The following is a 142,281-nucleotide window of genomic DNA, read 5'->3' as shown; positions in this document are numbered from 1 at the left end:
TTTGAATTTTTGTGATATTTATGGGTGATATGCCTAGGGTTTTACTCTATTTTATTTTGATTAGATATGTCTTTAAAAATCATGAAATTCTGCCTTAAATGTTTTGGAAGCCCTTGTTGTTACTGGCTGCACTGTTTTCTTCCTATCTGATAGAATTGAGGAATTAAACTTGTTCTGGCAGTATGGCTAGCCTGAATAGTTGAATAAGAAAGTTTACCCTCTTTTTTATCTGTTTATGCCTCATATATATATGGTAGAAAAGGGGAGACAAGCTCTAAAAACACTACACGGTACAAACTCTAGAATACGACACTCCAGAGGACTCATGAAGAAGCCAAGAAGTAATTCCGGCAGGAGGAGCTTTGAACACATGCAGACCCATAGGTAAAGAGGACGCATATTCAGCTAGCTAGTCAGCACAGACATTGGCTTCTATGTAGATATGATAAATGCCAACCTTCCTATCCACATCAACTAATTCTTTGGTGGAATTAACAAGAGCATGGATGCATTTCTTCTCCCTTCTTTCCCTCACTCAACCTTCATTCCTCACTACTGGTCTAGGAGGGAAATTTCAAAGCTTGTTGGTTCAATACACAGTGCTTCACAAGTTTTTGAGTATTTGATCTATGGATTCAAGTTTAAATTGATGTAATTACTTTAAGGATTGCTGGGTATAGATTTTCTTTTTCTACATGAAAATGGTTATTTGATCTATGGATTTAAGTTTAAATTCATGTAACTACTTTAAGGATTGCTGGGTATAAATGTTCTTTTTCAATATGAGAATCATTGTGTATTTGATTGCAAATCAATTTAGTGTTATACTCTTTCATTGAAGATCGAAGTGGACAGGGAGATTGCTGAGGAGTTCAAAACTGAATTACCAAACCGAAATTGAACTGAATTTGTGTGGTTCAGTTCAGTTTGGTTCTCTTGCTTATTCGGTTCGGTTTGGTTTGTAGAAATTAAGATTTTAATTTGGGTTTGGCGGTTCGGTTTGGTTTGAACCGAATGCTCATCCCTATCTCCAAATGGTACAATGCTTAATGATTCTGTGAGCAACCTGCTTTTATTGATGTAGGTGTCTGTTTGAATTTGTCTCAAATTGTGTCAATGTTGTGTTGTGGCAGTGATTTTAACCTTTTATTATGCCACTGGAAGGAGGGATCTTGTTTTGACTTGAAGTTGTCTGGTTTCAGGCTGCCAACTATCTAAACATCAAGAGCTTGCTGGATCTCACTTGTCAGACAGTAGCAGGCATGATCAAGGGCAAAACTCCAGAAGAAATTCGCAAGACTTTCAACATCAAGAATGACTTTACACCAGAGGAAGAGGAGGAAGTTCGCAGGGAGAACCAATGGGCCTTTGAATGAAAGGCCAGGAAAAGAGTATCTGTATTTCTAGTTCCCTTTTTATGTTGGAGATGGGTGTTCAGGATTACTGCTTTGCAAACTATTATTAGTTTACTTGGCTTGTTCCCTACCCAAAACTATCACTTACTCTGATGTCTGGCTGTAACCTTTTCATTATGTTAATATGGTATCTGCTGTTCGTTTATGAGAAGTGTGTGTTTTAATTTGTCAAATGTTTTCTGTGATCCAATATTCCTGTTATGAAATGGTGCGGTACAGCTACTCTTCAAATGTGAATGAGAGAGTTAAAGGGCTGTTGTGAACCAAATAGCCTGGACAATGAACGTCCCATGAAATGGTGCTCCCCGTGGTCCAGGATAGAGAAAAAGTGGGGAAGGGAATTTGGATTAGAATAGGAAGAAAACTATTTAAGCTGAAGTTTCATGTGATTTAAGGGAGGTCCAGTGTACGTGATGTCAAAGGTTGTGCCTTGTGAAAGAATTAAGCTGGTATACTGAAAATGCAGCATTAATTGACTTTTACATTTTAGGCTAATTTGTGGAGCTAATGTGCTACAGCTGCCATTATTAATGGTAAATTAATTTTATGTACCACACATTGTTTTCACTTCTTACTGCTTCAATTGCTGGCAACGATTAGGGTCTCGACTTAAAATTTTCCGTTACTCCAAGTAGCTGCTCCAAACACATCCTCCAGAGGTGAAGAAGCATAGGAAAAAACTTGATAACTGTCTCTGTCCATTCTTTGCAAGTTTAGCTCCACCGGACTGGCTGCAATTGTTAGTCTCGGAGGCACAAAAAGCATTGGAGCGTATGTTGTATCATCATTGCCGCCAACTTTGTTGAAAACTGGTTTACAGTGAAGTTGAAAACTTCAATGGATGGATAGTTGATATCAGAGATAAGATCAGAGCTTGAACCTAAGGGCAGGTAAAACCATCTGGAATTGCTGCTGAGATGAGTTTGATTGTGAATGTATCAGATCCATAATAACAAGTCATTTATAGTGGTCCAGTTGTGCTTATTTCTCCTGCTCCATAATCATATGCGGTGGCTATGGCACCTGAATCTGTTGTTATGGGAGCCTTAACATCGTTTGTTTGAGATGCTGCAGCCTTAACTCCTGGCGCTGCAATATCATGCTGCAAAGCCAGGGGGAAAAAATTCAAGGTAATAATTTATTTGTGTTTGCGCCTATTGTTGAGAGTTTGCAAAGAAATTATTGTCACGCATACAATTGGATAGTAGGAATAAGAAAGTTTGACTTGAGGCTTATATTTTGTCATCCTTGTGGTAGGTAAGTTAGTTGCAACTGGATTTCTGTTAAAGTTGTGAAATTTGTCGAAGACAAATTGCTGTTAAGCACTTAAATGAGTTCCTAATTACTGCAGCTAATCGTTAACTTCAGATCAAGACAAGTCTTTTGTCTTGGTTGATTAATTATGCAGGAAACGATGTCTGCATCATCCTTTGAACTGATCAGAGTCGTCCGAAATTCCTTACATGTGGATGCAACTGCCCTTGACATGTCATCAACCAAAATTAGACCAATTTCTTCTAAGCTATGCATTTCCCCTTTCTTCTCATAATCTGCATATTCACCGTCTTCATTATCACTGAGGACAATCTTTCTTTTGATCATATCCTTAACCATATATATATATATATATATATATATATTACTGTCTGAGAGAATTCCAGGATTCATACAAATAACTAAATCTTCTTTTATTTGTTTGTGTATCCAAGCTATAAATATGCTTACTGTGGACTGCATAAATGTTGCATACCTTGCATCATCTTCAGTTGAACCAGCGTTCTTGGCTGGCTTTGCATATATCAAATGGTGCACTGGATTTTTTCCAATATCAGCCAAATTTATCCCTTCACCCGGAAGTGAAATGAAAAACTCATCATTTTCAATTAACATATTCTGATAAATGTGTTTGATCTCAACATTAATCAGAGCCTTCAGGCCACTAACATTAGGAGCAAGTCAGCTTGCCCACAAGGCTGGCATTCAATATAAAATCACCCTGAGAAACAGGAAACTTCTGACCATATAATCAGGAGACTAGATGACTCGAATATGGTGCTGATGGTGCTTTGTTGCTAGTATTATTAGACATTATTATCTAGCAGAGTTCAAATCATAGACAAATCCACCAAGGAATTGAAACTTGGTTCCTGTTAGAAGTATCATTATATGACTTTTGTTTCCACCCAACACCCGACTCAAACTCCCTGTCAATGGCAACAGCCCCATTTGTCAGAATCCAGGGTGAAGCATTCACAACTGTTCCTGAGCTAGGGCCATCATTTCCGGCAGAAGAGACAACGGTGATCGCATTCTCAACTGCATGGTGCTCCGATGGCAATCGGATCCTTCCTTATGTCAGGCGCAATTAAGGATGTTGAACCAAATGACACTGATCATACTACATCAACGCCACCTGTAATTGCTTCATCAAATGCTGCTAGTATACCGCAGCCTTGGCATCCATTCTCTGATCATACTCTATCCTCAGCTATCCTTGAACCAGGGGTGTCAATCGTTGCAGTCCCTTCAACCAGGCCATAGCAAGATGCACGCGAGACCACAGCTCCTGCGGGGCCTTCATGAGTGCCATGTCCAATAGTATCCCTAGGTGTTTGATAGACTTCATCATCAGGGCCGTCGTAAAATCTTGCTTCGATTACTTTTCTGTGGACTTTAAGATAAACAAGCAAACACAGATCAAAAGAAGGATCTAGCAAATACCTGTTCTAGTAGGCAGAAGAGACTTACCTGTTACAGTTGGATAAGTTGAAGGCTTGAAGCTGTAACCTTTCACACAGGTTTCCTTCCACCATGATGGAATTGGACTGATGTCGTTAAAACTGTCCCAGTCGGCCAAATACCTGAGTTCCACCATATTATTGTTAGAAAACACTTAATCATTCTGTATAAGTTTGGAGTAGGCCTCCAGATTCACTTGTATCGATGATTCCAATCATTGTCCGATCCATAAGAGGATGAGCTAGAGTATGCTAATCAATTTAGAATAATTTTTTAACGAGCTATAATTCTTATACAGAATAAAATTCCTATTTTAGTATCAGTGAGATTCCTTCGTGAAGGGAGAGGCTTCAAATTTAAGATGGGCAAGTGCATAGATGAGTCTACGGTAAATGAAGGCACTCTTTGTATAATAATTAAAACAATAAATATATTAATCATATCACATGGATATGAGTAATATAATTTTAAATTCATAATTAATGATTATTTTTATTAATAATGTAAAATGACATATAATGCATGGTGTACGTAACTCTGTGTTATTTTATATGTTTATTTTGTTTTTATTTATTTATTTATTTTTATGATTTACACGATCTCGCACAAGAAGTTAGAAGATCAGGATGAGGAAAAGTAAAACAAATGCAACTCCACGTCTCTGAGCAATTGATTGCTCCTCTGCTTCTGATAAACGAGCTGCAAAACCCGAGAATCCATGGATGTAGCTGTGTAATATAGCATCCTTTTTCCTGGCAAACGTGCCAGTACATGAAAATTATATGTATCTAAACTTTATAAGAGCCTAAGGCAAAAAATTTTTGTAATTAATACATAATTTAAAATTACATATAATAGGTAAATTTATTTAAAATTATAGTGTATTAATTTTTTTTATTAAATCTATAATTAAGTTATACAACTTAATATATTTTATTTTTTTAATAAATTAAAATTTTACTTATTAATAATAAATTAAAAAAAAAAAAAACTTAATAGATCAAGCCACTCTAAAACCCACAATAACTTAGTCAGAATAGGGTTCTAATTTGCTTTCTCTTCAAAACGAATGTCAAGAATTTAATCATGATTTCCCAAAACCTCTTATGAAATAAATTATTTAAAAAAAAAAATTCTTACACAAATATACTTAATTTTTATTTTTTTAAAATTAATTATTTTAAGTAAAAATCTAATCTTTTCATTTCAAATATAAAATTATAAAAAAATCAATTAAATTGAATTTCTATAAAATTCTAATTTTTAAACAGAATAAATAAAATAAAATTAGTTAAAGAAAGATTTTATTATTCTTTCATTCGAAATAATATGTTTACAAGATTGGTGTGGTTTATATATATATATATATATATATATATATATATATATATATATATATATATATATATAGTTTGGGATGATATGAGTAGTAGTAAGAAATTATTTAATTTTATTAAAAATGTTTAGTAAAATTTAGAAGTTTATTTTTTTTGGATAACACAAAAAGAATTGAAATGAAAGATAATTTTTCATCGCTATAACATGATTTCATTATTAATAATATAAGAAAATATTTTCTTTTTGGTATGTTAAAATTAAAAGAGAATTTTTTCAAATGTCGAAAATGATATCTTTGCTTAAAAAAATTGTGAAGCAATAACAACGAGATTTTCTTTATAATTTATGGTTTTATTCTCTGGAATTAATAAGCTAATTAATAACAATTTATAAAGATTAAAATTTTATATAAATTTTGAATTTTAGAGTTGTCATTGTTATATTTAAATAAATAAAAAAACTATATACAAGCTATGACTATCGATTTGTGCTTATGATATTGCCATTCTATTCCCTGATTTGAGAATTACTTTCCCTTCTACCTTGATTTTATTTTGTTTTTTTAATATATATTTTAACCCGTATTGGAAAAGAGCCCCAGCATGAGAGGGATATTTAGGATAAATATAAATGTTCATTTAGCATTATTGATTTTTTATTTTGTGATCTAATAATAATAATAATAATAATAATAATAATAATAATAATGTTATTATGTCATTGATAACAAACCTAATTTATATAATAGTTTTTTATTTTAATTATTTAAATAATTATATCATTTGTTATTGACATATAAAATAATATGTGAAATACAATTATTAAGCATAGTGACAATAATAAATTTACATTAGGAAGTATTCTATTTGTAATTCAAAAAATTAGGGATTCGAGTCATGAAAATAGTCTTTATAAAGTAGAGTAAAAATACATATATTAACTCTCTCCAAAAATAAATTTAGAAAATTGTGAAGCAATAATAATTTATTCTCTAGAATTAATAAGCTAATTAATAATAATTTATAAAGACATAAAATATATAGTAAAATTTACCTATATTGCACAAGAATTATATATTATAAATTTTATTTAAGCGAAATATATCTGTAAATTATACCCTCTCATTTTATATATTTAATGGATATGTGAATGTCAAATAATTTGATTTGATGTAAGATATTTATATTTGATATTAATGCAATTTATTTTAATAAAAATGATTTATTATTAATGAAATTATGTTTTATATATAAATATTAATCATAAATATATTTGATAACTTATTTAAAATGGATTTAAAATAATATTTTTTTTCAAATCTACACTCAACAAAACTTTTCCAACACTTTCATATTTAATGTAATTTCAAGATCCTAATATATCATCTAATTTCATGACTCTTCACTAAATTCAAAATTATTATAATTTAAATTTAATGTATCAATCATTTAATTTTATGAGCATAAGTGGATAATATTAAATAAAAAAATAATTATTGAAACATATACTAAAATTAAAGGTAAATATATATCTTATTGTAAAAAAAAAAAAGTAACTCAAACTATTACATGATTTTTTTAAAATATATTAAAAAAATTGTGGGGTTAATGGGGAAAGTGTCGCATTACCAACACCCTAAACATGTCCCGACTCTCTCCAAAATCCACAAACATTATTAGAAATTAGTAATCATATGTCACTAATTTTCAAAGTAATTTCACGTAATAATGTTAACTAAACGTTGTTAAAAGGAAATAATTTTAAAAAATAATTAAATACGTAGTGTAAAGTAAATAATCTAATATTAACCAAAGGTGCTTTAAAAAGAGATTAAAAAAAAAGACAAAAATATAAAGTATTAATATAATATAAAAAATAACAAAAATTATATAAAAAAATAAATAAATGCCACAGATAAATTAGTATAAGACACTTATAATACCTAATAAATATTTTTCAATGAAATATAAAATACTTAGCTTTGGTTTGGAATAATTAAAAATAAGAAAATAAAGAAAATTGAAAAATAAATTAAAAGTACTTTATATTTTACATCATTTGAAGGAGAGAAAATGAAAGAAAAAAATAAGTAAATTTTAATCTTATATATTTTAATTAATAATTTATATAAAATTTATTTTTATTAGCAATTTATATTTTAAAAATTTAATAATATATAAATTGTATTCATTTAAAATATATAAAAAAATTTAAATATTATCATAAAAATATATATTTTATATTTAATTTATTATTTAACAATGTAAAACATAAATTCAATAAAAATCGTATTAAATTTAATTATAAATTATTTGATTATATACTATTGAATATGAATTTGGTAGTATTTAATTTGTTTCCATCCTATTAGAGGTCACGTGACAGAGATAGCACAAGGACGCCCATTCGCAGCTTTTGGGATTGGCGTTTCTGTTAACATTTATTTCTTTGTTAAGGTACACTAACACTGTAAATGGTTTTCACTTGGGCAATGCAATGCGCATACACAGCAGCCTTCACACTTTACAGGTTTGGGAATAGAAAGGAGACTATACGAAACAAGAAAATATTTTCCATTCATTGTCATGTCAAATTGAATCTTGTTTTTACAGTTGTACCCAATTTTAATCTCTTTTTTTCTTTTTCTGATACGAACCATAGAAAATAGCTTCATTTGTATGTAGTTTCATTTGTAATTTAAATTACCATTTTATATGATTTTAAATTAATCTTGAATTCTTTTCTATGGGTTTTTGTTTTAACAGCAATTAGAATATTAAGCAGACTTTTATATCTAATTATAAAGTCAATATTCATGAAGCTAATTGCTTGGAATCACAGAAGACAGAAACACTCAGAGATGAAAAAGTGGAAGTGCATGGGAGCAAGAAAGGATGAAGAAAGGAGAGAGATAAGTTTATATTGATAGCCAAGCATGTCCAATCTTCGTATATATTCTCATAGGCAATCTAACTAGTAAATGCTGTTTCCCCCGCAGCATTTATATATATCTCTTCCCGTCCAAGCCAAGCATCCTCGTCCAAGCCAAGCATCCTCATTGGGGAAGAGAAAAGAAGCAATACAGTACAGATAGGAAAGGAAAGCCAAGGAATATATGCTATGGAAAAATAAAGGAAACAAAATGCCCACAGAGTGTCCTGGATTCAAACAACTTTTCCTCCCGTCCTTGGGACAGCTTGAAAGAGATGTATCTAACAGAAAATGAAGCCTCATCGTGTAAGATTTCAAAACATCTCACTCAAAGTCTGTGGATGAGGATCTCTCTTTTAAAGGAAATTTGTCATCGTAGTCAAATGGGGAGAAAAAAAAAGGAAAATAAATATCGAATTAGAAATAGCTGCAGCATGTTCTTACTTCTCAAAATGGAGCTGTTGAGGTTCTGCAGAGACTGTGCTTTTTTGGAAGCTGAGCAGGAGCTGCCAGGAACTGCAATACACAAAAATATTGTCTGTCAATCAGCCAATAGGATGAGTTTGTTTGAGTAAGGTGGTAATAAAGAAACTGAATTAAAGAAAAAAAAAATGAATTCTGGTTACCTTTTCTTGCTGCATCCTTAGCCTAGCATTCTCTTCCGCTAAATGTGCTACTTCGAGTTCCAATTCTTGTGTGTAAGCCTGAACATGTTTTAAAAAGGGGATGAAAAGAAACCCACTAAAAAATGTCACTAAAACATTACATGGGTCATTATATTTTTAAGTAAAGAGAACATCTTTTTGATAGAGAGAGAGAGAGAGATTCCTGCTTTCTAGCCCTGGACCGAGCAGCTGATTCTCTATTCTTCATCATTCGTTTGTGTCTCCGATCAGTAGAGTTGTTGTGAGTTTCTTGAAGCCTTTTCTGGCAAATGGAAGGAAAGACCGATGAAGAACCCAGAGCATCAAAGGGAGAGATTAGCCAAGAGCCAAAAGAGGGTGTGTCAACTCTCGCATGACTATGCAACTGAGGGTTTGGCCTTCTGGGTACAGTACCACTTTCAAGAATTTCAAAATCAGACCCAGAATTCAAACTTAACATAGTGGCAGGTCGTGTCGCTAAAGAATTTAGGAAATCTGTGCCCCTATCAGAGGAGGGTTCAGTTGGCGGGTCTTTGTTGAAGGGTCTAGCCAAGAAGTCTTGAAGGATCATACCAGGAGGCAAAGCAGTGTGGTTTGTGCTGCTGGGGCATTCTTGAAGACATGTTAGGTTTATATCTTTCCAAACGTCTTCCATGGATTTTCTGGGTGATGAAGGATTTACTTCCTGAGGTGAGAGGGAGGAACACGAAGAAGAGGATTTTGAAGGCGAGTAAGAGTTTCTACTAAAGTTATCGTTTCTTTCTGGCAATGACCGCATGCTGAGAGAGAGAGAGAGAGAGAGAGAGGTACCAAGAAATGAGAATTGGAACTGGAGAAGAAGAGATGTCTGTCCAGTGAAAAAAATAAAAGGAGGTGTCTGTGTCTTTTTTTTTTTTTTTTCTGCTGATTTGTTAAGTTGTGCATAAAAATGGATGATGTAAGTTTTATTATTTAAAACTTAATTAGGGAAAATTCATTCTTCAATGACATTGTCATTGATGTATTGGAAACTATATAAGTTAATTAAAAAAAAAAAAGAAGCCGAATTATTTTGGCTCCTTGGATTTTTTCTATCATGTGCTAATTGATTTTTGAATTTTGATAATTATATTACTTAATTTCCAAAAATTTATTTTGTCAATTAAATAACCTTTTTGTTATACTTTTCCCTATTAGTTCATCATTTACAATACCAAATGACTGTTATTTCTGTAAAGAAATTTACTTATGAGTTTTAACAAGTTAAACACTATAAATTTTTATTTTAATTCTATTAAATGAATTTAAAAATTAAATTTAAATTTAACTCATTTTAAAAAAAATTAAAGTAAATTAAATTTTTATCAAGCTAAATCTTAAACAATTTAAGAGCTACTTAGCTCATTTATATTTCTTTTGACGATAAATGATGTCACTTCAATAAACCAAGGCCATAGACAAATGAAATTTGATAAAGCTCTCACAAACTCATTTAAGTACGTAGAAACAACACAATAAAAACCTAATTACTCCCACATCTAGCCTGAGAGAGTTATCCAAACTAGACAATAACAAAACCGACATGTTTCTTTGCTCTTAATGCAAGGGAGGTAAACCAAATCAAGAAGGAAAACACTCAACTCAACCGAGAGAGCAAAAAAAAAAATATTTGAGAGAAGTTTTTATGTTTTAAACTTAGTGAAAATTAATATAATCCATTAAAGAGTGTCTTTTGCATTTACATATAAAATATTAATATAAAATTAAAATTATATTTATAAAGAATTTAAACTCATATAAAATAAGTATATTTATCTTTAAATTAAATTTTTATACATAAATTTATATATTATATATATTTTTTAATTAATTTTATATATATTTTAATATAAATATTTAATTTAATAATAATTAAACTCATTTTCGTAATAATCTTTACTTCAAGATGCATTTGAAATCAAGTCTCTGTACGCATATGTGAATGGTTAGAATAGGATACAGTTAAAGCGCCATCATTGTAGTTTATCAGAAATTCAGAATCAACAAGCAGCTGTCCGTTTGTATGACCAATCAACAAACCCATACACTGTGATTAAACAGCCATATCAAGTCATAGATTTTAGAATCAAAAACAGTTTATAAATTACTTAATTTTTTTTTCTAAATGTACTTAATTATCTTGCCCACTTCTGTTTCAAAATTAATAATTATGCTCTCCAATAGAAGAAAAAATTGATCTTATTAATCCAGAACAACAGTAGCATTTGAATAAATACAATTGTGCTCTTCATAAAATCCATTAAAATAATTTGTATAATTACAAATCTTTTTTTTTTTAATTTTCATTGCTTCAAGAATTTAAATAAAAGGAACAAAATGGGTTCATTCATAGGTACTTAAGCACGCATGGCATCCGCTGTCAGAATATTGGCTCTCACCTAAGCTCCCCCACCCGCTAGCTAGCATAGCACCAAAACAGTGGCCATACATACACTATTCCTTGTCAAGATAAGCTATGGCCTATAGGTATTTATTTTATTTTTGTGCATATTTGTGCTTATTTGTTCAACTATAAAAGTAACAAAAATATTCCATATACTTTTTTTTTCTTTTTCTTGTGAATGGGTGTATGCGTTTTCTTGTTTGTTTTCATATTACATTAATTAATCCTTTAAGTTTTATTTCCTCTAAATGATCCCTTCATTTTGAAAATGTTTTACTGTTAATCAATGTTGTGAAAGATGATTCAATAAGTAATTTTTTTTATTTATATATTAATTATGCCTCTTCGCTTAAACTTGATTTGATAATTAAAAACATATCACTCGTTCACATTTAAATTCTTATTTTTTCAATCCTCATGATATTAAAATTCTCGCTCTCCCAATCCCTATAATCAAAGAAAACAAAAATGCTTCTCTCTTTTATTTCTCCCACTCTCTCTTGTATCTCTCTTCTTTGTATCTCTCTCCTCATTTATGTCTCTCCCTTGTATCTCAGTCTTTTTTGTATCTCTCTCCCTATTTTTGTCTCTAAACCTTTTATCTCTCTCTTTCTCCTCAATTTTGTCTCTTTCCCACGGAGTGAGGAGAGGAGGACTCGACCTATTTTGGCTTGGGCTGTGTGCGACACTGAAAAAATAGAAGCAGAAACAAGGAGAGAGAGAGAGAGAGAGAGAGAGAGAGAGAGAGAGAGAGAGAGAGAGAGAAGGGAGGGTTCGGCTATTGGGCCATGGGACAAGGGAAGGGTATAGAATTTATCTTGTAAGTCGATTCGAAAGTAAGCTCATTAAATAGACTCGTAAACATGCTATTTTATAAACATATTTATATTAATTATTATATTTTATTATATTATAAATGTTTATTATTTTATTTATGCATGCTATAAAAATAATATATTTTTTAAAATTATGATATAATAGATATATAATATATAAAATATATTTATTAAATATAATTATTTATAATTTAAATTTATTTTTTAAGAAAAATTAAGTTATTTTTTTATATAAGAGCTAATTAAAATTATGTGTTTAAACTTCATGCTCATTGATCAAAAACTCACTCTATAAATGAGTTAAGTTACTCGTGAACTATTCAAAAGTCAATTTGATAAAAAAACTCAATTTTGCTAGACTTATTTAAAGTTTCTTTTTTTTAAAAAAAATGAGAATAACTTGAGCTTATGTATCAGCTCGAACTTGACATGAGTTAAGTTTGAACTCAACTTGAGTTCAAAAAAATCTTGACTAATTAAGCTTGAACTGTTCAAAACTCAGTTTTGTTTTGTTTGGTTCATTTACACCCCTATCAAGGCTATCATCCTTTGGAGAGTCTGTGTAGATGTGGGTATCTTGGGGTAGTTGAGCTTGGCTCCTCCTCCTCCTCCTCCTCCTCCTCCTTAGGGCTATAGGTAATTTGAGAGCCCATGAGCTTTATCCACTTCCCTCTCTGTCAATTGCCGTTGATTGTAGTGATTGTTGCTCTTGAGCTCCAACGACTGGCTAGGTTGATGTTTAAAGGCGGTGGCTTTTGGTTTGCATTGTTTTGCTATGAAAGCTTCCTTCTATCGGCCCTTCTAGTCTTCTGCTTTAGCTTTAGATGCAATAACAAATGGCAGTGTTGAATGGGTTTTGGAGCTTCAGTTTCTTTAATCACTTAGGGCTTGATCGTTGGGTTGATTTGATTTTCTAGGTTTGTAATTTAGTAGCCTTTCTTTTTCTAATTTGCTAAACTTCATATACATTTGTCTAATAAATCTTATTAATGCAATGCTGCAGCCTGCAATTCAAAAAAAAAACTTTTTTAAATGTGTATTTAATGTAAATTTTATTTTATATAAAAATAAATTTTATAGTTATTAAATTAAATATTTTATATTAAAATTTATATAAATTAAAAAATATATAATAAATATATAAATATAAATATAAATATTTAATTTAATAATTATTAAATTTATTTTTATATGAGATAAAATTTACAGTAGATGATAATAATAATAGTAGTAAAAGCATCACAGCTCCATTTACCAATGTAAGGGTAATGAAGGCAGCCAGTAGCATAATCAAGAAAGCTAGCCTTAACCTTTCATTTTACAACCACGTACAGAGTGAAGCACAGGTTGCTCTTGCTTTGTTTCTGCAACCAACCAGAAAGATGCAACCAATTTCCAGTTGAATAGAGTAATTGAGTGACCAGTCACAGGGAGTCTTGTCAAGGTTGATGTTTGAAGCAAACAGCTGTCAACTCTGAAGGAAAATTTATCGATTTTCCATGCCCAAGTTTTCTGCCTCCAGCCAATAAATTCATCATCGCTCTCATTCCCAGCACGCCAGCACATTCGAATCGTACTAACTACTAACACACCATGTCTTCCACTAGTACAACTTACCTCATTCAACATTGCATTTGAAGAGAACCTCAGTGCTATTCTGACCAATTTTTATCAACCAACCAAATCAGCACTCTGAATAATCCCATGTCCGATCCCTCATTCATCTAACTTTTGCAGACTGCACTGAACGTTAATTCATTAAAAAACAAAAAATAAAAAGTTCAGTCTGAGGGAAAAGGAGAGGAGAGATGTGCATTTTACGGTATGTTTGGGAAGGGAGGAAAGTAAAAAGGGGAAGAAAATATAAAGGGAAAATAAGTTTATTTTTTATTATTTTATTTAAATTGAGTAAAAAAAAATGAGAGGAAATAAAAATATTTTTTTTTCTTTTTTAATATAAAGGAAAAGTGAGAAAAATATTTAAAAATATAAATATGATCTTATATTTAATAATTTTTTTAAAATTTAAAGGTAAAATTATAATTTTATTATTTATAAATAACTTTTTCTTTGATATTTTTCTCTTCTAATCTAAATAAAAAAATAATATTTATTTTCATTTCTTATTTTTTCTTTTTTATTTTCCTTCCCTTAAAATGTTCTCAAACATAGTGTTATTAGTTGTGTTGTATACCAACTTTTCCCCTTTTTTTTTTTTTTTCGAATAAAAGAGGATTTTATTAAAATAACTAATCAAAGCTCAATACATCCTCAATAAAACTAAGAGCAGAAAGACACTATTCAATCTCATCAGAGAAAGAAACAGGAGCTCTAACTAGCAAATGAGCTGTCTGATTTGCTGATCGCCTATTAAACTGCAAGAAACAGTTAGTAAGTTCTTATAAAATAAGTTAGCAATCCTTAATGATTGAACCAACAATAGACGAATCCTAAACTTTGCTAAAAATAGAATGAATTAATAATTGAGAGTCTGTTTCAAAATCTACATTGTTTCATCCCTTACTCTTTACCCAACTCAAAACTTTCCTGAAACTGAGAGCTTCCGCTTGAAAAGAGTCCACTCTACCCTTAAAAAAACTTCACTTTGGCAGCTACAAAAATGCCATGCGAGTTGCGAAGAACCCAACTAACGCCTACTCTTTCCTGGTTGACATCCAAAGCTGTATTAGTATTGCATTTGATCCGATTAGACATAGGAGGAAGCCATCTAGTAATCTGAGAAATAGTAGCAGAATTGTTCTCCAGAACCGACAAAAATTGTGCATCTTGCCACTGCAATAACATCCTCCTGGCATTAGCCATAACTTGAGCTGGATTAAGAGAAATATTGCGCCAAACTCATTTATTTCTATAATCCCATATGCTCCAAAGAACGGCAAGAGCAAGACATTCATCTTCAACACTAATTAAACTAAAAAAATTGCCAGGCCAGTCCAAAATTATAGAGCCTGAAGTTTACTAGATGATACATGCATTTTATAAAGACATTTAGGTTAAATTTCATAGTCATTTTATTAATATGTTGTTATTTTAATTTAATTTTATGAGTTATTTAGCTAATTTTTCATAATTGTTAAATTTTACACTAAATTGTAATTTTAATTTTGCTTTTGCTTTTGTAGACAAAAAGTGTTTTTGAGGGACTAAAAAGTAATTGTGCAAGTGAGAGTAATTTTCAAACCCAAAAGTGCTAAAATGAAGCTTGGAAATTAAAAATTATGAAATTACCGAAATCTGCATGACTTGCTACATAACTTTTGCAGTTTTTGCATTGGAACTAGAAGGAATTAAATATCTGCCGAAATTTGCAAAACTTGCTGCATAGTTATGCGGGTTCTTTATGCGGGTTCACGAAGGAGACCTTACACCAGCTGAAACTTGCACAACCTACTGCATGACTTTGCACTTTCACGCCTTCCCTTATGCAGCTTCACGAGACTCTGCAATGGTCGGAACTTGCATAACTGACTGCACAACTTGTGCAGCTCCTCATGCAGCTTCACGAAAGGCTTCCATGCATTAAAGAAAACTCTAATACATTTATCATCTCCCACCCACCAACAACAATTCTTCTGGATCAATTATTGAGCTGCAAGCACACTCCTCCAAACATACGAAGGATTATTATCGGCTGTAGCCACCAAAAAATTACTTCTTGGATAATAACGAGTTTCATAAATACGAGCAACTAGAGAGTTTGGTCTCTGAACAAGACGCTAGGCTTGTTTACTAAGAAGCGCAATATTAAACTCATGAACCTTCGAAACTGTCACACCTTACCCCCATGTAAGGCATAACATGATCCTGTAGAATACTTGATGAATTACCGAACTTCACCTACCGATAATTCATTAAGTACACTACAAGGGATTTTGAAACCATTTTCTTACATTTTGGAAGTGGTGAGCATTTTGGTAAGAATTAAAAATCATTTATTCAAGGTTTAAATACTAATAGAAATTTTATCCATTTAAATTTTGCCGCAAATTTTATAAAAATTTTGACAGAGTTCTGTTTGTAATTAGAGAAAACAGTTTTTCCAATACCTGAGAAAAACACTTCCAAAAATTTTTCTCAACTCCTAACCTTCAATAAATCTCAATCAACTCAATTCAACACACTTCAAAATAATTTCATAATACAAATCAAGATTTATCATCTCAAAATATTTAATATCTCCAATCACAAAGCATAAAGTAAGAAATTCATAAGTACAAATATTAATTTATAGAAGGAAATCCAAAAAAATAATATTATTACAATTTATTTACAACTGCTCAACTTTATATTGATACATACAACATTTTCATATTTACATTAAAATTATCTACAAGGGTATAAAATAATACCCGTACAAAATGATCGATGTGGTCCACAATTCGATAGCAGCTCACTCTGCTGCTTTCTCCTTGCTCTTATCTGCGATAGCAAAATGAGCTATCGCTGAGTATAAAAATACTCAGTGGTGCACAATAAAAATCTAAAATGCAATATATAAATCATTCATTGATGAATACAATTTGAATACTTCTCAATCACATTTCAAAAAATCAAAGCTCATAACAATTCCATTTAGTCAAATAATTTATTAAACACAGTGTTGCCAAAATCATATACACAACTTAAGCCATGACAGAAAATTTCCAATCAATGCCGTGTTGTACACCACGAAAAAGCAATCTCAACCCCATTAATCGAAATCAATGAGGGAGGTGGCTAGCTAGCTAATGAGTACTCATCCGATCTCAACCTCAACTGGCAAGCCAGAGAGGGAGGAAAATAAACGATCTCAACCCTATAAATGGAGGAGGAATAATGTGATACAGTCATGCTAAGTGTGAACATAAAATCAATTCAAAACAATTTATTTAAACAATTTATAAGAAATCTGATCAATTTCCAAAGTCACATTTACAATTATAAAATGGCAACACAGTACACAATTAATCACAGAAGTCAAATTTTTGCGAATAAAATATTTAAACAAGAATTATTGTACACAGACCTGACGCGAGTCGCCTTTAGGCCTTGACTCAGTCTCTTTGAGTTTCCAAGTCTTTTTCAGCTGAAACACACAGTTTCACAGTGTTTCAGTACCATATCTTAGCATAACTCCAAAAAAATAAATTTAACTTCATTTTTACTAGCTCTATTGTGTTAAATTCGACGTTATCGAAGTTTTTGTGTTTCGGGTTACTATTCACTACACTATTCAAGTCAAATTGTTGACTTTTTAAGGCTTAATAGGTATGGAAACTCCAACTTCACTCACATATCACATTTTGGTCATTAAATTTGTTGGTTTTGGTCATTTTCTCAAAGCTTAAATCCTTTTGGCCAAATTGTCAAATTTTCAGTTTTGGTGCTCCAAGTTGCACTGTTCTATTGATTAATCTACTGTTGGAATTTGGCAAACCTTTCTTCATAGAAAATGTTTCTTATTGTCTTAAGTTTATTTTCATTTTTGGATCACCTCAATTGGAGTTTTGTAGATCAAGTTATGGCTATTTGAACTAGGGCTGCCGGATTGAAAACAACCCAGATTTTCTGGGTAAATTTGGTGCTGGCAGATTTGAGTCACCAACTTGGGGTGGCCAAATGGCTTGGTTGCTGGAAGAATTTGGACTTGTGTTCTTCATGAAAGTTTTAGGTCTATATCTCATCTAATCTCTGGTAAAATTTCAGGTCATTTTGACCTGCCTAGCTCGAGTTATGACCAAATGAACAAACACTGTTCATTTGGTCAGTTTGTACAGTGGCAGACTGCTCTTATTCAACTTTGGTCAATTGGTTCACTAAGTTTTGGTCACTTTTTGGGCATGGTTCCTAAATGAAAATTGTGTCATTTTATGTCTATTTTCATCCCCAATTGGTACCATATCAATTGGACTTATAAAATTTCAGTTTCGGTCCTTCAAAGTTGACTTAGTCATGCTGCCAGCAGCATGACCATTCACCCTCCGAATTTGGCTTCACTTCCAACAATTCAAACACAACTCATTTGGTCACAATTGACCATTTTTCACTTCACAATAGGTCAAACATGCCATTTACTCATTTCTTGCATTTTTGGTTCACAAACCCTAAGTCCCAAAACCCTAACTCACTTAATTGTTACAATTAATCACATTTATGCATTTCCATCTTACTACCATACTCATGTAAGTTTACTAACACCTTTAATTCATTCTAAACACATCAAACCATACAAAATCATACTCCCCTTCAACAGGCCGAAATTTCAGTTTGGTCCTCCCCCCCCATATTTGTTTTCATTTCATTAGTTCCAAGCTCATTTCAACAACCAATTAGGCATTTAAAATGGAAAAATGACAAGTTAACATACTAACCTCAACTTAAACACCAAATCTTCAATTGATCTCCTTCTTTCTTCTTTCTTTCTTGTTCTTAAGTTGAGATTGCAAGCTCTAGTAAGGTTTTTAGGGGAGTTATGAAGATTAAGTGGAGAAAATTAAGCTTAAGTGTAAGCTTAAATGGAGGACCATTCATGGAGGAAGTTGGGAGAAATGGGGCGGCACAAAGGAAGAAGAAAATGAGGTTTTTAATTTTTTTTTTCTTTTCTTTTCTTTTATCTTTATCTTATGGAAGACCACAAAAAAAAATCAAATTAATTAATTTATTAATTAACACTTATGGCATCATGCACGATGTCATGCATGATGTCATCACCTTTTTACTTTTTGATTTTTCTCTTTTTTTTTAATTTTTTTCTATTAGTTCTTTAATTTAATTCTCGATTCGAAAATTTTTTTTTCTCCGATTTTATTTGACAGTTAGGTCAGGAGTCAGCTCTCGGGGTCAATTGACCAAATTGCCCCTCGCCGGTTCATCCCGGTTTGCAAATAATTCCATATTTCTTCTGGCTCCCTGACCTAATTATTTGACTAGCTTAACAGTTCTTTTTCGTGATTTTCTCTTTTTCACTGTGTTCATAAGGGTCCTAAGGACCTCAGCGTCACATTTTACGGTTCGAAATTTGAGTTTAAAACGACTTCGCAGTCGTTCCCGAGGAGGTCACCCATCGCTGTAACTCTCGACTTGTTTAACCTCTTATGTTCTATTTTTCTTATTTATACTTAACTAATTGAACATTACTAATTATTTGTGTTTATGGCCGGGCCCACTAGTGATATTGTCCGCTCTGGGCTGAAGCCCTCACGGTTTTAAAACGCGTCAATAGGGGTTACAAACCATCAACTTATAAACCCAGCATCTCTCCCGTGTTTTATCGATGTGGGATTTGCCTAGGGTGTTACAATCCACCCCCCTTATGGGACTCAGCGTCCTCACTGAGGTTTGCCCCACCATCGTTCAAGGTTGCACGCGGAGCGGCTCTGATACCACAAATGTAATGGCCCGGCCCAGTAGTGATATTGTCCGCTCTGGGCTGAAGCCCTCACAGTTTTAAAACGCATCAATAGGGGTTACAAACCATCAACTTATAAACCCAGCATCTCTCCCGTGTTTTGTCGATGTGGGATTTGCCTAGGGTGTTACAGCCCCTGCTTCAAAATATCAAGAAAAGCTCGTGTGATATCATCCCCAACCACATTCCAAAATCATTAATAAAAGGCTGGATTTAATCCGTTCGGACCCGATGACTTATCCGAATGCATGGAAAAAGTAGCTTGCTTAACATCTTCTGCTTGAAATGGTTGCGACAAAGTATCCTTTTGTTCCACTAAAAAATGAGTTTTATCACAACTCGCAATTGCCTAACCATCACCTACAGAGGAAGAAAAAAGGTCTGTGAAATAAATAACAATAAAATCACCTAAACCACTATCCCAATCAATCCAATCTCCTATGTCATTCTTTAGTCTGCTAATAAAATTTCATTTCCTGTGAATAAATGCCATAGCATGGAAATATTTTGAGTTCTGATCCCCTCCACACAACCAATGCTGCTTTGCCCTTTGCTTCTAAAAGGTTTCTTGATTAAGCAAAACCTGTTGATACTCGACATTGGCTTCATTAAATAAATAGAGAGAAACATTATCAGAAAGTCCTCGAAAATGCTGCATCCGAGATTTACACTCATTCAATTGGTCCTTAAACTGACGACGTAGGGAATTCCCCCAAAGCAATAACTCCTCCCCACAAATCATAACTTGCTGCTTAATACCAAGACCCTGACCCTTCAACCAACTGTGAGTGACAACATCTTTGCAGTCAGGTTTGGTAATCCAACTATTCTCAAATCTAAATTTTCAAACTCCATATTGCAGTAACAAAATATTGAAATGCAAAAAGAGAGGGGAGTGATCAGAACAACTATCCTCAAAATTATAAACCTTCACATCCTTAAAGATGCAACTCCAACTTCCAGAACTCAAAACCCTGTCAAGCCTCTCCTAAACCCAATTAATACTTCCCCTACTTCGCTCTTAAGTGAAACAATGGCCAATCATCCCTAAAATTGTCAACTGACAATCCTTAATACATCTATGAAAACCATTTATAAGCCAATTGGGATGAGCTACACAACCTTCATTCTCATTATGAGAAAGGATGTCATTAAAATCATCAACCGCACACCACAGCAAAGTAGAATTCTTCTTTAATCGCCGAAGAAAATCCCAAGACTGCCTATGGCAATGTCTTTCTAGAAAACATAAAAGCTCATAAGCCTCCATTCAACATGACCTGCTAAGTAAACCATAAATTCAATATGGTTTTGAGAAAAACTAAGCAACTTAGCAGAGTCTTTTACCTTCTAAAAGAGAGCTAAACCTTCTCCATGGCCCATAGGCTCAACAGTAAATAGGCCTTGAAAATCCAAAGCCTTTCGTACAATCTCCACCTTTTATCTAGTTACCATAGTCTCCGTAAGAAAAATAAATCTGGGTTGCTTATTGAACACAAGATCCTTCAAAGCTTGAACTGTTTGAAGGTTGCTAAGCTCGCGATAGTTCCAGACTAGCAAACTCATTACTCCTGGCGAGCTTGGAACCCAAAACCTGCCCCATCCCCATTTTTTAGATCAGTAGCATCCATTGAAGTAACATTTGGATCCACAGCCAAAATATTACTTGGCCCAACACTACACTCCTCATTTCAGTGTCGTTTTGGATCAATAAAAACCAACTCTTCATTATGGTAAGTGGGTCCAGAAATAATTACCACATCCGTAGCTTCCTTGTTGCTTTCTTTACCATTTGAAATTTTCCCTCCAGAACCCAAGTTATCCATATCCCCTCCACTGATAGCTCCATCTCTTTCCTTTCAAAAAATAGTTGACTTGCCCTTATCACCATGACCATATCTGCAATCCCCACTTTCAGGTGACAAATCAGCACTACCCATATTTGTTTCCATTGATCGTCACCCAGTGACTCACTATTGTCTTCCACTATTGGAAACTCAGAACGTAACCACTGTTCTCCAATATTGTTATGTCAACAAAAAGAAGCTCGCATAAAAGAATCATAAGCTTTTAAACTTTTCTCAAGAGATGTGTCAAATATTTTTTCACAGAAGCGATCTAAATGTCCAATAATGCCACAAAAGAAACAAAATGTGGGCAATCTCTCATATTTGAAGTTAATCCATCCACCAATACCATTGGATCTGCTCACCTCCATTCTTCGCTTCATAGGAACTCGCACATCAATAACAACATGGATCCTCATATAATTCCTCCATAAACCAGAAAAGTTATTAGGATCTGATTCACCATACCGCCCAATAAAATTTCCAATGGCAGCCCCTATTCTCTCAGTCATAAAACAATTTGGCATATCATACACTTGAACCCACATTTCACAAAGTTTAATGGAACATTAACTGGATTCTCCCCTTTCTCCAATTCTTTCAAAATTAGTAAATGTTGATCAAAAGTCCAGGGACCTCCTTTCACCACACGTTCTACATCCAAATCATGAAAGAATTGAAAAAGATAAGCACCTCTAGACAACTTCTTAATACTAACTCCTTTAATAGGTCACCAAATCGAAGCCATTGTATTCTTCATGGCTATGAAGTTAATCGATTTATCTGTGAGGAAACGACCAACTAAACACCATTTAAAACCTTCAATACTATCATCTCCTTCAAGCTCATCGAGATTCAATCCCCTCTCCTCTTCATCTTCTATAGAAAGAGACCCATAAAACTCATCTTTGATTGCCTTGATCTGCTAGCAATAGCCATCGTTAACACAAATAAAAAACTTGCCAAACAAAGCAAGAAAACTCTGAACTCGTCAAGAAACGAGACTTACCTTTAACTTGTTGTATACCAACTTTAGTTAACAACATAGAGGAAAACAATAAGAGGGAACGTACTGTTTAGTTCCCTCTTAGAAGGAGATTTTTTTTAAAATAATTTTTGAAATAATTTCAATAGTATTAAATTAACTTAACTCAACTCAATCAAACCTTTATCCCAAAAATTTGGGATCGAATATATGGATTCGTTTTTTCCACTCTAAACGATTTTGGGTTAAATCCTCAGAAATGTGTAATACTTCTAAGTAATGTTATACTACTCTCCTCCAAGTCAATTTAGGTCTACCCCTTTTTTTTTCTTTCTATCCTCTAACCTAATGTGCTCTACTTGTCTAACTAGAGCCTCCGTATGTCTACGCTTCACATGACCAAACTATCTCAATCTCTCTTCTCTCAACTTATCTTCAATTGGCAACACTCCTACTTTTTCTCTAATACTCTCATTACGAACTTTATCTAGTCTAATATGGCCACTCATCCACCTTAACATTCTCATCTTTGCAACTCTTATCTTAGATGCATACGACTCTTTCAGTGCCTAACACTCACTACCATATAATGTAGCCGGTCGTATGGCTGTACGGTAAAATTTTCCTTTCAACTTATTGGGAATCTTACGATCACATAAAACTCCCGTGGCATATCTCCACTTCAACCATCTGGCTTTAATCCTATGTGTAACACCCCCGTTTGCATAGCCTGGTAGATTTCACTGTTCCGGTGACCGATGTCGGTCCGGACAATTAAGGGGATTAGAACCACACTTAAGACAACTTGAGAAGCCACAAATACAAATAATTAGTAATGTTTAATTAGTTAACTATAAATAAGAAAAAAAAAATAGAAGAAGTTAAACGAGCCGAGAGTCACAGCGATGGGTGACCTCCTCGGGAACGACTGCGAAGTTGTTTTAAACTCAAATTTCGAACCGTAAAAAGTGACACTGCAGTCCTTAGGACCCTTATGAACATAGGGGAAAAGAGAAAATCACGAAAAAGAACTGTTAAGTCAGTCAAATAATTAGGTCAGGGAGCCGAAAGAAATATGGAATTATTTGCAAACCGGAATGAACAGGCGAGGGGCAATTTGGTCAATTGACCCCGAGAGCTGACTCCTCACCTAACTGTCAAATAAAATCGGAGAAAAGAAAATTTCCGAATCTAGAATTAAATTAAAGAACTAATAGAAAAAAAAATAAAAAAAAGAGAGGAAAATCAAAAAGTAAAAAGGTGATGACATCATGCATGACCTCATGCATGATGTCATAACTAAATTAATTAAATATTAAATAAATTGAAATTTATGGTCTTCTTAAAGACAAAATACTTAAAAGAAAAAGAAAAAAAAAACTTATTACTTCTTCATTCCCGTCCACACACTCTCTCTCTCTCTTTTCTCCTTTGTTCCTCCATAGCCATGAAAAATCAAGCTTTTAAAGCTTGAATCAACCCCATAAACCCCACAAATTTCTTATGTAAATCTTATTGTTGGATCTTGACAAGCTTATTGAGAACAAAAAGAAAGAAGAAATTAGAAGAATTGGAGCTTTTGGAAAAACTTCAATTGAAGTAAGTTGATCCAACCTTTTCTTTAAGTAAAAATGTTTGAATTAGAGTAGAAATGGACAGAATAACATGAAAAATTGAGAAAATTATGTATGAGAACAAAGATGTAAATTTCAGCCAGCCATGAGATTGTGAAGTGTTGATATGTTTTAGTTCAAGTAAATGTGTGTACAAGCCTAATTGAGCAAGTAGATGTGATTGGCACACTTTGATTTGATGAATTTTAATAAATTAGAAATTAGGGTTTATGGCACTTAGGGTTTGTGAACCAAATTTTGAAGAAAGGCATAAATGATATCTTTGACCACTTTTGAACTGAAAAATAGTCAATAATGACCAAAGGAAATGTGTGGGAATTATTAGCATGGAAGACAAATTCGTAGGTCAATTGGTCATGCTGCCAAACCTACTTTGAAGGACCAAAACGGGGATTTTACAAGCCCAATTGATATGCCACCAATTGGAGATGAAAATAGACATAAAATAGCACAATTTTCATTAAGGAACCATGGCCAAAAACTAACTAAAACTTAGTGAACCAATTGACCAAAGTGAAATGAGAGCAGGCTGCCACTGCACAAACTGACCAAATGAACAGTAATTGTTCATTTGGTCATAACTCGAGCTAGGAAGGTCAAATTAACCTGAAATTTTACCAGCAATTAGATAAGATATATACCTAAAACTTTCATGAAGAATACCATCTCAAATTATGCCATTAACCTTGTCAAATTATTGAGCAAAAGTTGAGTTACTGTACCTGCGATTCTGCAGAATTCCATTTGAGCAGTAATGTTTGAAAGGCTATAACTTTCTCTAGGAAACTCGGATTTAGGTGATTCTTGAACCGATGGAAACCTAAGAGATAGTAGAACATTTCATATGAAGAAAGTTAGACCAAATTATGAACTTAACTTGATCAAATTACTGAACAAAATTGGACCAAAAATCTGCCAAAACCAAAATCTCAGCATGAACAGTGCACGTGAACAATAATTGCATTTTGGCTATAACTTGAGCTACAAAACTCCGATTGGGGTGATCCAAAAATAAGAATATACTTAAGACAATAAGAAACATTTTCTATGAAGGAAGTTTTGCCAAATTCCAACAGTAGATTGACCAATGGAACAGTGCAATTTCGGAGTACCAAAACCGAAAATTGGCAATTTTGCCAAAATGACTTAAGCTTTGAGAAAATGACCAAAACTAACAAGTTTAATGGCCAAAATGTGGTATGTGGGTGAAGTTGAAGTTCCCATACCTATTAAGCCTTAAAAAGTCAACAATTTGACTTGAATAGTGTAGTGAATAGTAACCCGAAACACAAAAATTTCAAGAACGTCGAAATTAGCACGTTAGAGCTAGGTATAAGTGAAGTTAAATTTATTTTTGGATTTGTGTTAAATTATGGTACTAAAACACTATAAAATTGTGTGTTTCAGCGAAAAAGAATACCGGGACAGAACCCGAGGAGTCGAGTTAAGGCCAAAAGGCGACTCATTTGAGGTTTGTGCACAACATCACTATGCTTTAAAATGTGTTGATAAAGTGAATGAAATATGTATTTTACATTTGCTTTGAATTATTGAGAATTTATTTGTGACATTAGTTATGATGTTTTGACTTAAATTGTTGGAAGTTATTGTGTATATTTGAAATGACAATGTTTAACAAATTGTTAAGATAAGTTTTGAACCACAGTATCATGACCATATATTTGAACACCTCACTAACACGATTAGTGGGGGTAATTAGTTTCGAATTTTGATTCCTTCTCTGGAGAAGTGTTGAGGCGTGCCAGTAGAAGAGGATGTGAATGGATATCCATATATTTGAGCTAGCTAGCCTTGTGATGTGATTTCTCTTTAGCCTCTAGCTATTGAGATTCTATTTGTTTCGAATGGCATGATTTAACTGTGGGTTTTATGAAATGTGTTTTGATACTTCGAAATGAACGTGGTTTGCATTAAAATTTCATAATTCATGTTTTGTGTTTAATGCTCATGTTTAGTCAAATTTTTGAATAAATGTGATTTATATTCTGCATAAAGATTATTTTAGTATGTTGTGCACCACTGAGTCCTAGTACTCAGCGATAGCTTCTATTCTTTGTCGCAGATCTGAGAGACTAGAGGAGCACAGATTAATTTCTTGAGGTGTGAGGAGCTATCAGCTTAAAGTCTTCGGGTATAATTTATACCCTAACTGTAAATATTTCTTTTGATGTATATATTGCACATAAATGTATGGACATGTAAAAATGGGTCTTGAGCAGTTTGTATAAAATTTGTATACAGTTGTAATATATATTATAGTTTGAAATTCTCTTAATGTAAATTTTGGAATGATGTATATAAATTGTTTTGTTTCTAATGAAATATGAATGAAACTATTTTATTTAATTTGAATGAAATGTATTGCTAGTATTTTGAGGATTATTAAATTTTGAACTTGAGAAATTGATTGAAATGATTGTGGAGTTGTTGAAATGGATTGAGTTTGATTGTGAAATTGAAGTAGTTGTTGAGAAAAAATTTTAAAAGTGCTTTTTACAAGTTTTTGAAGAACTGTTTTCTCAAAATACAGAGGGAACTCTGTCAAAATTTTTATAAAATTTACGGAAAAATAAAATGGACTAAAAATATTAACTAGATTTACTTTTAATCATATGTTTTAAATACCTATTAGAAAATGCTCACCACTTAATCATATGTTTGAGACTGTGCATACGTAGTTCAATCAGACTCTCCATCAACCATTCTTAAAGTTCAATCAAATAGCTCATGAAGCTACGACGAAGGCATGGTCGCAACATGGATCCTAAGGTTGCTTAGGGTCTACAGGATTGAGAAACAAACTGACTCAATTAGGGTTTGTTTTTGTTTGTTGGGTTGGGTTTGGATTAGTTTGATTGACTTAGCTAAATTGGGTTTTGTTTATGTAAGCCATGAGCTATTTGATTGAACTTTAAGCCCATATTTCAAACACTTTGTGCTGGGTTGTTTAAGGTTCTTTTAGTAATGAGAATCCTTTTTATCTTTTGAGGGAAAAAAAAAATCTAGTCAAGACATAAAGAAATTTTTTTTGTTTAATATTAATAAGAAAAGAAAAACTTAAAAACAAAAGGATTGGCCTTCAAGAAACGAAGAGAGGAGGGATTTAGGCCAAAATAGAGAAAAAGGGATTTAGACTCCTATTATTTTACAAAAAATATCTTTAAAAAAGTTATTATTTTTTATTTTTTAATATTTAAAGTACAAAAAAATGAAAATATTAAATTATTCTTAAAAAAAAACTTTTTCTTTTTAAAGTAAGAAGTCATTTTTTAGATTTTAAATATATGCACATACCATTCGTATAACATTACAATTAATAATACAACATATTCTTCATGTACAAACTATTTTTTCCAAATAAATGGAACCTTAAATCTCAATTCTGTAATATCCCATTTCCTTCTGTAAATGAATTGGTAAAACTCGTATGGAGAACGGAAATGCAGACATGGTTTGAAGTTCTGGAGAAGATAATAGCCTCTGAATCAGTGATTTGGTGATCAATCGTCTTCTTCTCGCTTGTATACATCGGTGATTTGATGACCAATCTTCTTCTTTACGTTGAAGATTCCATATTTTATTGATTTTCAACTACATTGTGCCTCAAGCAGGGGCGTACCTAAGTACCCAACACTTAACAGCATCTCCCTGGCGGACTCTGAAGGCTAAAATCGTGGGCGTTTTAGTTGCTTGCAGCTAGTACGGTGTATATCATCGCAGAGATGTTTAATAACCCAAGTAGTCATCAGTTAACCGGTTCATGAAGGGATAAATTCTGGGTTTAGAAGTGGCGATGGTTATCTTCGGTTGGTGGAGACAGGAGACACCAGACATAAACATAAAAATGGATTTTTCCAAAAAGAAAACAAAAAAGGTCTGTTCGGGATTTCTCGCAAACTCACGGGAGAAATAGTGCAAGTCCTATGAACTATAATTATCTACATACAATTATGAGAAATGGTCTCCAGTGGCAAGTAAACAAATAAATAAACAAATTTAAATATATAAACAAATAAAATTTTCAAAGAAAACCACAAAATATTGAGATGCATAGATGGAAAAGGGTGAATCATCAGAGCAGCCATTTGCTGGCAACTACGCAAGAAAATGGACTACTATTCAAATCCCTTATACCAAAAATGAGTTTCATGGGTAACACGATGCTTCGCCTTGAAGAATATCTCATATTTTGCCAACCACCAGAAAATGTAGACGAAGAAGATAATCATCCACACCAAAAACCACGCTATACAAAAACCATGAACATTAAAATTCTACCCAGTTAAAAACCTAAGTTCTTTCTCTCTTTCTTCTCTCCTTGAATAAATACCTATATATTTCTTTGTTTTCTTTCATGCACCTCAGCAAATTACGTCAAAACAAGGCATACCAATGGACAAAATAAAAAGGTGAATCTGACGTTCCATCGGCGTCCATCTCCCTTCCCTCTAAAAACCAAGTGCACATCCTGAAAGAATTGTGCTTAAATATGGTGGTTGCATAGACTGGTTAGTTTTAGCTTGAACTTGCATCCTCAACACCTTCCTGTTGAGAGAATTGTGACTGAGCCGGCAACTCAGATAAACTCCTAGTTATGGCATCCAGTGGGTTAGGAGATTGCTTAACCAACATGCTATTTTGGTTAGGGGTAATTTCCTCCACTGTCATCTTTTGGAATGACTTTGTCAGCACATCATGACTTGATGCAGTCGAAGATTGTAAGCCTGATTCTGTAGGAATCCTACTAGAACTGAGTATCCATTTCATCCAATCATTACGCCTTCTCACTTTGTCATTCTGAATCATTCAAACCAAATAGTTGAAATAGTATCCCTTAAATTTCAATTGCACATCAATGCATAATCTAAAAAATAAATATTATACTGCTTAATTCACATCAAACTCACAACTAATGGATTGAAAACAGTGTAACACAGCAAAACAAATTGATTTGATATTACATATAAACAAATGAAAATACCTGTATTTCCAGAAAAGTTGAAGTCCTCAAGGAATCCAAAATCAACCGGATGTCCTTAGTCATGCTCCTAACCTGTACAAGCATAACCACAAAACAAACTTGGTTTGCATGCACATCTATTAATAATTACATGAAAATAAAGCATATAGCAACCTATTAGTTTGAAAATTTAGGTACAACTCAACTCAACTCAACTCAACTAAGCCTTTATTCCAAAAATTTGGAGTCGGCTAAATGGATTCACTTTCTCCACTCTAAATGATTTTGGGATAAATTCTCAGAAATGTGTAATGCTTCTAGGTCATGTTGTACCACTCTCCTCCAAGTCAATTTAGGTTTACCCTTTTTTTTCTTTCTATCTTCTAACCTAATGTGCTCTACTTGTCTAACTGGAGCTTCCGTATGTCTATGCTTCACATGACCAAACCACCTCAATCTCCCTTCTCTCAACTTATCCTCAATTGGCACCACTCCTACCTTTTCTCTAATACTCTCATTACGGACTTTATTTAGTCTAGTATGACCACTCATCCACCTAAAAATTCTCATCTCTGCAACTCTTATCTTAGACGCATACGACTTCTTCCGTGTCCAACACTCATTACCATATAATATAGCTGGTCGTATGGCTGTACAGTAAAATTTTTCTTTTAACTTATTGGAAATCTTGCGATTACATAGAACTCCCGTGGCACGTCTCCACTTCAACCATCCGGCTTTAATTCTATGACTAACATCCTCCTCACATCCCCCATCTACATGAAGGACTGAGCCGAGATATTTAAAGTGATTACTTTGGGACAGTACCACTCCATCCAAACTAACCCCTTCCCTATCACCAGTTTGGCCTTCACAAAACTTGCAATGCATGTATTCTGTCTTCGTTCTACTTAACTTAAAGCCCTTTGACATTAGAGTACTTCTTCAAAGCTCTAGCTTTCTAGTGACTCCTCGCGTCTCATCTATCAGAACAATATTATCCGCAAACATCATGCACTAAGGAATACTCTCTTGTATATGTTTCGTCAATTCATCTAAAATTAATGTAAAAAGATAAAGGCTTATAGCTGATCCTTGGTGTAATCCAATTGAGATTGAAAAATCTCGTGTCCCCTCCCACTGTGCGCACAATAGTAGTCACTCCTTCATACATATCTTTCAACACTTGTATATACCTAATAGATACCCTCTTTTGTTCTAACACACTCCATAAGACATCTCTTAGAACACTATCATAAGCCTTCTCCAAATTAATAAAAACCATGTGTAGATCTTTCTTCACATCTCTATATTTCTCTATCAAGCTTATAATGAGAAAGATCACTTCCATAGTTGAACGACCGGGCATGAAACCAAATTGATTAAGAGAGATAGAAGTATCATGACGTAGTCGATGCTCCACAACTCTCTCCTACAACTTCATAGTATGGCTCATGAGTTTAATTCCCCTATAATTCGAGCAACTCTGTATGTCTCCCTTATTTTTAAAAATAGGTGCTAAAATACTCCTACATTCATCACGCATTTTCTTTGAGTTTAGAATCTTATTAAATAATTTGGTTAACCACGCCACTCCCATATCTCCCAAACACTTCCACACTTCAATTGGTATTCCATCGGGTCCACAGACTTTACCCACTTTCATTCTCTTAAGTGCTTCCTTTATTTCTAAAGATCTAATCCTTCTAATATAATTCACATTCTTTTCTATTGTTCTATAGTCTATATTCACGCTATTACCATTTTGACTATTATTAAAGAGATCATTAAAATAATTTCTCCATCTTTCTTTAATATCCTCATCTTTCACCAACACTTTTCTTTCTTTATCCTTAATGTACCTAACTTAATTGACATCTTAACATTTCCTTTCTCTCCTCCTTGCTAATATATAAATATCTTTCTCCCCTTCTTTAGTTCCAAGTTTCTCATATAACTTTTCAAAGGCTTTTGCTCTTGCTTGACTAACTGCCTTTTTCTTTGAGTTTAGAATCTTATTAAATAATTTGGTTAACCACGCCACTCCCATATCTCCCAAACACTTCCACACTTCAATTGGTATTCCATCGGGTCCACAGACTTTACCCACTTTCATTCTCTTAAGTGCTTCCTTTATTTCTAAAGATCTAATCCTTCTAGTATAATTCACATTCTTTTCTATTGTTCTATAGTCTATATTCACGCTATTACCATTTTGACTATTATTAAAGAGATCATTAAAATAATTTCTCCATCTTTCTTTAATGTCCTCATCTTTCACCAACACTTTTCTTTCTTTATCCTTAATGTACCTAACTTAATTGACATCTTAACATTTCCTTTCTCTCCTCCTTGCTAATATATAAATATCTTTCTCCCCTTCTTTAGTTCCAAGTTTCTCATATAACTTTTCAAAGGCTTTTGCTCTTGCTTGACTAACTGCCTTTTTTGTCTCTTTCTTTGCTATCTTGTACTGTTCATATGCCTCATTATTATCACATTTAGGTAATTTCTTTTACTATTCCCTTTTTCTCTTCATTGCTTTTCGTACTTCCTCATTCCACCACCATTTCTCTTTTGAGGGTGGTCCATGTCTTTTAGACTCTCCAAGTACTTTTCTAACTACTTCTCTAATCTTTGATGCCATTTGTATCCACATATCATTGGCCTCCATATCCAACTTCCATGTTTCGGACTCAAGAAGCTCATTTTTTAACTTCACTTGCTTTACTACTTTGAACTCCCACCACTTTGTTCAAGCTACACTATTTCTTCTGACCTTATTTGAATTGTTCCTAAACTTAACATCAAAGACCACTAACCGATGTTGACTTGTTAAAGCCTCTCCTGGGATGACCTTGCAATCCTTGCATAGAGCTCTATTTGTCTTCCTGGTTAAGAAGAAGTCGAATTGGCTTCTATGTTGCCCACTTTTGAAAGTCACTAAATGTGACTCACTTTTTATAAAGTAGGTATTTGCTAGTATTAGGTCGGATGCCATAGCAAAATCCAGGAAGCTTTTTCCCTCCTCATTTTAACTGCCAAAACCAAAACCTCCATGAACATTCTCGTAACCTTGCCTATCACTTCCTACATGTCCATTCAAATCTCCACCAATGAAAACATTCTCTTCATTCGGTATGCTTTGCATTAAATCATCTATATCTTCCCAAAACCTTTGTTTACTCTCACTATCTAGTCCTATTTGTGGGGCATAAGAACTAACTACATTTATTGTTTCTCCTTCTAGCACTAGCTTTACTAGTATAATTCTATCTCCTACTCTTTTCACAGCTATTACAGTATCTTTCAATGTCCTGTCTATGATTATGCACACTCCGTTCTTATTTCTCTCCTTTCCGGTAAACCACAGTTTGTACCCTGAATTACCCACTTCCTTGCTTTTCTCTCCTACCCATTTAGTCTCATGAATGCAAGCAATATTCACCCTTCTCCTTTCCAAGGTATCCACAAGCTCCATTAATTTTCCTATAAATGATCCAACATTCCAAGTACCAACCCTGATCCTCCTCCTATCCTGTTCCTCCTCCTATCCTGTTCCTTCCTAATTGGTCTCCTTCTATGATATCTTCTATTGTTTTCTATGTCTATCATGTGTTCTGTTCCACTATCTGTTCTACCATTTGTCCTATGGACTAACTTCTTTACCCACACTCGTTCATGATGTAAGAACCCTTGCTCACTTAACACCACATCCGGGTGCCGGCATGGCGCATCGCTTTCGATGAACGCCCTACACCCTTGCATATTTCTCACTACACCCGGACTCCGATGTAGTACGTCGTAAATAGAGATCGCCCAAACGTTTATATCATTTGAATCCATATCATAAGGCGTGACAATTTTTACCCTGATTGTCATCTACCGCAACCCTCCTCCTTTATCCGAACTTGGGACCAGCTAAGCGTAAATACTTAGTTGGGATCCAAATATGGCATACACCTACTCATTAGCTGGGATCTAGTTCACCTAAGAAACCCATCTAGACCCCAACTTCCCTTTGGAGAATACAGGGTGTCCTAGTGCATGAAAGCCTTCTGCATTACAGTCTAGCCATCTAGGAAAGATCAAATACATGAAGCTGTCTCCTTGCATTGCAATGAGATTATTTCCTAGTTTAAACCCATACCTCTAGGCCACCATGCAGCAACCATACTATTTCACCAATAATTCGCCCTTGGGAGATGTCCCTTGTTTTAGGAACTAAGTGAAAGATAAACATACCAGTACACAAACCACCAATTTTGATTGGTGAAAGCAATACATGCACTACATTAACATAAAACTTCAATGCAGTTTTGAACATGAAGAATATCCACTTGTATTAAAAATGACATAACAAAGATGACAATTATTTGAAAATCACATAACACATGCTGTTCCTTCATTATCAATATGCATTTCCTAATAATGCCCTATCATGAAGAACAAATTAGTACTTTGAAAGACAGCTTATGCCATTAACCTCACTCATGCTACTAGTAGGCTCAAGAAGAAGTTCAAAAAGCTTAGAACCTGAAATCCATTTGGGTCTGAAACTGATACATCACGCTGATCAAGAATAGGCTTGTTACACCTCAAAACTCATTTTCTAATGTTCCATAAACTAATCAAATTATCTGACACTGAAGATATAAAGCCAAAAATACATGGATGCAGACATGCAGTGATCAAAATAAAACTCAAATTCATACCTACTTCATGATCTTCAGTAATATGTCATAATTCCCTTTTTTTTAGTTGAGGGGAAGGGAATGGATTATGTCATGCAAAATTAATGCGCAGTACCATTTAAATGTAAAGCAGTACAGCTTCCCTGGTTGAAGGATAACTCTTTCTATAATGAAGGCAATAAAAAAGCAATATGAAATAGTCATCAAAGTTCTATAAACATAAGCAAACAACATCAACATCTAAGCCTTAATCCCCAATTAGTTAGGGTTAGTTATATGGATCATTTTTTGTTATTTAGCTTTGTTAAGCACTAAGTCCGCATCAATATTTAAAACTTGTAAATCCTTTGATACTACATTTTTCCACATCATTTTAGGCCTCCCCCTTCCCCTTCTCATTCCTTTCCCTACTAATTTATCACACTTTTGTATTAGGACATTTCATTCTCTATATTGTACATGATCAAACCATTTTAAATGACCCTCTCATTTTATCTTCAATATGTGCAACATGCATTTTCTGGCGAATTTAGTTCCTAATCTTATCTATTATCGTGTTACCAGATATTCATCTTAACATCAGCATTTTTGCCACATTCATCTTATGGGTATGTTGTATTTTATACGCACAATATTCACTCCCATACAACATAGTTGGTCTGACCTAGTCCCACAGAACTTATCTTTCACTTTGTTAGGAATCTTTTGATCACAAAATACACCTGTCAAAGTCCTCCACATAATTACATTATCATCCAAAACTTCATTCTTTTATATGATAGAACCTAGATACTTGAATTGTTTGCATTATGACACCAAAACTCTATACAAACAAACCTCATCTCCATTTGTTCTACGTGACTAAACTCACATTGTATATATTCCATCATACTTCTACTTAGCTTAAAACCAGTACTCTCAAGAATCCTTCTCCACAACTTCACCTTTTAATTAACTCTTTCACTAGTTCCATCTACTAATAAAATATCATTTGCAAATAACATGCACCAAGTGACATCATCTTGAATATAACTAGTCAGCTATATGAACAAAAGCAAACTGAAGATAAAATAGTCCATAACTTTATGCCCCATTCTGCTACTCTTTTGACCTTAAGCAACTAGGTTTACAAGCTAAAGTATATGCTCTTGAAGACCATATTTTGCAATAGTAATACTCCTTCTAGAAGCTTGCAAATACTTAATGAAGTTTTGAATCCTAAGATATTCAGCTAGGCACACATTCACAAAGCTTGAAAAGCTCTCTGCATAATTCCAAAAACCTAAAACCATAAGCCATCTCCAGCCCCCCTTGTAGCATATCAATTATACTTCACCCAGCCACCCTTCTTAATTTGAAAAGATTGATGCCAAATTAATTCCATAAATCAAGAAGAAATTTGGTAACACTCACAAGTTTTGGAGAAGAGGATAGATGGAGCAAAAGAATTATAAAGTTGCTATTTCAATGGAAGAAATTGATAGTCACAGATTATAGTATACCGATGAACCAACTGTTAGCCCTCCCCCAAAACCACCTTTCCAAGTATTTTGCAACATTTCACCAATCTCCACCTCTATTCCTCTCATATTTTAAATGAATTTTGTCCACTAATACTCCAATTGTGGTCAAAACAAGGCATCTTCCCAGCCATCTGCATTTTAAGGTTCATTGGGACACTCAAGTTTTCACTCAATCAGATGATTTTGAATCTATCATCCTTCTAGAAAGACAAATCCCATTCTAGTTTTTAAATGGCCCTAGCAAAACAATACATAATAAATATAACTCACTAAAAAGAAAAAAGCAGATCGTGAAGGCTGGCAAAGATAAGTTTCTGACATTTATGAACACACCTTGACTTTCATGAAATCAGCCTCTTTTCAAACCTCTATATCATCAAAAACCAATGAATACTGAATAAAACACCTAAGAGGATACCACTTGGCAATTGGACAAACGACCAAGAGCCTACTTCATCATCATTATTGATGGTAAAGGTAGAGTTCTAGTTCCACAAATCAAGAAGAGAGAGAGAGAGAGAGAGAATGGGGGTGAGCGGATGATGGAGGTTGCTGAAAATTTAAAAGGAAATTAACTTCTCAAATGTAATATAGGAAAAATCCTAAGTTTAACTGATTTGCCACTTTCAAGCAATAAAATAATGAAGGACTATGCATCCCAAATGGTACTTCAAAACTTGACATCACATGAACTTCAGAAGAGCATATGTTAAAAACCAACAAAATGAAAACTTGGAAAACTAATTGCTTGTCGCTATAAACTTATATACAACTGCATCAATGGCAATATGTCAAAGCAAACAAAAAGAATAACTGGCTAGAGGATGTGTGCGATCGTCAACTCAGACTCAAGGTCCAAAAGAATGTTTCCCAGCTTGCAAGAAGTTTATAAATAATAAGCTTATCAACTGCATAAAGGATGGAGTTTGAAGCAAAAAAGAACAGCTGGGACACTGGAAACATAATATATGGTTGACCCAAAAACACATTTAAGCACAAAGTTTATCAATTTAAACAACTATTTGTCAGTAATACACACAATCTTACTGTTCTTCCCAATGCACGTTTTCTAAGAATTTGCTCCAATTAGTAATTTTTAAAGATATCATCTAATTCAAATAGGACAATTTCATAATCATTTCAAGAAATACTAGTTCTTATTCAAAAGTAAAGCTAAGGTTTTGTTTAAAATAGTTGAATGAATAACAAAATTTCAAGGCATTCAATTAGAAAGTGCAACAACATATAGAAAATCAATTAAATGGTATAGGTTGATCATTTATGCCCCAAGATCAAATATCATTATCCTCAAGTTCATTAAAAAATTTCACTTACTCGATTAAAGCCTGCTATTAAAGTGATCGAAACCCAGCCCTGATTGTCCATGTTTGACTTTAAAAATTCATCCTTAATTAAATTAGCATCACTGCAACAAACCAACAACAGTTGCAATAGTGGTTTACTGTTCAACAAACAATAGGAAAATGATATATTTAATTTACTAATCTTGCCTGGAGGAGGGTCGAGAATGTAATGATACCTGAAATAATATTCTATCTGACGGACTAACATAACAGGCAAAGGAGGTTCATGAACAGGGACAATCATTGCAGGTGCCGGTGCATGCGTGATGAAAGGCATCCTAAAGGTCTCCAATGTAGGAATATAAACCAAATCTGAATAGAGCAGATTAGTTAATTCTAAATCGACGTTATAGTTATTTTTGTACGTAAAATAAAGTGTATTTATTACTGAATGGAGGTTGGTACCACCTGTAAACTGGTTTTAAAAAATTAGATCAAAAGAGCAAAAAAAATATATTATTTAGAATACAACTTATCTATCCGCAAAATATAGCAAAAAGCTAGTTCTGCTCAACATTTTGTCAATCCTAAAACCACAGACTTAAATAGGGTATCTTTCAATTTAGAGAGTGCGGTGGCCTTCCTAGTCAAAATAACAAACAGGTTCATTAGGAAAAACCTTACCGGAAAAACCCATGGGGTTTGCAAAAGGTCTCACGGGCTGGGGTGGAACAAATGCGGCATTATTTGGTGGTGGAGGCCTAACAAAGCCCCTTGGAGATCTCTGTGGGTGCACATAAGCATCTCTGACATTCCCATAATGCCCACGGTCTTGATCTCGTCTGCCCCCAAAATTGTTCTGATAGGGAACATCTCCACGTGGTCCATGGTTTCCTCTTCGGAAAGAATGCCTGTGATAATTTACCGCAGGTAGTTGAGGTCCAAACCCCCTAACTGGTCTAGGTTCCCAATTGTTGCCCCTGTATGGAGACTCTCTAGGAGATTGATCCGGTATTAATGGTACAAGATTCCCATGACCAATGGGAGACATTGCAAATAGTGGAAGTGGAGGTGGTGGCGGGAGAGGATGAATGAAGCTGCTTTGAGAATGACCACCTCCAGAGCTACCGCCGCCGCCGCCGCCGCCACCCCCACCCCGCTTCATGGACTTCTGTCGAGGTGGCATCTCATGGTTCGATATAGAATTAGATTTTGCATTACTAGAAGCTTGATTGTGAAGCGAATGAAGTATTACAAATCCCTAAAGTAAAACAGGCGTATACAGGCTTCAATTAATCGTTATTTCTCTTGACAATACGATATTCATTCAGTTGAAAAAAAATAAAAGGCAAGTGAATTACCTGAATTCATGGGTTTAAGGACAGAGAAAGCTACCGTTGAAACTATTTGGCTTTATGAGGACTAGTTATTGGTCCATCAGAAACGATCTTCCACGAAGAAAATTTAGGGGATTCAGATAACGCAGTCCATGAATCAGCCTCAGCTACAACATTATCTTCCGTGGGCAGCGGTGAAGAAATCGGCTTAAAAGGAGATCAATCAGAAAAATTAGATTGGCACTCCGTGGAAGGACTCAGAGACGATGTTGATGACAAAGGATGAAATGCTGGAATTGATTCCGGCTTTCCTGTTCACCACGAACGACACGAAAGAAGGGATAAATTTTTCCTCCGATGCATACTGTTCAAACCAACGCCACGCAGAGATTGAGATGATGAATCAGATTGCGAGTCAGGAGTCGTCGCCATTAGGGTTCAGAAGGAGAAAAGGAAAACGCAATGTATTTTCATCAATATAAATTAATTTCTTAATGCCACTTAATCCTCAATTTCTCACCAATTTAGCTAATTTTTTTAACTTATTATTTAAATTAATTTATAAATTTCGATTTAAATTCAATTTAAAAAATTAAATTTCTTAATTTTTTTTAACTTAATAAATAATTTTATTATGCTAATTTAAATAAATATTAAAATTTGATTAAATTAAATATTCTAATAAATACAGAACTAAAATTAAACATTTAGTTAAAATAATATTGTATATATATAAAAATAAATTTTATAAAAAAAATGAAATTTTAACTAATTATCAATGCAGATTTTACATTATAATGAAAGTCACTGTAATAATTACATTAACATTATGTTTTTAAATCACACAATTTGTCTTAAAGGCCATAATTGAGTTTCAATGTCTAAAGCATTAATTAAGTAGATAAAGAAACTCACGTTAAGGGCCTCTTTGATATTTTTGTCAAAACTGTTAAAAAAATTATGTTTTTAAATATATTAATTAAATAATATTAAAAAATAATTAAAAATTAAATTTGATTAATTTTAATCATAAAAATATTAAAATAATAAAATAATTTTTTTAAACTATTTTTCTTAATAGTATCTAAAATTATGCATTTATTTAGAAAAATAGTTTCAAGTTATGAACCTGAATGTCAAACAGAACTTAAATGTACTGAATTATCATATGCATGCATTTTGAATAGAGAATATTGTTGCATATGAGTTATACTACATGTACATGTGTCCTATTATGAAAATATAAAATAAGATCTCTACTTATTATTATGTGAAACCTGGGTATAATAAGTAATCTTTATCTGAACTATTTTCTTATCTATTATTTGATATTTAGTTTAATGTTAATCATATTAATGTTATCAAAGGATTATGGAATATTAATCATATTAATGTTATCAAAGGATTATGGAATATTTGATTTGATGGGATATTCATAAATAAGCATATTAAATTAAAGTTGAGAAAAAAAAAGAAAAAGATTATTAAGTACTATCACATTAATTTATGTTTAATTATGTTTATTTATGTGATATGTCTAATTATAAACTCAAAGTACATTTAATGAGATCATCGAGAATTGAATGTTATAGATAATTAATAGAATTGAATATTGCATCTATTTTAAATTTCATAATTTTTAAAAATTATATTATTTTTAGGTGTATATCATTTAAGCTATTGATATATACATTAGTCACATAGCATATTTATTAAAGAATAAATTATATAAATGATACCTTAACTTAGGGTATGCAACAGTAAAGTACATAAAATTCAATTTATAATATAAAACTCCTGGTATTTAATTTTAATAATATAAAATCGCTTGGTGACTTTCGGTGATTGGTTTTTAAGTTATTTATATTGACATGATATTTATCATATTAAAATTTTATATTTTCATGGATTAATAGTTTCAGATAAATAAATTATGAATGTTGAAGTCTCAACTTGTGCAATTTAAATTTTTAAAAGTTATTGGTAAATAGAGAATAAAATTATTTTTTCATAATAAATATTAAATTAATAGAGAAAAATATAAATTTTAATATAACAATTATCATTTCAGTAAAAAGAGCTTAGAAATTTACTATTAAATATTAAAATAGAGCTTTATATTATTTAAATTAAAAATAATAAAATTTTATATTATAAATTATAATTTAAAAATCTTATTATTACATACTCCTCAAATTAAAGTATTTATTTATATAATTAACCCATTTATTACGTATGAAAACCTCAGTGAAAGCAAGTTGGTCTCATCACGTGTGAGTGGGAAATGAGTAGACATTAAGCTTGGATCAACGAATGCTGGGCCTAAGACCCATGCTCATAATCGTTATAAAAGCTCCTAGACTTTTGAAGCAAAAATTGCTTCTTTGCTTAATTCCACACAACCACGAAATGGTGGTTATCAAAAGCGATGGCCGCCGGGGGGACAAATTTCAGTTTAAATTGAAAAATCAAATTGAATTAAATTGAGTCAATTTGATTCAATCAGTTCGTTTTAAAAATTTAATCAGTTCGGTTCGATTTTATATTATAAAAATTTCTATTATTTCGATTTAGTTGGGTTTTGAAAAGAAAAAAATCAATTAAATCGAACCGAACTAAATAGTAATTTTATATATTTAAATTAAATCGAATCGAACCAATTGATTTTTAAATTGATTTATTTTCACGGAGAATTTATGAATTATATTTAATTATATACATAAATTATTTAATTTTATTGATAAATATTTATTAAGTTCAAACTAAAGTCAAAATTAGATCAAATAACTTAAAAATTAAGTCTAAATTTAAAAATCAATAAAAAATCAAAACCGATCAATTTGAACCGAACCAAAATAGAGCAGTTCAGTTCGATTTAATTTTTCATCCATTTCGACTTGATTTGATTTCTAAAATATATAATTCTATTTTTATAATTTAATTCGATTCGATTTAATTTAGTTTGAACCGAATACTCACTCTTAATAATTTTGTTGCCGTAATGCTTATAAATGCAAGTGCCAACCTAGAAAGAGAGCCACACACATAAAAAGGTCGAGTTTCTTTTATTGCTGATTATGGTAGGTAACGGATCTGAAATGGTAAAAGAAGGCGATTTGATTCTTTTTTTTTATTTTTTAATTAATTTTATATATTTATATATTTATTTAAATAACCTCTTATACATTTAAGTATTAATTTTTTTAATAGAGAACATAATTTTATTAATAGAAAATCAATTAATCTTTATATATTGAATAAATTATTCTATGCTTGTAGTGTATATACTATATACACCTTTATTCACAAATGGGTGAGCCTCATCTTTTACCCTTGGCCTGAAGTTGGAGGGTCTACAAGCATTATTTGGAGCTCTTTATTGTTGCCTTCTTTCTCAAATAATACATTAAAGCTCATTACAAGGGCGGCGGATAACTTCTAGACCGTGATATATCATAATTGCTTTTTTTTTTTTTGGTGATTACATACCAGAAAATAAAATAATTAATCCTTGATTAAAGCAAAACGACATAGTGAAAATAAGAACCTAAACGTCTAATGTTAACGTTTAATTTTATAATAATGTATAAATATAAATAATATAAAAAATTAATATAATTTTTTTAAATATTTAAATAATATTAATGAAAGGTGAAAAGTTAATTTAATCTATTTAAATATTAAAATAATAATATAATATTTCAAATTTTATAAAAATTAAAATTAAAAGATTATTTTATTTATAATTTAAAACTTTATAGATTAAATCATTCAACTAGAAAATATATAAAATTAATGATATTTTTATTTTTTTTATTATAATTATTGATCAATTATATTAAGAGTTTAAATTATAAATTTTACTAAATTTTAAAAATATAAAAAATAAATTATAAATTTTATTAAATTTCAGGGCTAAATTATAATAAAGAGGTTGCACTTTCGTCAGACTGAGGAGTTGGCAAAAACAAGCGTCACGTGATGATGGAGAATCCTTGTGCTTGTATTAATTGCATTGGGCGTATTGGTCGGTTGGTAGATGTAAACTTTAGGTGAATAATAAATGCTGATTTATTATATATATAATGAAACTTAAATTTAAAAAAAAAAATAGAGATTGAATATATAAACATATTTAAGACCATGAAATGAAAAATGTGCACTATTTTCATGTATAATAAAAATAAATAATAATAATAATAATAATTTATTTTTTAGGAAGCATAATCATATGATAGAAACTGATTTATTTAATTAAATAAAATAGTAATCACTAAATTAATTAATTACCAACTAATATTTGCTTTAACTAATGGTCTAAACATTTAAAAAATATTTTCACTTTAAAGTAAGAAGGATTATAATTACATTAAAGGGCTCTGTCAATTATAGTCATAGTTTTAATTTTTTTAGTCTGATAATAGTTTTTGATATAATATTTAATATTTAGAATAAAAATATTATTTTTTTTATTTATAATAATTGATAATATAATATTTATATTAATATTTAAAAATTAATAGAGTTGTTAATAAAAAAAATTATGAGGAGATCAATAAAATTATATTATTATTTTTATATTTAAAAATTAATCTATCAATTATTTTTATTTAATATTTATATTTTAAATTATTATATAAATAATTAATATTTAACTATTAATAATTATTAAAATAATTAATATTATTAATATAATTTAAATTTAATAGACAATTTTAATCTAGAAAAGTAATTAATTCGAATTTAATTTTAGTCATTGTGAATTTGAAGATTTTAATTATGAAATAGATTGATTTGATTCCATTTGCGACTTAAGCCGGATGGTGGCCACATCTAAAGTGACGTCTTATTCGATGATTATTATTATTATTAATTTTTTTTTTTCATAGTGGAAAAGCTGTTTCTATTCAAAGTCATGGGTGTAGACCATTGGCTTACTCTATAAATTCTATAGCAAAAACAAGCCAAGATTCGAATCACTTCAGGTTTGATCTATTTTTTCAGTACTCTCTTCGCCTATTTCAGAGTCTTTGATTTATGGCTCAAACAACTCCAAACCACACCCAGACTGTTTCTGGGTGGGCAGCTCACGATTCCTCTGGCAAGATCACCCCTTACGTTTTCAAAAGAAGGTATATTTATTTTGGTACTATAAGGTTTTTTTGCTTAATTAGTTCCCATTTCATTTCATCAAGAGTTCACTAGTTGTTGTCTTCAACTTTTGCAGAGAGAACGGTGTCAATGATGTGACCATAAAGATCTTGTATTGTGGGATATGCCACACAGATCTCCACCATGCGAGGAACGATTGGGGCATTACCATGTATCCTGTGGTTCCAGGGTAACGCATGTTGCTCTTTTGCTCAAAAACTAAGCAAGAAGTGCATATTTATTCATGTTTGCTGAAGTGTGTATTTGTGTGTTAGGCATGAAATTACAGGCGTAATCACCAAGGTGGGGAGCAATGTAAAGAACTTCAAGGTGGGAGACAGGGTTGGAGTTGGGTGCTTGGCAGCTTCCTGCTTGGAGTGCGAGTTCTGCAAGAGCTCCCAAGAGAATTACTGTGATCAGATACAGCTTACTTACAATGGCATTTTCTGGGATGGAAGCATCACCTACGGTGGCTACTCCGAAATGTTGGTTGCAGATCATAGGTATTGCAAAAACTAATATATAATTTAATCATATATATATATATATATATATATATATATTCCCTTTTTTTCAGTTAATCATGTGTATATTCCTTGATATCAAGGTACGTGGTGCAAATACCGGAAAACCTGCCAATGGATGCAGCAGCGCCTCTGCTTTGTGCGGGAATCACTGTATTCAGCCCCATGAAAGACAACGAGCTGCTAAAGTCGTCAGGGAAAAGGATAGGGATAGTCGGTTTAGGGGGTCTTGGACATGTAGCTGTGAAGTTTGGCAAAGCATTTGATCACCATGTAACTGTGATTAGTACCTCCCCATCTAAAGAAAGGGAGGCCAAAGAACGCTTAGGGGCAGATGATTTCATAGTCAGCACAAATCCTAAACAAATGAAGGTCTGATTTATATATATAATTCATTTTGAAAACCACCTGAATTCAAGCATATTTTATCCAATGTTATAATTATTTCTTTTGGGTGTGACAGGCAGGGAAGAGAACTCTGGATCTTATCATTGATACAGTGTCAGCTAATCACTCTCTTGGGCCAATCTTGGAATTGCTCAAGGTGAATGGGACATTGGTAGCAGTGGGTGCCCCAGAAAAGCCTTTTGAGCTGCCTTCTTTCCCTCTGATATTTGGTAAAATGCCCATTTCTCTCACACTTCTCAGAGCTTGGATGATAATTAAACAGCAAAATATAACAGCTACATGTATAAATTTGAGTAAATGTTGTTGCAGGCAAGAGAACAGTGAAGGGAAGCATGACAGGGGGAATGAAAGAAACGCAAGAAATGATGGATGTGTGTGGAAAGTATAATATCACTTGCGACATTGAGGTTGTAAAACCAGAGAACATCAATGAAGCCCTTGAACGACTCGCAAGAAACGATGTTAGATATCGTTTTGTAATCGACATTGCTGGAAACTCTTCACTTTAATTTTGCCAAGCAGTGTCTGTAGTTTCTCATCTACTTTCTACTTCTTTTGTCGCTTAAAAAATTTGTGGGCATATAATTCATATATGTAAAATAATTTTGTGCTAATCATTATAGTGGGTCTTATATGGGTCTCATATAATCAATGATTATAATTAAATTATTGAATATATAATAGTTGCACTTGTTAAAAAAATTGTGCTTGTATAATGTGGTATGTAAGCTGCAATAAAATGTAAAATAAAATGAAATTTTGATTATGTAACACATTGAATTTTTAAATAATTATTTATATTTAATTATATAATTTTTTATTGATTTAGAGGGCCATATAATGTTTGATGAGATGTGGATATAGGATATATGTTTTAGAAGTATTATTTGAATTATTTTGCGGGTTGGGTAGGTCCTAGATATAGGTAGAATTCTACCGAATTTTCGATAAAACTTAAAATGTCATTTGATTCTTTAAAGTTTTATTTTAAATAAATATCGATCAATTTGTAATGTAATTATTTAAGTGATCCAGGTTAACTCTTTTCCTCACTTAGCCGCCATAGTAGTCTTCGATTAAAATAAATATTAATTTTATTTATAATTTCAATATTATTATATTCAAAGCATGTTCATTCTTCACTTATATATATATGTAGTAAATATTAGGCATGCTTTATATTACATTTGTTCTTGATGATATTGTTGTGATTATCGTCTTATGGCGATCTGGAGTTATGTGTGTGAGTATATGGATATGAATAGGACGGATAGACGCGGCTGGAGCTTGACTCGTTGAGACCCAATCCTTATTATGAATAAGTCGGGGTAGGCACAGCTTTGAATTAATCTCGCTGGCCCCCGCATTTGGATATTAAGAGAAAGTCCGGCTTTGAGTTGATCTTACTGGCAGATGTTGGAATTAAGAGAGATCAGCATATATAAATATATGTATGTGTGTGTGTGTGAGTATGGATGTGACACAAGGTTTGGAGTGCTCCAGATTATTTTTGATGTAATTATGACTTGATCTGTTTGAATTGTGTGAAGGTGTTGCATTCATTCTTAGGGATGTACTAGACTTAGGTAATTATAGAAATGATATGTAAAATCAATATCTTACTCTATGAGTCGAACGCTTACTCTTATTCACCTTTTTTTTTTCCAGGCTACAGGAGGACTCTTACTTGTGTTTAACTTGCTTCCTACCTCGCAGGTCTCTTAGTTGCTCTATCTATGTTTGTGTTATAAATTTTGAAAGTTCTAGAACTCCGCATGTGTTAAAAGATATTTAATTTGACTTGAAACTGTAATAGATTATTATTTAAAATCTATAACTTATTGATTATGTATATGTGGATTTGTTAATTGAATGAGTTATGTGTTAAAAGATACTGAGTTGTTGTTAGTGATTGTAAGAGTGAGCTGAGCTGCTCAAATGATTTTATTTATTTTGTAATCATAGGTCTGAGTGAGTTAAAAACTCTTCGTTGAGCAGTCCAGTTTATGGTCGGATTCTGTCCGGTTGATTTCTTAAAAATGAATTTAAATATGAGCTTTGAAGTTAGGTTAGAAAATAGTTAGGCATACTACGGACTTTGAGAGCCTTATGCCGATCTAAATCCTGGTTTAGCCATCGTTTGGGTCGTGATAGATTAAATAAATTAAATAATAAATTATTTTTTTTTCTTTTTCATATTGCACAAGTATCCCTAGTCCTAGTCTGTTGGATCAAAAGTAATTCAATTTGCGCCAAATTGAGCTACTAAAAAGTGAAATGCTTTCAATGGGCACTGTCTCTATCCTCGAAGATCATATTAGATTAATTATTTTAAACATATATTATATATTTTTTATGAGCTTATTAATTATGTTCTTCATTTAAGTGTTTAAACTTTTAATATTGTATTGCAATTCTATACAAGGGATGTTTTTGTTCAATAAAAATACAATAAATCAGATAATAATTAGCATGCTATATAATGATAGTTAACTACTTCATTTTCTTTTATAACGATAGATAACAATCTCATTTTCTCATCAAAAGGTAAAGTTAATCTCCAATATTTTCAAGATTTTCAAAAATTTTTTTATGATTTTAGTTATAAAAATAAGAATAAATCCAAAAATTAAATGCCTCTTCAAGTAAAATTTTAAATTAACCATTAAATTTAAATTTTTATTAATTTAATTTTAACTTTCTCTAAAATTAAAATTTATACAAATTCCTTAAAAAAATATAATAAAATAAAGTAATAAGTAACATCCATATCTAATTGAAATCTTCTTTTTAATCCTTTTGTAATAAATTTTATAATGATAATAATTGATAAAAAAAATAAATTGAGAAAGTGAGATTAAAATATCAAAATACTAATCTTTATCCCAAATTTAATATTTTAAAGATTTCCTCTCTCTATCTTTTTTACTTAATAAATTTATCTATTTATTGTTAATCTTTTAATTTTTATTTATTTTGATATGTTAAATTTTGTAAAAAAAAAATGTTGATTATATAATATAATCAATATTTTTAATAAATTAATAATTTAAATTAAAAATATTATTGTTAATTAAATATTTAATAAATTATAATCACTTTAATACTTTGATTTTAATTAGATTATTTTTAATTTTATGATTAATGCACATTTAAAATATTATGCTTTATAAATAAAAATAAAATTTAATTTACATATTAACGAAGACAATTAGAAAATTAAAATTATCTTTCATTTTAGTGAAAATTTATTTAGTTAAATTAATAAATTAAAATTAATAAATTCATTATAATTTAATTTTTTTCAAAATTTATTCTTATTTATAAACATAAATGAGTCTTAATTTAGCTCCACTGAAGTTAAAGACTTATGGCCTATTTGGTTTAACTGTTGAATATAACTGATAGCTGTTAGTTGATAGCTGATAACTGATAGCTGATGATAATTATTTTATATTAAGTGTTAGCTAAAATTATATTTAGTTATTGCTCTCGATATGTGAAATGACTAATAAGGGCATATATCATATAATTTATTTTATTATTAAATTAAATATATAATTATTAAATTAATATATTATATTATTTAAATAAATATATAATTATTAATCTTTTATATTATATCATTTATTTTGTTATTGAAATAAGAAAATAATTATTTTTTAAGATAATTAAATAATTTTAAAAATATAGATAAAATAATAAAATAATTATTATTCTTAGTAGAAAAATTTATAATTAATTTTAAGTTTTTAGATATAAATAAATATTTTATATTTTATGTTATTAATAAAAAATATTTTAACAAAGTTGAAATATATTAATTAAAATGTTAAAATTACAAATAAAAAAATAAAAATATTAATAATATTAATTTTGAAGTTAAATAAAAAATGATAATATGATCAAAATAAAAAATAAAACCAAATCAGCTATCAACTGATGAGAAACAGTTCTAAAAATAGAGCTGATACAAACTGTAGCTGATGGGTATCATATCAGTTGCCCATCAGCTATCAGCTCTGTTTTTTTAAACTTGTCAAACACTATAATTTACCTGTTTGAGTGTCTATCAGCTATCAACTGTACCCAACAGGTAAACTAAATACCCCTTTAATTTTGCTATTGTTTTCTCATCATAAAAATGAATAATTTTAAAATAAATAGATATGAATATTTAAATTCAAGACTTCTCAGTATCCCACTTAAAAAAGGCAAAAGGCCAATCAAGCTAACTCTTGATTTACTAACAAGAGGAATTGTTAAGCACATTACATCATATAAATATGAGATTTACCTCCAATGATTTATGAGAAGATTCAAATGTATGTGAGTGAAAGGATACTACACTCATAGTATAAAAAAATTTACTTCTAACAATTTGACAACATATATATAATTTTTAAATGAAATATATTTTTTAATTAAAATTTAAATTAAAAATATAATTTTGGAAAGTCAATTTCAATAATACTAAGGCCTTATTGGGTAATAATTTTTAAGGTAGTATTTAGTATTTTGATCATGGTCAAAATATTATCTCTTTTTTTGATATTATTTGATGACATAGTATTTATACTAATATTTAGAGGTCAAGTAAATAATTTATGAAAACCTACTCTTTCTAATTTTTAGAGGTGAGAAAATATTTTAACTAAGATAAATAAAATTATATTATTATTTTTAAATTTAATAATTAATTTAATAGCTATTTTCATTAAACACTTTTATTTTAAATTATTATATAAATAACTAAACACTAATAATTAATATCTAATTATTAACAGTCAATAAAATAGTTCACGATTACTAAAATAATTAACAACTATTAAAATAGTTAATGTAGCCTAACAATACTTAAATCAAAATTCATTGATATATTTTTTAAAGTAAAACAATTTAATTACTATAAACTTGATTTTGAAAACGAGTTTAACAATTTTTAAATTAAATATCTAAGATGAACGGAGGGACTAATTAATACACACAACTTGTTAGTCTTGCTCAGTTGCTATTGAATGGAGTTTTCTGGGAATGTCAGCAAGGGTACAGTGGTAAATGATGACTTTTGTCATCTTAGTCCCAGTGCAACCTTCATCCTTATCCACGTTTAACTGCTGGAAGGGGATAGACATAATTGAGGACATTAATTAGAAAAGCTGTTTACGGCTGAGGTTTTAAGTTGAATCCCAATTAAAGATAATTATATTTAAAAAAATTAAATTATAATTAAACTTTAATTTTAATTAATGATAATCAAGTTATTTTTAAATTTATAAAATATGAAATTTAAAATTTAAATTAAAAATAAATAAATAAATAAATAATTTCAACTTTCTTTTCCTAAAATACCCTCATTTCCTTCTCATATTTTTCGTTTCTCTCGTATGGTTTTCGTTATCTCCTACCTTCTCACCATCTAGCCATCTCTCTCAGATCTTTCTTTACATTAATTCACGAGGCTTTTGTACTCTGATTCCCATTCGAAAATTATAATTAAAAAACTTTACTAAATTAATAAAAATTTATATATTTATATTTTAAATCTACAACAAATAAAATACAAGTAAAATTTTCCCTTTTGATGAATCACAGTTCTGGAGATTGAGAGAGGAGAGATATTCAATCAGCCATAAACACAATTGGAATTCATTGAGGAGAATTTAGGGAAAAAAATGTTCTCCTCTTAATTGAGCTGTGGATACAGTAGAGGCTCCCATAATTAATTGGGAAAATACATGTTCTAGATGGAAATATACCACCAGGAATATCCTTTCCTTGTTTCATTTACAAGTCCTTGTAGCGTCTTCAAAAAGGACACGTGCAAGTAGATTTCGCAGAATTAAAATTATATTAAATTAAAAGTAAAAATTATTAATTCAATTTTATTTATATATTTTTAAAAAATTAATAACTTTATTTATTTATTGATTTATCAATTTTTATGTGAAATATTTATTTTTCATAGAATAATTATTTGGTATTAAAAGATCATAAAACTAATTTTTAAATTTACTCATTTATAAATGTGAAATGTTTGGTATATTATATATAAAAAGAAAAATGTTTCGTGTATTGATAATCTTCTTTATTTACAAGTTAAAATTTTTAATTTAAATTAATTTCTTTGCGTGTTGTCATAGTCAAATACTGGGCCAATAATCCGAAGCCACAGCAGAAGAGTAGAAAGGATTCCTTAATTTTGTCAACACATTTGTCCTATCATGGTTGAAAATATCTTCCAGTCACATTCTTTACACTGCAATAAAATTTTAATTTCTGGTGATTTTAGTATCATACTTTCTGAATTTGTGCATTTAAAATAAATAGTTAATGAATAAAATTTATGGGTATTTTTAGTAATAATATTTCAGATATTTAAAATTTGGATTACAAAGTGTTTGATTTGAAGGGGAAAAGAAAAGTTCACATCATTTGCCAACTGATGTAATCCTGATAGGTTTTGTTCCATTATGCTAAAGCATATGCTCCCCTTACTCTTGGATAAATTCAATCTTATATAATTCTCACTCCACTCACTGTAAGCTCTCTCTCATCTTGTATGCTAAATAATTAATTTTCAAGATGGCGAAGGAAGTGACAGAAGAAGCAGGGGAGGCTTCGCAGCAAGAAAGAGACTATGTGGAACCGCCACCAGCACCCCTTTTCGATCCGGAAGAGCTTGGTCTGTGGTCTTTTTACAGAGCTGTCATCGCAGAGTTCATTGCTACCCTTCTCTTTCTCTATGTCACTGTTGCCACCGTGATTGGTTACAAGAAACAAACTGACCCCTGTGCAGGCGTTGGCTTTCTAGGCATTGCATGGTCTTTTGGTGGCATGATTTTCATCCTTGTATACTGTACTGCTGGAATATCAGGTTCAAATTCGATAACCCTGTACTTATATTTTCTTGACCTTTAGTAACTTCAGGCAGATCAAGTGATGAATTTCTTGGTTATTTACTCACAGGTGGTCACATTAACCCAGCTGTGACCTTTGGTTTGTTCTTGGCAAGGAAGGTGTCACTGGTGCGAGCAATTGCTTACATGGTTGCTCAGTGCTTGGGAGCAATATGTGGAGTAGGTATAGTTAAGGGAATTATGAAGGACTTTTATAATGCACAAGGAGGTGGTGCTAACACTGTGGCTGCGACATACTCCAAGGGAACTGCTCTTGGAGCTGAGATTATTGGGACTTTTGTCCTCGTCTATATTGTGTTATCTGCCACTGACCCCAAGCGTAACGCGCGTGATTCTCACGTTCCTGTAAGTAGTTTAATAAAATCGCTAATTACTATAGCCTTCGTCTTTCAATTTCCCTTCTGATGAGAGGGACATGGCTAGGTTTTGGCTCCCTTGCCAATTGGTTTTGCAGTTTTTATGGTGCACCTAGCTACCATCCCCATAACAGGCACTGGAATCAACCCGGCTCGTAGCTTTGGGGCTGCTGTTATATATAACAACGACAAAGTCTGGGATGACCAGGCAGGTTCCTAACTATATAAGCTTGTTGTAATTCATTCTTACTTAATTATATAATTAGAGATTGTTTATTAATCTTTTGATCGTGGCTTTATATTGTTGAGGAACAGTGGATCTTCTGGGTAGGGCCATTTGTGGGAGCACTTGCTGCAGCAATATATCACCAGCACATACTGAGAGGCACAGCCATAAAAGCACTGGGATCGTTCACCACCAACAATTAATAACAACTAAGCGAATCCCTCCTCTCTGCAAATCTCCTCTATATGGCATGCAGTCAGCTAGCTGTATAATTGTATTTGTATTTCATTGTTTTCGTTCGTAGTCTGGAATCTGCACTTTATGGTGATTGGAGACTTGTGAGCTTGTGTTTGTGGTCTCTTCAATTATTGGTTCATCAAACATTTTAATTTGTAAATCTGATTTGTAGTTAAAAGTTGGTTTTCTTGTTTTAATTTATTGTTGGGATTCGTCTGTTAAATTATTGCCGAGTGTAGTCTAATAAACAACTTTATACATATGTATATATATATTTGCCAGAATATCATGGAGCTTAAGTGGACACCATCCAAATTAGTAAATGATATATCATTAGCATTTGTTTCTTCTTTTCTTTATAGCCGCAACTTGCAAGCATATCACTGGTTTTCTTTTCTTTCTTTACTTTTTCTCTATACCCTTCAATTATTCTTGGTTCAATCGTTAATTGCTTCTAGCAAGGGCCAAGAGTAGGTTTCAATTTTTTTTTTTCAATAATGTTTAAGCCTTAGGCGGATAAAGAAAAGAGTATAAAATTAAATTATTTTAAAGAATTACAAATAAAAGTGTTATTGTGGAACATTCTATGAGCAATAGAATAAATTATCATATAAAATTGATATACCATTCAAAATAATTAAAAGATCATTAGGAATAGAATTTCTTTTAATTATAGAAATTACTAATTATGATTCTCTTTTAAATAGAATAAAATTAAATAAAATTGTAACATTTATTTTTAGCAAATAAAACTATCTCTCTACAGGTTTGAGTACGTTTCAATTTGATTTCAATTTGAAAAAAAAAAGTTAAATAAGTTTTTATACTTTTAGTAAATAGTTAAATATTTCTAAAATTAAGTTTTGAGTCAAATGAAAATTTAACTTTTTAATTAAGGTTAAATAAGTACTCACTTATATTAATAACATATTATTTTTTAATTTGTAAATATTATTAATTATTTAAATAAAATAAAATTTTAAAAATAATTATAAAAAAAACAAAATAATATTAAAATTTTTTATATAAAATTGGGTCTATTTGATTTTAATTAGAAAGTTTATTCTTATTTAACATAAAATTTAATTTTAAACTTATTTAACTCTCCGATTGAAAGTATAAAATTTATTTGATCTTCGCAATGTTAATTTTTAAAAGAGGGATTTAATTTCTATGATTTTGATTTTGGCAATTTGAGTTTGGTTTCAATTTTAATTTAAGAATGATTCTAATTTGAATTTTATTTGAATTGAGGTAATTTAATAATTAAATTTAAAAAAACTGTTTTAATCAAATAAAATTGCTTGATAAAATTACTAATTTTAATTTGATTCAATTCATAGCTTAACGAAAAATAAACCAATAATGGCCTTATCTCAAATCATTTCAATTGAGTTATAAATTTATGAAACATTGATCATCAATTTTAATTTTAATCTAATCCCAGCTGTGGCCATATTGAGTGATTAATCATATCAATAAATTTTGAATATTGAGTGATTTTTATAAAAAAAAAAAAAATTAAGTATATAAGATAAATATTTACTCACCAAATTTTGACACGACTTTCTAGACCAAACTATTCTATCAAAATCTAATCATGGCCGCATTTTAGTAGTAAGACGACAAACGATGAAGGTAGCCGCCTCTGGAAATCCCCATTACACGTGTCAAAAGAAGTTGGATTCCTCAATGGATTTAACACATATAATACGTGAATATGTCTAATTTTATATAAAATATATATTTTAAAATATTTATATTTTAAAATTTTAATAATTTTATATAAATATTTAAATCTTATTTATTATAATATATAAAAAATATAAATATTATTATAAAAATATATTTTATAATTTTAATTATTTATATAAATAATTTCATATAACAGTACTTAATATATAAAATTTAATTTAAATTTAAATTTAACACAATTACATCGATGAAATAAAATATCTGAAAACATCTAATTTATTATTACTAAATTAATCATATCCCAACTCAGAAAGATTGTGTCCAAAAGAAAGATGGCAACGAGTGGAAGCAAGAATATCATCAGATTTTTTCAGGGCAAAATTATGGCCCAGAAAACAATCAGACTAATATTTGTGTGTGGGCTATCTGAAAAGGGTAGGTAAGGCAAGAGCAGTGAGGTGTGCACATCAAAATGAAGCAAAGCTCTGGAACGTCATTAGCCCTAAAAGATGTGGATGATATTTAGAGAGAAACCAGCCAGCCGTCCATTACCTTCCTATAGCTATACTGCAATTTGCAGTAAGTTTTACCTTGCCTTTCACCTAATGAGCTCGTTGGCTGTTGCCAGGCCACCGGCCCATTTTCAATTGCTCATCTCTCAGGATGTGCAAATAATCGGTTTTCAAATCAAATCAAATATATAAAATTAAAATTTAAAAATAAAAAATTTGAAAACTAAATCAAATTAAATTCATAAATACTAATTTGGTTCGATTTTAAATCGATCAAATCGATTTTTATAAGATTTCATATTTTCAATATTAAATCTCAATAACAAAAACATAAAAAAAAATTTAAAAATTAGAACTCAAAAATCTTAGGGTGTTCTTTATATATATATATATATATATATTAGTAATTTTGGTTCGGTTTAATTTTTTTTAATTATGAAAATAATCAAACTGAATCGATTAATCGAAATTATCAAAATTTATAAATTAAACCAAACCGATTAAATTTTAAAATCGAACTGATTGAATCAAATTAAGTCAATTCGATTCGATTTTTCAATTTAGACCAAAATCTGCTCACCCCTATGTCCCACTCCCACCATTCTTTTCTTTTTTTCTCTTTCCATTATGATTTGATTATATTTTAAGCCAACAAAACTTTTTTTCTTTATTAGCCTCCATTTTATTTTATGAAAAATAATTTATATATAAAAAATATTTTTTAAAAAATAAATTGTATTTTATTATTTGATATAATATTAAAATCAGTTAAAAATAATTAAATTTATTATAAAAATTAAGTAAAAAAAATAAAAAAACTAATTGGCTACTAATCCTGTGATCTAAAAGTATAAGAGTGCCTTAAAAAAAAAAAAACAATGATGGTCAAGCTGAGAAAATGACTCCCAATCTTGAAATAAGAAGTATCATTTTCCCATGACGGAAAAAATAAGAGAAAATATAAAAGATGTTTTTCAGAAAAACACTTTTGTGAAATAAAGGGAATCTTGATTACACTCTCATTGAGTTTGTGGTTTTATAAATGCTTTAATGAAGATTCAAATTGTAATTTTACAGTTTTAAAAATTATTTAAATATGATATTTTTTTTGTCATGCCATAATTAATATATAGTATATATTTTAAAAAATAGATAAAAACATTCACAAATTTTTATTTGCCATACATTTTGTTTTTCTATTCATTTTCGTCAATATAGCCGTTAATCTAAAATAGTAAAAATTAAGAGACAAAAGTGTCACACACTAATTAAAATCAAGAATAAAATAATAATTTATCTTAAAGAGTTTTAAGATTTTTTACTCTTTATTAATGGCAAAAATTAAGAAAAATAATGAAAATATGAAAGCATGTAATCTATTCAAGTATTAATTATAACATATTGTAAAAATAAAAAAGTGCCAATCAGGTATAATCTGGTTAGTATTTATTTATCTTTAAAGTGAATGAGGTAGAAATGTCTTGAATTCAAGTCTCATTCATCTACTTATTTTAAAATTATTTACTTTTATAATTAGAGAGAGAGAGTTAGCTCCCGTTAAGTAGTCCATCAATTACATCTAAATCCTCATTTTCTAATTGATATTTTACTACCTAAATCTTCTTAAATTTGTATTATATAAAAAAAAAGTTCCTCGTGTTGAATATGAGATATCCATCCTTATCAGAATCTACATATCAAAATAGTAACATCCTCAATAATTTTCCTGTGTGGATAGAGAACAATAATTAATAGAACAATGAATTATATGTAGCCAAAATATTGATTAGGCAATAAGGATTCATTATTTTCATACAACCAAAAATATTGGTAGCACCCACATGCAACATAATTATACAAATATTGGGGCAAAATATGTTTAAAGGGTAATAAAATAAAATGTAATTTAATTAAATATATTACTGAATTTTTTTTAATTTTAATAAATATTTATTAGAGATGAGATTGAATTGTAATGTTAATGGTTTGAGCGTGAAGTGATATGAAAATCAGAGAATGTGGGCAGAAATTGTTCCAATAAAAAGGGAGGAAATTAGGAAAATGAAATTAAAAAAAATATATAATAATTAGAATTAATTTAAAGATAATAGCGTAAGAGCAACTTCAAAACCAAATCATCTTTGCTAGTTGCTGCTGCCGCTAAAACTGTGTCTGCAAATCAAGCTTCGTCTCAGGGCATGACACGTAACATTGATAAAACTCCGTGTCTGTGACACAACGCTCTATCTTGTGTTAAAAGCTATTATGCAAAATTTCAGGCTGTGCTTAGCTGAACTGCCAAATCCTCGCCTATTTATGTCCACCCATTTCCCTTAATCAACCTATTCAATCAATTTCCATAACAGAAAAAGATTTGCTTCCTGTTTTATAATCTATCTTTCTGATGAAAAAGCTTGCGTGGGCCAATTTCAAGTCTCCCTTTTCCAGGGCAGGTACTTTCTTCTCTTCTTCATGTTTTTAATCCATTACAGGTTGTTTGATTTTAGTTTTCTCTTGAAATTAAACCTTCAAGATCCTCCTGGAATTCTTGATATTCACATTCTTGATTGTAAATTTGCTGATTTTTTTATGTTGCTTTCTTTGGTTTCAGGCGGATCACGAGATGAATGTGCTCAAGGCTTAAGCAACAAGTTAAACGTGAATGAAGAGTACAAGAAAGCTTTCAGGACAGAGTCTTACGTAGAAATGTGGAGCAAAATTCAGGGCCAACTGAGAAGAAAATCCGTTGATGGAATTGATAGACTCTCCTCCTCTTCATCTCTTCCTTTCTCTGTCCATCTCTCTGATCATCTCTTTGAACCAGAGAAGCAACAAACCTTAACGGAAATGGTACAAAGCATGAAGTTCCACCGCCTTCTGATAGAATATTTTGAAGCCAGCTTGGAAGCATGTAATCTTTGTGATTCGCTGCTCCGAAGCATCCATCAAACGCGTGCTAATTATCGCAGAATTGAAAGGGTAATCAAGTTAAGTAAAAGGGTGCACAATTCTGCAGATTACACAGAAAAAATTTCTGGGGGTATATTTGGAGAGCTTGCTGCATATGCATTGCTCAGAAATCCTTTATCATTTGTTAGCCCACTACAATTCCGCGATGTTCATGATAACAACCTGGTGTTGCTCCACAGGTTGACTTCAGATCTGAGAAAGATTAGAAGGAAAGCAAAGTTTAATAGAATTTGCAAGAAGATTGGGGGATATTGCCTAGTGATTTCACATACTGCACTTTTAATTGCATTGCTAGTAATTGCACTTCATGGGATAGTTGTTATTGTAGCGGCACCAGCACTTGTGGGTTGCTCAAAGTGTTTGTTCAGAAAGAAAATCAAGTTACTTCATGGAGGGTTCAAGACAAGTTCGCTTGAAAAACTCTGTGCACAGCTTGATGTTGCAGCCAAAGGAACCTACATATTGATCAATGATTTTGATACCGTAAGTAGGTTAGTTAGGAGTTTATGTGACGAGCTAGAACACAAGAAAGCTCTTGCTGATATGTGTGCTAGGAGTAAAAATACTGAGCTGTTGAAAGAAGTTGTGAAAGAGTTTTACATGCATGATTCTTACTATCAGGAGCAGCTGGATGAGCTTGAAGAACATATTTACCTCTGTTTTCATACCATAAACAGATCCAGAAGGCTTGTTATACAAGAGATAATGGTTGCACAACAATAATGCTGTTGATAATCATATATCTTTTCTTTCAGAAAAAAACAAATTCTTGGGAAGATTAGACAATAATGGGCGTGGTAACCTTCCAGGCAGGGAAAGCTTTGCCTTGGTGGGCGGCTTAGCGCTTAGCCTGAGTGGGTTCTTACAGAAACCAACATTGCATTTGTACATAAAATATCAGCCCTGATTTTGGTCAAATTTTTTAGAATGATAAATTTATTATTTTTTAAAATTTAAGTCTCTTTTCTTTAATTATCTCCAATTGAGGTTGGAATATGAAATCTCATGACTATAGTAATATTTTCTTCTATTGGAAAGGCTGGTAGAAACCAAACTCAACCCAAATTAATCTTTACTCTCATTACAAATGTATTCAATTATGAGGTTGGACAGATTTAAGGGGAACAAAAATGAGATAGCGTCACCTATCTGAAATCCTTTCATTAATTGGGAAAAGTTTGCTTGGATATATACATTTAAAAATTACACATCATTTAAAATTATGGTTAATCTTATAAAAAACAGAATAAATCTAATGTAAGGATTTCCCTGTTCAAGGATATTTGGAGGAAAATAAGAAAAAGGGTCTATGCCAAAAATGAATGTTTTCTCCACTAATATATGGTCTGGAGTTCGAGTCTTAACCAAAGCTAATCATAGAAAAATGGAATAACGCTACAATTGATCACTCTTCCTCCTCTGAGATAGAGAAATGGCATGATGGCTTTGGAAGGCATTGTAATTATTGATTTTTTTTTTTTCCAAAAGAGATTATAGAATTCAGCACAAAGCCTAGTATAAGGAAAAATTCACCCAAATCCTGCTAATAAGCCCATTGGCGAAGGCCCAGAGGCCACAGAACCAGAACCCTAGAGCTTGGTACCTGCTGAGGTCAAAGGAGCAGCGCCTTTATCATCTCTTCACAGAGCTGCTGCCTATATCGCCTGGTAAACCCAGCCCCAGTGGGAATGGAACAACTACCAGGAGCAAGGAAACCAATAAGGACTCTACCACTGGAAGCATACGAGGCTAAGAACAACCAAAAAAGCAGAAACCCCAATGTCAAAAACATCACCCCAATCTCTTGAAGGTTGAAGCCCGGATCTTTCTCCAAAGGCTCTGAAAGAGAGATATGGCAGAGCTCTGGCATCTAATTCTTATTTAGCCGTTGGGTCAGTGGCTTGCATCATCAAGCGCGGGTATAGAACCTCGAGTTACCATCTCCCTTTGCAACTCATCACGTCAAATCTGCACCATCACTCAACCAAATAAAGCACTAAAACAGAAACGTAGATCGCAAAATCAATCCTCATCACAGCTCCACAGATATGTTACCAAAAGCCACAAAACCAAATATTTACATCCTACCCGAAGGTGGGGAGGGAGAAACCATGCCCCAGGCCTGTAGGGAAACCCTTCTTTGTCCGGATGGGGTAGAAGAAAGCTGCAAACGCCGTAGAACTTGAAGGCCAGGAGCCTCAAAAACAATAAGACAGAGAGGAATTTCTCTCTCTAGAAAGCTAGAGAGAGAAACAATTTGTTATTCCACACCTTTTTGCATTGTAATTAATGATGATGGGTGAGATTCCCGTGAATGCACCTTGCTAAGGCAACATTACTCTGTATTTTTTTCTCTAGGGCCAGAAATTGATCCAAACATCCCAGTACTCGCATGCCTTCCTTCAATTTCTTGTATACTTCAAGGCCTAGTAACGAAGTCCTCACCTTTAGCCACTCGGCTAGCTTTGGCATAACAGAAGTTTATACCCGTTTATGGTGAGTCTAAGACATAAAATATAATAAAATTCACTTACTAAATTAAATACATAATTTCGATACGTTTGTATAACCACCGTATCTAGGCAAGAATTTCATGCGACCGTGAATTTGAATCAACAAAAAAACTAGTGCATACTAAAAATGGCAACAGCTGATCTACTCATGTGATAATAAATCTGTTATGCATATTTCAAATGCTGATGTAATTATGTCTATCTAGAAATCTATTTCTTCACTTGGAAGAAAAATACATGGAACTTTGGAGGCTCCTCTTGTTATTGGCACCACACCATGGTCACCACCGCATCACTGCCATCACCTCAAGCTTACTACACTGAATCAGTATGCTTGGATTCCCCAAGTATCAGAATCCACAGATTTAATCTTCATATGATCATACACTCTAAGTTTGAAGAAGCATCAACTATCAACAAATTTCCGAAGGAAAAGAACTAACAGACTTCAATAGCAGAAAGACAAGCTGGTCTGAATAGAATAGACTAGGACATTACACCTTACTGGCAGAAAGACAAGCTGGTCTGAATAGAATAGACTAGGACATTACACCTTACTGTTTGGAATTGTGCTGTTTGGACTATGTGTTATGCATTCTACAAAAGATTATCCCTAACTTCAATAACATCAGCTAAACCAAGAGATAAGATGGATTAACCAGCTACAATCAAATGCATTATTGCAAAAAAGGAATCTATCTAGAATCAAAATTATGCTTCCAGAATATCAAGATGTGGTTTTCATTTGTGTACGAAACCAAATCCTTTCCAGTTACCATCTCAAGTGACTCATGCTACCTCTGAATACAAGTAGCAAAACCATATACCCTCCACTAGAATGTTTAAGGATCGAAGAACAGGATAATGGAGCCAAGGCAACAAGACCAAAGAACATAACAATAATCTATTTAGAAAGATCCAACATAAGGGAATATTTGAATTCACCCTGTTATGGTTTCAATTGGATTCAGTTTATTAGAATAGATTGTACATTTCCCTCTCCACAAACAGAATGTACAAAAGTGCTAAGGGGAAGCGTAGAACTTGAATGCTTAATTGTTTTGGTTCTTGTTTCTGGGCTATCTCATCTTGTACTGTGGTTTCTTGAATGTTTGATTCTTGATTGCTCATTGAATTGAAGTCTAAAACAGACGAGGATCGCTTATTCGTTCCAGTTTAAGTTTAGTCAGGTAAGTCTTCCTTTTCCCGACGGCTGTGGTGTTGTTTTGATTATGGACTTAAGGGCAACGTTGGACTATTTAGATTTGTCACTAATCTCCTGTTCATGATAAGGGATTCGTAGCTTGGACTCGCAGAAAAATAAAAACAAATTAACCTTCAGGTTTCAATCAATCAATCACAGAAGAGACAAACAATGTTACAATCCTGCGGCCGTCCACTTCGACGGCCTGAAATTCCCACAAACTCACATATCTGACTCCTTAAAAATAATATAAATTCAAAGAAATCACAGACGCTAGCTAGAATTCTTTCATGGATAACAAACATCACCTAATTAACTACCTTACAGTCTAGCCTAATCTCTTGTCCACCACTTATACTGCTCATCCTGATCATGGACTTTACGAAGGCCTTTTCGAACTCTTTCTGGGAGCGCGCAAACTTGGAAACTAGAGCTCTGGTTTTTGGGGTTGTGAGTAGGGCTTGATCCGAAGAGAAAATGCTCTTGCCTTCGAGAAGTAGCTTGTAGTAAGCGTTGTCGAATATGGTTGTTGACGAATCCAATGTAGCACCTGCATTTTTAACCTTGTTGTGCATAGGACATACGTTCCTTAAACTCGCTGCAAATGATGGGTTCATTGTTGGGTCGATGTCAAGACTGGAATTGAAGTTGTGGATTCTGTTCTGGAAGGAAGAACAGTGGGAGAATCCAAGGCTGTGACCCCCTAAATTCATATATTTTTTTCAGGTACTCTTTCTATGATGGTCAATTGAGTTTCTTGTTGAGGTTAATTGAGTAATACATATACCTGAGAGAGCCACTAGATCTTCCAAGGAAAGTCCTCTCTGAGAGAAGCTTTGCTGTAATTGGGAAATGTTAAAGGTGGGAGCTGGCAATTGCCTGGTGTCAGTTGCCTTTGAAATTCTTCCATCCTTTCTTCCTTTGGGCACATCCCAACTGGGACCTCCAGACTGGTACGTAAGGTAAGGCCAAACCAAAATGAGACCATTATAACAGTTGTAATAAAATAAACCAGAACATTCCAACATGTCAAAAGTACAAGTGCTTTGGAACGAACCAAAGCTACAGCATCTCTTGCAGCTAGAGCCAAAATATCAGCACAGGAGACCACGCCAGGGCACATAGCTTCGACTGCTTTCTTTGCATTATCAATAACATAAAAAGCATGCAATGAAATGTTAGGAGGCCCATCTTTCTCTGCCTTGTTCTTGCCTTCTGATTCCAGGAGCACAGAACCATCACAACCCTTGAAATGGGAACAAGAAAAGAAGTAATTAACAATACATATATAAACATGTAAGAACGTGTGTGCAAATAATGCCATTTTCAAGAACTTGGAAATAAATGGTAAATTAATTATATACTCTAATAAAACAATCATGGAAATGCATCCGAAGCAGTGCAGCTGGAACTGTTTTATCATTCATCATGGATTTCTTGACAGCATTAGCAACGGTGGACTCAAGCTGAGGGCAGGCGTAGTCATAGTAGCTTAAGCTCAGTGCATCCACAGGAGAAGATATGGGAAAAATCACAAGGGCAAGGGCAAGAACCACTATGGTAGCTGCCATATTAGTTAGTCTAAAATTTTGAATCAAATTCTCTTTTTTGCTACTTAATTATCTACAAGAACTCAAGACAGGCATTTATAGAACATGTCAAGGATGGACGTATTGGAGTAGTTAGGGCTATGGATATAGTTGTTATCATATTTGGTAATCAAGAATATTAGTGGAGCAGCATTGAAGCACGCACATAAAAGGACAAGCCATGCATCACTTCTATGGTTTTAGACTTGGCATGGCCGCTGGTCCGGTCTGGATTGAAACCAACGATTCTGATTTATTGGTTCACGGAAACCAAAATCAAACTGCAAGGTAGTCTCTATTCTAATTACAATTTGATTCAATTTTAATTAATTTTTTTTTAAATGAAAAAAATCGATTTTGATCCGAGATTGAATTTAATTAGACAAGTCAATTCCAATCTAATTCCAATTCGGTTCAAAACCATTTCTGTGAAGCTAATTCATACATATTTCGATTCAATTTTAGTTCCAGACTAAAACCGTCGGTGGCCATGCTTACATTTGACAAGTGCGTGCATGATTTATTAGATTTACAAATAGAAATATTTTGTGTTAGGATGTGACAGAAGAATTCTCACATTACTACATGGTGGAACCACTTGAAGCTAAAATGAGATTAGATACTTACAAAAGAAAAAGTATATATAAGGGGTGATGGAATCAGCAGCATCTTGGACTTTCTCTAAGCCAGATTAAAAATGAAGCAAAGTATGCCAATTAGAAAAGTTCATAGACCCGACAAAAAGATGTGATAGAATATGTTTGGTAGATAAGGTTGAACTAATAAAGGTTTTCTCCCATAATTTAAGTTTGGTCAAGCTTTTATCAGCTTCCAGTTTTGATAGAATGGAATTTTTTTTTAGAAATAAAAGGTGGGAAGAGGGACAAGTAAGGATTTCAATTCAAGAAGGTAAATTTTTAATATTTTTTCATAAAAATAAAAGGATTAATAAAAATCTTCAATAAAGTTATTAATTAATATTAAATATATTTAATATCTTTTTAAGTTAATAAAAAATTTAAAAAATAAAGATTTAAAAAATTTAAAAGGGGCAATTGTTCCCTTTTTTTTTTCTGGGCGTGGCTTCGCTATTGAAAGTGGGTGTCAAGATATGAAATATTTCTTTATTTTATCAATTTATTTTAACAATATAATATTTCATGTTCTTTATTCGTTAAAAGTGAGAAACAGATTTTCTTTCTCTCTCTAGAACTTAGAGAGAGAAGCCCACATTTTCTATTTGGGTTTTATCTTTTTCGAGTCCAACTTGTAGCTTATAGCCGTCCGAAGCCTTCCCCTACCCTTAGTGGGGCAAGGAATGGTTCCCTCTCAACCTAGATTGTGGGTTCTACCCCTCCCCACCACTAAGTTAGGTGTAAAGTCTTGAAGGATATATGGAGAGAGTGTTGATGGCTGACCCAATGCTATAAGAGATTGAGATGCTTATGAATTTTGCCTAGCGTTACCCTCCCAAGATCATAATTGATGATTCTATCCTTTGGATCTTAAGGTTATTATGCAAACTAGAATAGGCTTCAAATGGTAGGATTCAATGGTTTTGCTAGCTCAATCCGAGCTTTCTTGCAGACACCTGTGTTACTCTCTCTCCCTATTTAGCAGTCCAGCTTCAATGCAGATAGGAATGGTAATGGGTAGAATACCCGTGAAAATAATTCTATCCGAATTCAATTAATATTCTTAAAACTCAAACTCATTTCAAACCTAATTATTATTACCTGAAAATATTCGAACTCGTTTATTTTTACATATTTTAATTAATAATCAACATAAGAAATTATTTTATTAATAACTTATATTTTAAAAATTTAATAATTTTATAAAATATTTAAATTTTATTTTATTTAAAATAAAATGTATAAAATTTATAAATATTATTATAAAAATATATATTTTTTATATTTAATTAAATATTTATATACAAGAATTTAAGTGCGGATACGAAACATACAAAATCTGAATTCAATGCAAACCTATTCTAAATTTGATTAAATATTACTTAAACTTATCTTATTACAGTTCAATCGAATCGATTACCTGTAAAAATTCGATCCATTCTCGTCTAGAGATGGCCAGCAATGTTGATGAAGTTGTTGTACCTTCTATTCGATCTTCTGAGGTTTCCTGTGTGAAGGGCTTTGGGCTGTTGTGTGGGCTAGCTTGTGGGCCTTTTGATTCCTTAGGTTTGTTGTATTGAAACCCATGATTGCAATACCATTGTTTATAATAAAATTTACCTTCGATAAAAAAACAAGAAAAAAAATTATAACAATAATAAATAAATAAATAAAAACAAGAGCATGGACACCAAATCTGGCCAGAACTCAAAAGTCTGTATATTAGATTATGTCTGAGGTGGCCCAAAGCTGAGAAGTTCAAACAAAGTGCAGTCATTAGATATCGTGAATTGGACCTACATGAAAAAGAAAACAAAAGAAATTGGTTTGATCTCTCATCTCCGAAACATATGTTAGGATGGGCTTGAATATTGACATTGAAACTTGTGGCCTGCCTTCAATTTCTACCCATTTGCTATTGCACTCGTAAAAAACACAAGGCCTGTCTTGTTCGGTGGGCAATTTTGTTCTTAAAGGATGAGAACAAAAGCCTGGGAACTCACAATTGAATGCAACTATGCAAAGCACATTTCATTTGTCTTTTTCCAACAGTAACACAACATCTGACGATCTTCTGATAAATTGTTGCATTATATTTTATTCATCTAGGTTCATTTTCATGTTAATTCAGACACTACCTTAGTCAGAAGTTTTGGGAAAACCCATTTCTTTTTTTTTTTAATTACAATTTAACTGATATTATTTAATATTACCTCTCTGATATAATCGAGAGGTACTCTTCGTTAATTTACAGCAGAAGTCCTACATCAATTATAATAACACAGCATATAGAATATAAGTAGAAATAAGATAACCTTAACAACTGTTCATTTTACAAGCACATGAAGTGTAAATTTTAAAAATAAATAAATAAAGAAAATCTTATTCTGCAGCAATTTCATTGCGCTTCTTATTCTGCAGCAAAATCTGGAAAATTATCACCAAATATTGTGTATCAAGCTCTGTGCTTTCTTGGTTTAGAAAGGCACAAAAGCTTAGTAGAGTAGTAGCTTTAGAGTTCATGGATCATACTTTTAGAGCTAGAACTGATATGTCCTAGCAATCATCCCTTTCGATGAGAAACAGAAAAGAAAGTGGCGGGCTGCTTTAGTAAAATTATAAGCACGCCTCTGCCAAATCAAACCCTGAACTCCAAAGCCTCTGATGATTTAATTTTAGAATTGTACTGGGCTTGAGAAAGTCTGGCCGAATGCCCAATTGGCTGGTACAATGTCTGTGAATAATCTGGTCTCCCCATCAGTAGTTGTGACCCTGAAGGATAAAGATTGCCCATTGAGATAGGCATTTGACTGCCAATTAGCACCCCAGTTTCTTGACATTGCCATCCACCCTGTTTTTGAGCCTTTAATGGATACAGATTGGATTGATCCAGCCGCTGCCACATTGCTTATCAAGACAAGCTCGAAATAGTCTCTTCCATTAACGGTGAATCTAACTCCACCATGCTTCTTGCATGGAACCCTGCACCGTTGAGTCCCACAGCATGAATTAGGTTTGCTCAATTGTTATACATGGAATAATCCCAAGGAAAAGAAGACGAAATTTGTTACCTTTGGAACAAAACAGGCACGATCCCACCTCTGTAAATACCAATCTTTTCCCATGCAGGCTGAGCCATATCGAAATGCTGGAGGGGAGGGTTGCACCAGCCTCCGTTGTTGTTTGGGAGAGCAAAATTAGGTGGACAGAAATTTGTTGCAGTAATGGTCACAGATCTGCCTTTAATGCACCATCTGGGGTCTGTTAGATAATCACATATGATCTTGTAGCACTGTCCACAGGAAGCTCCATCATTGAATAAAGCAGTGCTTAAAGCAGCAGTCCTGGTTCCATAGCCAGTTGAATACAAGTTACCATATCCACAAGCTCCACCTGTAGCCAAACAATCATGTGTACACAAGTGAAATATATTAGCTTATTCCCTGAAACAGTGAGGAACCCAGAAAAGATAGGAAGTGGAATAGCTGCATACCCATAGTTCCTGAAGCATCACTTCCTCCATAAAAAGTAGCATGACCCTTGGTCCACCCAGAAGCCGCAAAGGCATTAATATTTATAGCTAAGGAACAGAAGAATTGTAGCAAGATTGGCAATGCGAGGATCCGCTTTGCCATTTTCTTAGGAGCACCAGAAGATGTATAGGAAGACAATGGAGATTGAATGGTGAAGATAGGAAATGTGTATTTACATTGACTGGCATTTCCAAGCGCAGAAGTGCCTCTATAAATAAGGGACCAGAGACTTAATTAATGCAAGAACCTCACATGAAGGCTCTCTGCAAGTAGAAAGAAACATGGAAACCAATTTTATTTTCATTTTAATATTGAATTATCTTAATGCAAGACTGAAGAATTCTGACCCTCATTCAATTATTCCCACGTTCTCTTAACCTGTCAATGCCATTGCAATTTGCATAGCCCACATGGTCTTCACCAACAGAGAGCCGTGAAAACTTGAAAAACCCACAAGCATAAGCCCAATTACTCCCTGTTTTTGGCTTTCTTTTAATGTGTTGATTGTTGCCATATGAAGATTAAACCTCATCTTCGCTTGTTTTTCTGCTACTGTATTTTGGCTTAGATCATATCATGTTTCTTCACATGGCATTGCTTTGACCCATTAGATACAATGCCGTTATTTTTGTTTTCTCGTTCACATGACCCGTTTTAACATTTGGCGGTGATGGTTTCTTTCTTATTACGCTATCTCCTTATGATCTGAAAACAGAAGGTTTATCATCTCTCATCTAGATCTCACCCTCACTGTTGATTTGATGTGTATACTATTTACTCCATCCATGGACCACATTCTGATAAATGGATCCATCACCCAGATTTCTCAACTATAGTCACAATCACCCAGTTGGGTATCGAGGGATCATAGCATATGCCAAGCCAGCCTTGTGTCTCAATTTTAGAGGAATTTGGAAATTGAAAGCTTATAAAGGATTTGGAGATCATTAATTAAACCAGCCGTCATTTGGTAAATTTGAGATCATATCATAGCAACAAGAGAAATGTACATTGGAACTAATGGTACAAAAATTGTTTCTAGACCCGTGAGATTTTGAGTTCAAATTTCTTGCAGAATCAATTATACCAAAAAAAAGAAATGCACATGGAAAATTGAAAGCTTGCCTTGTGATTATATGCTGTTTAGCAAAACCATTAGTGTGTGTCTTGTGAGCAGGGAGAGTTTGATAGATCTGCAATCAATTATACATTTTTTATATAAAAATTATATAACTGGGTACAACAACACTTATTGTAAATATCAGTATATCACCCGCACCCCCATATGAAACCTGCCAAATAAATCTCTACTTCTCTACCTATATGACTGAATTGCCAGGGAATGCAATTTTTCCTTGCAATTCAATATATATATATATATATATATCATAGAGTAGAAAATGATAGGAATTGTAGCGTGCACAGCACAATTGCACATGGAAGCAGATTCCTCTTTAATGCTTAAAATTTATCAGGAATTTATTATGCATACGTTTGGAGTACGGAGGATAGTAAGCTAGATTAGACATTTAGATCTCTAGGAATTTGATTTATCCTTTAATTCTCTCTTAATGTGGGAGTTGAATTAATTTAGTCAATAGCAGATTGAGGGCCTGTTTGGATTAACTGTTGAATACAACTGATAGCTGTTGCTGTTAGCTGATAGCTGATAACTGATAGTTGATGATAGCTGTTTTATATTAAGTTTTTGGTAAAATTATATTTAATTATTGCTGTTAATATGTGAAATGACTAATAAGGGTATATATCATATAATTTATTTTATTATTTAAATAAATATAAAATTATAAATTTATTACATTATATTATTTATTTTATTATTAAATTAAATATATAATTATTAAATTAATATATTATATTATATTATTTAAATAAATATATAATTATTAATCTTTTATATTATATCATTTATTTTATTATTGAAATAAGAAAATAATTATTTTTTAAGATAGTTAAATAATTTTAAAAATATAAATAAAATAATTATTATTGTTAATAAAAAATTCTATAATTAATTTTAAGTTTTTGGATATAAATAAATATTTTATATTTTATGTTATTAATAAAAAATATTTTAACAAAATTGAAATACGTTAATTAAAATATTAAAATTACAAATAAAAAATAAAAATATTAATAATATTAATTTTCAAGTTAAATAAAAAAGGATAATATGGTCAAAATAAAAAATAAAACCAGATCAGCTATCAGCTGATGAAATGATTATCATATCGATTGCCATTTATCGGTTTATTTTTAAACTTGCCAAACACCACAATTTACCTGTTTGGGTGTCTATCAGCTATCCGCTGCACTCAACAGGTAAATCAAACACCCCCTGAGTATTGAGCGATCCCTTGACTCGAATTAGGCTTACAGGTAATATAGTTCTTACCAGAAAAAGCAACAATCTCTACACATGTAGCTAACACAAATTCAGCATATTTAACAAATCTGATAACAGAACAGAGAATTGCATAAATGACCACCAATTCCAGTTCAAGTTCAGGGGAATTACATCGTAAGATCTCCCTTAATTTGATTTTCTATCCAACTCAATTCAATTTTAATTAAATCAACCAAATTGAAAATCAATTTTAACCGATTTCAAAGTTTGAACAGTCCAATTCTGGTATAGATTGGGCTCCAAACCGAATCATAGCCGGTCTATATGCCCTGACCCTGTTAAAACCATTAAACTAATTTCATCCAATCTTTCGCCCCATAGAACCTCAACAGTTGGTCAAAGCAAAGAAATTAAGGGGGTGTTTGGTTTACCTGTTGGGTGCAGCTGATAGCTGATAGACACCCAAACATGTGAACTATAGTGTTTGGCAAGCTCAAAAAATAGAAATGATGGGCAAGTGATATGATACCCATCACTCGACTCTATTTTTAGACATTTCTCATCGGTGATAAATGATTTGGTTTTATTTTTTATTTTGACTATATTATCCTTTTTTATTTAACTAGAAAATTAATATTATTAATATTTTTATTTTTTCATTTTAAATTTTAACATTTTAATTAACTAATTTTAATTTTGATAAAATATTTTTTTATTAATAACATAAAATATAAAATATTTATTTATATCTAAAAACTTAAAATTAATTATAAATTTTTCTATTAACAATAATAATTATTTTATTATTTTATTTATATTTTTAAAATTATTTAATTATCTTAAAAAATAATTATTTTCTTATTTCAATAATAAAATAAATGATATAATATAAAAGATTAATAATTATATATTTATTTAAATAATATAATATATTAATTTAATAATTATATATTTAATATAATGTAATAAATTTATAATTTTATATTTATTTAAATAATAAAATAAATTATATGATATATACCCTTATTAGTCATTTCACATATCAACAGCAACAGCTAAATATAATTTTACCAAACACTTAACATAAAACAGCTATCATCAGCTATCGATTATCACCTATCTATCACCAACTATCAACATAAGCATTGGCTAGAATGCTTATCAGCAACTACTTTACTCCCTAAAACTCACCCAAGTGCAACTTCTAAGTAGTTAGTGATTAATGAAAGGACCATGCATATAGGTAGAGCCTTTGATGATAAAGATTGCAAAATGAATCCCCCCGGTAAGATTTCTTCATTGTTACATGAATATTTCCAATGGGAAACGGTATTGAGCTGGCAAACTTTCAAATGAGGGGAAAAGGTAATGGAGTATTAGGATACGCAGCCAGAAAAACAATGTACCGTACTTAAAAATCATCATCATTATCATCATCCCCTTCTACAAATATGTTTTGCAAGTTTTTGCACCTGTTGCTGCCGTTCTTTCTTGTTGACACTTTCCTTCTGTATATTTGGTGGGACCCGCAAAGCCGAACAGCCTTGTTGTGCATGTCGAGGCACAAAACAATTCTAGAGTTATAGGCAATTTGATGCTCATTTGTGGAGCAAATGTCTCCAGTCTCCTTAGACACCATCCACCCATTTGCATGACCTAATGCGGCATCAATTGCACCATCTAGTGCACCATCTAGCCTTCGCTGCAATGCTTTCAGAACCTGCAACCGGTTTGCAGAGTCCAATCTCAACCTTTTAGCGACATCATCAAGGTGAGATGGAGAACGAGAAATGCTGGCGTTGCAGAACCCAGTCCTAATGACATTATGTGTGTTCTGTCTATACTGTAAGTTTCAGCAAACTCTTCTGATAGTCCTAGGTCATTAATCCGTACAGCCTCAGAGATTAATCAGATAGTCATTCACAAAGAAAATACAAGCAACTGAAATAAAGCATGGCTTTCTAACTGACCAAGAAATAGGCCATAGATCAAGAATAATTCAGTTGCACTCACATATATAGGACCTATTTAGCATTGCTGTTGAAACTGTTGTTGAGAAAATCACTTTTTTAAATATATTAATTAGAGTGTTAAAAAATAATTAAAAATTAAATTTAATCAGTTTTAATCATAAAAATACTAAAATAATAAAATAGTTTTTTCCAAACTGCTTCTCTCAACAGCATCTAAATCAGTAATTTTATTCAGAAAAGCAGTTTTAGACTCTGGAACTCAATGCCAAACAAGGCTGTAAGCTCAAAGTATGGCCTACTATTTCCCCCAACGGTAAACGAACCAAGTAAAGGCCACTTGTTACATTGGAATCAGACCAGACCTTTACAAGATGCATGCAAAAGACTTTCATTTACATCCGTATAATCCAACTGAATTGTCTGAATCTTTCCAAGATAAAATAAGTACAGTCAAAACTGAAATGAGCACATTTGACTTCAGACGTTCATTTGACAAAAAGGTATAGCCATGTTCAATATTAAGAAACAAAACTACAATGACCCAAGAATGGGATCAACAGAAAGCAAATAAGAATACAGAAGATAGAGTCGGGAAAAACAACCAAATAATAGGCACCGCACAGAAGATATCCAGAACTTGACAGATTACAAATAATTTACATCAACGCATTTCAATAATAAAAGCACAGAGGGGAGCTTCAGAAAGGAAAGAACACATTCCAACCAAAAATGATTTTTGGAAACCTAGCTCAATTGGAAACTAAAATGCAATTATTCATTAAGTAAATTTCTAATTTAACCATCCAACAAAAATTGTAAATGTTAGCATTTCCCATTTAATTTCAAGATAGATCAGTTAAAAACACAAAACTTATTTATTAATAGAAATTAGAAAAATAATCCAAAAGGCACATCCTAATTCCTAAGAAGAGCCTGGAACTGCAAAGCAATGCCTGCTGATTTGAGTCTGCTCCAAGTCACAGTGATCTAGACCTCAATTTTGCTTGATCACATAGGCTCAAAAGTGTTTCCTGCATCATCATAGTTATGTCACATACAAGCCACTGAATTTCCAAATTTAAGCAACCACTGTCCTCATTTGAAATCAGAATCGAACCAAAATCAACTCAGTCAAACTCGGTACCCAAAAACCAATCCATATTTCATTTTGAAGTGAACTAAATAATTGTACTATTTCTCAGGGGCATGGTTTCAAATCATGGTCACGGTCCGGAAACATGCCTATAATGGCCATAACGCAATAATAATAGCTTGGAACTGTGCAAATTTTTTTGAAAAATTTGCAAAGTTCATAAATGACTATATATTCGTAGATACAAGTAAAACTATGATACACAACAATATAATAAGCACAAATACATCAACTAAAGATATTAAATCTATCATATTTAGACATTATTAGCATTAAACAATAATGTACGTAGAACAGAGATATTTAATGATGGTCTTAGCTTAATAAACAATAAGGGAGAGATTTTGTAGAATAAAGGAGAAATTTGAGTGAAAATTTGATAGAATATGAGAGATATAGTAGCTGTGGAAAAGATGATACTCAAACAAAGAAAAGAGAAGAAAAATAATACTGTTTCCGCATGATTGCAGCAGAGGTATAATTAAAGTAATGGCCATTACTATTACGTAACGGTAAATAACAGCCATTACACCTGCAATTCCATATTTGCCAGTAAATAACGGTGTATCGCATAGGCCCTTCCAAAACCTATATATAACAGCCATTACGTTACATAACGGCCGTAATTTGTAACCATTCCCTAGAGGTCCTAGAGATTCACCATAAGCCTGGACATAGCCCTGACAACAAGTCAATTTCAATCAGATTCTGATCCGCGAAACTAATAAACTTAAATAGGACTGTCCATGGTCGATTCCAGTTTCCATCTTGTTCTGATTTTGGCTTTCATTAGATTTGAGTTAATCCAAAGTTTCAAAATTTTAAATCCAAAGTTTCAAATTTTTATTTTTAATTTTTTATTTTAAAAAAAAAGGGGTTCAAACAGGACCAAACCACCGATTTCAGCTCAGTTTGGTTTATGGGACAGAACTCAGAAATGAGGACGGAGCCCAGTCCCTGAGGTCCTGGTTTCAGTCCAGATCACGCCCATGAACCACTGACCAATTCTGGTCCCGATTTGACTGATTCCAAAGTCAGATCAAGTCATGGTCGGGACTGCCTAGCCATAGGCCAGGTTGGGCCAAGAACTAGACCAAGATGAGCCCAGCCAATCATTTGCATGCAGTTTTTTTTTTTCATTTTTAAAATTACACAATCAAAATATAATTTGTTTTATTTAAATTTTTTGCAAGCAGAACTTTTTTTCTGTAAAGTAAAAAAAAAAAAAAACAATTTTTTTCATTTAATAATTGGCTTCACAAAAAAAAAAAATAATTTGTGTAATTCAAAACTAAAATCAATCCAAAAATCAAACCAAAATGATTCTAACCCTAAAAAACCCTCAAACCAAAATGAGGATTGAACTCAGACTAAACCTGAACCAAAATTGTAAAACTGTCATCCTACTCCCACAAACCTGAAGCGGAAATGGACTGGAACTAGTTTGGCATGTTGCCTGGGAACCAGATTGAACTAAAAATAAAAACCGAAAAAAGAATCAGACTGAATCGAAATTGGATCAGAACTGAAATCAAAACTGAAACTAGAACCACGCTGAATTGAAGCCAAACTGGATGGGAAATCAGGTGGGAATCGTTTAGGGTTAATCAAAACCAGGTTGAATCAGAATTGAAATTTGAACTAAGTGGGAATTGAACTGAAAACGAGCCAAAATCGAAAATCAAAACCAAAAACAGGTTGAACCAAAACCAAATTGAGTGAAGACTAAAACCACCGAACCCAAAATTGCGTTGAATTGGAACTGGGCAAAAATCGAGTTAAATCCAAACTTATGGAACAGTCTACACATTTTAAATTTGATCAAATGACACCTAAGGCTTAAACCTAAATCCATATATCAAAACAGACCCTAACATAATTTGAAAAGTTCATTAAGCACTGAATTATATATGCCAGAATCTCAGAGCTAAAACCTTAACTTAATCATCTTTATTTAAAAAAAAAATTAAATCAGTTTCGCATCTAAAAACCTGACTTTTTTTATTATGAATCACGACAAAAACATCTCTCAAAATCAAACCAAATAGCATTCCACAACAACATAGTGGGTCTAACAACCCCAAGTCATGTGCCAAATGCAGTAGGAGGGAAGGTCACATAAACGCAATCAACAACCCTTGATTAACAAAATTAATTTACACAAAGTCCATCGATAAACATCTATAGAGATTGCAACTTCCGAAATAGTTAAAAAAAAATGAACGGGCAAATGTACCTTAGGAAGATAAGCAGACAGTCAGACATGGACCTCAGAGTGAGAACCAGGCACAAGAGTGAAATTGAGAAATGCAGAGAGCACCAGTGCCGTTAGCTTCCTCCCCAGCCCGATCGTCAGATGAAGCACACAAGCTGTTTGCCAAAGCTATCTCCTTCATCAAATGCAATGAAATTTTATGAAAAAAAAAAAAAAGAGCTTAGAAGCTCCGTAAAAATTGAACTGATACTCTTTTTGACACTTAAGGTGTAGAGTTGAAGGAACAGCTGAGGAAACAAAATGCCAATGAGTTTGATTATCTTTCACCTCCACATCTTGAACCATCTCTGCCAAATGCATATCTATACCAGCATACAGCTATAAGCTAGAATTAGAGGAAAGACCGGTGCATAATTTGGGAAGCTAAACATTCCTACTTGAGGAACCAGGCACTAGGCAGCAAGATTATCAGAGAAGATTTGTACTGGTATCCTTCTTTAGTCATTTTAATTAGTTGGGTAATAATTTGTTCAAAGCAAAGAGAGAGAGATTTTAAAAATAATATTGTAAATTTTAAAAAAAATTATTTCATTTTATAGCGGACCTCGCAGCCATGAAATTGAAAACTACTCCAATAAAAATAAATTGAATTTTTAAAATTTAAAATAATAAAAATACTTTCATCTTATTAACTGTTTATATATTATTTTATTTTTCTTCCAAATAAATACTACTTGTTCCAAATAAATACTACATACTTGCCAAAACTCCTTTGAAACCTCTTTTTTTTTTTTTTTTGTTATTATTATTCTTATATTAGGATAGGCTCACTTTGATTAGCAATTTATCATTGAGTTTTTGACTAATATAAGGGGATTGCCCTTTGGAGATTTCAAGAAATGGAATCAAGCACTAATTAAGCATCATAGAATCAAAAGGGGAAATAATTAAGCACTAATTAACCAAAATGAACCAAACAGAAAAATAAAACAATGCACAGCTCAAAAGAAATAAAAACAGTTACAATAGTTCAAGGCTTCAAGCAGCACACCTACACCTAAAGTGCCCCAAGGCAACAGTTACAAGCTACAAAGATTAGTCTACAGGGTTACATGTGTCCTAAGCCTACAAACTCCTAATTCGGACAAACGGGGAAATTTGTGAAGGGGTTAATAAAATATGATAAATATGATATTGGAGAAGGCATCAAACATAGTCAACAGCACGGCATTTAAAGGGAAGCTGAAAGAGCACCTCATGCAGCCACCTGGATCTGCCCAGTTGATCTAAATCCACGGCCCCTTCCACGGCCACGGCCTACAACATAATAGATCATGATCAACTTTCAACAAACCACATATATAATTCCACATAAATAATTGTCAAAAAGGTGGTGCTTGGACAAATCTAATGGCGTGAGTCACATCTTGAAATTCTAACAACGAAGAAGATAGCAACCACCAACCAGCTCTCCATAACAAATATCAACTATTGCAACAATAGTTAAAAAATAACATGCATCCCATCTACATCAGTTGCAAGCATCAATGAATCTTGTGCAAATAGGTATTACAATCAATGAATAAGTTATACATGAATTAACAGTAGAAAAATAGTTTATTAAAACAATTGCCTTGATGTCACTTGCTATTCTTGCACCACTAGCATGACAGTTGTAAAGATTGCCTTTTTAGAAGCATCATATTGATTAAGGAGAATTTTGTTCAAATAATATAAATCTGTGCTTTGACATTCCAGGAAAATCCAATAATGAAGCAGGCAAGCTGTATAAAAAGGATTAAGTCTAGACTCTGAAGCATGCACTAGAAGCTATCCTATAAACACCTACAAAAATGTAAACCAATATTAATCACAGGTTAAAAAAAGAAGGGAAGGGAGGAAGGGGGGACATACCACGGGCTTGAGCAGGTGCATCATAGTTGTAGCCTCCATCTTGCTGCACGTCATTAGGAGGTCCATTGTATACTCTCCCACGGCCACGTGAACTACGTCCTCTTCCTCTACCTCTACCCCTACCCCTACCCCTACCTTGGCCCCTGTTGCGATCCCAACCACCATCTTCATACTCGGCAACAAATCCATTTCCTGAAGCAAGAATTGAAAAATCAATAATGAAAAGTCAGGATACCTAAACCCTTGTCTTTTTATTTGAAGCTTCCATCAACACAGATTTCAAATTAGCAAATATTTCTTGAATTTACAGTACAAAAGAAACTCCCAATAATGGAATGCTATAAAACAACCACTAATGTTAAACAAGATCATACTTTAAATAAATGAAAAAAGAACATAGTTAGCAAGAACTAAATTAACACACCAAGAAAGCGAGCTAGGTTTAAGTGCAAAGCAAGCTCACTAATTGCTGGTTCCACAGCAATAAACCCACACAATCATATATTAATTGAAAATTTTAAATAAAAGCATAAGATCAAAACCCACATAGACATACCTCTACCCCTTGCCCTCCCTCTACCACCGCGACCCTTACCTCGGCCATTTGGTGAGCCCTCTGCAGCACAAACTTAACTATAAAAAAATGCAAATTTTGGATAAATGAGAATGTGCATATATCATAAACAAGCATCACCTCTTTCATAATCAAATTCTGGTGATCCCTTCACCAGTTCTGCAGGTAAAGGAGGCTGGTACCTGAAAAAGGCAGTGTTCATGAATGATAACAAATTTAGAGTTAACAATAAATTCAATTGTCTACCAAAATGCATTAAACTACCTAAAAGGCATTAATTTTCTGTTCCAGGCCAGCTGACACATAAACAGTGTAAACAAGAACGTCATGACTTCTTAGATACACATGTATGCTAAAAAACACACTATAAAACTCAGAAAGTGTAGCATAAGGTCCCTAAAAACCAATAAGGAATGTCTCGTGAACTTAGAATCTATGTTCACTTGCTACAACATCAGCAGTTGGTACAATCACAAAAAATCAACATCACAATTCACATCACAAAAGTCAGAGCCCGCTTAATTATGCTGTCACATGGTTTTTTCAAAAAGGTGCACTATGAAAGAATTTGAAGGTCAAGAAAAAACTAGTTCATATTAGTGTTCCAAAAACTCAACCCAGCAGCAGATTTATCAAGCTCCTTCTTGGAAAGGGTAACTGTAACCATTGAAACATGCCTTGTGGTTTCCAAACTGCATTGATAAAAAAAAAATAAAAAAAAATAAAAAAAAAGCATCATCCTTAGAATTGTAGTAACAAATGCCACATGCATAAAAAAAGAACAGTAGGCATTGAAATTTTCTTTTCCAAACTATTCTTACGGAAGTAGGCCTTCCTCAAGAGGCTCCCATGTATCAGTTATGTCCGTGGATCCAATTGTTGTGATCTGATGAAGGCCAACAATTCTTCTCTGCATTACAAGTAGAAAAGAGTAAATTGCCATTAATGATCGAATTGTAAGAAGCTCAGTGATGAACTTCTACTAAGTGCAGCAAGCAGAAAAGAACCTTGATTAACTCCACTATAGTCACAGTTTTGTTGATGGCTCTTCCCATTGCTTTGAATACAATTTCATTCGACCCTTTTTCCTTCAAAAATAGGCATAAAAGAACAAATATGACCAAAAAATCAAGGCAACTAAAACTATTAAACCAAGAATCAGAAAAAGTATAGTGCTTTCAACCTACCACTCTAGGAACTTGTACAATAGGCAACACTTGTTCCTTAAACATAATTTGAATTGCTAAAATGAAGCGTAGGTTTCAATTAATTAATTGTATGAACATCATTAACAGCCATAAAAGCCCCACATAGAGAAAAGACCGCTGCAGCATCTATTTTAGGAGTAACAGGATTAGAAAACTCCTAGCAGCTTTAAAAATCCTACTTTTAGCTTTGAAATTTCACAAACTCCTTTAATTACAGTGTACAGCTCTAAGTTTGAACCCATCTCGTCATGTATATACACAATCAAAGTAATACTACTCCCCCAGACCACAAATCGTTACCAATATCAATTAGCATCAGAAATAAGCAAAGAATCACAACAATAAAATGGAAAAAGGAAAAAAAATAACACAAAGCAGAAAAAGAAAAGAGTCTAGAGGACATACTTGAAGCAGACTCATGGCATATGAGATGTAACTGCGCATCCTTCCCAGACTAGTAATGCGAATCTCATTCTCGTCAATTGTTATATCCGCTTTGGGCTTCTCCACTCTCTGGTATCGATCCATCTGCAGTGAAAATTTACCAAACAAGTGATACAATAACTAAAACAAAAGCAATATTAAAGAAAAAACCTAATAAAACAAATCGAAAATAGAACAAGATTTTACATGAGGAATCGAAGAAACGAACATCGAAACTAGGGTTTGGGCGGAACTGAGAGAGATATACCTTAAAGATTCGTAGATAAGTTTGCTCGGCCAAGACAGAGCCCTCTTCTCCGGCTTCGTTTTTTCTTTTAAGCCCCACACCGCTGACTGTGATGTCTCGCGTCTTATAGACCAGCGTCGTTCTTCCAAAACTACCCTTAACTAACTACTTTCATCCGGTTCAAACCGGTTTTCTCCACCAAAACGTGCCTGGTTAGGCTTTTTAGACCGCCACTTTTTATCCTATACAATCACAGAAATGCCATTTCGCACTCCGTTCTTTTATTTTGTCAAGCAGTTAACGGACTCGTTTAGAATTGAATTTAATTTTTGACAGAGTCAATAATAATAATAATAATAATAATTTTATTAATATTAAATCTAAGATAATCATAATTTTTAATAGTCTCTAATTTACATGTTTAAGGTAGCATTTTTCACATTAATAATACAAACTAGATTAACTCAATCATCAATTTAAAATGAAAGTGAATCAATTAAAACAGATTGATAAAAATCATACTTCAACTAAATCAAAATCAACTAAATCATATTTTTTTATCTTTTTAAAAAATTTTAACTATTAAATTTGTTGGAAATCAGAATTGAAAATATAATCGAATTGAAACTAAATAAAATCAACAATACTGAATTGAAATTAGAGGACTTTGTGATCCAATTTCGACCTAGGGATTGCAATTGTTCCCAAGCTCAATCTGATTCATCCTACACCCATCAATTTTTCCTAACCCCACTTTGACTCTAACGGGGGATAGGATAGGGAGAAAGTCTTCCCGCTCCAAATCCTCTTAATAACTCACCCTATATAATAATATATTATTATTTTTTATTAAAAATAATTTATTTATAATAAAAGAAAAGCAACACAAAATATTTTAAAAAGGAAAATGCTATTCCACACGAATTCAACACAATAAAATGGTGAACCATCGGAAGTGAATCCATGTATGTTTCACTTAGCCAGTGGTCCATGATTGTCATATGCTGAATTCACGCATGAACTTTCGTTCTGAATAGCTAGCAGCATTAACATCATCTCTCTGTTTCAAACACTGAAAATGTTTTATTGCATTACCACAATTTCAACACCAATAGTACAATGCTTTTTTCTTCTGATGATATACATTGCAATAAGTTATTCACAGTAAGAAATGCAAAGTCTCCCCACTTTTGCCCTACTTTGCTTTAATCAGCGGGTCGATGATACTTCTCCAGCCATTGTAATCTATGGCTGAGCCAGCTTCAGGCAATGCAAATCCATTGACATAAAAAGTAGGAGTGTCAAATACTCCTCTTGAAGTACTATACTGTCACATTCAGATATTGAACATCAATGGTATGCTATGAGGTAAGAGGAAAATAAAATATGAAAACTAGACCATACAGCTTGCAAAGATGTTGAACAGAAATGGCAATTACCAGAAACAATTCAGGTGAATGGCAACATTCCACCTCATAAATTTAATTGAATCTCATCTTACCTTGAAGGAAACCCTTGTTTCAAGATCAGTTTTTCTGTCATTAAAACCAGATTCAATTGCAGAATAATAAGAGTTCCCAACTGCTTCTGTGGCAAGTTTCACTATTTCTTTTACGACAGAAGCTCTTGATAAGTTGTGTGTTTCAGCATTATAGAACCTCTCCTGATATTAGCACAGAACTAGTTAGTCCACACGACAAAACTCAAATTGCTGCACCAACAAAAACTAGATTCACCTAATTGAAACTAACAGGCAGCTCCACTAATTAAAACTAATGGCTAACTTGGCTAAAAAAAGGTGTAGTAGATAAATCAAGGGCTAATTTAATACATCAGCAGTAAAAACCAATCAGACAACATGTACAGAAACAGAACCTTAACCTTAAAGATACATGTTCAATGAAAAAGACCAATGCCTGTGGTAACATTTTCCCTCTATGTGTTAATGTTCTATAATATCACAATGTTTAAGCATACAATGAACAAGAAGTTGCATAACCCATAAAGGTGGAATCAATGTCTAAAATGTTCAGGTTGCTACAGCACAATTAGTTTCCCCTTATTAAGAGAGCAAATGTAATTATCTTTCCAAAACTTGAGACATAGACCACTATTATTGAGATTCTAACCTGATGTTCATAGAACTGCTCTAACAAGGGGAACGTAGAAGAAGTGTTCAGCAGATTTGCAATATGCAAAGCACGAGAAGCGACAAAAGCATTGTCATGGTATCTGCAGTTTCCAGAATGAACGTTATTAAATCAATTCAAGAAAAAAGAAGTTCAGCATATGCTTTCAATAACAGAGCACAAACAAAACTCCACATGCAACGCATAATGAAGAAATAGATAACAAATTTCTAATGGATCTTATAGTTCTTTATATGCTTACAGTCAAAGTAAAATAGAAAAAAAAATTTGGGATGGAATATATTTGGCCTGGATTTTCAAATTCTAACTTAATAATGAGGGAGAAATAGCATGTCTACTGCACGTAAGAACACGGATTTATCCTGCAAAATAAAGAATCCATTGGCCCCTGTGGAGTGGTACAAATCAAGAACCGTCTTAAGAATTCAGGACAACTTTTCAAATGTCAAATGCTGCCAGCATCTCACAAGAATATACAGGACAACACTTTTGCATAAGTCTACACTACACTAATAAAGCATAGAAAGAACAAGGAAATAGCAAATACGTCTTCAACGAAAGCAACCCAATTGAGACCCTGATACTTTCTTTTCCCGCTTAATCCTAATTAATCCCTTTCTATTTGGCATTTCGGATCATGAATTCCCACATTCCGCATCTCTGCAAATTGCAAACCACGACTTGGGTATAGATTAAAATTAAAAGAAAAAATTCCCCAGAGTCAAGCAACACTAAATAAAATAAATAGAACTAGCACCAAGTGCACAAAAATAATTAATTTTTTTTTCTAATTTCAAGAAAGAGATACTGACGGCAATGGAAGGAGGTGAACAACGAGCGAAGTGCGAGAACCATAGTAATGAAGGGCTTGTTTGAGAGGAGGCCATGAGTCTCTGCTATCGGGGCAGACAGGATCATAGAAGGCCTCAATCAGGATGGAGTCGGTATCACCTGGGCGGTCCTGGTAAATGAACCCATCGTACCTTGCAGGTGGAAGGGTCTGAGCATGTAAGGTCCATGAAGACAAACTGATAAGACAGAAGGAAAAAAGTATCAGAGTGGCAAATTGTGGCCTGGGCATCCTCTGTTCTTCTTCTTCTCTGGTTCAGTAACGTTCTCTGGTAGAGCTCTAATGTATGGACGAGAGATGGAACAGGAAGAAAAGTAACCAATCATCGAAATTCCAATTTAGTACGTGAAGTAAAGAGAAAGTGCATCTTTATTAAGTGTTATGTATCGGTTCAATATCATGTGCTCCATACATTTTTTTTTTTATTTCTCCACACCTTTCTAAGAATATATTGATATATATAATTTTTTTATTTTATAATTATTTAATTTAAAATAAAGTAAAATTATTTTATTATAAAAAATAAAATAATTTAACAAAATTTTAAAATTTATTTCATTAAGCTTTTTAAAATGATTTTTTCTATAAAATAATTAATTACGAATAATTTTATTAATTTAAGAAAAAAATTCATAGCTTAAATTATCATTTTTTTCACAATAGTTTAAGTTTTAATTAAAATAATATATGTTAAATATGAAATGATAAATAAATAAATCACATTAAATTTTATTTATAATATTTTTTTATGTAAATAAATTTCATTTTTTTATTAAGTTAATAAATTTTTTGTAATTAACTATTTAAAAAAATTATTTTATATAAAATTTTATTAAGCCATTTTATTTTTTGTAACAAAAGTAAAACTTATTTTATTTTAAATCAAGTAATCATAGAATATATCAATTTTTTTATTTGTAATTATATATATTTTTAAATTAATTTTTACACATAAAATTAATTTTTTTCCAAACAATTTTAAGTATCTATCTTGCCATTTTCATGGAGATAAATAATATTGAAATGTTTTTTATTAGTATTTAATATATAAATTATTCAAAGTTATATTTAACAATTTATTTATAAATATATGTGATATAGTGTATCCTATGATCCAAGTCAATCTCTAATGAGTTGGATCCCTTTGATTTAATAAGGATCGGATACTTAACAGTAAAATTTGAAAAGCAAAAATATGATATCAATCAAAATGTGTTAATCCCAAATACAAGAAAGTCAGATGAAAATAGAGCTCATGTAAGTAATAAGAACGAGTTCGAAAAGACATGAACATAACAAAAACCATTAAAAAACAACAAGCGTGATTATCACCGAGAATCATCTTAACAAAGTACGTTTTCGTAATATACGGAAGCATACAACTTGACACTAATTAATGGAATTCCAAAAATCTTGTTAGAATGTCTCGTATCACTATATAAATAAACTCTCAATATCTATTCAGATAAATCTACACATTATTCATTCTTTATTGTTACATTGCCATCACAAAATCCTTGAAAATACTACTTAAATGTTAAAGTGACTATCACTAAGCCGCTTGCCTTATTTATTTTTTATAAATTTCAAACAACATATGATTTAATTATACCCAATAAGACCAGTCAGCATCGATATGTATATATTATGTTTGGTAAATAAAGAAATATAATTAAATAAATCCATACAAGAATGACATTAAACATGTATATTATATATTAAAAAAAAATATGATGATTGAATGTGTATTATATTTTTTAGGATGTGTTAGTTTTTTTTTTTTTATTTTTTTTTCACTATTTTTATTTACTCTTGATTTAATTTTAATTTTATATTTTTTATATGTTGAAATAGTTTGACATTTAGGTTTTAAAAATTATAAATTCAAATTTTTATATAAAAGTTCAAACATATATTAATAAATTTAAATATATATAATAAAAAAATCAAAATTTAAAAATGTATTATATTTTTTATTAAAAACAATTTATTTTTATGTATTATATTTTCAAACTTATAATTTTTTTTTAAATAATAAACTATATATATATGATACTATAAAAATGAAAAAGATAAAAAAAAAATCCATAGTAATCTCGGCCCTTTGCCAGGTCTAGCTCAAACAGGCCCTCACAAGCAAGGACTTAATTGAAGACCCAATTTTCATCCTTCCATTTGGACTAGGTATTAAGTATACTTTATTAGTGATAGAGTTAGATCTTATCATTGTAATCATCTACATGAAAATAATAGAAGAAAAGCAACACAAAACATTTTAAAAAGGAAAATGCTATTCTACACGAATTCAACACAAAAATGGTAAGCCATTGGATGTGAATCCATATAAGTTTCACTTAGCCAGTGGTCCATGATTGTCATATGCTGAATTCATGCATGAACTTTCGTTCTGAATAGGAATAGCTAGCAGCAGTAACATCATCTCTCTGTTTCAAATACTGAAAACGTTTTATTGCATTATCACAACTTCAACACCAATAGTACAATGCTTTTTTCTTCTGATGATATATATTGCCATAAATTATTCACAGTAAGAAATGCAAAGTCTCCTCACTTTTGCCCTTCTTTGCTTTAATCAGCGGGTCGATAATACTTCTCCAGCCATTGTAATCTATGGTTGAGCCAGTATCAGGCAATGCAAATCCATTGACATAAAAAGTAGGAGTGCCAAATACTCCTCTTGAAGTACTATACTGTATCACATACAGATATTGAACATCAATGGTATGCTAAGAGGTAAGAGGAAAATAAAGTATGAAAACTAGACTGTATAGCTTGCAAAGATGTTGAACAGAAATGGCAATTAGCAGAAAACAATTCCGGTGAATGGCAACATTCCGCCTCATAAATTTAATTGAATCTCATCTTACCTTGAAGGAAACCCTTGTTTTAAGATCAGTTTTTCTGTCATTAAAACCAGATTCAATTGCAGAATAATAAGAGTTCCCAACTGCTTCCGTGGCAAATTTCACCATTTCTTTTACGACAGATGCTCTTGATAAGTTGTGTGTTTCATTATTATAGAACCTCTCCTGATATTAGCACAGAACTAGTTAGTCCACATGACAAAACTCAAATTGCTGTAACAACAAAAACTAAAATTCACCTAATTGAAACTAACAGGAAGCTCCACTAATTAAAACTAATGGACAAGTTGGTCATAAGATAGGTGTAGTAGATAAATCAAGGGCTAATTTAATAGATCAGTAGTAAAAACAAATTAAACCACAACATGTACAGACAAACAAAATCTGAACATAACAAAGGTTAAAGCCTTAACCTTAAAGATACATGTTCAAATGAAAAAGACCAATGCCTGTGGTAAAATTTTCCCTCTATATGTTAATGTTCTAGAATATCACAATGTTTAAGCATACAAGGGACAAGGAGCCGGCATAAACCATAAAGGTGGAATCAATATCTAAAATGTTCAGCTTGCTACACCACAATTAGTTTCCCCTTATTAAGAGAGCAAATGTAATTATCCTTCCAAAACTTGAGACATAGACCACTATTATTGAGATTCTAACCTGATGTTCATAGAACTGCTCTAACAAGGGGAACGTAGAAGAAGTGTTCAGCAGATTTGCAATATGCAAAGCACGAGAAGCGACAAAAGCATTGTCATGGTATCTGCAGTTTCCAGAATGAACGTTAATAAATCAATTCAAGAAAAAAGATGTTCAGCATATGTTTTCAATACCAGAGCACAAACAAAACTCCACATGCAACACATACTGAAGAAATTAGATAACAAATTTCGAATGGATCTTACAGTTCTTTATACAGTCACAGTAAAATAGATTAAATAAAAAATTGGGATGGAATAGATTTGGCTTGGATTTCCAAATTCTAATTTAATAATAAGGGAGAAATAGCCTGTCTACTGCACATAAGAACACGGATTTATCCTGCAAAATAAAGAATCCATTGGCCCCTGTGGAGTGGTACAAGCCAAGAACCCTCTTAAGAATTCAGGACAACTTTTCAAATGCCAAATGCTACCAGCATCTCACAAGAATATACAGGACAACACTTATGATCTACAACACACTAATAAAGCATAGAAAGAACAAGGAAATAGCTAATAGGTCTTCAACAAAAGCAACCCAATTGAGACCTTGATACTTTCTTTTCCCGCTTAATCCTAATTAATCCCTTTCTATTTGGCATTTCGGATCATGAATTCCCACATTCCGCATCTCTGTAAATTGCAAACCACGACTTGGGTATAGATTAAAATTAAAAGAAAAATTTCCCCAGAGTCCAGCAACACTAAATAAAACAAATAGAACTAGCACCAAATGCACAAAAATAATTATTTTTTTTCCTATTTTCAAGAAAGAGATACTGACGGCAATGGAAGGAGGTGAACAACGAGCGAAGTGCGAGAACCATAGTAACGAAGGGCTTGTTTGAGAGGAGGCCATGAGTCTCTGCTATCGGGGCAGACAGGATCATAGAAGGCCTCAATCAGGATGGAGTCGGCATCACCTGGGCGATCATGGTAAACGAACCCATCGTACCTTGCAGGTGGTAGGGTCTGAGCATGTAGGGTCCATGAAAACAAACTGATAAGACAGAAGAAAGAAAGTATCAGAGTGGCAAATTGTGGCCTGGGCATCCTCTGTTTTTCTTCTTCTCTGATTCAGTGAAGTCCTCTGGTAGAGCTCTAATGCATGGACGAGAGACGGAGCAGGAAGAAGAGCAACCAATCGTCGAAATTCCACTTTAGTACATGAAGTCAATAGAAAGTGCACCTTTCTTCTATCATGTACTGGGTCAATATCCTGTGCTCAATGCATTTTTCTTTTTATTTCTCCATACAATATATTGATATATATAATTTTTTTATTTTATAATTATTTGATTTAAAATAAAATAAAATTATTTTTTTATAGAAAATAGAAAATAAAATAATTTAATGAAATTTTAAAATATATTGCATTAAGTTTTTCAAAATGAGTTTTTTTTAAATAATTAATTATGAAGAATTTTATTAATTTAATGAATAAAAATAAAATTTTTTTAATATATTAAATTATCATTTTTTCATAATATTTTAAATTTTATTTAAAATAATATATATTATATGTAAAATGATAAATAAATAGATCTTATTTAATTTTATTTATAATATTTTTTAATATTATTAAAAAATACTACATATATTTTTTGATGTGAATAATTTTTTTCATTAAGTTAATAAATTTTTCGTAGTTAACTATTTAAAAAAAACTTCATTTTAACAAAATTGTATGAGTTAAATTGTAAAATTTCGTTAAACTACTTTATTTTATGTAACAAAGTAAAATTTACTTTATTTTAAATCAAGTAACCATAGAATGTATTAATTTTTTTATTTATAATTATATGTGTTTTAAAATTAATTTTTACATAAAATTAATTTTTTCCAAACAATTTTAAGTATCTATCTTGACATTTTCATCGAGATAAATAATTTTAAAATGTTTTTCTTAGAATTTAATACATAAATTATTTAAATTTATATTTAATAATTTATTTTTAAATATATGTTATATGGTATACTTTATAATCCAAATCGGTCTCTAATGAGTTGAATCTCTTTAATTCAATGGGGATCGGATACTTAATAGTAAAGTCCACATGTAACACCCTAAAATTTTAAATTTTATTATTTTATGAGTATTATTGATATTTTAATTTTATTTAAATTTTAAGAAATTATTTGAGATTTTTTGGATTTTAAAAATCGGGTTCGATTTTCCGAAAATATAAACTTTGATGATTTTTAAAAATTTATTTAAAGACCACGTGGCAAAACTAAAAATATATTTGAAGTCTACGAATTTTTCTGAGTTTTTTGGAATTTTTTCGGAATTTTTGGACCTCGTTTTCGGTCCCGAGGCAGAGTAAAAATTCAAAATTTTGTATCCTCAATCGAACCGGACCGGATCGGACCGGTCTTCTTCTTTTTCTACCCCTCCCCGCGCGCGTCCGACCCCTCTCCCTTTCTCTCTCTTTTTCTCTCTCCTCCCTCCTCCCTTGCGCCGCCGCCTCTGCTACTCTCCATTTCGACCTCACCCCTCCCCATGACCGGTCACACTGAACGCCGAAAACGGCGCCTGAAGTGGAGCGACGAGTGCGAGCGACCGTTCGACTTCCTGGCCAAAATCCGGCCACCAATCAGACCGAATCTTGTGTCTAAACTCATCTACTCTTCGAGAGATTTCCATAGACACTAAGAACACCGAAATCCATCGAGCGGTTTGTCCAATTTTTACTCGGGAAGTTTTAGCCCATTTTGACTTTCGAGCTAGATTTCTCGCAAACCGTGAATCCCACGAGAAAACCGAGAGTACCAGAGCGCTCTACTCGTCGAGAGCTTTGCAGCGACATAAATTTCAAATTTTTCCGACACCCTTTTTCGGTGGGTCCCACTGAACTTCGCAATGTCTTTCCGAGCATTAAATGAGCTTAGAAAATTCTGAAAAATTTATATACTAACCCCCGTGTTGTGGGCTTCGTGTAGGTATCCTCAATTCGCGGAAATTCGACAGTTGTCTGGGTGTGTGAATTTCCGGCCAGACAGACCCGTTACCGGAAAAGTCTCCGAATTGGACCAAGGTTTTGGCTACCCCCCCATTGTCAGACATCTCGAGCGCGTTCCCGAAGTCGGAATCGGAAAAAGTAAACCTGAACCTTACTTTTTCGTAATTTTCTAGTGCTTAAATAGGATTAAAAATCCATAAAATATTCTTGGTAGCTCAGAAAATTATTATTCTTTTTGCAATAGCCTAGTAATATTGCTAAGGACCGCGGGGCAAAGTTTTAGAATTTTTAGAGCTTGTTTGGGTAGTTTTTGCAAAAATGATCAATTATAAGGACTAAATTGAAATTTTACATATTGTGATGGATGATTGATTTGATGGGCCCAGGAGGGGCTGTGTGATGAGATTGAGTTGTGGATATATGGGTTGTGAATATAGAAGTGTGTTTTGAGCCCTTTTGCAGGTTTGGTAGGTCCTAGGTATAGGGGAGACTCTGCCGGATTTTCGGAACGACTTAGGACGTAATTGGTCTTTTCTTGATTCGTATTGAGTCATTTGTATTAAATAACTGTAATGTAATTGTCAGGTGAGCCGGGACAGCCTTCTTCCTCCGCCCAGCCGCCCCAGTGACCGTTGTCAAGTCTGTGAGTAAAATATTAATTTTAATTGTAATTTCGATATTATTATATGTTTAAGCATGCCCATGTATCACTTATATGCATATATCTATGTAGATGAATCCTAGGCACGATTTATGTTGCATTCATAACTGCGAAAGTGCTATGTATGTTGTTGTGGTAATTTGAAGCAGTGTGCATACGTTGGCGTGCTTGTGATGTGGTGTGGACTATGGATAGGAAGGGTAGTCACGGCTTGAGTTCTTCGCTGGGACCCGTTCCTTCGGGGGTAGTCACGGCTTGAGTTCTTCTCTGGGACCCGTTCCTTCGGGGGTAGTCACGGCTTGAGTTCTTCGCTGGAACCCCGATTTGGTTTATTAAGCGAAAGTCCGGCTTGAGTTCTTCGCTGGCACCAGGTTGGAATTAAGAGAGCTGTATAAGGGATCAACTCCCATATATTATAATTGATATTACTGGGTGTGTGAGTGCTCCAAATTACCTTTTTGCTGTTATGATGTGAATTTATTGTTGATGTTGCATTTCACTCTACAGGGTGCATTAGTTTCAGATAGTTATAAAGATTATGGTTAAAATTGATATTTTACTCTCTGAGTCGAACGCTCACTCCTATTAAATATTTTTTCAGGCTACAAGAGGATTTTATTGTGGTTAACCTGCTTTTCTCCTTCGCAGGTTGTTTATCAATATTTGTGTAATTTTAATTACTCCTAGAATTTCCGCATGTGTTAGAAATATTTAAATGATTCGGGTCTGTAATATAAACTGTTATGTGGACCTGTAAAATTATTATATGCATGTTTGATGGACTGGATGAGGGAGCCGAGCTCCCATTTATCTTTATGTTGATTTGAGTATGTGGAGGATGAGCTGAGCTCCCCAAATGATGATATATTTTGTTTACAGGTCGGGTGAGTCAAGAACTCCTCGTTGAAATGTCCACTTTATGGTCGGACTCTGTCCGGTTGAATTCTTGAAATTGGGCCCAAATGGGCCTTAGAGTTGGGTTAGTGAATAGTTAGGCTTACTACGGGCCTTGGGGGCTTTAGGCTGGCCCAGGTCCTAGTGCCGGTCCGGCCCATAGGTTAGGTCGTGACAAATGTGGTATCAGAGCTTAGGCTCCAGATTCATAGGGAAAAATTGTCTAAGTGTTGGGAAGAGTCTACTAGGAGTCACATGCGGAAAATAGGGTCTACATTCGTCTTGTATTGTCATCTTTGCTTCTAGTTTTTGCTTTATATATTGTGTGTAAACATGAGTCTATAGAGCTATGTAATGTGCAGTTTTGATTTTTGTGGGCTAATGCTGCTGAATTTCAGGAAAATGCGTAGAAGCAGGAGAGCTGCCATCACGTAACCGGATGTGCTGACGAGGTGTCGGACAGGGATGGCGCCGCCCAGGAGGCGGGGTAGGAGGCCTAGAGCTGCTCAAGTAGAAGAGCACCGCCACGGTCAGATCGATCGTTTATGGCACAGGTCCCATGGACCCCATGGCAGTTACTCTAGCTGGGTTGCAGAGAACCATCGACATGATGGCGCAGTATATGGTCCACCCTCCACAGCAGCAGTCCACCGCACCAAGAGGGGAACCTTACAAACAGATAATTAATTTCAAGAAGTTGGTGCCTGGAACTTATGATGTGTCAGATGATGCATATCGGTTTTTGGATTCCTGCAGACAGGCAGGAACAGAATTGCAGTTGACTGATAGAAGACTAATAGAGTGTATGCAGCATGTCATGGGGCCTATGCCTAGACAATGGATGAATGACTACATATTACCTCGGATGGAGGGTTTGTCGTGGACTCAGTTTGTGGAACTGTTCATCAATCGGTTTGTGCCAGAAAGCTTCAGGGATCAAAAGCAGTGGGCCTTTGAGGCCTTAAGACGAATGGCAGTGCAGAGATGAGTATGTTACAGAATTTCTGGAATTGAGCAGGTATGCCCCTACAGCAGTATCTACAGAAACTATGAAGGTGAAGAGATTCCTAAAGGGGCTGGATAGAAGGTATGCAAACCTGGCCATGATGTCTGATCAGTCTTTTGATGTGGTAGTTGATCGAGCCAGACAGATAGAGATTAGCTATGTTATGGATTACAGTGGAAGGGCAAAGAAAAACAGAGCAAAGGGTTCTTCAGGTGTTCCCCACATGGGTACTCCAGATAGTGGTGGCCAGAGTAATTTTAGAGGAAGAAGTAGGAACAAGAATAGTGGTTTTAAACACAAATCTCGAGTTCGCACAGGTGCGGATCCAAAGAAGGGTCACAGCTCAGTGGCATGCAGCCTGAAGTCCTGTTCAGATCCTCCTTGGCACCTTGTGCACAATGTGGAAGAGGACATTCAGGACATTGTATGATGGGTTCAGGAGTATGCTTCAGGTATGGCCAACTAGGTCACTTTGCTAGGGAATGCCCCATGTTCAGCGAGCCACAGATGGGGTCACAGGGTTCTGTTGCAAATGTTCCTCGTCAGTTGTATCCGGGTGCTTCCAGCATGGCAGGCAGTCAGTTCAGTGGCCAACAAGGCCGAGGACAAGGGGGACGTGGATTTGGAGGCAGATCAGGAGGTAGAAGTCAGTATCAGGGTTCTGCCACTCAGGGTAGGGGTCAAGCTCGGGTTTTCACTCTGACCCACCAGGATGCTCAGGCTTCCAATGCAGTTGTGGCAGGTATTCTACTAGTCTGTTCCTATGAGGCTCGTGTTTCGATAAATCCAGGTGCTACGCACTCATTTGTCTCCCCTGTGTTTGCCATGAGATTGGGTAGAAACCCTACAACTTTAGAATGCCCTTTGTCGGTAGCTACCCCACTTAGTGACAACATAGATGTAGATATGGTTTTTCCGGGTAGCCCAGTAGTAGTGGATGGAAAGATTCTCCCAGCAGACTTAGTTCCTCTACCAGTAATGGATTTCGATGTAATCTTGGGGATGGATTGGTTGGCAACTCATTATGCCACTTTAGACTGCAGGAACAAGAAGGTGTATTTCCACGTACCCAGTGTGGAAGAGTTTAGCTTCGATGGTGACAGGAGCGTGGCTCCATATAACTTGGTGTCAGCAATTAGTGCTAGAAAAATGTTGAGGCGTGGATGCCAAGAATATTTGGCATTGGTGAGAGATACATCTGTAGAAGGTGTCAACATGGAAAATGTTCCTGTTGTCAGAGAATTCATGGATGTCTTCCCTGAAGAGCTTCCAGGGTTGCCACCAAAAAGGGAAATAGAGTTATGCATTGATATTGTACCGGGTACAAACCCCATATCAATGCTGCCTTATAGGATGGCGCCAGTAGAATTGAAGGAGCTAAAGGAGCAACTACAGGAGCTTTTGGACAAGGGTTTCATACGTCCGAACACTTCACCCTGGGGTGCTCCTGTGCTATTTGTAAGAAAGAAAGATGGGTCATTGAGGTTGTGTATTGACTATAGACAGCTGAACAAGGTGACTGTGAAGAACAAGTATCCACTTCCTCGGATCGATGACCTATTTGATCAGCTCCAAGGGGCTAGATTCTTTTCCAAGATAGACTTACGATCAGGCTACCATCAGTTGAGAATCAGGAATGAGGACGTGTCCAAAATGGCATTCAGGACAAGATATGGTCATTATGAGTTCTTGGTAATGTCTTTTGGACTCACTAATGCACCAGCAGCCTTCATAGACTTGATGAATAGGGTGTTCAAGCCGTTTTTGGACCGTTTTGTCATCGTATTCATAGATGACATTTTGGTATACTCTCGGACCGAGGAGGAACACGTGTGGCACTTGAGAATGGTGTTGCAGACTTTGAGGGAGCACCAGCTATATGCCAAATTTTCAAAATATGAATTTTGGCTAGAAAGCATCTCATTCTTGGGACACGTGGTTTCTAGTGAAGGTATTCAAGTGGATCCCAAAAAAATTGAAGCTGTAAATGATTGGCTTAGGCCTACAACAGTCAATGAGGTGCGAAGTTTTCTAGGTCTGGCTGGCTACTATAAGCGATTTGTGCAAGATTTTTCCAGGATAGTGGCTCCCCTAACTAAGTTAACACGGAAGAATGTTCCATTCATTTGGACAGATGACTGTGAGAAGAGTTTTCAGACACTTAAGGAGTGTCTAACCACCACCCCTGTGTTGACACTATCAATGAGTGGTGAAGGATACACCGTGTATTGTAACGCCTCCAGAGTTGGCCTAGGGTGTGTTTTGATGCAGAATGGAAAAGTAGTGGCTTATGCTTCAAGGCAGTTGAAGAGGCATGAGCAGAACTACCCCACCCATGATTTGGAAATGGCGGCTGTAGTCTTTGCACTAAAAATCTGGAGAAACTACCTGTATGGTGAAGTGTGCGAGATATACACCGACCACAAGAGTTTGAAGTACATCTTCCAACAGAGGGATTTAAACTTGAGACAGAGAAGATGGATGGAGCTTCTGAAAGACTATGATTGCATCATCCAGTACCACCCTGGGAAGGCCAATATAGCAGCAGATGCTTTGAGCAGAAAATTTTCTGGCAGTTTGGCGCACATTTCAGCAGAGAAAAGACCGTTGATTCAGGAAATACATGAGTTGATGGATCAAGGTTTAATCCTAGATCTTTCAGATGAGGGGGTATTGTTGGCTCATTTTTCAGTGAGGCCAGACTTGCGCGATAGGGTTAGAGTTTCCCAGCACAGAGACCAACAATTGATGAAGATCATAGAAAGAGTATAGCAGGGTGAAGGTGGTGAGTTTGGATTTGCCAATGATGGAGCCCTAGTGCAAGGTTCTAAGATATGTATGCCCGATGTGGACAATCTCAGAAATGAAATCATGCAAGAGGCACACTATACACTGTACAGTGTCCACCCAGACTCCACCAAGATGTACCATGATGTGAAGGATAGCTATTGGTGGAATGGCATGAAGAGAGACATAGCAGACTTTGTGTCCAAGTGCTTGACTTGTCAGAAGGTAAAGTTTGAACACCAGAGACCATCAGGGAAACTGCAAGAGCTCCCTATCCCAGAATGGAAGTGGGAAATTATCACTATGGATTTTGTGACTGGGTTGCCTCGTACCACGCCAGGATATGATTCGATATGGGTAATTGTAGACCGCCTAACCAAATCAGCTCACTTCTTGCCTGTGAAGACTACATATTCTGTTGCACAGTATGCCCGACTCTATATTCGAGAAATAGTCAGATTGCATGGAGTTCCGACTTCCATAATATCTGATAGAGGGCCCCAGTTCACTTCTCGATTTTGGAGGAAGTTGCAGGAGGCACTTGGCACACAGTTGAACTTTAGTACTGCTTTCCACCCTCAGACAGACGGACAGTCAGAAAGGACAATCCAAACACTGGAAGACATGCTTCGCATGAGTGTTTTGGATTTTGGAGGTCAATGGGATGATCAGCTAGCTTTGGTGGAGTTTGCCTACAACAACAGTTACCATTCCAGCATAGGAGTAGCACCCTATGAGGCACTATATGGAAGAAAGTGTAGGTCTCCTCTGTGTTGGACGGAAATGGGAGAAGCGAAGGTGCATGATGTAGATCTAGTGCAGTACACTTCAGAGGTAGTTCCTTTAATCAGGGAACGATTGAAAACAGCTTTCAGTAGGCAGAAGAGTTATGCAGACCCCAGACGGAGGGATGTGGAGTTTGCAGTAGGCGACTATGTATTCCTGAAGGTTTCTCCAATGAAGGGAGTCATGAGATTTGGAAAGAAGGGCAAGTTGGCACCTCGGTATATCGGACCTTTTGAGGTTACTGATAGAGTTGGAGCAGTTGCCTACCGGTTGGAGCTACCACCCAACCTTTCTCATGTTCATCTTGTGTTTCACATCTCCATGCTCAGGAAATACATTCCAGATCCTTCTCATGTACTACAGCCGGATGTAATAGAGCTAAAAGAGAACTTGACATTTGAGGAGCAACCTGTAGCCATAGTGGACTACCAAGTGAGACAGCTAAGATCAAAACAGATCCCTATGGTTAAGGTTTTGTGGAGGAGTCGGTCGGTGGAAGAGTGTACCTGGGAGTCAAAACGGGACATGCGTAGCAAGTACCCTAATCTGTTCAATGTGTAATCTTGTACTTTATTCTGAGTTGTGTAAAATTCGAGGACGAATTTTCTGTGAGGGGGGAAGAATATAACACCCCAAAATTTTAAATTTTATTATTTTATGAGTATTATTGATATTTTAATTTTATTTAAATTTTAAGAAATTATTTGAGATTTTTCGGATTTTAAAAATCGGGTTCGATTTTCTAAAAATATAAACTTTGATGATTTTTAAAAATTTATTTAAAGGCCACGTGGCAAAACTAAAAATATATTTGGAGTCTACGAATTTTTCTGAGTTTTCTGAAATTTTTTCGGAATTTTTGGACTTCGTTTTCGGTCCCGAGGCAGAGTAAAAATTCAAAATTTTATATCCTGAATTGAACCGGATCGGATCGGACCGGTCTTCTTCTTTTTCTTCCCCCTCCCCGATCGCGTCCAACCCCTCTCCCTTTCTCTCTCTTTTTCTCTCTCCTCCCTCCTCTCCTTGCCGCGCCGCCGCCTCCCCTGCTACCCCAGCTCGCCGCCTCACCCCTCCCCCACGACCGGCCGCCGCCTTGAGTTCTTCGCTGGAACCCCGATTTGATTTATTAAGCGAAAGTCCGGCTTGAGTTCTTCGCTGGCACCAGGTTGGATTTAAGAGAGCTGTATAGGAGATCAGCTCCCATATATTATAATTGATATTACTGGGTGTGTGAGTGCTCCAAATTACCTTTTTGCTGTTATGATGTGAATTTATTGTTAATGTTGCACTTTGTCACGACCCAAACTATGAGCCGGACCGGCACTAGGACCTGGGCCAGCTTAAAGCCCCCGAGGCCCGTAGTAAGCCTAACTATTCCTCAAATCCATAACCAGGCCCACAATTTGGACCCAATATGCATATAAGATAATTTAAATTAAACTGTTATAATTTCATTTTGGGCCAACTTAGCCCAGAACTTTTCAGAAAACTAAAATCAGGGGAGCCCAGCTCAACCCTATTACCTCATTTATAACCATTTAAAACTCATAAAATTTTTTTCTTTTCATTTATTAATATGAAAACTTGAATTCATACAGTCTCTGATAGGCTTAATGCTACTACTAGCACATGCGGAGTCCTAAATTACAAATTTAGAGAATAATAATACAATTAAGTAATCTTTTCATAACCTGAGAGGAAAGGGACAGGTTATTCTGAAAAATGTCTCCTCCTGTAGCCTGGAAAAATATGGTGAACAGGAGTGAGCGTTCGACTCAGAGAGTAAAATATCAATTTTAACCATAATCTCTATAACTATCTAAAACTAATGCACCCTGTAGAGTGAAATGCAACATCAACATCATTTTCACATCATAACATCAAAAAGGTAATTTGGAGCACTCACACACCCTGTAGTATCAATCATAACATATGGGAGCTGATCCCTATCTGACTCTCTTAAATCCAACCTGGTGCCAGCGAATTACTCAAGCTCGGACTTCCACTTAATAACCAAATCGAGGGTCCCAGCGAATTACTCAAGCCGTGACTACCCCTCGAAGGATCGGGTCCCAGCGAATTACTCAAGCCGTGACTACCCCGTCCTATCCATAGTCCACACCACATCACACGCACGCCAACGCACGCACACTGCTCCAAATTACCACAACAACATCCATGGCACATCAACAGTTATGAATGCAACATAAATCGTGCCTAGAGTTTAACTACATAAATATATGCATATAAGTGATGCATGGGCATACTTGAACATATAATAATATCGAAATTACAATTAAAATTAATATTCTACTCACAGACTTGACGATGGTCACTGAGGCGGCTGGGCGGAGGAAGAAGGCTGTCCCGGCTCACCTGACAATTATATTACAATTATTTAATACAATTGACTCAATACAATTCAAGAAAAGACCAATTACGTCCTAAGTCGTGAAAATCCGCAGAGTCTCCCTATACACGGGACCTACCCAACCTGAAAAAAGGCTCAAACAACACTTCTAAATTCTCAATTCCCACAATCACACCTCATCAATATCACATGGCCCCTCCTGGGCCCTCCAAATCAGACAATACTCAAAATCTTAAAAATTACGTTTTAGTCCCTATAATTGACATTTTTCAAAAATCCACTCAAACAAGCTCTAAAAATTCTAAAATTTTGCCCCGTTGTCCTTAATAATATTATAAGGCTATTGCAAAATGAATTGTAATTTTCTAGTCACCCATGAATATTTTATTCAAGAATTTTACTCAATTCCATAAGTTTCCATCAGCTAACATATTATTAATTCAACCCAATTTAATATTCACATATTTAAACCTCCATCCTCAAGTTTCAACCAATCATATAAAATTTAAACATCTTAATTTCAAACAATCTTATATGCCTATATGCTAAAAATTTAACTAAAATCCATCCATATTTCTCAAAAATATTCTACGATCACCCAAAAATTCAACTAACACCATAGAATATCTCCAAATAATTTTACTTTCATCATATATTTTTCTTAGAATTTTTCTCCAATTTTTCTGTTTAAGAAACATCGTATTTATGCTCTGCAGACAGAAATAATAAAAATTGTCTTAGAAGTTTATCTGTCTCAAAAATTCGAAAATTTATGAGGAAGCCTCGGAAGTTGAACCATCTCCATAGCTCACCGAGCCACCACGCGCCTCACTGAAGACAGCCGATCGCCGCAACATTTTCCGAATCTGATCATACCCCATGTTCCTCTCCTCTTCCTCGTCCATATGTGGTCTCGGATCGTCGATCCAACGGTCGGATCGTCGTAGATCTGACGAAAAAGCTTGAAAAACCCGAAACTCCTCTCCTCCATATCTCACTCATCCGACCTCCATTTGATTCAAAGAAAGCTCTCGGAACAAGCTTTTCAACGCCACCGGAATCGCCTCGATCGAACGTCGGACGAAGCCGGAATCGCGCTGGAAAGTTGCTGCCCATTGTGCGCGCGTTTTCTCTCTCTTCTCCCTCTCTTGCCGCGTTTCGGTGGTCTGGACGTCGCGGAGGGTCGCGGCGGGTGGGGAGCTGAGGGACGTCGCCACCGGTCACCGAGAAAGGAAGAAGAAGAGAGAGGAAGGAGAGGAAAGAAGAGGAATGGGGGTTTCCTCCTCCGATTTTTGAAACATTTTTTTTTTTTTTTTAAGAAAAGTTGGCTGTGACAGTGGGAAACCCACTGCCACACGCCAAAAATCCCATCAGCAATATTATTTTATTTTATTTTTTTTATATGGGTTGTTACATTCTTCCCCCCTTAAGAAAAATTCGTCCTCGAATTTTCGAAGAAACAAGAGATATGGAAAAGAAGATTATCGGAACAAGTGAAATCATTACTCCTCCAAATTATGCAGATTGGTAAAACATTTATTCTTCAAACTCTTCTAACTATTCATTGACCATTTTCTGACATTTTAAGTATTCGCTATACCTCACCGTTCTTGACTTGATGTCTCATAACTTTAATCAACTTTAGTGTTTACCTCACTTTTATTACGCCCCAACATGTCTCTTGGTGACTTCAGTCATCATTCCTTTGTTTTAATAATATCTGTTTTCCCTAATGACATAACTTATGTTCCTTGTTCCATGGTATCTTATGAGTAGCTTTCCTGTAGCACCTAGTCTAGGCATCCTGTTCGAGATCTTCACTCGTCTTATGACCTCAGTGGTCAATACCTATAAATCTTCTCACTCCCATGATATTTCAAATTTTTAATCTCCTTTTGTGTCATTACTAAGGTACTTAGACCAACCTCTGTCCATCTTATGTAACTAGTCAGGTAGAGTCTCTACTAAGGGCCAAGTGTATCATTTATCAATATTGGAAAGTAAACTGGGTCTCTCCTTCTAGGTAACAAAAGTGTTTATATTCCCTGACAACTCAATCCATGCGACTTTATCAATTCTCACTCCTTCTCTGGAATGGAAATATCTAGACTTCTTCCTATAGCTTCTTAGTTTGTGGCCTACTTCTGACACATTGGCACTCAGATCGAGGCTCCACTACTCCTTTAATCTATCATCTCATAATAACTTATTTTAAACATCCCTTAGTGTGTTCCTAGCATACATATTCCTCCTTATCCTCATCATTATAACTGGCTCTATCGAGCTCTTTTTCTGTCCTTTGCATCTTATCCACTTCCCTTTTCCTATTTTTAGTATTGTTGATATCTTTTCAACCTGCTGTACTTATTCATTAATCTTAGTCCTATTTCACCCTTACACCTTTTTCCTTCAATGATATCCATCCCATCATCAACTTTAACTTTCATTTTATTTCTTAGTCTTATCTTGATTACTAGTTCCATTACTTCGAGAATTTTAACCTTATGGCTTACTCCTGCCAGCACATTCTTCACCTTTTGTAACACTCATAATTAACCATAGAAAATTTTCCTTGTATCCCATTTTTCCAACTTAACTATCAGAACATTATCATTCCCTACCAGCCTTAGTAGGAAATTACTTATCCTGGATGGATATGAGCCCCAGAACTATAAGTTCCATCTGAACTAACACGGCTATGGGAAATGTGTGCCATGCCTTAATTCTAAACAAAATACTTCATGTGTTCATTCTCCTTAATATAATCACATATACTGCATATAGCTTTCTAAACTTCAACCTCAAATTATCCACCAGCAACAATTTCATCTATTGAAACTCATCCATAAATAGTACTTCCTCTAGCTCATAGTTTAAAATGGTGGCAAGCCTTGGTAGCTAACTCCTTTTGACTCCTGTCATTATTCTGATCGTCATTTCGTATTTAACACTAGGTACGTACTTACTGTCATTCTCATATCACGAAATTGTATATGAATTGGTGCCTACTAAACTCTCAAATAACTAGGTCTCCTTGACTCAGTCTCTGTTCCTTATATAACCTTTTAGAATCAAAAGCACAAGCTAAACTTGAAAAGAAAGAAAAATATCCTCTTATATTCAACTACGCCCAATTGTCCATATAATAACGTTTAACCTATGTTTCTTAGTCTTTCTCTTCAAATTTCATCATCTCCTAGCACAATTGTGCTCTACCTATAAGGTATCATCTGCCTGAACCCTATACTGTACCATTGTCCTTCCTGACATAATATTTTATAATTTATTAACTTTACTTATACTCGACCTATGATTTATATCTATTATAGTTTATATTGTGCCCTTAACTTTTGTTGATTCCTGAAAGATTTCTCTCACTAATAGATTCTTCCAACACTAATTCCACCCTTATCTATGGTCATTAATTTGATCCTTGAACTTTCTAGTGATTTATAACCACCCAGACTTGTCACTTTTCGTTCTACCCCTACTGTTGTTCTGTCGTTATTGCTTCATTGCAAAGTGATTCTGTTGATCACACTAAAAATGTTTGCCTGACATTCATAACGAACCTCTAACTACCTTCTCACTATCTCAAAAGTCTAACCTCAAGCCTATGTGTCATTATCTATAATTCTTTTCACTCATCATACCTATTTGATCCCTTAGATTAACTTTTATTCAACTTACTACTTACTAATTTCTTCTTCTCTGCCTAATTAGATAGTCCACAATATCATCGCACACCTTCTAGCTTTTTACTCATTATTATTGTATTCCATACCTCCATCACTATTCTTGCTAATATGGTCCCATTTTGGGTTCTCCATCCTTGTCATTCACCTTGCCAAAAATAACACTTAGCCTACCCTATATCTTAACTTTGTTCCTTTTATTATGCGCCCTTCGAATTGTCCTTTCATTTATTTCCTTTGTCTTACCCAAAATAGAACTTGACTATTCTGTCCCTGGTTCCATTCTTCTTCCTAACATGACAACTGTACCTGCTAACTATATCTTCCAGAGTCTCTACCACGTTATCACATATCTGTGCTACTCAGATTTGGTCCTTTGATCACTCTAGCTAGTACTCCCACTGGCATTTAAATTATATTGCATCTGCAATCAATTGTCCAAACCTTCATTCTGCACTTTCTTTATCCATTGGCCTTCTATGATTTATCTTCGCTAATTTATTTCTCTTAACACTATTATAATTAGATTATACTATTGTTTTGAATAATGTGAAGTTAGAAAGGAACTCAGGAAATTACAGTCATACTTTTATTGTAGGATCTCTATTCTTATCCTTTAGCTTACATAATATCCTTACTACCTCGAGAACTGATTCTGCAGTAATTTTATTTATTTGTTGTTATCATTATCATTATTATTATTATTATTTTCTATATTTACTCAATTCGCCAATACTTAAGATTCCGGGTACCCAAACCCGTCATCCAATTCAAAGGATTTACATCCATCGCGATCTGATTATATATGATTTCTATAATGGAACTTGTATCCTCTCTAGGATACCCGAGCCAACTACTCTCTACCACACTCTACAGTCCCATCTGGGGCACTATTTGGTTGGTCACCATCATTAGTAATAACTTTCGATCCCTTCTGAAAAGATAGGACTACATCCTAACTTGCTGCAACAAAGGTACATCTACCACCTTGCCAGAACCATGTTAAGTTAATGACTCTTTTATCATATCATAGCTCTATAAATCATCAATTCATAGTTTCGACCTTCTCTAGGTAGTAGAGTTGTACTTTATTCCATACTGATACACACAAGGTATACTATTCTCACTCTATAGGTGTCACCTTTACTTTGTAACTAGTCCGAAACCTCTGGTCTGATGGCAACTTTTATTGTAACTCTAGCTCATGCTGGGGTAACCGAGTCACTGACTCTAGTTATCACCCAACTGTAACCTTTCGATATTCTAGCTCTAGACTCTTAACCAGGAGTTCCCAACTCCTCTGCAGATATAGAACTCTGTTCTGGTATAATTGTACCAAAACAGAAGCCATCCGCAAATACCCTCATTATGGAGCACCACGGGGATGCACGCAGCTCTATACAATAATCTCATGTCGATCAGAATCTGCACTACAGAGCGGACATCGAGAACATTGTATAGTTACTACGATACGTCTGCGGACTAGGTCTCCTAATTTCTTATCTCTCCGAATCTTCTATTATCACAAACTTATTCATTGGGTCATCCACGATGATTGCCAAGATGGGTATCCTCATCCTTATCTAGGGCAACTGTACTTTCAAGACTCATCTTTATGTACTCGTGCCTTGCACGAAATGGGCACACCATTTAAACCCATACTGACAAAAATATAACATTTCTTGGAGTACGTATCCTCATGATAGACCTCACATGTCTACTAACTCTATTTCACATTTACGTACTGCGAAAAATCAAGACACTAACTGAGGTAATCTTATATTTCCCGAGGTATAACGCAGATTCTAGAAACAAAGAATTACAGAAAAAGACGAAACAGAATCCTATACTCCGCATGTAACATCCTAACAAGACTCCTTTTACACTCCCAAGTATATTATTTCCCATGAATCTAGAGCCTAAGCTCTGATACCAACTTTGTCACGACCCAACCTATGGGCCGGACCGGCACTAGGACCTGGGCCAGCTTAAAGCCCCCGAGGCCCGTAGTAAGCCTAACTATTCCTCAAATCCATAACCAGGCCCACAATTTGGACCCAATATGCATATAAGATAATTTAAATTAAACTGTTATAATTTCATTTTGGGCCAACTTAGCCCAGAACTTTTCAGAAAACTAAAATCAGGGGAGCCCAGCTCAACCCTATTACCTCATTTATAACCATTTAAAACTCATAAAAATTTTTTCTTTTCATTTATTAATATGAAAACTTGAATTCATACAGTCTCTGATAGGCTTAATGCTACTACTAGCACATGCGGAGTCCTAAATTACAAATTTAGAGAATAATAATACAATTAAGTAATCTTTTCATAACCTGAGAGGAAAGGGACAGGTTATTCTGAAAAATGTCTCCTCCTGTAGCCTGGAAAAATATGGTGAACAGGAGTGAGCGTTCGACTCAGAGAGTAAAATATCAATTTTAACCATAATCTCTATAACTATCTAAAACTAATGCACCCTGTAGAGTGAAATGCAACATCAACATCATTTTCACATCATAACATCAAAAAGGTAATTTGGAGCACTCACACACCCTGTAGTATCAATCATAACATATGGGAGCTGATCCCCTATACAGCTCTCTTAAATCCAACCTGGTGCCAGCGAATTACTCAAGCTCGGACTTCCACTTAATAACCAAATCGAGGGTCCCAGCGAATTACTCAAGCCGTGACTACCCCTCGAAGGATCGGGTCCCAGCGAATTACTCAAGCCGTGACTACCCCGTCCTATCCATAGTCCACACCACATCACACGCACGCCAACGCACGCACACTGCTCCAAATTACCACAACAACATCCATGGCACATCAACAGTTATGAATGCAACATAAATCGTGCCTAGAGTTTAACTACATAAATATATGCATATAAGTGATGCATGGGCATGCTTGAACATATAATAATATCGAAATTACAATTAAAATTAATATTCTACTCACAGACTTGACGATGGTCACTGAGGCGGCTGGGCGGAGGAAGAAGGCTGTCCCGGCTCACCTGACAATTATATTACAATTATTTAATACAATTGACTCAATACAATTCAAGAAAAGACCAATTACGTCCTAAGTCGTGCCGAAAATCCGGCAGAGTCTCCCCTATACCTGGGACCTACCCAACCTGCAAAAAGGCTCAAACAACACTTCTAAATTCTCAATTCCCACAATCACACCTCATCAATATCACATGGCCCCTCCTGGGCCCTCCAAATCAGACAATACTCAAAATCTTAAAAATTACGTTTTAGTCCCTATAATTGACATTTTTCAAAAATCCACTCAAACAAGCTCTAAAAATTCTAAAATTTTGCCCCGCGGTCCTTAATAATATTATAAGGCTATTGCAAAATGAATTGTAATTTTCTAGTCACCCATGAATATTTTATTCAAGAATTTTACTCAATTCCATAAGTTTCCATCAGCTAACATATTATTAATTCAACCCAATTTAATATTCACATATTTAAACCTCCATCCTCAAGTTTCAACCAATCATATAAAATTTAAACATCTTAATTTCAAACAATCTTATATGCCTATATGCTAAAAATTTAACTAAAATCCATCCATATTTCTCAAAAATATTCTACGATCACCCAAAAATTCAACTAACACCATAGAATATCTCCAAATAATTTTACTTTCATCATATATTTTTCTTAGAATTTTTCTCCAATTTTTCTGCTTTAAGAAACACAGATTTATGCTCTACTGCATGAGAAATAATAAAAATTGTCTTACCCGAAGTTTATCTGTGTCTCAAAAATTCTGAAAATTTATGAGGAAGCCTCTGGAAGTTGAACCATCTCCATAGCTCACTGGAGCCACCGCCGGCACCACCGCAAGATGGTGACGCCGGTCGCCGCAACATTTTCCGAATCTGATCATACCCCATGTTCCTCTCCTCTTCCTCGGTCCATATGTGGTCTCGGATCGTCGATCCAACGGTCGGATCGTCGAGATCCGAAAAAGCTTGAAAAACCCAAACTTCTCTCCTCCATATCTCACTCATCCGACCTCCATTTGCTTCAAAATTGGTATCAAAAGAAAGCTCGAACAAGCTTTCAACGCCACCGGAATCGCCTCGATCGGACGTCGGACGGCCGGAATCGCGCCGAAAGCCGCCATCAGGCGCGTTTTCTCTCTCTTCTCCTCTCTTGCCGCCGTTCGGTGGTCATGGACGCCGCCGAGGGTCGCCGCCGGGTGGGGAGCTGCTGGGACGCCGCCGTGGCCACCGGAGAAAGGAAGAAGAAGAAGAGAGGGAAGGAGCGGGAAAGAAGCGGAATGGGGGGGGGGGTTTCCTCCTCCCGATTTTTGAAACATTTTTTTTTTTTTTTTTTTTTTTTTAAGAAAAGTTGGCTGTGACAGTGGGAAACCCACTGCCACACGCCAAAAATCCCATCAGCAATATTATTATTATTTTTTTATTTATTTATTTATTTTTTTTATATGGGTTGTTACAATTTCACTCTACAGGGTGCATTAGTTTCAGATAGTTATAAAGATTATGGTTAAAATTGATATTTTACTCTCTGAGTCGAACGCTCAATCATGTTCAATATTTTTTCAGGCTACAGGAGGATTTTATTGTGGTTAACCTGTTTTTCTCCTTCGCAGGTTGTTTACCAATATTTGTGTAATTTTAATTACTCCTAGAATTTTCGCATGTGTTAGAAATATTTAAATGATTTGGGTCTGTAATATAAACTGTTATGTGGACCTATAAAATTATTATATGCATGTTTGATGGACTGGATGAGGGAGCCGAGCTCCCATTTATCTTTATGTTGATTTGAGTATGTGGAGGGTGAGCTGAGCTCCCCAAATGATGATATATTTTGTTTACAGGTCGAGTAAGTCAAGAACTCTCCGTTGAAAGGTCCACTTTATGACTGGACTCTGTCCGTTTGAATTCTTGAAATTGGGCCCAAATGGGCCTTAGAGTTGGGTTAGTGAATAGTTAGGCTTACTACGGGCCTCGGGGGCTTTAGGCTGGCCCAGGTCCTAGTGCCGGTCCGGCCCATAGGTTGGGTCGTGACACCACAGCCGAATATATGAATCAAAATGTGTTAATTCCAAATACAAGAAAGCTGGATGGAAATAGAGCTCAAGTAGGTAAGTATGAGTTTAAAAAGACATGAACATGACAAAAGCCATTAGAAAACAATAAACGTGGCTATCTCTAGGAATTACCTTAAGAAAGTATGTTTTCATAGCATACGAAAGTATACAACTTGACACTAAAGTATGTTTTAATATTTTTATTTACTATTGATTCAATTTTAATTTACATTATTTTATATGATGAATAGGGTTTGATATTAACTTTTTAAAATTATAAAATTAAAATTTTTATAATTAATAAAAAAATATTGAAGAATTAAAATTTTATTTAATATAAAAAGTTTTAACATATTACTAAATTTAAATAAATATATTAAATAAAAATTCAAAATTAATAAATGTAAAAATAAATATTTTATTAATCTACAAAATTAATTTTGTAGGATAAAATCTAGATTTATAATAAAGAAAATATATAAAATTTTCATTGAATTCACATAGGGAAGGGAAATCCAATTCATAAAAGATAAAAGGTAATTGGGAGGAGGGTCATGAGCCCAGCCCGCCATTGCCTCCGCACGGAAATTAAAATTGTTCGGGAAGCCTTTCTCATATCAGAGCCAGGTTTCGATCCTGGGACCTGTGGGTTATGGGCCCACCACGCTTCCGCTGCGCCACTCTGATTTGTTGTAAATGCTTATTGTTTTTGGTAATATATACAAAATAGTTGTGCTGAGTAGTGTAGGAATATACAAATAAATTCAAATTGAAATTTATGATTTTATATATTTAAATATTTATTATAATTTAAAAATAATTATAAATTCAAATTTCAATTTAAATTTTTGATTGACATAATAAAAATTAAATCCAAATTAAACCTAAACCGAATATATATAAAAAAGAGAAATATGTAAATAATTTTATTTTATTTTTTATTTTTATTTATTTTTATTGAATAATATATATTAAATTAATATTTTATTTTTTAATTAATATGCAATAATATGTATATAAAAAATATTTAACAATAGTTAAATTATAAAAACTAAAAATTAAAGTAAGTAAAAACTACTCAAATATGGCTGAGCCATTGTAATCTATGGCTGAGCCAGCTTCAGGCAATGCAAATCCATTGACATAAAAAGTAGGAGTGTCAAATACTCCTCTTGAAGTACTATACTGTATCACATTCAGATATTGAACATCAATGGTATGCTATGAGGTAAGAGGAAAATAAAATATGAAAACTAGACCATACAGCTTGCAAAGATGTTGAACAGAAATGGCAATTACCAGAAACAGTTCAGGTGAATGGCAACATTCCACCTCATAAATTTAATTGAATCTCATCTTACCTTGAAGGAAACCCTTGTTTCAAGATCAGTTTTTCTGTCATTAAAACCAGATTCAATTGCAGAATAATAAGAGTTCCCAACTGCTTCCGTGGCAAGTTTCACTATTTCTTTTACGACAGAAGCTCTTGATAAGTTGTGTGTTTCAGCATTATAGAACCTCTCCTGATATTAGCACAGAACTAGTTAGTCCACATGACAAAACTCAAATTGCTGCACCAACAAAAACTAGATTCACCTAATTGAAACTAACAGGCAGCTCCACTAATTAAAACTAATGGCCAACTTGGCTAAAAAAAGGTGTAGTAGATAAATCAAGGGCTAATTTAATACATCAGACAACATGTACAGAAACAGAACCTTAACCTTAAAGATACATGTTCAATGAAAAAGACCAATGCCTGTGGTAACATTTTCCCTCTATGTGTTAATGTTCTATAATATCACAATGTTTAAGCATACAATGAACAAGAAGTTGCATAACCCATAAAGGTGGAATCAATGTCTAAAATGTTCAGGTTGCTACAGCACAATTAGTTTCCCCTTATTAAGAGAGCAAATGTAATTATCTTTCCAAAACTTGAGACATAGACCACTATTATTGAGATTCTAACCTGATGTTCATAGAACTGCTCTAACAAGGGGAACGTAGAAGAAGTGTTCAGCAGATTTGCAATATGCAAAGCACGAGAAGCGACAAAAGCATTGTCATGGTATCTGCAGTTTCCAGAATGAACGTTATTAAATCAATTCAAGAAAAAAGAAGTTCAGCATATGCTTTCAATAACAGAGCACAAACAAAACTCCACATGCAACGCATAATGAAGAAATAGATAACAAATTTCTAATGGATCTTATAGTTCTTTATATGCTTACAGTCAAAGTAAAATAGAAAAAAAAATTTGGGATGGAATATATTTGGCCTGGATTTTCAAATTCTAACTTAAATAAAGGAGAAATAGCATGTCTACTGCACGTAAGAACACGGATTTATCCTGCAAAATAAAGAATCCATTGGCCCCTGTGGAGTGGTACAAATCAAGAACCGTCTTAAGAATTCAGGACAACTTTTCAAATGTCAAATGCTGCCAGCATCTCACAAGAATATACAGGACAACACTTTTGCATAAGTCTACACTACACTAATAAAGCATAGAAAGAACAAGGAAATAGCAAATACGTCTTCAACGAAAGCAACCCAATTGAGACCCTGATACTTTCTTTTCCCGCTTAATACTAATTAATCCCTTTCTATTTGGCATTTCGGATCATGAATTCCCACATTCCGCATCTCTGCAAATTGCAAACCACGACTTGGGTATAGATTAAAATTAAAAGAAAAAAATCCCCAGAGTCAAGCAACACTAAATAAAATAAATAGAACTAGCACCAAGTGCACAAAAATAATTAATTTTTTTTTCTAATTTCAAGAAAGAGATACTGACGGCAATGGAAGGAGGTGAACAACGAGCGAAGTGCGAAAACCATAGTAATGAAGGGCTTGTTTGAGAGGAGGCCATGAGTCTCTGCTATCGGGGCAGACAGGATCATAGAAGGCCTCAATCAGGATGGAGTCGGTATTACCTGGGCGATCCTGGTAAATGAATCCATCGTACCTTGCAGGTGGAAGGGTCTGAGCATGTAAGGTCCATGAAGACAAACTGATAAGACGGAAGAAAAAAATTATCAGAGTGGCAAATTGTGGCCTGGGCATCCTCTGTTCTTCTTCTTCTCTGGTTTAGTAAAGTTCTCTGGTAGAGCTCTAACGTATGGACGAGAGATGGAACAGGAAGAAGAGTAACCAATCATCGAAATTCCAATTTAGTACGTGAAGTCAACAGAAAGTGCATCTTTATTAAGTGTTATGTATCGGTTCAATATCATGTGCTCAATACATTTTTCTTTTTATTTCTCCACACCTTTCTAAGAATATATTGATATATATAATTTTTTTATTTTATAATTATTTAATTTAAAATAAAATAAAATTATTTTATTATAAAAAATAAAAAATAAAATAATTTAACAAAATTTTAAAATTTATTTCATTAAGCTTTTTAAAATGATTTTTTCTATAAAATAATTAATTACGAATAATTTTATTAATTTAAGAAAAAAATTCATAGCTTAAATTATCATTTTTTTCACAATATTTTAAGTTTTAATTAAAATAATACATGTTAAATATGAAATGATAAATAAATAAATCACATTAAATTTTATTTATAATATTTTTTTATGTAAATAAATTTCATTTTTTTATTAAGTTAATAAATTTTTTGTAATTAACTATTTAAAAAAATTATTTTATATAAAATTTTATTAAGCCATTTTATTTTTTGTAACAAAAGTAAAACTTATTTTATTTTAAATCAAGTAATCATAGAATATATCAATTTTTTTATTTGTAATTATATATATTTTTAAATTAATTTTTACACATAAAATTAATTTTTTTCCAAACAATTTTAAGTATCTATCTTGCCATTTTCATGGAGATAAATAATATTGAAATGTTTTTTATTAGTATTTAATATATAAATTATTCAAAGTTATATTTAACAATTTATTTATAAATATATGTGATATAGTGTATCCTATGATCCAAGTCAATCTCTAATGAGTTGGATCCCTTTGATTTAATAAGGATCGGATACTTAACAGTAAAATTTGAAAAGCAAAAATATGATATCAATCAAAATGTGTTAATCCCAAATACAAGAAAGTCGGATGAAAATAGAGCTCATGTAAGTAATAAGAACGAGTTCGAAAAGACATGAACATAACAAAAACCATTAAAAAATAACAAGCGTGATTATCGCCGAGAATCATCTTAATAAAGTATGTTTTCGTAATATACGGAAGCATACAACTTGACACTAATTAATGGAATTCCAAAAATCTTGTTAGAACGTCTCGTGTCACTATATAAATAAACTCTCGGCATCTATTCAGATAAATCTATACATTATTCATTCTTTATTGTTATATTGCCATCACAAAATCCTTGAAAATACTCTGACTTAAATGTTAAAGTGACTATCACTAAGTCGCTTACCTTATTTATTTTTTGTAAATTTCAAACAACATATGATTTAATTATACTCAATTGGTGACCCAATAAGAGCAGGTAACATCGATATGTATATATTATGTTTGGTAAATAAAGAAATATAATTAAATAAATCCATACAAGAATGACATTAAAAATGTATTGGACATTATTGGAAACAAATATGATGATTGAATGTAAGGTATATTTTAAGAGGATGTTAGTGACACTTTTTTTATGTATTTCTTTTCACTATTTTTATTTACTCTTGATTTAATTTTAATTTACATTATTTTATATGTTGAATAGGGTTTGACATTAAGGTTTTAAAATTATAAAATTCAAATTTTTATAATTAATAAAACAAAAATTTCGAAGAATTAAAATTTTATTTAATATAAAAAGTTCAAACATATTAGTAAATTTAAATAAATATAATAAATAAAAATTCAAAATTAATAATGTATTATTATTTTTTATTAAAAAACAATTTATTTTTATGTATTTATATATTTAGATAATATAATATTTTGAAAATATATAAATAAAAATTATGCTTAAAGCTTATATTTTCAACTTATAATTTATTTTTCAATAAATAAACTTATATTATATGATACTAAATTAAATTGAAAAGATTTAAACAAATCTCCATAGTAATCTCGCCCCGCTCTGGTCTTTGATGAGAAGGTACCCAACCAAACCTCAATTCCCTGCGGGGCAGGGAGGAAGGGGTGATCCCCACCTTAGACCCACCCAATGCTATTCTTATTTCAATCCAACCTTGAACACGAATCACCAAACCCGGCTCTGAATGGCCCTTTGCCAGGTCTAGCTCAAACAGGCCCTCACAAGCAAGGACTTAATTTAACACCCAATTTTCATCCTTCCATTTGGACTAGGTATTAAGTATACTTTATTAGTGATAGAGTTAGATCTTATCATCTACATGAAAATAATAGAAGAAAAGCAACACAAAACATTTTAAAAAGGAAAATGCTATTCTACACGAATTCAACACAAAAATGGTGAGCCATTGGATGTGAATCCATATAAGTTTCACTTAGCCAGTGGTCCATGATTGTCATATGCTGAATTCATGCATGAACTTTCGTTCTGAATAGGAATAGCTAGCAGCAGTAACATCATCTCTCTGTTTCAAATACTGAAAACGTTTTATTGCATTATCACAACTTCAACACCAATAGTACAATGCTTTTTTCTTCTGATGATATATATTGCCATAAATTATTCACAGTAAGAAATGCAAAGTCTCCTCACTTTTGCCCTTTGCTTTAATCAGCGGGTCGATAATACTTCTCCAGCCATTGTAATCTATGGTTGAGCCAGTATCAGGCAATGCAAATCCATTGACATAAAAAGTAGGAGTGCCAAATACTCCTCTTGAAGTACTATACTGTATCACATACAGATATTGAAGATCAATGGTATGCTAAGAGGTAAGAGGAAAATAAAGTATGAAAACCAGACTGTATAGCTTGCAAAGATGTTGAACAGAAATGGCAATTAGCAGAAAACAATTCCGGTGAATGGCAACATTCCACCTCATAAATTTAATTGAATCTCATCTTACCTTGAAGGAAACCCTTGTTTTAAGATCAGTTTTTCTGTCATTAAAACCAGATTCAATTGCAGAATAATAAGAGTTCCCAACTGCTTCCGTGGCAAATTTCACCATTTCTTTTACGACAGAAGCTCTTGATAAGTTGTGTGTTTCATTATTATAGAACCTCTCCTGATATTAGCACAGAACTAGTTAGTCCACATGACAAAACTCAAATTGCTGTAACAACAAAAACTAAAATTCACCTAATTGAAACTAACAGGAAGCTCCACTAATTAAAACTAATGGACAAGTTGGTCATAAGATAGGTGTAGTAGATAAATCAAGGGCTAATTTAATAGATCAGTAGTAAAAACAAATCAAACCACAACATGTACAGACAAACAAAATCTGAACATAACAAAGGTTAAAGCCTTAACCTTAAAGATACATGTTCAAATGAAAAAGACCAATGCCTGTGGTAAAATTTTCCCTCTATATGTTAATGTTCTAGAATATCACAATGTTTAAGCATACAAGGGACAAGGAGCCGGCATAAACCATAAAGGTGGAATCAATATCTAAAATGTTCAGCTTGCTACACCACAATTAGTTTCCCCTTATTAAGAGAGCAAATGTAATTATCCTTCCAAAACTTGAGACATAGACCACTATTATTGAGATTCTAACCTGATGTTCATAGAACTGCTCTAACAAGGGGAACGTAGAAGAAGTGTTCAGCAGATTTGCAATATGCAAAGCACGAGAAGCGACAAAAGCATTGTCATGGTATCTGCAGTTTCCAGAATGAACGTTAATAAATCAATTCAAGAAAAAAGATGTTCAGCATATGTTTTCAATACCAGAGCACAAACAAAACTCCACATGCAACACATACTGAAGAAATTAGATAACAAATTTCGAATGGATCTTACAGTTCTTTATATGCTTACAGTCACAGTAAAATAGATTAAATAAAAAATTGGGATGGAATAGATTTGGCTTGGATTTCCAAATTCTAATTTAATAATGAGGGAGAAATAGCCTGTCTACTGCACATAAGAACACGGATTTATCCTGCAAAATAAAGAATCCATTGGCCCCTGTGGAGTGGTACAAACCAAGAACCGTCTTAAGAATTCAGGACAACTTTTCAAATGTCAAATGCTACCAGCATCTCACGAGAATATACAGGACAACACTTATGATCTACAACACACTAATAAAGCATAGATAGAACAAGGAAATAGCAAATAGGTCTTCAACAAAAGCAACCCAATTGAGACCCTGATACTTTCTTTTCCCGCTTAATCCTAATTAATCCTTTTCTATTTGGCACTTTGGATCATGAATTCCCACATTCCGCATCTCTGTAAATTGCAAACCACGACTTGGGTATAGATTAAAATTAAAAGAAAAATTTCCCCAGAGTCCAGCAACACTAAATAAAACAAATAGAACTAGCACCAAATGCACAAAAATAATTATTTTTTTTCCTATTTTCAAGAAAGAGATACTGACGGCAATGGAAGGAGGTGAACAACGAGCGAAGTGCGAGAACCATAGTAACGAAGGGCTTGTTTGAGAGGAGGCCATGAGTCTCTGCTATCGGGGCAGACAGGATCATAGAAGGCCTCAATCAGGATGGAGTCGGCATCACCTGGGCGATTCTGGTAAACGAACCCATCGTACCTTGCAGGTGGTAGGGTCTGAGCATGTAGGGTCCATGAAGACAAACTGATAAGACAGAAGAAAGAAAGTATCAGAGTGGCAAATTGTGGCCTGGGCATCGTCTGTTCTTCTTCTTCTCTGATTCAGTAAAGTCCTCTGGTAGAGCTCTAATGTATGGAAGTGAGATGGAACAGGAAGAAGAGCAACCAATCGTCGAAATTCCACTTTAGTACATGAAGTCAATAGAAAGTGCACCTTTCTTCTATCATGTACTGGGTCAATATCCTGTGCTCAATGCATTTTTCTTTTTATTTCTCCATACAATATATTGATATATATAATTTTTTTATTTTATAATTATTTGATTTAAAATAAAATAAAATTATTTTCTTATAAAAAATAGAAAATAAAATAATTTAATGAAATTTTAAAATATATTGCATTAAGTTTTTCAAAATGATTTTTTAAAAATAATTAATTATGAAGAATTTTATTAATTTAATGAATAAAAATAAAATTTTTTTAATATATTAAATTATCATTTTTTCATAATATTTTAAATTTTATTTAAAATAATATATATTATATGTAAAATGATAAATAAACAGATCTTATTTAATTTTATTTATAATATTTTTTAATATTATTAAAAAATACTACATATATTTTTTTATGTGAATAATTTTTTTCATTAAGTTAATAAATTTTTCATAGTTAACTATTTAAAAAAAACTTCATTTTACAAAAATTACATGAGTTAAATTATAAAATTTCGTTAAATCACTTTATTTTATGGAACAAAGTAAAATTTACTTTATTTTAAATCAAGTAACAATAAAATACATTAATTTTTTATTTATAATTATATGTGTTTTAAAATTAATTTTTACACATAAAATTAATTTTTTCCAAACAATTTTAAGTATTTATCTTGACATTTTCATCGAGATAAATAATTTTAAAATGTTCTTATTAGAATTTAATACATAAATTATTTAAATTTATATTTAATGATTTATTTTTAAATATATGTTATATGGTATATATTATGTTTGGTAAATAAAGAAATATAATTAAAAAAATCCATACAAGAATGACATTAAAAATGTATTGGACATTATTGGAAACAAATATGATGATTGAATGCAAGGTATATTTTAAGAGGGATGTTAGTGAAGCTTTTTTATGTATTTTCTTTTTAATATTTTTATTTACTATTGATTCAATTTTAATTTACATTATTTTATATGATGAATAGGGTTTGATATTAACGTTTTAAAATTATAAAATTAAAATTTGTATAATTAATAAAAAAATATTGAAGAATTAAAATTTTATTTAATATAAAAAGTTTAAACATATTAGTAAATTTAAATAAATATAATAAATAAAAATTCAAAATTAATAAATTTAAAAATAAATATTTTATTAATCTACAAAATTAATTTTGTAGGATAAAATCTAGATTAATAATAAAGAAAAAATATAAAATTTTCATTGAACTCATAGGGAAGGGAAATCCAATTCATACAAGATAAAAGATCATTGGGAGGGTCATGAGCCCAGCCCGCCATTGCCTCCGCACGGAAATTAAAATTGTTAGGGAAGCTTTTCTCATATCAGAGCCAGGTTTCGATCCTGGGACCTGTGGGTTATGGGCCCACCACGCTTCCGCTGCGCCACTCTGATTTGTTGCAAATGCTTATTGTTTTTGGTAATATATACAAAATGGTTGTGCTGAGTAGTGTCGCGTAGGAATATACAAATAAATTCAAATTGAAATTTATGATTTTATATATTTAAATATTTATTATAATTTATAAATAATTATAAATTTAAATTTCAATTTGAATTTTTGATTGACATAATAAAAATTAAATCCAAATTAAACCTAAACCGAATATATATAAAAAAGAGAAATATGTAAATAATTTTATTTTATTTTTTATTTTTATTTATTTTTATTGAATAATATATCTTAAATTAATATTTTATTTTTTAATTAATCGTGTGATAATATATATATATAATATTTAACAATAATTAAATTATAAAAATAAAATTTAAAGTCAATAAAAATCACTCAAATCAAACTCAACCTGCTTATTATAAAAATCGAATATATGTGATTTTATAATTTAATTTATTAATTTTAATTTAAATATTATAAAAATGACTTTTTAACTTAGTTTGATATTTACTCAAATTAATTTATATATATATATATATATATATTATTTTTTAAATATTTAAATTGAATTGAAAATTATATTAAAAAATAAAATTAAAGTCATACCGAAATTTTAATTCAATTCCGATTCTTAAACAAGTTAAAAATTGAGATCCAAATTGCAGAGCTCCAGTGTGAAAGATCTTCCACGAGCCAGATAGAAATTCCAAGACATTGGAGTGGTTTCATCATCACACAAAACAGGAGATGGCTTTTGCTTGCCTTGTGAGGATAATGTCCCCGACAAGATTGACACTAAAAAGAACAAAATTACAATCATTATAAAATGGCCATCATGAACTATAACCTTTTGCTTTTCCCACATTCATCCCAATCACAAAATGTATAAATTAATAGTTTTACAAAAATTTAATTTAATTTAATTTTTTTTTAATTAATTCTCTTGTTTAAAATAATAAAATTAATTCTTTTTAATTTAAAAAATATTTTAAAAAATAAAAATCAAGCTATCTCACGATCTCTTAAAAGCTCAAAGCTCATATACACTGTATAACTTTATTCTACGTATGTTGCATGTTATTATCCTCATTAAATATACTCGAAATTTAATTTTTTATATAAAAATTTTTATTAATTTTTTAATACAATTATTGCAAATATTATATTCGTCACATCCTATGATCTAAATTCAAATGATATAAGTTTTAAAATATAAGTGAATGAAAATATTTAAAATTAAAATAAATTAATAAAAAAAAATGCAAGTTAGTCATTGAATATTAAAGTAGTATAATTTTTCACATAAATATATGTAAAAATATAATTAGACTTTGTTATGATCTTATGATTAAAATCAATGGTCTAACTAAGATTAACTAATAAATTAAAAATTAAAAAAAAATTTCATGTATATAAGGATATTAAAATCTCATATAATCACATATAAAATACACTTTTTTATATAAAAATGATATTAATCATCTCAAATATTATATGATACACTAATAATAAACTTGAAAAAATTTATAAAATTAATATATTTTAGCTTATACAAGTATTATTAAATTTATAAGGATATTGGGTTCATTTGATATTAGTAATAATAACAAAATTATAGCGATCATTCATATGTAACTACGAACTCTTATAAGAATGATATATGCGACATATAAAAACTCAAAAAATTTAAAAATTTATAAATAGATTTTGCCTGTTGAAAAAAAAAACATAAAAATGTAGTGAAGGAAAAAAATTACATTATAAATCAAGTTAGTTAATCTTGAGTTTTATTATATAAGAAATAAAATGTGTAAATGTAAAAGCTATATGATATTTTTTTAAAATAATTATAAATTTATAATAAATAAAATAATTGTCATTAAATATGATTAGAGATTTATATCTATTGATATAAATGTAAAATTTTTATTTAATTAAATAGTTATTTTAATAATAAATTTATTTTTTAATAATAATTTTATAATTTAATATTATAAGTTTGTAAATATTTAACAAAATTAAAAAAATAAACTTGTATATTTGAGATTTAGTTTTTAATGTTGTCTATTAATTTTAGAGTAATAAACTAAATATTTTTTAATAAACTAATAACAATATTAAGAATATATAATTATAATAGAGGTTTAGTACAAGTATAGTCATTTTTAAAATAATATTAAAATTGTAATTTATATTATTCGTAGTTATATTAGAAATTAAAATTATTTATAAATTTAACGACGAATAAGATATCGTTAAAAACTATTAACAGTAAATTTGTATTAAATAACTTTCCATTGCTGAAAGTATTAACAATGAATAACTTCTCGTTAAAAGTTATTAATGACAAACTTGCGCTAAATAGTTTATCACTATTGAAAATATTGGTGATGGATAAGTTGTCGTAAAAAATTATTAGAGACAACGTTGTATAAAACAATTTCTCATTGCTAGTGACAGATACATTATCATTAAAGGTAATTAGTAATAGATTTTATTCACTAATTTATGTTATTAGTGACAAATATATACAACTATTGTTATAGATAGTTAAATAGTTTTTTTTTTATATATATATTTTTAAACAATACAACTCAACTTAATTCAACTAAATTTTTATCCAAAAAATTTGGGGTCGGCTACATAGATTCTCTTTCTCCACTCTAAATGATTTTAAGTTAAATACTCGAAAAATTATAATGTTTATAGGTCATGTTGTACTACTCTCCTCCAAGTCAGTTTAGATCTACCCCTTCTTTCTTTTTATCCTCTAACTGGAGCCTCCGTATGTCTACGCTTTATATGACCAAATCACCTCAATTTCCCTTCTCTCAACTTATCCTCAATTGGCACCACTTCTACCTTTTTATCTAATACTCTCATTACAAACTTTATCTAGTCTAATATGACCACTCATCTACCTTAATATTCTCATATCCACAATTCTTATTTTAGACATATACGATTCATTCAATGCTCAACGCTCACTACCATATAATATGGTCGGTCGTATGGCTGTATGGTAAAATTTCTCTTTCAATTTATTGGGAATCTTGCGATCACATAAAACTCTCGTGGCGCATCTCTACTTTTTTAAATAATATAAATAATAAATAGAATTATTAGCAATGTTAATGTTCCCTTTGTATATATTATATAAATATTATAGATAGATAATATTTTTATGTATTATAACGTGTTTCTCAAATAAATTTAAATTAAATTGTATTTTATTTACGTCTTTGTGTTAATTGAAAATATTCAAAATTTCACAAAATGATGCATAAATTGAGAAGAAACAAAAAATAAAACATCTGTCAACAAATCTTTGCTACAATAAAGTCTTACTTTAAGGCTTATAAAAGCACAAGAGAATTTGAATTTTGGGATGGATGGCTGTGCATCGTCACATTGGTAAACTGGCTGTACGCTAACGCTACCACTCGCAGTTCTCCTGCTTTTAAAACTTGGTTGGAGCTACTATTTATGGATTAAACCTTAGTTCCACACTTATATTTATTGAGGAAATTTAATTTAATTTATTTTTAATTTTTTTTATTTAATTTAATTTAAAATTTTGAATTTAAGTTTAATTTAATTTAAAAATAAAGAAAATAAAGAAATTGAGGTTTTTTAAAATTTCCGCTTAAATTAATAAATTAAAAAATTCAGTTATAAAATTAAAGAACTAAAGTTCTTAATTTTTTTTATTTAAATTAAATAATTAAGAAATTTAGTTCTTAAATTTTAAGTTTTGAACTAAATTGATATTAAATTAAAATTTTTGAGCTAAATTAAATAAAAGTTAAAAATGAGTTAAATTAAACTTTTTCAATTAATATATTAACTAAATTAAGCATTTTGCCATATTTATATTGAATTATAGTTATTATTTAAATAGTCAAATTTATCAAAAATCAAATAAAGATATTATTAATAAGTCCAAAAGTAATAATATTTGGAATCCTACTAGTATAATCTTTGAGTAAGTTTTTGTATTGATTGAGTTCTTCATCTTATTTATTACTGCGTTTTAATTAGATTTTATTTTAGTATTTTTTATTTTATTTATAATTTTAATATATTGTCTTTATTTTAATTAGATTTGTTTTTAGTTATCCTATTTTAATTATGATCAGTTATATTCATATTTTTTTGGACTTCCTCAATATTTAGGTTTTTTTAAATTTTTTGGCTTAGTTTCATCCATTGTCCATCAACTTTAATATTATTTCATCACCATCCCTCAACTTTATTTTTATCACAAAAATATTCAAACTTAAATATACCACTCAAAGTCCATCTAATATTAAGTATTCTAGTTATAAACTAATGGACATGTCAAGATGGATTAGACATAATACAAAAAAATTTATTTTTATGCAACGTGTAGAAAATAATATATTTATTTGTGGTTGAAAGATAATTGATAACTCTTTTATTTAATCTATTTCTTTATTTATATTTAGATATATCAAATACTAAATTATTTTTTTAATACATTTAAACATGTTCAGGTAAGTTTTTAGTTAAAGTATCCAGCGAAAATTGACTAGAGGGATTTTGGGTTGTATTAAATTGAAATTTATGTATTTTAGTGACAGATTAAAGTTAAGAGACAGTGATAAAATAACTCTAAAAATTAAAGAATTACGGGTAAAATGAAGCAAAAATTCATAGAAAGTAGATTTATATTCCTACTAGGGTCTAAAATCTTTATAAATATTCCTATATTCTATGTAATTTCAATTTTGAATTTAATCAACAAAAATCATGTGGAAAATTTTTTCTCAATTTTCACTCCTTTACGTAATGAATGAGTTCTTTTGTAAGTTTCATGCTATGTCTAGTGGTGTCAGAGCAAGTAAATCACCCCATTCAAGATAGATAACCTTGACGGAGGTGGTGATAATAGTGGTTCACATGATAATGCAAAGTTGTTCACTTCAATTTTGCATAATTACACCATTATTAACATTGACTAAGAAGACAATGTAATATATTTGTCTTATAAAGTTCATGTTTGATTCTTCAACATTTTAAAATCCAAGGACGAGTTTTAAGTGAGAGAATGATATGTAAATTATCAACACAATTATTGAATTGTTATAAACTCTTCGAACTCATAAGACGATTTTTTTTTTTAATAAAAGAATATATTACGAAGCTAAATTTTTCAGTTTTAATGTTTCCCATTTCAGTTTTTTATTATATTTTAAATTTTAATTATTTATTTATATTTTTTCTAAATTTCAAAAAGTAAATTTAGGATTTTCTAAACTCACTAAAAGGTATATTTGTTTTATTATTCTTTAGAATCTCTCAAATTTCACGTGTGATTTTAATTAATTTTATAAAATTGCATGTTAATTAATTTTAAAAAATCGATATTATCATCTGAATTTTTTGACCTCATGTTTAGTTTTTTTCCCATTTTTCCTGCTGTATGAGAAGATGATATACAGCTCAGAATTAGTTAAGAGCATAACGGCTTAATCCCAAGATAACTCTCCGTAACACTTGAGTTGGCGAACTCATCTAACCCCACAAATTTAAAATATCAAAATAAATAAATAATTAATTAATTATGAGCTGTATGACATTGGACAAATTTCTGAATATATAAAAAATAATTTTTTTTAAAAAATTAATTAAATAATAATTTAAATTTAAATTTATAAAATAATTTAATCCCTCATAGTAGCTCCAATGGGTCACCATGGCATGGTGAGCTTAGCTCGCACGGTTTCGATATGCTTGATCAAATCTAGAATCGGAAGTCGAACCAACTCAAAATTCTGATATATGAAAGTCGAATTGCATTTTAAAAACGAATGATCAATAAGATTTTATTGAACCGGGCCAAATCTAACCGCAAATCATCTTAAATAAAATAACAACCGTTAAAAATAATCCGATTTAAGCGTAGAACCAAGCCAAACCAGACCGGTGGCGATGGCTACCCGTTACCCTCACAAGCATCACCTCACCATTCCCTTCTAAATCCGTCAAGAGTCTAGGTCACCATCCACACATACTATAAACCTGAAAATCCAACGCCACCCCACCATCCTCTGCTTTCCTTCTGCCCTCCTATAATGCGCGATGGTGTGCGCTACACGCTTCTCCTCTCTCCTTCTCGGCCGCCAGCCCCCGTGAACCACCTCTTCGTTTCCTCCAACCAAAACATGCTTCTCTCTGTCTTTTTGGCCCTTTTTCTTCCCTGCGTTGGCATGAGCGCTATTTTCCTCATTTATATATGCATACTCTGGTTCGCTGCTAATAATCAAACGGAAATCGCACCGCAGGTAAAGCAGCCGGCGGAGAAAGGATTGTCGGCGTCTGAGCTTGAGAAGTTGCCTAAGATAACCGGAAGGGAGTTGGTTATGGGGACGGAGTGTGCGGTTTGTCTTGATGAGATTGAGGAAGAGCAACCGGCGAGGCTGGTTCCTGGTTGCAATCATGGGTTCCATTTGGAATGCGCAGACACTTGGCTTTCGAAGAATTCTGTGTGTCCTGTTTGTAGGGCCAAGCTTGATTCACAGTTCTTCATTTCTTCAAATGAGAATCCCTGCTGATTGAATTCTGATCATGAAGAAGAAGATGATGATATGATGAATTCTGTTTAGAAATCTATTAGCGTATTGTAAGAATATATATAGATTAGAATTCTTGTTCACTGTCGCTCAAGTAATAATTATGTTCGTTTGTTTGTTTTCTGTGGTTAGCAGTAGCAGAGATGGTCTTATGGATGAATAGCGACCCATAAACACCACTCATCTCATCTGAAAAGAGGGCCAAGACCCAAGAGCGGCGTCGCACATGCTCCAGCGATACCAAGTGAAGTCAGTTTCCTTTTCTTGTCTTATACGTCGAGTCATGTATAAAGACAGAAGAAATTCCCATAGAAGAATTCATTTTGAAATTGGGGATTTGATTTTCAAGGAAGTTCCAAGGGAAGGGAATCAGTAATTGGAATAAATTTAAGTTAATTAAGAATAATTCATGGGATTATTATTTAATAATAAATTTGAAATTAAAAATAAAAAAGTTGACCATTTGATGCACAGTGTCAGTGAGGTGAATGGAGGCTACTGGTGGCAGACATGCGGTGCGTAGATTGTTGAATAGCAAAGGCTGGTGCTGCAAGAGCCTCATTCAGATTCTGCCCACGGTTTTCGAGCTGAGTATTAAAAGCCGAGGAGTTATTAGGCGCCCACCTGAATAAAGCTCATAGCCACCAACTGGCCACACAAGACAAACTCGACGCCACCCCACCCCTCCCCGGGAATCCAAAGCCTTCAACAGTAGGAAAGATAATGGAGCAAATCGAGTACGATTCGCCTTCTCCATCCCAGATCGAAGTTGAGATGAGAACTTTTTAACTGGAGAGCAAAGTGAGGCTTAGTAAGTGAGCAACATCATTATCATAATAAATATATATTCTTTTATTAATATTATACCCATCTCTGCTCACACAATATCAAGTATGGGACGAATCATAAAAAATTAGTCAGAGTCGAGAACAATCGCTATCCCAGTGATTGAATTTTCTTGCGATGGAAAATCAAGTTGGGAATTCTCTATTTCAAGTAAATTGAATTAGCATTTGATGTAAATACACAACCTACTACTCTAACTGACCTGCTTTCTTCTACCAACCTGTATGGGAATTTTCGTTGTCGTTTGCTGGAAAAGGGATCGCTAGCTGCATTCAATTTTGTAAAAATATTCTCACACAATCATTTTCCATGGCTGTTGATGCTATGATTTCCTGCCGCATCAATTAAACCCATTTTAATCAATTTCTTTGGACCCATATGACTTATGTTGACCCAAGCGTATCTCAGTTGGCAAGCATATTTGCACGCGAGCTTGTTGATTACAATTCAAATCATGAAGCTAGACAACATAAGACTGGAATTTTTATTTAGTGGAATTGTTATTCATTTTATTATAATTATTAATTATTATGAAATTTATGTGAGATTATTATAATTAATAGTTTTAATAAAACTGTTATATATATTAATTTTATAATATAATTTTTTTTGTTAATTAATTTAAAAAAATAAATTTCATATGATGCATGATAATTGACGTGTAATATTATTTTAGTGTATAAAGCAATAAATTATTTTTTAGTATATATTTTTGTCATTATTAATATTTTTATCTATTTATTCAAAAAAATATTGAAAAGTTTTTAAGGTTTGATTCTCTTAAACACTTTATTTTATTTTATTTTTTTATTTTTAGTCTATCTAGCTGGCAATGCTTAGGATGAAAATCAAAATATCTTTATTGAAAACTACCTCTTTGATAAATAAAAATATTAAAAATGGGAAAATTAAGAATAAAATAATAATTTATTTAAAATTTTATCTCATTTAACTCGTTTGATTAGCAAAATATATTTACATATACTTAAAAATGAATAAAAATTTTAAATATTTAATATAATTAAAATTTCGGATTTTTTTATTTATTAATCAAATTTCAGGATTTTTTATTTATTTTTTAAAATAAAAAATAAAATAACAATAATAATAAGACATATAAACTAAAAAATCATTTACCTTATAAAAAAATATACTTGTGGGTTTATATTACTAGGAAAATATTATTTTAATTGCAAATATCATAATTCTGACTTAAATATTTTAATAATAATAATAATAATAATAATAATAATAATAATAATAATAATAATAAGACAATAGTAGCCCTATGACAAAGTGGCCTCTTCAGTATTTTTTTCCTTTAAAGGAAGTTTAACTTTATTAAAGTAGAATATTATATGGGAAGAGCGTCATAATCAAGCGTGAGATGAACAGAAGCAGTGATCGAAACAAGATTTTTTAAAAAATTAAATTGAAATTGAAAATTTTTAATTTAATTTTGATATATATCGAATCTTAATCACAACCCATTTTAATTAAATTAATTGTAATTAATTTTAATTTTAAATCGAATAAAATACTAGATTTACTCTATAAATTGCGTGTACACCAAATCCAAACGTGATGGATGTGCTACGTGGCAATTTATTTGAGGTTCAAAACAATCTTTGGTTTAATACAAATCGTTCACTCTCCATGAGGATTGAGGAGTAAAAGCAAAGCCAATTAATAAAATCAATTATTGCTGGTGACCATTAGTTTCTCTTTAAATTGATTGTGACAAAAAGCTTTAATCATCAATGGGAGACACAGCTAAAGAAATTTTTAATTTCATATTATATAATATTTATAATTTTGTATATATTATATATTATATTGTTAAAATAATAAATAAACTAATTATTAATTTGTTAAATAAAATAATACTTTAAAGTTTTGGTGAGGTAAAAAAAAAAAAAATTTCTAATGGAGTCACAAAACTAATTTAATGGCTTAAAGTTAAAATTTACCTTTATACTTATTAGAAAATTTCAATTTTGTTAATTTTTAATTTTTGATTTAAATTAATTTAAAAATTTTAATTTAAATTAAATTTATTTTAAAAATAAAGAAAATAATATATATGAACAATTTTTTTTTAAATGAGTGGGTCAATTAACTCGCTCAGCATAACATATATTTGCTATCATTAAATAATAAATTTTTATATTTATAATTAATTTTTATTAAAATTAAAATTTTATATTTTAAAATTTAAATAATAAAAAATTAATTCAAACCAATAAAAATTAAGTGCAGTGATAAGTCATATTGAAACGAAGCCAACTGCTGCCAAACAATCCATTTATTCAATGTGGATCATTTTAATGGGGCATCGGGCCCTGTGGGGTGGAAAAGATTTTGGACCAAATGCAGAAAGCAGGAAGCAAGGAGAAAGGCCGAGAACTACCCACGAAAACCTCTTCGTTGAAAAATGGTTTGGGTTTTGAATATTATATTATAATATAAACTCCATTTTATATAAAAATATATTTTATAACTTTTATATTAATCTTTTCATTGATATTTAAAATAATGAAATTCCTAAAAAAATAAAATAATAAATATATAAATTTAATAAAATATTTAATTTAAATGTTATTAAATTCATTTTTGTATAAAATCAAGTTTAAAATATTTGCCTCAAAATATTTTTTGAAGCCAAATCCAATTGAATTTACTATATTTACCTTTTTTTTATTATTATTATTGAAATAATATAAACTTTACACCTATAATAATAATAATAATAATAATAATAATAATAATAATAATAATAATAATTAATCCTTAATTTAAAATTATTTGGATCAATTATATTGATTTTTTTTGCCATTCAACTGTATTAGACATTAGGTTTTCATTAGAAATAACATTGATTGATAATCATAACTAATATTCAAAAAAAAAATCTTTTTAATTTAATCATTATCATATTAATTATAATTAAACTTAATTAAAATAAAAATATGAAGCAAATTATAAAATATAATATTTCAAATTGGGATTTGACTCTCAAAGGTTGCATTGGAGCAAATTTTTTTTTTCAATTTATTTAATTTTAATGTAATATAATCAATCATTTAATAAATAATGTAGTATAATATAATTATCATTTTATTTTATATTTGATTAAAATATAAATACAAATAATATAATATAATGATATTTTTATTTTAATATCTGAATTTATTACAAATTATTTATATTAATTCCAAAACTGATTAATTACAATTGCCAAAATCTATTTAATTTTATATATTTTAATTAATAATTTATGTAGAAATTTTTATTAACTATTTATGATTTAAATTAATAATATTATAAAATATTTAAATTATAATTATTTAAAATATATTATATTTATTTAATTATTTTTATCAATGAGTAAAATAATAAAATTTGAATATAAATAAAATATCAATATTACTTTTTAAATTTAAACTTATTTATACTCAACTATATATTATTTAAATTCAATTCATTCAGAATAATTAAATTAAATATTTAAAAATATCCAACTATTGTCATCCTAATTTATACCTTTAATTATCTCCTACTAAATATGCTATAATTTCAAGCCGCAGATTGCCAATGCCATAAGTAATTGAGATAACACAAGCAGAGAATTGAATGCTAATCTACTCTTTTTCTTAGCTTAATTAATTAATTAATTATTAAGATAAATTATTTTTAATTTTGAGTTATTTTAAAAATTATTAAATATGTCTCTCAATTTTTAATAATTTTGTAATTTAATTTTTACATTTTATTTCGTCAATTGCAAAATATTTTTGTAGTTGATTGCAATGTGAAACTAAGGGTATGTGTTTATATCATATACATACAATTGTTTTCAATTTTTTTTAAATGACTTAATTTTTTCTTTTAGTATAAAAATATTTTGAGTAAACTATTATTTAGTTTTTATATTTTAACGAAACTAATTATTTAGTTTCACATACTTTTTAAAAATATACTAATAAAAATATACTTTTTAATTCATATATTTTTCTTCTGTTAAACTATTTAATCATTCTGTAAATTTTTTCATTAGTTAATATTGATCAAACTACTATTTAAGCTTTTATGAAACTAATTATTTTATCTTTATATTTTGAAAAAAATACATTATTTGGTCCTATAATTTGTTAATGTTAACTATTTAATCCCATAATTATTTTTTTATACTTAAACTTCTAATCTTCTACTCCTTATTTCTCTCTTATTCTCCCTTGTTTCTCTCTTGATGTTTCTTCTACTCTGCACTCACACTTTTCTTCTCCTCATTTTTTTTTTAATTCTCATATATGAAAAATTATTTTACAATGGAGAAAACACAAAAAATGAGATCTAATGAATTGAAAATTTTCAAAAATATGAATTCAGATTTAATCTTTACATAACAAAATTTTTATTTTTATTCAAAAATATATTTAGCAAAATATTGTATTTTTTAAAACATATAGACTAATTAATTAATTTTACTAAAATAGATGAACTAAATAGTAGTATTTTTTAAAATATAGTGACCAACTGATTAGTTTCTTTAAACTATAAAGATTATAAAGCAGTTTGAATAACATAAACAAAGAAAAAAAATTAACGAAGAGACTAAATAGATTAATGAAATCAAAATATATAGATTAAATAGTATATTTGTAAAATACAGAGGTCGTGTATTTAGTTTCATTAAATATATAAGCTAAATAATAATTTTCTCAAATAGGTTATGTTGATTTATTAAATACTTCTCAAAGTGCGCTAATCTTTTAGCTAAAAAATGAATCTCTTTATGAATGTAACTATTGAGAAGAGTTCCATCTCTTTATATAGTTACATATTTTGACCAAATGTATATAATTTTTGAATTTTAATCATTTTCTAGTAATATATATGACTTTTAAATTTTAAATCAAATGAATTCACGTTGATCCACATAAATAACTCAAACTATATTTTCAACATTTTTTCAGAATTGGATTGAAAAATTTTATAGCAATTGATGGTATTCAAATTATGTCTCACATCTATTACTATCAAATAGTCTTAGTATTTGATAACATTCAAATTATGCCTCACGTCAATTACCATCATATAGTCTTAGAATTTATCCTTAAGCATTGATGATACATTTAACATAATGCAACGTAATCAATTTATTTTTAATTTACTTATAATAATAATAATAAATAGAGAGTGATCGTTGATATAAATATTATTTTTTATTAATTATTTATAATTTAAATTAATAAACTTATAAAATATTTAAATTATAATGCTTCGAAATAAAACATAATATTTAAAAATGTATTATATTATGTTAAGTAATTATTTTTTATATATAAGTTTAATCCATAAAAATTGAATATAAATAAAATTTAAATTTAAGCTTATTTTAATTCAACTATATATTATTTAATTTAATTTCATTAAAAATAATTAAATTAAATATTTAAAATATTCAGCTGTTTAAATAAACCCTTTAAAATTATACTAAATTGAAACTAATATAAACTAGGAGAGTATTCAATTCAAAACGAATTAAACCAAACTGAATTAAATTAAATTAATAAAATCGAATTATTATATTTTAGAACCCAATCAAGCCGAAAAAAAAGAAAAATCGAATTGAACTGAACTGCTCTATTTTAATTAGGTTCGATTCAAACCGATCGGTTCTAAATTTTACTTATTTTTTAAATTATACTTGATTTTAAGTTATTTAGTTTGATTTTAATCTTAGTTTGAACCTAATAACCATTAATTAATAAAATTTAGCAATTTATATATATAAAATTACATATAATTCATAAATTCCCCATTAAAATAAATTAATTCAAAAATAAAAATATTATTCAGTTATGTTTGGTTCAAATTAATTTTTTTTATCTAAAATCGAACTGAATCAAAATAATTGAATTTTTTAAAATATAAAATCAAATCGAACTGAACTGAATTACATAAAAAACCTAACAGAATTATTGAATGTAAGGTAATTCGATTTGATTTTTTAGTTTAAATCGAATAGTGCTCACCTTTTATATAAACCATAAGAAGCCAATCAAACCAGCAATTTCGGCTGGAAACCAGATGAAAACCGGGCCGTGGCCGGATCTGCCTTAAGTCAAATTTAAAAGTTTCGAAATAGTACGGCGTGTCGCCTAATTTGTACTAAATAAACACGTGTAATAATCTGTAGTGTACACGCATGTCATTGAGAGCTGAAATGTAGCCGAGGACGAGGAACGCATCTCCTGAAGGCGTGCGGCTTGTTGGGCTTTTAGAGTGAAGTTGGAGTGGACACGGCAGAATGTGAGACACGTGGGCTTTGGTTCTCTAGCTGTGGGACCCTTTTCTAGATTCGAATACTTGAATTTATTCAAGTAAAGCCAACCACTTTCATACGCTGTCATGTGACACTTGTCCTCTTTGTTTACACGTGTCTATTTTCTTTTGGCCTGCTATTTCCATGCTCCGCTCTTTACATTCAAGATATCTCCCCATTTTCTCCCGTTCATATTCTCAAATCAACTTTTTGATAAATTATGATTTGACTCATAAAATTTAATAAAATTTATAATTTAATTTATATATTATAAAACTAAATAATTTAATTCACAAAACCTATAATTTAAATCTTTTATTTAATTTTTTTATCAATTGATGATCAATTATAGGAAAAATAATCAAAATATATATAATTTTATATATTTCAAACTAAATAATTTAGTATTTGATTAAAAAATTTAATAAAAATTTGAAAATTAATTTTTTTTGAATGGGAGTGGGATTGGAGCTTTGCACCCGTCAGCAGTGACGTAGCTACGCTTGGACCAATGGGATACTGGCTCTGCAATTTTAAAATTTTAAAAGATTGATAATTTCTTTAAAAAATTAATATTTTTTTATTATTGTCATATAAATTTTATGGACACTCATCCCACAAGCATTTTAAATTTTTTTTGGGAAATATAAACATAATAATAATAATTTATCAAAAATTAATATTTTTACTATTTTTATCAGATTTTTTATTGGTTCAATATTTTAAAAATTTTTAGAAATTTATTAATAATTTTATTAAAAAATAACTCTAAATTTTTTACCAAAAAAAAATCCAAAATATCATTACCTCTTTGCCTCTTCTTCTCTATCAATTATATTTTTACCATTATATATTTTAATAGGTCCCTTAATTTGAATTTGTAGCTCAATCACTATGTATTAAAGTTTAATATTTTTTATTAACTTAATTAAATAAAAAATTTATTGATTTTGTATTTTAAAACTTTAAAAGTTATTTTTATTGATCTAGTTATAATAAAAAAATATTTTTATTTTTAAATTTGTTATTAAATAATAATTTTTTTTAAAAAATTATAGGTGAAGTAAAAAAAGTAAATTTAAATATTGTATCCATTATTAATTTCTTTAATTTAAATGGGTTATTTTTTAGTAAAATTTTATCATTTTGTTTGGATTGGAGGAAGAAAAATAATAATAAAATAAAAAATATCAATAATAAGAGAAAGAAAATATTGGAAAGAAAATGATTTTATGAATAAGAAAATTATAGTTTTACCCTTAATTATATAAATATATTTATAATTTTTATAATTTTTTATATTTTCTCTTAATTCTTTTCATTTTAGAGAGAAAATAAAAGTGGACAAACAAATTTCACTAATTCAAATATAAAAAAATAAAAAATAAAATTATTTTTTTCTCAATTTTTATTCAAATATAGCATAAATCATTTGATATTTTAATTTTAAAAAATATTTTAAAAAATGAATTTTATATAATCTCAAAATTTTTTTTTTCTTGGAACTCTGAAGGTTGATATTTCTCGCGATAAACTGCAACTGAAAGGAGAAAATCCAAAATCAAAATTAATTATTTAAACCACACGAGCTTAAGTACGTCACTGACTTCTTTTTTACAAGAGAACGTGGCCGTTAAGATACATCCAACGGTCACCGAGGCACACAACGACACGGCCGTAAAATCAAATAAAGGACAAAATGATTTCGATGTTAACAGCACACTCAATCTTTATATTCGACGAATATTCAGACTCCTCTGTATTTAAATTTTAATCAAAATTAATTGAATTTTAAATTAAATAGGATAATTAATTAATATGTTAGTCCAATTTAATTTTAATTCATTTCCTTTTTAGGATTTTAATTGTCAATTTCGATCCAAATCAAATTGATAATTAGGCCAACTATACAGTCATGACCATTGGTTCGGTCCAAAACGACTTTGACTTATTAATTTAGGAAAACCAAGATTGAATCACAAGATTCATTTCTATTTATTATCAATTTTGACTTAATTTTACAGTTAAATTTTATTTTTTTAAAAAAGTATAATTTTAACTCAAAATCCGATCAATTAATTTTAATATGATTTTAATTATATAAACTAATATAATTTCAAATCGATTCAACAACAAAACCGGACCGTGTGCCATCACTAAACCTTTGTTAATCAGAGAGGCTTATCTCGAAATTTGGCTTTGATTTAAGGGTTATATACAGTTCGAATTTCATGTGTGAACCAACATCTATTAACCAAAACCAAGGCTAACCCCACTGAGCATGGTGGCTTGGAAGTAGAACTTTTGATGATGGATACGTTCAATTCCAATTTGATTTCACACCATACATTGAAATTAAATATTAACTTTAATTAATATTTGAGTTTAAATTAAAATAAAATAAAATTAATAAATTTTAATTTAATGATATTGAAGTAATTTTTAATGCTACGAGGCCTAATATAAAATAGGAAAAAGACCAACGACTGACAGAAATCTTCCCAAATCGAAAGTCTTCGCATTAAAGACTGCCAAATGTCATAGCAGCTAATCAATTTTGGGCCCACACAACCCATTGAATAAAAAAACCTAGTTCCTTAATACAGTCGTCGCCGACTGTAACACTATTGCTTTTTCTCACCATCCAAACAGGAGAAAGGGAAAGCTCTTGCTAATAAGCACCGTCAGATCAAAAAATTTTCTTGTGAGACGAAAAGCCCTCACATTTTGCAGGAAAAAAAAGAAATAAAATAAAATTCTCACCGAGACAGGTGTCCCTACTGTTCGTTTGGCTATCAATAACATCAATTCAAAGTCTTTTATGACAGCACGCACAAAGGGGAAGTTTACAGTGTTCACACTCATACCAAATGAGTTGCATTGGATACACTACGCGTGGCAATGTAAAGGAAGCATTGGGTTGTCTAGGTAGTGGGTGTGGTGGTGGTTAGCGAAGCACTATAAGTTTATGTGGGGAGTAGAATAGGCTGGAGTTTCTAGTGAAGAAAGTTGTGTGCTACGTGTGGGCTTGGCGATGCTTGATGAGATTGCAATGTAATGATGTGGAGAGAATATGGCTCCTAAGGAACATAAACTTTTACAAGGGGGCTGTTGAGGCAGGTGTTTTTCCTCCTGAAAAAGAGAGAGATTGATGATGAGAAAGGAGGTGATGAGCTTGGAGGAAGACAGGAACATGCAGCAGGCTGAAGCCAAAATAAACGGGGACGGTGAGAATAATATTTCAAGCTCTAGATTCTCTTCTCTTTTGAGCTCCAAAGATCGTGATTTTCTTCTCTCTCCTGATGGAACTCAGGTTTTCTTTCCCCTCTCCCTCCCTCTCTCTCTCTCTCTCTCTCTCTCTCTCCCTCAAGTGCACACTGAGAAGCAGCTAGCTTTTAAAAGAGATGCTCTAGACTGCTTTTGGGTTGAAAATTTTCTTTATATTTTTTACCTTTTTAAAAAAATTAAATAGATTTCTTCTTTCATTTCATGTAACATGGTGGTAGCCTCAGTTCTTTCCAAGCTATTATTCTGTCAACTTTTTTTTTTTTTTTTTTTTTTTTTACTAATATAGTTTATTTTTCTGATCGTCTAAGTGATTTTGCTGATCCAGGACTTGGATCGAGTTTATTTTTACCATATTCAAGCTCTAAGATTGATATTCTACCGATGAATATTAATTGAAAATAATAGTAATAATCTTAAAACTAAATAATTTTCTCATTCCGGGAAATTAATCTTGTGTTCCTCGTGGTTAGAACTGAAAATGGCTTAATTATATGAGTTGTTCATCTAAACGTAGAGTCTTTAATTTTTGTTAAATTACTAATTTAAGAATCCCTTCTTCCAAATGCATGAAATTTTAGATAATTTTAATTCAATCAACTTCTGATAATAAATTAAATACAAGCAGAAACAGGGCGACTATAAAACTAATAATTGGATGAGCATGAAATAGTCCAAAATAAGTATAATTTCTTTCTTATATTTTCATTTCATTTCATAATCTATTTATTAGTTGCTAAATCGCAACAGTAATCACATCTATTGTTGAACACAAACCAGCAGGAGTTGTAAAAAAAGGAGATGGTAGGAGGTTGTACCTAGTAGTGTAGATCATATAAAGCTTTGAATCATTCTATATTCTCCATCCTATTTATATTGTTTGCGATCCAACAGTGCCATATAAGGAAGGTCATGGTAGATAATATCATTCTCCTCCTCCTCCTCCTCCTCCTCCATGCTGCTTCTTGCTTTTGTGGTCTTGCTGGTGGTACGGGAAGTGTGTGTGGTTTTCCGGGGATAGGGTTGATGCAAGTTCTCTTATGACCTACTCATGATAAAAATGTATGCAGTCTTAATCAGCATGGGTTCCCACTTCCTACACAGTGATTGTCCGTGAACCAGCAAGCTCAGAGGACATGTGTCGCAACCTAATTCTCACTTTAGCCTTACTTTAACGCTATAGACACAACACGTGCCTCATCCACAACTGGTCTAGTACACTTGGTGACCTGTTGTTTTCACAATTTTTAGGAATCAATTCTTTCTTGTAACTTGTAATTTGCCCATTGGTTCATTGAAATTGATATCATTTTACGCACCTTATAACTGAATGTGCATGGAATTCATATTCTTGTGTTATTTAGATCAACACCATCACATGTGTTGTTTTTATCTGGGTATTACCTTATGTTACAGGTGCAAGTTTCTGAACTTGAAGGCAAGGTCGTAGGCCTTTATTTCTCAGCTAACTGGCACCCACCTTGTCGACACTTCACAGAGGTGCTAATTAGTGCATATCAGCACTTAAACAGCAATGGGTGTAATTTTGAGGTTGTGTTTGTGTCATCTGATGAGGACTTAGATGCCTTCAACACCTATAGAGCATTGATGCCATGGCTTTCCATTCCATTTTCTGATTTGGAGACGAAGAAAGCCTTAGATCGTAAATTCAATATTGAAGGTATTCCCTGTTTAATTATTTTGCAACCTAGGGATAATAAGGATGAGGCAACATTGCACGATGGAGTTGAAATCCTTTATCGATTCGGAGTCCAAGCTTTCCCATTTACTAAACAGAGACTGCAGGAGTTGGAAATGCAAGAAAAGGAAAAGCATGAGAGCCAGACCTTAACCAATTTACTAACAAACAATGGTAGAGACTATCTTTTCGGTCATCCTGCACCTAAACAGGTGAGTCTCTGCCTTTGCCTACTTGAAATTGAACTTGATCTCGGTTGATGAGGCAATTTTGATTTTAAGTTGCTGGCAAACTTTGTAAAACCATCACCCCAAGAGTACAACTATTTTATTTTTATTTGATAGATAGTTACAACTAATGGAATTTCTAGGTCCACTAGCTTAAACCCCAGAAATTTCCTTGCTTGAAAATTGATGATATTAGCTAAAAATGTCACCTTGCTGGCCATTATAAGATGATCTATAAGAGTTTATATAATAGCTCTTAAATTAAATGTTTGTATTGAGATTTATGTATTCATGATTTTAATTATATATACATCTTTTTTATTAATTTAATCTAACAATTGTTGAACTCATTCTTATATAAAATTGAATTTATATTAAATACATCTCTCCTATTTTACAAAGAAGGTGCACAATTGGGACAAATGTACTACCATCCCTATATCTAGATGTCCCTGCTAACTAAACTTTGTCTCAATCCCGGGACCATATTTTCCTGTGTTTATCTAAAATGGTTCCTTTTCAGTTGTTCTGTCAATGTCATGTACAGTTCTGCCCACTACTCTCTCTCTCTCTCTCTCTCATCAATTACACATTAGTAACCGCTCGTCATCTCATCTGATGTGTCAGATAAGATCCAAGAAACCTACATTGGAACTGCCTGAGTTGTAACCAGAGTACATGGTTAATGTTTGCGGTGGAGGGGAAGTAATTAATCCAGGTGTTTTTTTGGGTTGCAGGTTCCAGTTGATTCATTGCTAGGCAAAACAATTGGACTTTTCTTCTCAGCCCAATGGTGTCGACCAGGCGTCAAGTTCAGTCCCAAGCTTGTCTCCATCTACCACAAGATTAAGCAGATGCTGACCCAACGAGATACTGAGGACTTTGAGATTGTTTTTGTGTCAAGTGATCGTGAGCAACAAGGATTTGGCTCCTACTTCAGTACCATGCCATGGCTGGCATTGCCCTTTGGAGATCCTACCATCAAAACCCTAGCTAAGCATTTTGATGTTCAAGGTATCCCTTGTTTGATAATTTTAGGCCCTGATGGTAAAACCATTACCAAGCATGGGAGAAACCTAATAAATTTGTACCAAGAAAATGCTTACCCTTTCACTGCGGCAAAAGTGGACTTACTAGAGAAACAGATGGATGAAGAGGCTAAAAGCCTGCCAAGATCTGAGTACCATGTAGGTCATAAGCATGAGCTCACTTTGGTATCCCAAGAAACTGGAGGAGGACCTTTTATATGCTGTGATTGTGATGAGCAAGGGTCTGGTTGGGCTTACCAGTGCCTTGAATGTGGCTATGAGGTGCACCCCAAGTGTGTTAGAGCTGTGGAACGTGGCTTCATGCATCAGAGATGAATAAATAGCTGGCTCTATAATTATAATTAAAGTTTGCTAATTCAACCTGCAAGGTGTTATTGTGTGTCCATCATGCCTTTAACTGGATTTCTTGCAAGTCTAGCATTAGCGATTAAGTTTCAGGTTGAATTTTATTTTATCTAATTAAGATAGGCCATGACAATTACCTGAACATTCTCATTCCATGAGATCTATGGTAAGTTAATCTTGTTCAAAGCTAGCGAAAAGGCCTAATATCTCCTTTGCTTCTGCCAGAATTTAGCAAGTCGATACTTCGGCTAGCTTGCTGGAAGAAATGATAAGTTGTAAGGTGAAACTGGTAACAGTTATCTGTTTATTTCGGCTATAGATTTCAATGTCTATTACTCTAAATCATCCCAAACTTGCAATCCGCCAAGTTATTTGTTGACTGTATTCCGTGTCAGATATTGAACTCAATTTTTAATTTTTAATTTTTTTTTTCCTTTCAGTTGTTAACGGTTTTTCAATTCATTCAAGGTCATGATAGTTTTATTTATAATTCTACTTATATTCTTTTCGTGGGTTGGGCCAACATGCGGGTGTAACCCTTTCTCATCATGGCTGCAAACTCCTCATAGTTGATTCTTCCATCCCACATTAAATCAACCAGTCACAGAATCAGTCACAAATTCATAACAGAAACCAATTACAAAAGAAGAGAGAAGATAATTACTGTATCATTATCAACATCTCCGTATTGAGCCATGGCTTGTTGAAGTTCATCTCTGGTGATAAACCTGGTGAAATTAAGCTTGTCAACTTAAACATTGCCAGAAACACATTCTTTACAAGTTGCAGTTTTCCATCTTTTAATTGCTATAGCGGAGCAGAAGATCACTGACCCGCTATCATCCTTGGGGCTTTTGACCAAAAAGTGTAATCGAAAATAAAAATATATTAAAAAAAGTAAATTTGAAAATAATTACCAAAAAGGGTGAGTTTTGCTGAGCTAGACGAGGTGAGTGTGAAACCCTAACTATAATAGCGTTTTTAAGGTTAACGTCCGGGTCAAAATTTTCAAAGGAAAGCTGGATGCTATTCAAAATAGCATCCAGCTTTCCTTTAAATAATAAAAAATTAATAAAAAAAAATTTAAAGCTTGGATGCTATTATAAGTAGGTCCAATTTTTTTTAATTATTTTATTTTATATTTTAAATAAAATATAAATATTATTTTAATAAATAAAATTATAATAAAAATATTATATATTATAATATTTTTATTATAAATATTATTTTTTAATTTAATAAAATAAAAAATTAAAATTAAAAAAATAAATAATTAATATTTTATATTTTAAATAAATTAAAAATATTAATTTGATAAATAAAATTATAATAATTAATATTATAATATATAATATTTTTATTTTATTATAAAATAAAAATATTATAATATACAATATTTTTATTATAATTTTTTTATTTTATAATAAAATTAAAAAAAAATAAAAATATTATAATATATAATACTAATTATTATAACTTTATTTATTAAAATAATATTTTTAATTTATTTAAAATATAAAATAAAATAATTAAAATTTTAAAGAAAAATTGGACAACTTTTCTTAAATCTTTTTAATTAATTATTTTTTTTAATTTTAATTTTTTATTTTATTAAATTTAAAAATAATATTTATAATAAAAATATTATAATATATAATATATAATATTATAATTTTATTTATTAAAATAATATTTATATTTTATTTAAAATATAAAATAAAATAATTAAAAATTAAAAAAAAGGTTGGACACTACTTTATAGTAGTATCCAACCTTTAAACTTTTTTTGATTAATTTTTTATTATTTAAAGGAAAGCTGGATGCTAATTTGAATAGCTACCAATTTTTCTTTGAAAATTTTGACGCGAATGCTATTATAAATAGCGTCCGAGTCTTAAAAACGCTATTATAGTTAGCGTTCCACACTCACATCGTCCAGCTAAGCATAACTCACCCTTTTTGGTAATTATTTTCAAATTCATCTTTTTTGATATATTTTTGTTTTCAATTACACTTTTTTGGTCGAAAGCCCATCATCCTTGTCAAAGTATTGGAAAGCCTTGAACAAGTATTCTTCCTTCTCTAGTTTATGCCGATCCATTGCTGCTGTAATGAATTCAACATAATCAAGAGTCCCACTCTTGTCAACATCAGACTGACAATAGAAATTTTTCACCTTATCAACCCCTACAAAGGCTACAATAATCTCACTAATCATATAAGGATTAAAATTAAATAGTTCTTATTACAGCATCCATCAACTGCTTTATTTCTGCCTCTGGGAGCTTAGATCCTAGTTTTTCCAATCCTGCTTTGAGTTCTTCATATGTGTCCATGTTGTCGAACATTTGTTTCAAGCCCTTGATTTCTTCTGATGAAAGGTTTTCTGCTATTACCTGTAAGGGATTAATTTTTTCTGATTAGGATGGGATAAAAAATGATACTCTTTCTGAGTTCAGGCCTTCAGGGACTATATGCTTCTCATTTCCTTAGCATTACAAAAATTATACCTTTAGTGCGAGCTTCTTCACCTTGTTTATCGCTTTGAACTGCTTCAACCTTATCAGAACAGCACTATCAAATGGGCCTGTCAGACACTTCTCCAACCATCTTCAGCCATGGATGCTCTATTTCAAATATATTGCGTGGAAAGCATTAATTTCATCTGCTATATTCTATATTAAAGAAAAGCCCTAATCAAATTCCACACTGCAAAATTAAGTTCAAACAAGCGACAGCAATAGCTTGATATGTTGAAGATTTTCCCTAGCTAGTGATCACAAATGAATTGTAAGATCAGTCAACTGACCATTAGAAGAACTCAATGGAATAATTTAGGTTTGCCAATTCAAATTTTCCATTTTCAATTGTATACTCACCAAGTGCTTGGGCAGCGGTGATTCGTTTCCTGGGGCATTGCTTCAAATATTCCTTCTCATTCTCTATGATAAAATTTATCCATCCACTTATCAGTCGGAGACGAAATTAAACATACAATATTCAAAACAAGAACCATTTATGGCAAAGAAAGGAAAGAAGGAAAAAATTGAAAAAAAAAAAAGAAGAAAGAAAGAATATACCTGCCCAAAATGGAGGCACTCCACCTAGAAGAACGTATAAAGTAACTCCAGCACTCCATAAATCTATCTCCTTCCCATAGTTCCGTCTGGCGCAACACAATATGCACTTCCGACAATGTCCTTATACACTTTCCCTATTGTGTGAGTGTTAGAGAGTGCTGTTGTGCCGGAGAAAATTCTAAAAATGAAGAGAAAAAAGAAAAAGAAAAAGAGAGAACTTTTTTATTTATTTTAAGTAATGAAATTTATGTTTTTGTGTTTTTCTCTCCAACTTTTAACTTCTATTTTTTTTTATGTTAATGTTTCAAATACTTTGTTATGTTCTTTTATTAAAAAAAATCCAGCTCTCCTACTTTGTTGTATGCAGAATGTTTCTATAGAATTGTTGTGCTCATTTTAGGTTGTTAAGTTTCTGTTTGAGCTTCTATCCTTGGGTGCATATTTTCCAATATGACATCAAAGCCCAAATGATATTTAAAGGGCCTATTTCAAATCATTTATGATTATTTTTATTAATGAAGCATTGTTTTATCAAGTATGTTTTTCCCTCCACTTTTATTTATTTTCTTGAGAGTTTGTTTCTGAAATTTATTTGAAGAGACAGGCATATGTCCAAAAACTGTAAAAACATGTTGAAGAGGACCTTTGCACATCCAAAAACTACAAAATTATGCTGAAGGAACCTAAGCATGTCCTAAAACCGAAAAAATTGTTGGATGGAACCTTGGCATATCCATAAATTGCTTAACTTTGTTGGAAGGGACTGGCATGTCCATAAATTGCAAAAATTTATTAGGAGACTTTAGCAAGTCAAAAAATTGCCAAAGGAAAAATTTGTTGTTGAAAGGTCATGAGTTTCATTTTGTGAAATGTTAAGTTGCTTTCAAGGAGAAGTTTTTTTTTTTTCTATGGTGAAGATATTTGAAGAAGTGATGAATTTAGTTTTCTAGCAAAAATCTCAAGTAGGAGTATTGGAAATTGAGATATTTTGCTATCCAATTTCTTAATATAACATGTTTATTTGAAAATGAATAGCTCTCCATGTTTATAGCAAGAATTATAGAAATTTGTTTTGCATTCGGTGTGTAGTTGTTAACTTGTAAAAGACACTCTTTTGCTTATAAAAGGAGTTGTTGTGTGAGTGTTGGAGAGTGCTGTGATGAGCTAAGTGTGCTGGAGAAAATTTTAAAAAATGAAGAGAGAAAAGAAAAAGAAAATGAGAGAATTTTCTATTTGTTTTAAGTAATGAAATTTATGTTTTTGTGTTCTTCTCTCCAACTTTAACATCTATTTTATTATGTTAATGTTTAAAACACTTATATTTTTTTGTTAGAAAAATCTAGCTCTCCTTTGTTGTCTGTAGAATGTTATTATAGAATTTTACTTATTTTATGTTGTTAAGTTTTTGTTTGAGCTTATGTTCTTGGGTGCATATTTTCCAACACTCCTAAATTATACAAATTAATTTGTCCTACTCCTATTAAAATAACTTTGGTAGTAATTGACTGATCATTAAACATATGTATCTATTGCTACAAACTTTATTACACACTCATTTAGAAAATAAGCGAAAAGAAACAATCAAAATGAAAAAAAAATACAAATTTACATGGTTTAGCATTGTGTCTACATTCACAGAGCCATTGAGACCTTTTTACTATGAGAAAAATACAAATTACATTATATTAGGGTTTATAGTAGGTTTACTTTCATATATCTGTCAACTTATGTACTTAAAATACAATAATGTCCTAGCAAAATTAGCCATGACTCAAAATACCACACTATATCATGAAGCGTTACTCCCACATCCCCCAACTATCTACTAACGAAAACATCCCTCAACCATTTACTAACGAAAACATTCCCTTGCCAAGCTTTTTAGGTGTTCAGTAATTCTTCTCATATGAGTCACTACAACTCAACATGTATGTTGCAAGATATGTTCCTCTTCTCTAGGCCAAGTGCAATGGACAAAGGACTATAGTAGTGCTTTCGTGGTTACTATAACATGCTAATTGATTTTTAAGAGAAGTGGGATAGTATAGTGCCTAATCAACAAAGTCATGATTAATGTTAGTTGTATACCCTTGAGCCATACTTTAATGTTGAAATTCGTAAACTCTAATTTCCATCATTGGCAATTATTATTTCATTGAAATTAAAAGTGTTTATATTTATTTGAATAGGTACCTTAGTATCTTGTTAGAAATTCTATTCTCAAGAGTTGAGAATATAAGTGACAAAATTATTTAGTACAAGTACTATAAATATTCGTTCACAATTGATGATTCTTTGTTTGGAATGATTTGTTTGGCTAAATTATCACCTCTGTTTGTCTCCATGGATAAGTATGAGATACTAATGAAAATAAAATAGCTAGTCTTACGCCATATGAAATTATGGTGTTGAGATAAATATAGTGAGCACTTGTAAGATAAGTGGTCATACAAGTAATGCATGGATGATGTTCACATGAAGTTTACTCTTGTCACTAAATCACCATCTAGATCATAATAGTACATATAATCTCTTAACTTGATATGACTCGATTATCTCATGCATAGATAATTTGAGTTTGATAGTACTTACACACTTATACTATGTATGTTGGCGTACGCTGGCTCTGATTAGTTATATATGAAAATAAACATTCAATCAAGATGAGATTTATCAACCTGAGTAAATAGGAATAAAGTTTTATTCTATCTAATTGTTCTTTGTGATCAAAGTTCATAGCCAGGACAATATGATTTATTTCAGAAAAGAGTTTCTGAAGATAAATCTTATTAATTAAGAATTAGAATTTAGATGATGACATATAATCTAAAATAATTAAGGTTTGACATTTACCATAACCTTAACTGAGATCAGGGCTTTGTAATAAAGAGATTCAGGTACATACCACATATGATCAAGGTTTTAAGAATAAAGAAATGATAATTTATTATTAATCGGATAATCATAATACACTATACTATGCATAAATTATGATTTATGGAAACTAAGAGTGAAAAAGAATTTTACTATAGGTGTAGAAAAGAGCATCTAATAATATCATGGTGTTGATATTATAATCTTTTTGCCAATTAATTATACACTTAGAAAGTTACACACAATAAAACTAAGATGATCAAGATAATATTAAGTTAATTAATTAATTAAATTAATAAATTTGACTTACAATTTGATTGCAAAGTTTCTAATATATTTTAAAATCAAATTCAAAATAATAAGTGAAAAAATAATTTAATTTAGACTTAATTTATATATGATATAAAATAATAAACTCAAATTAATGAATTGAAGAATAAACATTCATAAGGTGAATAATAGGCCCAAATCCACTCAGGGTTGGTAGAGAATCTCAACATAGGAGGTGAGCTTAACGAGGAGAAGTATATTATTTATCTGGAAATTCACACGCGTTCTCCTCCAACTAATTTTCTATGGAGTTTTTTTGCCACAAGGAAATTACGCACGTTCTTAGCTCTCGTTGATGTTGAGTTTTAGAGTTTAAAATTAATTTTTTAAATAAAAATATTATTTTAAATATTATTAAAAAAAATAATTTAAAAAAAATAATTTTATTATTTTAATATTTTAATAATTAAAATTAATCAAAATTAATTTTTAATTTTTTTTATTAAAATATTTAAAAAAAAATTCTCAATAACAATTTCAATAATAATATCTAACAAGCCTTTGTCTCTGAAATAACTTATACAGTAGCGTGAACAACCAATTAACTAAGTACACAAAAATAATGACCATACTCTGTGAGTTCTTTATTCAAATATAGATACTAAATTCAAAATGAATATGTGAGAGATAGCACCTGAATTAGAAGTAGACTTAATCAAGGTCGATTTAGCATCATTTTGAATTAATTGAAATTAATTAATTTTGAATCGAATCAAAAATTAACTTGTTTAATTTCATGTTAAAATTGATTTTTTAAAAAAATAAAAATTTTAACTATTAAATTTAATTAAAATAAAATTAAAATCAAAACTATAGAGATCCTGATGTTCCGATTCTAATTTTCTTAAACTTTAAATTTAT

At 31.9% G+C, this 142,281-nt stretch overlaps 15 protein-coding genes, 4 long non-coding RNA genes, 2 other non-coding genes and 2 pseudogenes across 28 annotated transcripts in view; 6 read left to right on the top strand and 17 right to left on the bottom strand.

Moving 5' to 3' along the window:
* LOC110673816 (SKP1-like protein 1A) overlaps positions 1-1,560 on the top strand; it is a 2,113-nt gene extending 553 nt beyond the window's left edge. The window contains exon 2 of the mRNA XM_058131679.1: positions 1,203-1,560. Coding sequence (XP_057987662.1) covers positions 1,203-1,376 — 174 coding nt within the window. The 3' untranslated portion in view covers positions 1,377-1,560. The remainder of the gene's footprint in view (positions 1-1,202) is intronic.
* A 419-nt stretch (positions 1,561-1,979) lies between these two features.
* On the bottom strand, positions 1,980-4,290 carry LOC110673795 (CO(2)-response secreted protease-like; annotated as a pseudogene).
* A 4,240-nt stretch (positions 4,291-8,530) lies between these two features.
* On the bottom strand, positions 8,531-9,885 carry LOC110650824 (protein FD). The gene is given in 4 exon segments (XM_058129450.1): positions 8,531-8,704; positions 8,868-8,939; positions 9,050-9,199; positions 9,201-9,885. Coding segments are annotated over 3 exon segments (864 nt in total). The 5' UTR covers positions 9,846-9,885; the 3' UTR covers positions 8,531-8,704; positions 8,868-8,870.
* An 18,310-nt stretch (positions 9,886-28,195) lies between these two features.
* On the bottom strand, positions 28,196-38,538 carry LOC110650822 (la-related protein 1C). Its single transcript, XM_021805941.2, has 6 exons — positions 38,063-38,538; positions 37,386-37,962; positions 36,938-37,073; positions 36,733-36,823; positions 29,202-29,273; positions 28,196-29,017 (listed from the first exon to the last, which is right to left on the bottom strand). The coding sequence occupies exons 2-6, from the start codon at positions 37,885-37,887 to the stop codon at positions 28,736-28,738; spliced, it is 1,083 nt and encodes a 360-aa protein (XP_021661633.2). The 5' UTR covers positions 37,888-37,962; positions 38,063-38,538; the 3' UTR covers positions 28,196-28,735.
* A 4,452-nt stretch (positions 38,539-42,990) lies between these two features.
* Positions 42,991-44,735, top strand: LOC110650821 (probable cinnamyl alcohol dehydrogenase 6). The gene is made up of 6 exons (XM_058131662.1): positions 42,991-43,170; positions 43,266-43,379; positions 43,465-43,692; positions 43,797-44,085; positions 44,177-44,330; positions 44,431-44,735. The coding sequence occupies exons 1-6, from the start codon at positions 43,076-43,078 to the stop codon at positions 44,628-44,630; spliced, it is 1,080 nt and encodes a 359-aa protein (XP_057987645.1). The 5' UTR covers positions 42,991-43,075; the 3' UTR covers positions 44,631-44,735.
* A 5,760-nt stretch (positions 44,736-50,495) lies between these two features.
* On the top strand, positions 50,496-52,057 carry LOC110650460 (aquaporin PIP2-7). Its single transcript, XM_021805427.2, has 4 exons — positions 50,496-50,998; positions 51,091-51,386; positions 51,465-51,605; positions 51,713-52,057. The coding sequence occupies exons 1-4, from the start codon at positions 50,707-50,709 to the stop codon at positions 51,824-51,826; spliced, it is 843 nt and encodes a 280-aa protein (XP_021661119.1). The 5' UTR covers positions 50,496-50,706; the 3' UTR covers positions 51,827-52,057.
* A 4,270-nt stretch (positions 52,058-56,327) lies between these two features.
* On the top strand, positions 56,328-57,989 carry LOC110650463 (UPF0496 protein At1g20180). Its single transcript, XM_058131655.1, has 2 exons — positions 56,328-56,520; positions 56,679-57,989. Exons 1-2 carry the CDS (start codon positions 56,472-56,474, stop codon positions 57,758-57,760), a joined length of 1,131 nt encoding a protein of 376 aa, XP_057987638.1. The 5' UTR covers positions 56,328-56,471; the 3' UTR covers positions 57,761-57,989.
* A 493-nt stretch (positions 57,990-58,482) lies between these two features.
* LOC110650464 (uncharacterized) lies at positions 58,483-59,587 on the bottom strand. The gene is made up of 2 exons (XR_009142406.1): positions 59,093-59,587; positions 58,483-59,005 (listed from the first exon to the last, which is right to left on the bottom strand). It is a non-coding gene; the product is annotated as an uncharacterized LOC110650464 (long non-coding RNA).
* Positions 59,588-60,865: 1,278 nt separating this feature from the next.
* Positions 60,866-62,422, bottom strand: LOC110650461 (peroxidase 64). Its single transcript, XM_021805428.2, has 4 exons — positions 62,119-62,422; positions 61,812-62,000; positions 61,542-61,704; positions 60,866-61,457 (listed from the first exon to the last, which is right to left on the bottom strand). Exons 1-4 carry the CDS (start codon positions 62,323-62,325, stop codon positions 61,063-61,065), a joined length of 954 nt encoding a protein of 317 aa, XP_021661120.2. The 5' UTR covers positions 62,326-62,422; the 3' UTR covers positions 60,866-61,062.
* A 2,827-nt stretch (positions 62,423-65,249) lies between these two features.
* LOC110650465 (expansin-A11) lies at positions 65,250-66,787 on the bottom strand. Its single transcript, XM_058131638.1, has 3 exons — positions 66,472-66,787; positions 66,050-66,371; positions 65,250-65,960 (listed from the first exon to the last, which is right to left on the bottom strand). The coding sequence occupies exons 1-3, from the start codon at positions 66,611-66,613 to the stop codon at positions 65,654-65,656; spliced, it is 771 nt and encodes a 256-aa protein (XP_057987621.1). The 5' UTR covers positions 66,614-66,787; the 3' UTR covers positions 65,250-65,653.
* A 3,286-nt stretch (positions 66,788-70,073) lies between these two features.
* LOC131171085 (26S proteasome non-ATPase regulatory subunit 3 homolog A-like) lies at positions 70,074-74,580 on the bottom strand (annotated as a pseudogene).
* Positions 71,602-78,772, bottom strand: LOC110650466 (uncharacterized). 8 transcript variants are annotated; one of them, XR_002493955.2, is made up of 11 exons: positions 78,608-78,772; positions 78,322-78,444; positions 77,716-77,796; positions 77,530-77,618; positions 77,326-77,400; positions 76,829-76,890; positions 76,691-76,750; positions 76,135-76,326; positions 75,475-75,537; positions 74,242-74,395; positions 71,602-71,883 (listed from the first exon to the last, which is right to left on the bottom strand). XR_002493955.2 is itself a non-coding variant. In XM_021805431.2 (10 exons), the coding sequence occupies exons 2-9, from the start codon at positions 78,442-78,444 to the stop codon at positions 75,476-75,478; spliced, it is 744 nt and encodes a 247-aa protein (XP_021661123.2). In that variant the 5' UTR covers positions 78,608-78,772; the 3' UTR covers positions 74,241-74,395; position 75,475. The 8 variants fall into 8 exon arrangements, 5 of the variants coding, with proteins under 5 accessions (XP_021661123.2, XP_021661124.2, XP_057987629.1 ...); XR_002493956.2 differs by having other exon boundaries at positions 74,242-74,388; XR_002493957.2 differs by having other exon boundaries at positions 74,242-74,375.
* An 875-nt stretch (positions 78,773-79,647) lies between these two features.
* LOC110650468 (uncharacterized) lies at positions 79,648-81,914 on the bottom strand. The gene is made up of 4 exons (XM_021805434.2): positions 81,549-81,914; positions 80,716-80,818; positions 80,088-80,249; positions 79,648-79,913 (listed from the first exon to the last, which is right to left on the bottom strand). The coding sequence occupies exons 1-4, from the start codon at positions 81,815-81,817 to the stop codon at positions 79,782-79,784; spliced, it is 666 nt and encodes a 221-aa protein (XP_021661126.2). The 5' UTR covers positions 81,818-81,914; the 3' UTR covers positions 79,648-79,781.
* A 2,117-nt stretch (positions 81,915-84,031) lies between these two features.
* Positions 84,032-86,414, bottom strand: LOC110650467 (uncharacterized). The gene is made up of 4 exons (XM_021805433.2): positions 85,960-86,414; positions 85,135-85,237; positions 84,475-84,636; positions 84,032-84,297 (listed from the first exon to the last, which is right to left on the bottom strand). Exons 1-4 carry the CDS (start codon positions 86,226-86,228, stop codon positions 84,130-84,132), a joined length of 702 nt encoding a protein of 233 aa, XP_021661125.2. The 5' UTR covers positions 86,229-86,414; the 3' UTR covers positions 84,032-84,129.
* Positions 86,415-95,817: 9,403 nt separating this feature from the next.
* On the bottom strand, positions 95,818-96,659 carry LOC131170400 (uncharacterized). The gene is made up of 2 exons (XR_009141159.1): positions 96,591-96,659; positions 95,818-96,011 (listed from the first exon to the last, which is right to left on the bottom strand). It is a non-coding gene; the product is annotated as an uncharacterized LOC131170400 (long non-coding RNA).
* A 5,872-nt stretch (positions 96,660-102,531) lies between these two features.
* Positions 102,532-104,208, bottom strand: LOC131171728 (uncharacterized). The gene is made up of 3 exons (XR_009142376.1): positions 104,107-104,208; positions 103,306-103,363; positions 102,532-102,725 (listed from the first exon to the last, which is right to left on the bottom strand). It is a non-coding gene; the product is annotated as an uncharacterized LOC131171728 (long non-coding RNA).
* A 1,833-nt stretch (positions 104,209-106,041) lies between these two features.
* Positions 106,042-106,113, bottom strand: TRNAM-CAU (transfer RNA methionine (anticodon CAU)). Its single transcript has one exon. It is a non-coding gene; the product is annotated as a tRNA-Met (tRNA).
* Positions 106,114-106,500: 387 nt separating this feature from the next.
* LOC131171080 (uncharacterized) lies at positions 106,501-108,632 on the bottom strand. Its single transcript, XM_058130537.1, has 4 exons — positions 108,230-108,632; positions 107,399-107,501; positions 106,788-106,949; positions 106,501-106,611 (listed from the first exon to the last, which is right to left on the bottom strand). The coding sequence occupies exons 1-4, from the start codon at positions 108,496-108,498 to the stop codon at positions 106,501-106,503; spliced, it is 645 nt and encodes a 214-aa protein (XP_057986520.1). The 5' UTR covers positions 108,499-108,632.
* A 2,103-nt stretch (positions 108,633-110,735) lies between these two features.
* LOC131171721 (uncharacterized) lies at positions 110,736-113,276 on the bottom strand. The gene is made up of 4 exons (XM_058131631.1): positions 112,922-113,276; positions 112,091-112,193; positions 111,431-111,592; positions 110,736-111,253 (listed from the first exon to the last, which is right to left on the bottom strand). Exons 1-4 carry the CDS (start codon positions 113,188-113,190, stop codon positions 111,089-111,091), a joined length of 699 nt encoding a protein of 232 aa, XP_057987614.1. The 5' UTR covers positions 113,191-113,276; the 3' UTR covers positions 110,736-111,088.
* A 1,412-nt stretch (positions 113,277-114,688) lies between these two features.
* Positions 114,689-114,760, bottom strand: TRNAM-CAU (transfer RNA methionine (anticodon CAU)). The gene has a single exon. It is a non-coding gene; the product is annotated as a tRNA-Met (tRNA).
* Positions 114,761-120,623: 5,863 nt separating this feature from the next.
* On the top strand, positions 120,624-121,484 carry LOC110653030 (E3 ubiquitin-protein ligase ATL23). The gene has a single exon (XM_021808649.2). The coding sequence runs from the start codon at positions 120,860-120,862 to the stop codon at positions 121,337-121,339; it is 480 nt and encodes a 159-aa protein (XP_021664341.2). The 5' UTR covers positions 120,624-120,859; the 3' UTR covers positions 121,340-121,484.
* A 259-nt stretch (positions 121,485-121,743) lies between these two features.
* Positions 121,744-122,690, bottom strand: LOC131171718 (uncharacterized). The gene is made up of 2 exons (XR_009142369.1): positions 122,406-122,690; positions 121,744-122,146 (listed from the first exon to the last, which is right to left on the bottom strand). It is a non-coding gene; the product is annotated as an uncharacterized LOC131171718 (long non-coding RNA).
* An 8,738-nt stretch (positions 122,691-131,428) lies between these two features.
* Positions 131,429-135,478, top strand: LOC110661044 (probable nucleoredoxin 2). The gene is made up of 3 exons (XM_021819548.2): positions 131,429-131,844; positions 133,233-133,727; positions 134,480-135,478. The coding sequence occupies exons 1-3, from the start codon at positions 131,683-131,685 to the stop codon at positions 135,104-135,106; spliced, it is 1,284 nt and encodes a 427-aa protein (XP_021675240.2). The 5' UTR covers positions 131,429-131,682; the 3' UTR covers positions 135,107-135,478.
* The last annotated feature ends 6,803 nt before the right edge of the window (positions 135,479-142,281 follow it).

This window comes from Hevea brasiliensis, chromosome 2 (genome assembly GCF_030052815.1).
Source record: "Hevea brasiliensis isolate MT/VB/25A 57/8 chromosome 2, ASM3005281v1, whole genome shotgun sequence".
NCBI classification, from domain to species: Eukaryota; Viridiplantae; Streptophyta; class Magnoliopsida; order Malpighiales; family Euphorbiaceae; genus Hevea; species Hevea brasiliensis.
This window is presented reverse-complemented; position numbering and strand designations above follow the sequence as displayed.

What these genes read in the sequence shown, in the direction of transcription:
- LOC110650822 (XM_021805941.2), bottom strand. Translation starts at nt 37,887, where the DNA reads ATGCCACCTCGACAGAAGTCCATGAAGCGGGGTGGGGGTGGCGGCGGC. An exon ending in AAACCCCATGGGTTTTTCCG is followed by an intron (nt 37,074 to 37,385) that starts GTAAGGTTTTTC and finishes TGCTCTATTCAG; the next exon opens with ATTTGGTTTATATTCCTACA. An exon ending in CAACTTTTCTGGAAATACAG is followed by an intron (nt 29,018 to 29,201) that starts GTATTTTCATTT and finishes TGAATGATTCAG; the next exon opens with AATGACAAAGTGAGAAGGCG.
- LOC110650821 (XM_058131662.1), top strand. Translation starts at nt 43,076, where the DNA reads ATGGCTCAAACAACTCCAAACCACACCCAGACTGTTTCTGGGTGGGCA. An exon ending in CAAATCCTAAACAAATGAAG is followed by an intron (nt 44,086 to 44,176) that starts GTCTGATTTATA and finishes TGGGTGTGACAG; the next exon opens with GCAGGGAAGAGAACTCTGGA. An exon ending in TTCTTTCCCTCTGATATTTG is followed by an intron (nt 44,331 to 44,430) that starts GTAAAATGCCCA and finishes ATGTTGTTGCAG; the next exon opens with GCAAGAGAACAGTGAAGGGA.
- LOC110650460 (XM_021805427.2), top strand. Translation starts at nt 50,707, where the DNA reads ATGGCGAAGGAAGTGACAGAAGAAGCAGGGGAGGCTTCGCAGCAAGAA. An exon ending in CTGTACTGCTGGAATATCAG is followed by an intron (nt 50,999 to 51,090) that starts GTTCAAATTCGA and finishes ATTTACTCACAG; the next exon opens with GTGGTCACATTAACCCAGCT. An exon ending in ACAAAGTCTGGGATGACCAG is followed by an intron (nt 51,606 to 51,712) that starts GCAGGTTCCTAA and finishes GTTGAGGAACAG; the next exon opens with TGGATCTTCTGGGTAGGGCC.
- LOC110650463 (XM_058131655.1), top strand. Translation starts at nt 56,472, where the DNA reads ATGAAAAAGCTTGCGTGGGCCAATTTCAAGTCTCCCTTTTCCAGGGCA. An exon ending in GTCTCCCTTTTCCAGGGCAG is followed by an intron (nt 56,521 to 56,678) that starts GTACTTTCTTCT and finishes CTTTGGTTTCAG; the next exon opens with GCGGATCACGAGATGAATGT.
- LOC110650461 (XM_021805428.2), bottom strand. Translation starts at nt 62,325, where the DNA reads ATGGCAGCTACCATAGTGGTTCTTGCCCTTGCCCTTGTGATTTTTCCC. An exon ending in CAAGAGATGCTGTAGCTTTG is followed by an intron (nt 61,705 to 61,811) that starts GTTCGTTCCAAA and finishes CTTACGTACCAG; the next exon opens with TCTGGAGGTCCCAGTTGGGA. An exon ending in AGATCTAGTGGCTCTCTCAG is followed by an intron (nt 61,458 to 61,541) that starts GTATATGTATTA and finishes ATATGAATTTAG; the next exon opens with GGGGTCACAGCCTTGGATTC.
- LOC110650465 (XM_058131638.1), bottom strand. Translation starts at nt 66,613, where the DNA reads ATGGCAAAGCGGATCCTCGCATTGCCAATCTTGCTACAATTCTTCTGT. An exon ending in TGATGCTTCAGGAACTATGG is followed by an intron (nt 66,372 to 66,471) that starts GTATGCAGCTAT and finishes GTTTGGCTACAG; the next exon opens with GTGGAGCTTGTGGATATGGT. An exon ending in GTGCCTGTTTTGTTCCAAAG is followed by an intron (nt 65,961 to 66,049) that starts GTAACAAATTTC and finishes TCAACGGTGCAG; the next exon opens with GGTTCCATGCAAGAAGCATG.
- LOC110650466 (XM_021805431.2), bottom strand. Translation starts at nt 78,444, where the DNA reads ATGGATCGATACCAGAGAGTGGAGAAGCCCAAAGCGGATATAACAATT. An exon ending in CTTGAGGAAGGCCTACTTCC is followed by an intron (nt 77,401 to 77,529) that starts GTAAGAATAGTT and finishes TTATCAATGCAG; the next exon opens with TTTGGAAACCACAAGGCATG. An exon ending in CTTGATAAATCTGCTGCTGG is followed by an intron (nt 76,891 to 77,325) that starts GTTGAGTTTTTG and finishes TGCCTTTTTCAG; the next exon opens with GTACCAGCCTCCTTTACCTG.
- LOC110650468 (XM_021805434.2), bottom strand. Translation starts at nt 81,817, where the DNA reads ATGCCCAGGCCACAATTTGCCACTCTGATACTTTTTTCCTTCTGTCTT. An exon ending in GTTCACCTCCTTCCATTGCC is followed by an intron (nt 80,819 to 81,548) that starts GTCAGTATCTCT and finishes TGGAAACTGCAG; the next exon opens with ATACCATGACAATGCTTTTG. An exon ending in AGCAGTTCTATGAACATCAG is followed by an intron (nt 80,250 to 80,715) that starts GTTAGAATCTCA and finishes TGCTAATATCAG; the next exon opens with GAGAGGTTCTATAATGCTGA.
- LOC110650467 (XM_021805433.2), bottom strand. Translation starts at nt 86,228, where the DNA reads ATGCCCAGGCCACAATTTGCCACTCTGATACTTTCTTTCTTCTGTCTT. An exon ending in GTTCACCTCCTTCCATTGCC is followed by an intron (nt 85,238 to 85,959) that starts GTCAGTATCTCT and finishes TGGAAACTGCAG; the next exon opens with ATACCATGACAATGCTTTTG. An exon ending in AAACAAGGGTTTCCTTCAAG is followed by an intron (nt 84,298 to 84,474) that starts GTAAGATGAGAT and finishes TATGTGATACAG; the next exon opens with TATAGTACTTCAAGAGGAGT.
- LOC131171080 (XM_058130537.1), bottom strand. Translation starts at nt 108,498, where the DNA reads ATGCCCAGGCCACAATTTGCCACTCTGATAATTTTTTTCTTCCGTCTT. An exon ending in AGCAGTTCTATGAACATCAG is followed by an intron (nt 106,950 to 107,398) that starts GTTAGAATCTCA and finishes TGCTAATATCAG; the next exon opens with GAGAGGTTCTATAATGCTGA. An exon ending in AAACAAGGGTTTCCTTCAAG is followed by an intron (nt 106,612 to 106,787) that starts GTAAGATGAGAT and finishes AATGTGATACAG; the next exon opens with TATAGTACTTCAAGAGGAGT.
- LOC131171721 (XM_058131631.1), bottom strand. Translation starts at nt 113,190, where the DNA reads ATGCCCAGGCCACAATTTGCCACTCTGATACTTTCTTTCTTCTGTCTT. An exon ending in AGCAGTTCTATGAACATCAG is followed by an intron (nt 111,593 to 112,090) that starts GTTAGAATCTCA and finishes TGCTAATATCAG; the next exon opens with GAGAGGTTCTATAATAATGA. An exon ending in AAACAAGGGTTTCCTTCAAG is followed by an intron (nt 111,254 to 111,430) that starts GTAAGATGAGAT and finishes TATGTGATACAG; the next exon opens with TATAGTACTTCAAGAGGAGT.
- LOC110653030 (XM_021808649.2), top strand. Translation starts at nt 120,860, where the DNA reads ATGCGCGATGGTGTGCGCTACACGCTTCTCCTCTCTCCTTCTCGGCCG.
- LOC110661044 (XM_021819548.2), top strand. Translation starts at nt 131,683, where the DNA reads ATGATGAGAAAGGAGGTGATGAGCTTGGAGGAAGACAGGAACATGCAG. An exon ending in TCTCTCCTGATGGAACTCAG is followed by an intron (nt 131,845 to 133,232) that starts GTTTTCTTTCCC and finishes CTTATGTTACAG; the next exon opens with GTGCAAGTTTCTGAACTTGA. An exon ending in GTCATCCTGCACCTAAACAG is followed by an intron (nt 133,728 to 134,479) that starts GTGAGTCTCTGC and finishes TTTGGGTTGCAG; the next exon opens with GTTCCAGTTGATTCATTGCT.